Genomic DNA, 144,179 nt, shown 5'->3' on the forward strand with positions numbered 1-144,179 from the left:
CTTCACCTGTTGTGGAACTTACCTCATATACAGACTGATCCCAATAGGTGCCACACTTCACCTATTGTGGAACTTACCTCATATACAGACGGATCCCAATAGGTGCCACACTTCACCTGTTGTGGAACTTACCTCATATGCAGACTGATCCCAATAGGTGCCACACTTCACCTGTTGTGGAACTTACCTCATATACAGACTGATCCCAATAGGTGCCACACTTCACCTGTTGTGGAACATACCTCATATGCAGACTGATCCCAATAGGTGCCACACTACACCTGTTGTGGAACTTACCTCATATACAGACTGATCCCAATAGGTGCCACACTTCACTTATTGTGGAACTTACCTCATACACAGACATGTCCCAATAGGTGCCACACTCCACCTATTGTGGAACTTACATCATATACAGACTGATCCCAATAGTTTCCTCACTTCACCTATTGTGGAACTTACCTCATATACAGACTGATCCCAATAGGTGCCACACTTCACCTGTTGTGGAACTTACCTCATATACAGACTGATCCCAATAGGTGCCACACTTCACCTATTGTGGAACTTACCTCATATACAGACGGATCCCAATAGGTGCCACACTTCACCTGTTGTGGAACTTACCTCATATGCAGACTGATCCCAATAGGTGCCACACTTCACCTGTTGTGGAACTTACCTCATATACAGACGGATCCCAATAGGTGCCACACTTCACCTGTTGTGGAACTTACCTCATATGCAGACTGATCCCAATAGGTGCCACACTACACCTGTTGTGGAACTTACCTCATATACAGACTGATCCCAATAGGTGCCACACTTCACTTATTGTGGAACTTACCTCATACACAGACATGTCCCAATAGGTGCCACACTTCACCTATTGTGGAACTTACATCATATACAGACTGATCCCAATAGTTTCCTCACTTCACCTATTGTGGAACTTACCTCATATACAGACTGATCCCAATAGGTGCCACACTTCACCTGTTGTGGAACTTACCTCATATACAGACTGATCCCAATAGGTGCCACACTTCACCTGTTGTGGAACTTACCTCATATACAGACTGATCCCAATAGGTTCCACACTTCACCTATTGTGGAACTGACCTCGTATACAGACAGATTACACATACATGCTGTGCTTCATGTCTTCACCTGTTTTGAAAATTACCTGGCACTGCCAGCTCGCACTACCTGCTGTGTTTGCCAGGTCTGTTCCACAAGTCGAAGACTGGATGGAGAAATACTTTAACAAAACAAAACAAAACCCAGCTTAATGCTCACATGCCCCTCACATCACGATAAACAGCTTAGTGCTCACATGCCCCTCACATCCTGATAAACAGCTTCGTGCTCACATGCACCTCACATCCTGATAAACAGCTTAGTGCTCACATGCACCTCACATCCTGATAAACAGCTTAGTGCTCACATGCACCAAACATCCTGATAAACAGCTTAGTGCTCACAGGCACCTCACATCCTGATAAACAGCTTCGTGCTCACATGCACCTCACATCCTGATAAACAGCTTAGTGCTCACAGGCACCTCACATCCTGATAAACAGCTTCGTGCTCACATGCACCTCACATCCTGATAAACAGCTTAATGCTCACATGCACCTCACATCCTGATAAACAGCTTAGTGCTCACATGCCCCTCACATCCTGATAAACAGCTTCGTGCTCACATGCCCCTCACATCCTGATAAACAGCTTCGTGCTCACATGCACCTCACATCCTGATAAACAGCTTCGTGCTCACATGCACCTCACATCCTGATGACTCCATCTTTGTCTTTTTGCCTTCCTCCTGATACTCCAGTGCTGTATTTGGTCAGATGTCTAACTACGAGCCAATACACCTGCACAGATAGACAAACATTCTCATTTGTGATGATAAAGGTGAGCACAGTGCGGGTGAGGTCTTCACACTCGAACCCCGTGTGTTCCCCGGTGATGTGATGCCACCTGGCGGTCAATCTTCCCGGTCTGTACGATGTTCAGACACACCAGCTGTATGTGGAATGAACATTGCGTCCGTGAGAAAAGGAAAACATTTGATCAGCATTTTATATACCTCTGACCCTCAAAACAATGATTTATTCTCCAACTACTCAGGCACACTCCACCTACGTACAACTCCAGGAGGGCCATTTCTGAGAACCGCACCTACAATAATCTTCGGGGACATCTATGTATTAAGCATGAAATATTCCAGAATATTTAGTTTATTTTTGCGTCTCAGTGGACAAAACAAATTCTCAGTGGACAAAATTCAAACCTCTTTTCATAACATGAAATATTCCAGAATATTTAGTTTATTTTTGCGTCTCAGTGGACAAAACAAATTCTCAGTGTACAAAATTCAAACCACTTTTTATCTTACTATAATTCACCAAATGTCCGTCCGTCCGTTCGAAGGTACCGCAAAAACGGTTCAAGCGATCGCAACGATATTTTGGGTGAGTATTCCTGGGACCCCTGGGAGTAAAATAGGCTGTTTTTCCAATTTTTCCAATTTTCCAATTTTCCAGTTTTTCCAAACACGATGGAAAAATATTTACTGATATGAACAGTGATGTGGCTTTTGTTGAAATTTTACAAATACTGTTTATTCTACGTACCAGGAGAGAGTAGATCGACTCCTGACGAACTCTTCCGATATAAACGTGCGGCTCTGAAGTAACACGGCAGCGTGTGCAAAGCGACAGGGAAACAGGTGCAGCGGCCGCTTCCGTGTTACAGATTCGGCGCGCACTCTTCACACATAAACGTGCGACTGAGAAAGACATGTAGCGGCCACTTCCGTTTTACAGAATTCAATCTTTTTTCAAAATGGGCGCCATGTATTGTTTAGATTTTGATGATTTGTGTGTGATATGATTCAACGGATGTTTATATGAATCGTTTAAAATAAAAAAAGCCTTCAATTTCTGATATTTTGCCTTTTCATTTGGGCTTCCCAATTGAAGCCCCACACATAGGGCGGGTATCGTTGCTAGTAACATGAAATATGCCAGAATATTTAGTTTATTTTTGCGTCTCAGTGGACAAAAGAAATTCTCAGTGGACAAAATTCAAACCTCTTTTCATAACATGAAATATGCCAGAATATTAAGTTTATTTTTGCGTCTCAGTGGACAAAACAAATTCTCAGTGGACAAAATTCAAACCTCTTTTCAAAACATGAAATATGCCAGAATATTTAGTTTATTTTTGCGTCTCAGTGGACAAAAAAAATTCTCAGTGGACAAAATTCAAACCTCTTTTCATAACATGAAATATTCCAGAATATTTATTTTATTTTTGCATCTCAGTGGACAAAACAAATTCTCAGTGGACAAAATTCAAACCTCTTTTCATAACATGAAATATTCCAGAATATTTATTTTATTTTTGCGTCTCAGAGGACAAAACATATTCTCAGTGGATAAAATTCAAACCTCTTTTCAAAACATGAAATATGCCAGAATATTTAGTTTATTTTTGCGTCTCAGTGGACAAATTTTGCGTCTCAGTGGACAAAACAAATTCTCAGTGGACAAAATTCAAACCACTTTTCATCTTACTATAATTCACCAAATGTCCGTCCGTCCGTTCGAAGGTACCGCAAAAACGGTTCAAGCGATCGCAACGATATTTTGGGTGGGTATTCCTGGGACCCCTGGGAGTAAAATAGGCTGTTTTCCAATTTTTCCAATTTTCCAATTTTCCAGTTTTTCCAAACACGATGGAAAAATATATACTGATATGAACAGTGATGTGGCTTTTGTTGAAATTCTACAAATACTGTTTATTCTACGTACCAGGAGAGAGTAGATCGACTCCTGACGAACTTCCGATATAAATGTACGGCTCTGAAGTAACATGGCAGCGTGTGCACAGCGACTGAGAAACAGGTGTAGCGGCCGCTTCGGTGTTACAGATTCGGCGCGCACTCTTCACACATAAACGTGCGACTGAGAAAGACGTGTAGCGGCCGCTTCCATTTTGCAGAATTCAATCTTTTTTCAAAATTGGTGCCATGTACTGTTTAAATTTTGATGATTTGCGTGTGATATGATTCAACGGATGTTTAAATGAATCGTTTAAAATAAAAAAGCCTTCAATTTCTGATATTTTGCCTTTTAATTTGGGCTTCCCAATTGTAGCCCCGCCCATAGAGCGTGTACCGTTGCTAGTAACATGAAATATGCCAGAATATTTAGTTTATTTTTGTGTCTCAGTGGACAAAATTCAAACCTCTTTTCATAACATGAAATATGCCAGAATATTTAGTCCTTCCCACTCCATCCTCGGGAACCTTTTCAGCGTATGCTGAAGGATGATGTGCTGTCTCAAACTCTTTATAGAGCAATGTGGTCCTACTGAAGCAGTTTCTTGGCGAGATATTCTGGGTGGTTTGTAATTGCCTTGCCAACAGTAAATCATAGTAGGAAATTTGGAATTTGTTCACAATGGTGACGAGGATGGCTGGGTGGTCGGTGTGTGGCGGCATCACAGGGCAGCAGGGAGTGCAGTGAATGGGGTGCGATGTTATGGGGGAGTGGAGGCGGAGGCGCCGATGACACGGCGCAAAAAGCTTTTAGGGGGCATGCAGGTAGTTGAGGGGGGGCTTTGGGGGGGGCATGCATTCCCCAGGGGCATGCAGGTCGTTGAGTTAGGAGGGAATTGAGGAGTTGGGGCCAATAGTCTGTAGAGGATGGAGCTGCTTGGTTGGCTTGGAGCGATCGAACCAGTATGAGTGAGTACAAGTGGCAGTGCAAGCCGCAGTATGAGTACCAGTACGAGTCACAAGACAGGCTCCCCTCCAACTTTTTCAAAAAACAATTTCAAATTTTCATTTTGCAAAATTTCCAAGTTTCAAAAAATTTCATTTTTCCAAATTTCGAGAAAAAAAAAGTTTCGATTTTTTGTGGGATTTTCGAAAATCTATCTATAGCCCCTAAGCCTTTGTAGGTGAAATTTGATATTAAATTATCCCCAATTAGTCTGTGTTGTTACAATATTAAATATATATTTTCCTTAGTTGGTGGAGGGAAGTGTTTTTGGCTCCCACCAAAAAAAGGAAAAAAAAATTGATACCGAGCAACACCTAACAATTTTACTCCTGCTAGTACATAGTACTACATACATAGTACTCCTGCTAGTACTACATACATAGATTAAGAACAGATATCTTGTGCCGTGGTCGTGCATGAAACACAAAGCTGGTGGATGACGTTTGTAAGAGAAGGTTTGCTTATTTTCACTTTCTAAATTACTAGATGGTATTCGTAGAATACTTACCCGGTGCAGTCAACTTGGTGCGAGTCAACTCTTCTGTTTTTGAAAGTTTTTTTTTTATTTGTTCCACAATGGCTGCCAGACCACGTGAGCGAGGACATCATAAATTTATACTCTCTAAATAATTGTTGCGTAGATCACGCTCAATAAATTTCAAACTGATCAGTTTAAGCATTGTACCTGTCAAATTATGACATCATAATTAAGGCACCAATGACTTCATCATCAACAACACTTATTCTTCATCCAGAGTTCTTCACAATGAGTCACGTTTCAATTTTTTCCATGGAGCTGTTTTGGAGCTATCGAGGTACAACCTTTTTTCGGTTTTTCCAAGATCGCACCTGTACCACGTGGCCTATGACACCATAATTATCATAAAAAAATTATACAGGAGGCACTTCTATGGTCAAAATTTCGTGTCCATCGGACTAACAGTTGCAGAGAATTTTTTTCATGCTGATTAGATCAAGTGTTGTACTCGTCGAATAGGGTCCTCAACCCATGACATCATCATTAACAGATACAGATATTATTCCCCATGGCGAGTACTTGACAACGAGTCGTGTTTAAAAATGTTTCCATTGAGCGGTTTCAGAGATATGGAGGTGTAACGTTTTTCCAAGATGGCGCTGGTACCACGTAACCTATGACGTCATAATTATGAATTTTTTTTTTTACTGGCGGAGGCGCTCCTACGTTCAAATTTTGTGTCAATTGGACCAACGGTTCCCGAGAAAATGAATTCTTTAAATGCAGACACGCACGTACGACTATCCGCACGTACGTAACCGATCGCCTAACCCTGCTTTTCGCTTCGTGAGCGCAGTGTGACGAGTAAGATTTGCCATGGTATGTACATAATATAATGCTCTAACTTTGTTGGGTTTTATTGCGGGGGACACGTGACTTGAATCGTGTTGGATTATATTTTGCTGTTCTGTTATGTGAAGACACCTTGTGCGGGCTCCTGTTTCTGAAAGGTAAACAAACGCTCCTGCGTTTCCCAACAGCGTATAGCGACGTACAACACTCGAGGGTTGTCGCAGAACATTCATGTGGTCCAGTTATGGGAATTTCAATGTAAATACTGGTTGTAACAGTGAGCACATGTAATTGAGTTATAGCCACTAACGTAATTTGATGGGTGTTTGATCTAATTCCGTCCAATTTGTGCATTGCTACAGTCGTTAACACTCGAAGGTAAATCCTGAATTTCTCTTTTATTATCTATGTCTGTAATTTCAGGTTGGCAAGTTTTCTTGGTATTCATTTTGACCACATCTGTGATGATTCGCTATGGGATTTTTTTTTTTTTTTAAATACAGGATCGAGGCTCGTGTAAGAGCTAACATTTATCACACAAAAAATCAAACAGACACACAAAGTATATAATAAGGGGAGCGGTAGACAAGATGGGGAGAGAAGGGGAAGCACACAAACACAAAATTTGAGAGCAGGGGGAGGGAGAGATCTGTGGGAGGGAGAGGGCTTGGGTTGAGGTATAAACACAAGGACACTGCAAGGACTTCCAGGAAAGAAGTTGGTATTTCTAAAAAGTGGATCTGGGGTGAAATTAGCGGGGGTAGAAAAGATCAAGGTTTTGGATGGGGGAAGATAAGAGATGGTGGTGAACAGCTGTTTTAAAGACCTGGAGGGAGGAGTGGGATTGAAGAGAGTGAGGGAGTTTGTTCCAGAGGCGGGAGAAAAGAGGAATGAAGGAGTGAAGGTGAGCAGAGAGTCTTGATTTTGGCAGTTTAACCATGAGAGGGTTGCAGGCAGATCTTGTGCGACCTGTAGGAATATTTGGGGGACAGACCACAGAGAGAGCTGGGGGGGGGGGGGGGGGGGGCAAGGCCGGAGAGGAGTCGGTAGAAGACAGAAAGACCACCTACCTGCCCGTGGTGAGTGAGTGAAAAGCCCTCAGAGTTAGCTTCATCGCGGGAGATTCCAATGATTCTGAACGCTTTGGTTTCAACAGCGTGAAGTCGAACTGGGTGTGAGGCAGGAGCACCGGCCCAGAGGGGAGAGCAGTATTCCATAGAGCTGCGGATGAAAGCCTTGTATGTGGTGAGGAGCTCAGGTGTGCCGAGGAAGGACTTCGCACGACGGAGGATGCCCAGTCGGCGACTGGCTTTGGAGGCCAGCTTGGAAATGTGGTTTTCCCAGGAAAGATCATTGCAGATAGTGAGACCCAAAAGCTTGAGTAACAGAACTTCTTGGAGAGGATTGTTCAGAAAGTGGATGGGAGGGTTGTCCAGTCGGTCTTTTCGGAGAGACATCGTAAGAGTGTGAGATTTGTCAGGATTGAAACACATGTTCCACTTGTTTGACCAGTCTGTGATTTTGTCCAGGTCTTCAGAGAGTGAGGAGGCTGCAGACTGCCGATCTGAGGGAAGAGGAATGGAGCGGCAGATAGTGGAGTCATCAGCAAAGTGATAGGATTTTCCAGATAATCAGAGAGGTCATTGATGAAGACCAGAAAAAGCACAGGGCCCAGAACACTGCCTTGGGGAACTCCAGCCTGAACAGGAAGAGGAGATGAGAGAAACCCTTTTAGAAACCCTTGGTCCTCTTTTGGCCTGTTTTTGGAACTGTCGCCTTGAGATTGTTCCATCCTGATCTTCCAACCAGAGCTTTGACTTGGCTCTAACACCACCATCTCAGGCTATCCCCAACCCCACCCTTTTCTTCCAGGTACTGTATCCCCAACTATTCCCTCTATTATTACTGGCAAAATCGAAGATTTTTCAAGTATATTATTGGTCAGTCGCGTTTGTTATTCTGTCTGTTTGTTTTTCACCGGCCTACAGGTCACAATTCCAAACCGATCGTCACAAAACTTCACCAAGTTGTAGAGGTCGTCCCAATTGAGAAGCCTATTGATTTTGAGGTCAAATGTCAAAGGTCAAATAAGCCAAATTTCTAAAATCCTCTATTTTTATCTGAAACCCATAAATTTTCATCCGATTGACTTGAAAATAGAACAACATTTGCACATTGCTTCAATGAATTTGGAAACATACTATTTTTGAGGTCAAACGATCAATGGTCAACTCAAGGTCAAATTTTTAAAATCATCAATTTTCATCTGAAACCCATAAATTTTCATCCGATTGACTTGAAAACTGAACAGCATTTGTATAACGACTCACTGAATTGGGAAACCAACTATTTTTTTTAGGTCAAAAGGTCAAAGGTCAACTCAAGGTCAAACTTCCAAAATCATCAATTTTTATCTGAAAAAGCCCGTCTATTTTCATCTGAAACCCATAAATTTTCATCCGATTGACTTGGAAATTGAACAGCATTTGTATAGTGCCTAACTGAATTGGGAAACCAACTATTTTTAAAGTCAAAAGGTCAAAGGTCAACTCAAGGTCAAACTTCTAAAATCATCATTTTTCAGCTGAAAAATCGTCACTTTTCATCCTATTGACCCGAGCTTTGATCAAGATCGTCAATTTTAATTTTGACGAAATGGAGAATTTGCTGTATCAATGGAAACCTGTCTTCAGGACCTGTCTTCTACTTTGACTTTGTCCTGTCTTCGACCGACTCCTCTCTGGCCTAGCTCCCCCAGCTCCATCTGTGCTCTGTCCCCCAAATATTCCTACAGGCCGCACAAGATCTGCCAGCAACCCTCTGATGGTGAAACTACCAAAATCAAGACACTCTGCTCACCTTCACTCTTTCTTTCCTCTTTTCTCCCGCCTCTGGAACAAACTCCCTCACTCTCTTCAATCCCACTCCTCCCTCCGGGTCTTTAAAACAGCTGTTCACCACCATCTCTTATCTTCACCCATCCAAAACCTTGATCTTTTCTACCCCCGTTAATTCAAATCCTGGAAGTTCTAGCAGTGTCCATGTGTTTTATACCTCTCCCACCACCCCCGCCTTCCCAGAGGGGAGAACAGTATCCAGTGCCTCCTCTCCCCAAGCCCTCTCCCTCCCACAGATCTCCCGATGTCCCTGTTCTCTGCTGTTGTACATGTGTGCTTCCCTCTCTCTCCCCATCTTGTCTTCCGCTCCCTTTATTGGATGTTTTGTGTGTCCGTTTTTTTTTTTGTGATTGATGTTAGCTCCTACACGAGCCTCGATTTTGAATATAAAAAAATAAAACAAAACCTTTTGGGGGGGGGGGGGGGAGGAGGAGGGGAGATTTTGCAAGTATCGTGCTCTGCATGACGTCTTCTTGTTTTCCTATTTGTTTGTTCCCTTAATTTTTGAGTCCACCAGTTTCCCCCCTCGTAGTCCTTTCTGGTTTTTTTCACCTAGTTCTTTCTAGATGAACATACATTTTCTATATGGACAAACTGGGACAAATTGGCCTTGCTTTAAATGTTCAGCACTCCTTTGCCAAGATATACACCGGTCTTGATCACACAGGTAAATGCAGGTTGTCGTCACAGGAGAAACACAGAACTTTCGTAATTTGCGATGAAGAGTAAGGAGTGTACGTACACTCGCGTGTGCGTGTTGCGTGTCCTTCCATTATTGTGTTTGAGGACACTTACTTTCCACGAATGGACATTCGGAGAGGTTGTCGACGTTGAAACCCAGTGCTGCCCCAGTATGTGCAGATGACACATTTTGACATAACATTTATAGAATGCTGGCTAAACCTGCACCCGGTGGTGAGGGCGTGGTGTTCGTATAATAAGGATAATGTGATTTGTAATGCTGGGTGGAGCACCAAGCTATGACGATGGTTATTACATCCAACAAGAAGCTCCACCAAGTCAGGAAAGGCATGAAGGCTCATGGGAATTCTGGAGTTTTGGACATGGAAGGGGAACGTTGGTTGCAGGTAGAGTCGTGAGATTGCTGGTATTCGATGTATACTTGAGATGAGGGCGTTTTGCGGTGGCTCAGCGAAAAGAGAGAGGTGTGACCGGTCGAGGTGTGCGTTTGCTGTTTGGCGTGGAGGTGGCCTTGGGTCATGTCACGGCTTGTGTACCAGGATGTCAGGTATGAATGGGAATAGGAACACAAGGAAGACGAGAAAAACAAGAAAGGGCAAAAAAGGCAAGGGAGTATTTCGACTTGACGAGCAGAAAAACATGACAAAAGGAGAATGGATGGATGTGAGACAGGTAAAGGAAAGAGATGTCCTGATTTCATCTCTATTTCAGCCATTTCTGTTGGAAATAATGAATGTGGAGTAGATGTCGCTGTGGTTATTATCGACATAATTGATCTTTGTGATTTTATTTGAAATAACAAATGCGGTGTATGTCCATGTTACGCAATTCAGAAAGGTTTGAGGGATGTTTTCAAATGGAGATTCCTTTTGCCGAGCGAGTTAAACTTTCCATCGCTGGACTATATCAGGTGTTAAAACGTCTGCCCAAGAGTTCACTGGTGTAACGGAGGTTCCACGTGAAGATGACGTCTGCATCGTGTGGGGATCAGAAGTACGATGTGGTGGAACACGTGAGATTCGAAGCAAGGCAACTGTCGTGAGAAATGACGCAATCCTCAAACTTTCAAATGCAGACACGTGATGAAGGGATTTACAGACTCCAGTCACTCGGTGTTTAACTCCATGGTGTGTGAGACCTGTGGGGGAGCTCCTGTTTGAATAACACGAAGGGTAAAGATTATGCAACACACCGGAGAGGGTTAAGTGAAGCAGGATTCAAACCTCTGCCCAATGGATGGATAACACCTGTACCAGGTACACTAAGAATTCCATGCTTTCAAGATGAAAATAAGTGCTTTTACTTTGTGATCTAACCTTATATGATGTTGACTATTTTTGTTGTTATTGAAACATCACAGTTGTTGTTGTTGTTGTTGTTGTTGTTTAGTCATTTTTTACTCCCGATTACATTTTTTACACCAAACACTTTCCTCTTTACTCCCACCTCTGGAACAAACTCCCTCACTCTCTTCAATCCCACTCCTCCTTCCAGGGCTTTTAAACAGCTGTTCACCACCATCTCTTATCTTCCCCCATCCAAAACCTTGATCTTTTCTATCCCCGTTAATTCACCCCTGATACACTTTTTTGTCTGGAAATCCCGATTTTTATTTTTATTTATTTATATTTTTTGTATACTGAATCGAGGCTCGTGAAAGAGCTAAAAAAAACTTTTCTTCTTTTTTCTTTCCTGGAAGTTCTAGCAGTGTCCATGTGTCTTTGTACCTCTCCCACCCTCCCCTTCCCATGCCTTCTCCCCCAAGCCCTCCCCCTCCCACAGATCTCCCGATGTCCCTGTTCTCTGCTGTTGTACCTGGGTGCTTCCCGCTCTCTCCCCATCTTGTACTCCCGCTCACTTTATTGTACGTTTTGTGTGTCCGTTTTTTTTTTTTTAACTGGTACTCAATTTGAGGACCTCGGAAGGATGATGGCAGGCAGAGTCAACCCCCCTGGTGTCGATTCAGTGATTGACCGGGATTACGAACCCAGGATCCTGGGATCCCAAGCCGGCACCCTAACCGCTAGGCTATGCCACCATCAGGCTTAGTGTGTGACAAGGATGATTAGATTACATTTTGGTGAAGACCCGGATCCAAAAACGAGATTTAAAAAAAATTCTCCAAGCGATTCTTCAACATTGAGAGATGGGACCAAAAACGTTAAATAACGTGGTATTTCAAAAGGTTGTGGATTAGTTATGACAAAAGTAGGTGGATGGGTTGGATTGGCGATGACAACAAGCTGATTCGATTTTGGTTCAGGTCCGCATCCAGATCCGGCCTTTCAGTGGATACAAAACATAAACTGTTAAATGAAGATGAAGCAAGGCAACTCGCGAGATCACGGCGAGGTCACGTCTTTTCGAAGCTGTTCCATGCGCTCACGCTTTCGAAGCTAAGTGATATTTCACATTTGTGTTTTTGTCGTATCTTTATCTTTCTTTCGGTGCATGTACCTATTGGGGTGACTTTAATAGGTTTCTCGGTTGGTTTTTCATACCTGTGTACAGAATCGTCGGTTTTTTCGTATCGTATATTCTGAGGCCTAGTGTAGTGCTAGTAGTAGTAGGCTACCGTGTCCTCAGACCTTGGCTTGAGGCTTTTGTCTTTTGTCTCAGCGGTTCTTCGATCACGCTGCAACTACTTTCGGTCTCTGTTTTTCACGGTCTTTTCACCCATACTCCCTTGTTTTAAAATCTCAAAAATTTTTTTTTTGTTTTTCCTTCCCTGTTCTTATCCGCTTGTGCGTTCTTATTTGTTCTTTCGCCCTTTCGTTCTTCGTTATTTGTTCTTTCGTTCTTCGACCACGTTGTTCGAGATCACGTGATCAAGTTGTTAATACATGTTTCATCTGTCCCCTGAAGAACTTTATTATTATGTCATATTCTATAACACTTTTTTCTACTTCTTCTATAAAAGGATGCTTTCGACTTGCTCACCAATTCTATTCATTCAAAAAAAAAAATTCCATCTCTTACAGTGCATCTTTCATTCATTCCCTAAACTCTCCAGAACTCCACCCATCCTTCAGCGTCCTCAAATGTATTTTTGACTCGAATGTCTCAAGAAACTCATTTTGCAAAAAATGTTCGTTTCCCATAAATCGTACACTTTTCAAAATCCAATCACACCCCTCCCCTCCAAATCTTCCCCATCACCCATCTCTGTCAAATCTTCCCCCTTGCCCCTCCCCCCCAAATCTTCCCAAACACCCATCCCTTTCAAATCTCCCCCCCTGCCCCTTCCCTCCTAAACTCCCCCCAAACCCCTCCCCTCCGAGACTCTCCCTCACTCCTCCCCTCCTAGACTCCCCTCTCACCCCTCCTCCTCAAAGCGTCCTCCCCACTTCTTCCCCCTTCCAACTTTCACCTTCATCTTCCTCAACCTTCTGCCTCACTCTTCCCCCTCCTCAAATAACACCTCACTGCGCCTCACCCAAACACCATTAAACCTTTTGTCTGCCCCATTCTTCCCTTTCTCCAAGCTATTCTGTAATCTCTGATACACCTGCAACAGCTCTCCCTACCTCTTCCTCCTCTTCCACATCCTGCCCTACCGCTCCCCCCCCCCCCCCCTGTTCTGTATCCGATGCTCCCCCTTCCTCTTCCTTAACAGTATGGACCTCAAACATCCGGGGCCTTCGCTCAAACTTAACTGATCTCTCCATACAGGTTGCTTCTGACAAACCAGACGTGATCTGCTTAACAGAAACCTTCCTCCTTCATGATGTCTCTGATTCCTTGGTATCTCTCCCAGGTTACTCCCTCCTCCGGTATGATAGACCTGAGCCTCGTCCTGGAGGTGGGGTTGCTATCTTTATAAAAAACTCTCTTCCTCACTCGCCCTGCACTGCCCTCTCTCCACCTCACCCCCAGGAATACCTTTGGCTACGGCTTCCCCTTCGCTCCCACCTTTTGTTCATATTCGTGTTGTACCGTCCACCAAACAGTGATGACACCATCTACATCTCGCTGTCTGATAATATGGACCAACTTCTATCGACCCATCCCAACTCTCTCTTCCTCATATGTGGTGATTTCAACTGTCACCATGCCAGTTGGCTGGGGGTGGGTACCTCTCTCACCAGCCATGGCTCTTCAGCAAAGGACTTCTGTGACTCACTGGGACTGACACAATCTGTCAATTTCCCAACCCGGATCTCAGTCAACGGAGAATCTTCTCTTCTGGACTTGGTTATGACTAACTTCCCTGAAAATGTCTGCTGCTCCTCTTCTGCTCCAATCGGCTCTTCTGATCATGTGCTTGTTAAAGTGGACATCTCTCTGACCATTTTCAGAGAGCCTCCTCAGCGTCGACGAGTCTGGCATTTCACTCAGGCCAACTGGCACGGTCTTCAAGCAGCCATCAATCATCTGGACTGGTCTCCCATCTCTACTGCCTCTGACATCAACTCATCCTGGGAATTCTTCCAAAGTAAATTGCTTTCTCTCATGCACAGATTTATCCCTTCTCGTCTTCAGTTGTCATACCTTTCCTCCAATCCATGGTACACGGAATCTTGTGGTGAGGCTATTGCCCAGAAACAACTTGCTTTCGTCTCCTGGAAAGCAAATCCAACGGAAGGAAATCTCATTTCCTTTCACAAAGCCCGAAACAAGTGTGTGTCCACCCTCAGGAGAGCCAGGAAACAATATCTCTCCGTCCTCAGGACCGAACTCTCTTATCTGTCTCCCTCTTCCAAATCCTGGTGGCGTCTGGTAAAATCTGTTTCTGGTGTTTGTTCCCCCTCCATCCCCTCCCTCACCTTAAACGGCCACACGGCTGACTCCGCATGTGAAAAAGCTGAATGCCTCAACTCTGTGTTTGCCTCTAAATCTTGTGTCCCAAACCCATCCCTCTCTGTACCCACCGTACCCAGTCGTACCCAGCTGCTCCTGGACTCTGTGTCCTTTCCTCCTGACAAGGTGGAAAAGTTTCTGTCAACCCTCGACTCTGATTCTGCAACTGGACCTGACGGCATCAGCCCACGGGTCCTAAAATCATGTTCTTCCGCTCTTTCACTCCCTCTCTCTGTTCTCTTCACCCTCTCTTTTGCTCAAGGTCATCTTCCATCTGCTTGGAAATCTGCCAACATCACCGCTTTGCACAAAAAAGGTGCAAAAACAGATCCCAGCAACTACAGACCAATCAGCCTTCTCCCAATTATCAGCAAAGTCATGGAATCCATCATTGCTTCAGATATGAAATCTTTCCTCTTCTCCAATGGCTTGATCTCTGATCATCAATTTGGTTTCAGACCTGGACACTCCACTCTGGACATGCTGCTTCTGCTTTCTCAACAATGGATGGAGGTCCTCAATGCCAAACAGGAAATTAGAGCAGTCTCCCTTGACATATCACGTGCCTTCGATAAGGTCTGGCACCCCGCTCTGCTCACCAAACTCTCCTCTTTTGGTATCCATGGAAATCTCCACGCATGGCTGGCGGACTTCCTCTCTAGTCGTGGTCAACGTGTGGCCCTGAATGGGTTTCTCTCATCTCCTCTTCCTGTTCAGGCTGGAGTTCCCAAAGGCAGTGTTCTGGGCCCTGTGCTTTTTCTGGTCTTCATTAATGATCTCTCTGACTCTCTTGAAAATCCTCTCTATCTCTTTGCTGATGACTCTACTCTCTGTCGCTCCATTCTTCATCCCTCAGATCGGCAGTCTGCAGCCTCCTCACTCTCTGCAGACCTTGACAAAATCACAGACTGGGCAAACAAGTGGAACATGTCTTTCAATCCTGACAAATCTCACACTCTTACGATGTCTCTCCGAAAAGACCGACTGGACAACCCTCCCATCCACTTTCTGAATAATTCCTCTCCAAGAAGTTCTGTCACTCAAGCTTTTGGGTCTCACTATCTGCCATGATCTTTCCTGGAAAAACCACATTTCAAATCTGGCCTCCAAAGCCAGTCGCCGACTGGGCATCCTCCGTCGTGCGAAGTCCTTCCTTGGCACACCTGAGCTCCTCACCACATACAAGGCTTTCATCCGCAGCTCAATGGAATACTGCTCTCCCCTCTGGGCTGGTGCTCCTGCCTCACACCTAGCTCGCCTTCGCGCTGTTGAAACCAAAGCGTTCAGAATCATTGGAATCTCCCGCGATGAAGCTAACTCCAAGGGCCTCTCACTCACTCACCGCAGGCAGGTTGGTGGTCTTTCCGTCTTCTACCGACTCCTCTCTGGCCTTGCCCCCCCAGCTCTCTCTGGGCTCTGTCCCGCAAATATTCCGACAGGTCGCACAAGATCTGCCTGCAACCCTCTTTTGGTTAAACTGCCAAAATCAAGACTCTCTGCTCACCTTCACTCCTTCATTCCTCTTTTCTCCCACCTCTGGAACAAACTCCCTCACTCTCTTCAATCCCACTCCACCCTCCAAGTCTTTAAAACAGCTGTTCACCACCATCTCTTATCTTCCCCCATCCAAAACTTTGATCCTTTCTACCCCCGCTAATTTCACCCCAATTCCACTTTTTGAAATACCAACTTCTGTCCTGGAAGTCCTTGGTGTCCTTGTGCTTTATACTTCTCCCTCCCCCCCCCCCTTCCCATGCCTTCTCCCCCCCCTTCCCATGCCTCCTCCCCCCGGGCCCTCTCCCTTCCACACATCTCCCTGCTCTCGGATGTTGTGTTTGTGTGCTTCCCCTTTTCTCCCTATCTTGTCTTCCGCTCCCTCTTTTTGTGTATTTTGTTTGTCTGGTCGATTTGTTTGTGAAGTAAATGTTAGCTCTTTCACGAGTCTCGATTCAGTATACAAAAAAAAAAAAAAACAAAAAAAAAAAACTGTTCGACCTGGCGGAGGTATACGCTCTACGAGTGCCGTTGTCGTTCTCATTGTGACGTATAAACGTCATGGACATGGAAGTATACAGATATGAAGTTACTCGTGTTGCATATATGCTGATGTTCATGTACGAAAGTAACCAATCAGAATTTGTCTCGGCTTGGATAAACAACTTGCCTTGGGAAAAATGAGATTAAAATTAGTGAAAGAGTGCATTTCCAAATTATAATCTGATTGGAAAAAGAGGAAATTGGGGATTCGTTAATTAGAGGGAGGAACACCCTTAAAGATACTTTACACTTTTATTGTGAGTCTTTTGGTGGGTCCAGAGAGTTTGTAGAACACATACCAGGCGCAGTGTTCAGGTATATAATTCAATTGAAATAAAATAATGAATGTAAAGATCGTTTAGAAAAATTCCGGAAGTTTACCGCCGTTGATGCAGCGTCTTCTACACCGCCTTATTTAGCATGTCCAAGTACTGCAACACAAGAGGTTTTTGAAATCGGTAACAAGGAGATTTGTGTTCTACAGTGTTCAAGTATATAATTCAATTTAAATTAAATAAAGATTTTAAAGCTTGTAGAAAACAGAAATTTTAGAAGTATACCGCCATTGATGCAGCGTCTTTTACACCACGTTATTTTACACAGTTCTTCATACCTGTTGTTTGTATCCTTTATGGCGTCCTTAAAAACAGTAGCTTTCCTGTATGGAATGATTTTCAATTTTGTTTGACTGCCAGACAAGCAGACAGAGTAAAAAAAAGTACGTTCCTCAATTCTGTGCATGTGCGTTTGGGCCGAATCCAGAGCCAAAGTAATAAACTGCACGTTCGTTTTCCAATTCATGTTCTGATTCGTGTTCAAAATATAACATTCAATCGAAATGAAGTTTTTCCTATTTTGAGGCAGAAAAATCGAAAATGACTCTTTTAGAAAGTGTTTGCAGAGCAACACCCAATGACAAGTACAATCCTTTGACCGGCAGCCTTTGTGACTTGCAGCCTGTAAGCCTTTGTGACTTGCACATGCCACTTGACTTGCAGCAACCATCTCTGCATACAATCATGGGCCTTTGACATGACCTGACACCCCACAAAGTTGCCAAGCTTTCGGCCTTTGGCATACAAGGCTTCCTTAATTGCTGGCATCCAATCAGTGCTTCAGTATCAATGGTATCCTTCCAATTGTACTCCCATTGGTGACTGGAGCGTTCTGAGATGAGGCATCTTGGGCCCATTTTCTTTCCTACACTTACGTGACCTCTCTGATGCCCTATAAAACCTTGTCTTTGTCTTCTTCTGCATTATTTCTGGTCTTTCAGCCTCTGCTCTCTCCTTGCTTTGTCCCCCTCAGGTATTTGCAGGATGCATGTGGTCCACCAGTAACCCCCACCGTGTGAAACTACCTAATTCCAGAATCACTGCTCACCTCCACTCATTTATTCCTCTGTTTTCTTACCTGTGGAAACACCTTCCATACTCTGCAATCTCATTCTTTCCTCCAGATCTTCAAGACCAGGTACACCTGTTCACCACCATCTCAATTAATCCCCCACCCAAAAACACAATCTTTTCTGCACCCATTAAACTATCCTCCACCCCTTCCAAAACTTTGCTTATGTATCCATCTTTACCTGATAACACTCATCGTTACCTGCATCCTTTGTTTGTGTGTCTGTCTGCTTTCCCCATTGGCCCTGCTATTGGCGTTTCCCCTTTCTCCTGCTGTTCCCGTTGCTATGTTGTGTCCTGATCTGTTCTGTGTCCTAGCTCTTCCACGAGCCCAGACCATGTATAAGGAAAATACCTGGGGTAGATCATATGGTGATCCAAACCATGCAACTTGGCATTCAATCCATCCAAGTCTCATGTTCTTGCAAAGCCTCACCTCATCTCCCTGGAATATTAACCGAGTGAACCCACCTATTTACTTTCTTGGTCAGCAACTGGATGAAGTTCAGTCCCTCAAACATCGGAGTCTCCCCATCAGCCATGGCATCTGGTAGTCAGACCATATCAAATCTGGCCTCCAAAGCTAGCTACAGAATGGGTATCCCCCACCATATTATATCTTTCCTCCAAACATTTGATCTTTCATTGCCAACAAGACCTTTCTCTGTCGTTCAATGAAATACTACTACCCCCTACAGGCTGGTGTCCCTGTTCGTACCTCGTCGACATGCTTGGAACCCAAAGCTCTCAATATCATTGGCGCGTCTCCCAAAGAGGCAGTAGCGCAGGCCCTATTGCTCTCCGATAGCAGAAATTGGTGGCCTGTCTTTTTTTCCACCTCCTCTCTTCTAGGCTTGGTCCTCCTGCTCTTTCATCTGTCAGCCTCTTTCCAACTCCTACAGAATGCATTTGTTCTTCTAGGAAATTCCTCCATGTTAATTTTCCATCATTCAGGATTACTGTTCACCTCCACTGTTTTGTTCCAGAATCAGAATTTTCCCCCTTGAGTCTGTGCCATCCCACTCGTCCCTCCATGACTGCAAGAAGGTACAGCCTAGTGCTACCTAAAAATAGTCTTCCATCCATATCCATGATATTTCCTGTCTCTTTAACTCTCCCCATACACACCTCTCTTACTTGCAGCTCACACCAGTTGTTTCCTCAGCACTCCACTGTCAATATGTTACCCTTTTATTCTGTCACCTTATTCTTCCATGAGAATAGATCTTGTGTACATAACAACAACACATTTGACCAGGAATGAGATGACTTGTTGGGACAATGTAAAATAGACCAGTAAGCTTGTGTGGTATCTTTACGACACACTACAGACACGTCGAGAGCACTAGTGTCGGCTCAGAAGAGAGTTCCACTCACACCTGTTTAGTACAATCAGCACTGTTCAACGTGTACACGAGATGGTGCTGTTGCACTCCATTACACTCCTCCACTCTTCATGAAGAGTAACTTGACAAGTGCAAATTGTACATGACATGTGCACACCATGTGAATATCTACAAGTAAACACATCATATTAGCTTCAGACAGTCTTAGGCTTCATTCCAAATTACTTTTGATTGTTCTTACAAGTTTATCTAACATATAAAGCTCTTTTAACCAATGACTCACTGGCTGACTCACCGACTGATATTAATGGTTGGTTGGTATCCAGGTATCGTAGAAAGCTGAAATTTGGCATGCCAACGGACATCGAAGCTGATACACAGAACAGTCAGAAGAAAATCACAGAACCATCAGAAAGCGTCCGTAAATGAAAATTTACATTAAAAAACGTAAATGCATATGTAAAAAAACCCCCTTCAATCGATATGTAGCATTTGAAAATTTTAATTTGTATAACTGTAAATTGTGAAATAAACATGACAATAGTGTCCGTAAATGAAAAAAAGAAAAAGCGTCAGTAAATGAAAATGTACACAAAAAACCCATAAACGTGTCCGTAAAAAAGAAAAATCTCAATCGATATCTCGCATTTGAAAATTGTAAATTCTATAACTGTAAATTGTGAAATAAACATGACAATAATGTCCGTAAATGAAAAAAAGAAAAAGCGTCAGTAAATGAAAATGTACACAAAAAAACCCATAAACGTGTCTGTAAAAAAGAATAATCTCAATCGATATCTAGCATTTGAAAATTGTAATTTCTATAACTTATAACTGTGAAATAAAAACCTCTGAAAATTAATGTAAAAACTGTAAATGTGTCCGTAAAAAAAAAAAAAAAAAAAAATCAAAATTGATATGTAGCAGCAGGTCGGTGATGCTTGCCTATAATCATAAAGCTTCTATTTATTATGTACGTACGTACGAAGCACGGTTTGTTATTCGTTACAATGTGTCAGCATACCCCACTAGTATATATTAAGCTTAACCTTGAGCACCTGATGGAGGTGTAGTCAACCTTTTCTGAGCATGCGAATAATCTCATTTCTTCCCAAGGTGACCTTGACCTGCACACGCATTTGCAACACCTTCAGTCTGTACATTTGTCTCACTCAGGGTGTTGATTGAATTTTGACTTCCTTTTGGACTCACGTCTGGTACAACCATCTCTGTATGGATTCAGGTACACTACTTGTAGCCATACTTTGTGATTCTTCAGAATGAACTGATTCTCCCCAACTGTCATCACCTTGGAAATTGGTAGGCAAGATATGGTCAATGTGAACAAAGCTAATCTTGTCACTACTGTTACGGGGTCCCCCCCTCCCCCTTACCCCTGGTCTCGGTGGACCTCCGAACCCCGAGAGGGTCCCCGGCAGAAAGATGTGCTATCCCTGGTTGAAATCCAGCAGATAACGTCCCTCAGTGGAACCAGCAACAATACTCATAACACCAACCATTAAGGCCGAGTCCGTAACACTTCCCCCCTTCAGGAAAGAACGTTTGACCACAGCGAAAACTTTCTTTGCAGGCCAACTTGTCAACAAACCACCCATTGCCTCCTGATAGCACTTTTTCCCGGGAGGCCGAGCTGAGTATTCCCTCCATGGACGCCTTTAGGAACGTGAAGTTCACGGTTAGTCCGTGCAGGAACGTTTACTACATGGACGCCTTTAGGAACGTGGCGTTCACGGTTAATCCGTGTAGGAAAGAGTTCACTACCTGGATGCCTTTAGGAACGTGGCGTTCATGGTTAATCCATGTAGGAATTTTGGCTCGGCTGCTCCGCAGCATTCAGTGCTTCAGCTCTTTCTAACCTCCTTAAGATTCACGGTTGGACCACCTGTCACTGTAGTGACGTGAATAACGGTCTCCTTCTCGGCCGCTACCCTGATAGTCGTCCTTTCGGGAGCTCCCGTAACTCTGGGAGCCTCCATAGCAATATCGGCTGCAGCCACCACCAACACTACCGCCAAGTTGTCCTCTTCTGTAGCCCCCTCGACGCCGACGAAATGCCTTCCCTACTGTTATGGTCCGACCCTCCAACTCCTGGTTATTCAGATCCTTGTCTGCATTTCTGGCGTCCCTTGAGTTTTCAAATGTGACAAAGCCAAACCCTCTTGACTTTTGGCTCTCCCTGTCGTTTATCAGCAGCACTTCCAAAAGCGGTCCATATTTGTTTAAGGTAGACTCCAGAACCTCTTCCTTTGTTTTGAAGTTCAGTCCACCTACAAAAAGCTTGCCAACTTTGCCTCCATCCCTGACTGGTGTGGTGTTATTTCCCATATCGGACTTTTTCACAACCATCAGGTTACTAGAAACTTGACCCCCGGCCAAATCATTCCCAACCACAACCGATACTCCCTCTACAGGAAGAGTGGCTTGCAACCCCATGGTGACCAGTCCTGACACCAAATCAGACTCTAGATTGATGACATGAAGGGGAGCGCTAACACAGCCACCGATCCCCTGTAACCGAACACTATCCCCAGTTGCTGTACTCTCCGACAATGGCAAAACGCCTTCAAGCATTAAGGATTGATGTACTCCTGTGTCCCTCAATACCCTAACAGGTCTTGGGTTAGTCGAGTCTCCCTCCAGTGAGACCAACCCCTCATAAATAAATGGTTGGTAACTCTTCTGCGGGCGATTCCTCACGTTTGCCATCGCATTCGGAGTTGTACTAGTCGGACTCCGCTCCTGATTTTCCTTTCCCAAAGCATGACAGTGGGACATCAAGTGTCCTGGTTTATGGCAAAAAGCGCAAGTAGGCCCGGAGGAGAACCTCGTGGTCTGCCTCGAGGTCCACGGAGGATACGTCTGCCTTGAAACCGTTGACTTCTGACCTCTAGAAGTCGTGATATCAGAGTGGTCCTCCTCTCGAGGCCGCCCCCATGAATTTTCGTTCTCCGCCCCTGCCGTACCATAGCTCCCCTGGCTAAGTCTAGGCGAGAAGTTAGGGTGGTGGAACCCCATCCTGTGGGTTAAGGCATAGTCATCTGCCATGGTCGCTGCCTCATACAACTTTGGTACTTTCCTTTCCTCCAGGTGTATTTTAACGTCCTCGTGGACACACTGTTGGAACTCCTCCACCAGGATCAATTGTCGCAATAGTTCGAAGTCTTTCCCAACTTCTTTTGAATCGCACCACCTATCAAACATGGTTTCTTTCAATCTGGCAAACTCCACGTGGGTCTCACTCTCCCTCCTCCTGGCATTCCGGAATTTCTGCCGGTAAGCTTCCGGGTCCAATTCATAGGCTTTGAGAATGTGTTTCTTCAATACCTCATAATCTGCACACTGGTCAATCTGTAAAGCCGAATAAATCTCTTGAGCTTTACCCACCAGAACACTTTGCACTAGTATGGACCAGTACTCCTCAGGCCACTTTAACTGTCGAGCCACTTTCTCAAAGTGTGGAAAAAACTTGGCTACCTCCTTCTCATTGAAGGGTGGGACCAGCCTCACATGTCTGCCAACATCCCAGGTGTTCTGACTAGGTGTCGAACCAGCAGGGATGGTACTTCTCCCCGTTCTCTTATTAACTCCAGCTCCTTGACTTTAATTTCCTGCTGACGCGCCAATTCACGGTCCTTTAACTCCGTCGAGGTCTCTTTCTACTCTCCTTTCCTCTCTTTCCACTCTCCTTTCCTCTGTTTTTTTTGTCTTCTAACCTTTCCTGGAGTTCTCGTTCCTGTGCTTTTTCCCTTTCCTGGCTCCGTAATTGCATCTCCAGTTTCCTGAGCTCCACATTTTCTTGTTCTTCTGGTAACCAATCCCAGGCTACCTCTTCCCATGCTTTTAATCCCACCATAGATTGTATCACCACTGTCTGCAACTCTGCCTTCTTCATATTAGTTCAGACCTCCAAGCTAAAATGTTTGGCCAATTTCCAGAGGTCCGATTTTACTAACACTCTGAACTGTGCTTCACTCGGGGTCACCGTAAACTTCTCTGCGTCAAACGCCATAGTGACTACTGGTAACACCTGTTAACCTTCACACAAGAAATTTCTAACAAACAAAAACAAAAGTATTTTTTTTGTTGTTGTTGTTGTTGTTGTTGTTGTTGTTGTTGTTGTTGTTTGTTTTTGGAAAAAACATGGGAATGTTGGAAAAAGTTCCAAACTTGGGAATGCTTTCCCGGACTAAATTTAGGATTTTTTTTTAGCTCCCGGACGCAGACCCAATTGCGAGTCCACGAATATCAATTGGACGAGCCCCCAATTTCTGTTACAGGGTCCCCCCCCCCCCCCTTACCCCTGGTCTCGGTGGACCTCCGAACCCCGAGAGGGTCCCCGGCAGAAAGATGTGCTATCCCTGGTTGAAACCCAGCAGATAACGTCCCTCAGTGGAACCAGCAACAATACTCATAACACCAACCATTAAGGCCGAGTCCGTAACACTAACCAAGATCTTGACTCGTGGGGTTTTGCATTGGAAATACCTAAAAATATTTGGAGTGACGATCCATCGACCAGCTGTCTCCCTGCCGCAGGCTTGTTCGAGAGAACTGTCTGAAATTTTATGTAAATTTTTTTGTAAACTTTAAATTTATGTAATTTTTAAAAATTTTCTGTAAACGGGGCTATACAACAACAACCCTTGTCTATTGACGACCCATGATTTCTAATGGAATAACGAGATCAACTCTTCCTCTGCCACGTGTCTTGGCCCATCATTGACTACATAGTCTTCAAAAACTTATGGATGGATTCAAACGAAGCTTGGTGGACAGGTTGGGTGTGTGACAAGGAAAAATGGATTCGATTTTGGTGAAGATCTGGATCTGGATCCGGATACGATAATTATTTAATTACTTAATGCAGCATTGGAGTATCGGGAGGAACGAAGAAAGACAAAGATGGAGTCATCAGGAGGAAGCCGGATAAGATTCGGGTTTCAACCGCAACTGTTCTACCTTCAAACCCTTCTACCAAACTTCTACCAAAGTGATGACAAAACTTGGTGAATGAGTTGGTTCGGTGACAAGAACAAGGCGATTCGATTTTGGTTCAGGTCCGAATCCAGATCCGGCCTATCAGTGGGATGCTGTTGTTGTTGTTGTTGTTTTACTTTTAATCGTTCAGGTGTTCACCTTCACGCTCCACTCACCTTACGTTGTCATTTTAGTCTATCATTTGTGCCAAATCCAATTCACATGTTTAATGCTATTGCGAAAGGTGTGATGCACCCTTTTTGAATTGCCAGCGGATGAAGAATTCCACGTTTCACGTTGACATTTAAAAATAATGAATGAATGAATGAATGAATGAATGAATGATACATAATTTTATGGACCTCGTTCTCAATATATCTCATTGTCGTGGTACCTTTTCAGGAAGATGGTGCAGCAGGTGAGGTGAGCACTCTTCGGACCATCGGTGAGTCTGGCATGACCCACATGAAGGGTGACAAGATGGACACCATGGTCGCTCATGGTATGGAAGGGTTGAATGAGATTATTAATCCGGGTTCAGTAAACGTTTTAAAATTGACAGTTAGAATAAATGGTTTATTTACAAAATAACATCACGTGATGGTGTTACAATTGGCTTGAAATGTGTTTATTTGCTTCTTTTTTTTTTTTTAGCTCTCTCTGTATGAATGTTATAAAATACATTGTCGTGATTCGAAACTGATGCGATCTGATATTATTTATATAAATTTTCCAAAATTGCAGCAGGTATAAACAGAATGAAAAACAGTGTGTGTACGTGTACACGTTTTGCAAATTTGAAAGACAATATTCTAAACTAGTATAAAACCCGTCAAAAATGACGGGTTGGAACGGTTTTTGACGGTATACAGCCTCGTGAGACGTGCCAAAAGTGCCAAAGTCTGAAGTCTGGGCCTAGTGGCAGGTGTGTTTATATCATTTTTATTTGTTAGAAATCCTGCAGACGTAAATGAACACTCGTTTTACTCTGCACGCATTGCACATCACGTGCAGCAAATTTCACCTCCCTGTGCCTTGTATTTATTGTGATAAAAAAATACCGCTTCTGTACACCGACCTAGAGGCTCGGTTTGCAAGCCACCGTCTACAATTCCAATGTAAGAGGTATAATTACTCTTCTTTTGGGTCTTCGGAGTCCTTTGGGTCTTATGTTCTTGGGGTCTTTTGTGTCCTCTGGGTCATTTGGGAGCTTGGGGTCTTCAGTGTCTTCAGCGTCTTTTGTGGCTTTTGAGTCTTTTGGGTCTTCTGTTCATCAGTGTCTTTTGGGTCATTTGAGTCTTTTGGGTCCTCTCGGTCTTTTGAGTCATTCAAGTATTTTGGGTCCTTGATCTGGATCTTTGGGGGTATTTAAGGGTCTTCTGGGTATTTTGTGTCTTAGGGGTAATTTGGGATCCACTGGGTCCTCAGGGTCTTTAAGGGGCTCTGTGGTCTTTTCGGTATTTTGGATTGTTTGAGGTCTTTGGGGTCTTTCGCGTCTTTAAGGGTCGACGGGGTATTTTGGGTCTTCGATGTCTTTTCGGGCTTCTGGGACTTTTCAGTCTTCAGGTTTTTTTGAGGTCTTCATGGTCTTTAAGGGTCTTTTGGATATTTTGGGTCTTGGGGTCTTTTGGGGTTTCAATCCTTTCAGTAATGATCCTTCCGATCCTTTTCGATCCTTTCAGTAACATGGATCTTTTGGGTGTTCGGACTCTTTGGTCTTCAGGATCTTTTCGATCTTTTCGGTCTTCGGGGTATTTAAAAGTGCTTGGGGTATTTTGGGTCTTTGGAGTATTTTGGGTCTTCGTGGTCGTTTGGGTCTTTAACAGTCTTCAGAGTCTTTTGGGTATTCAGGGTCTTTGTGGTCTTTTGGGTCTTTAAGGGTCTTGGGGTCTTTTCGGTATTTGGGGTCTTTATGGGTCTTTGGGGAATTTTGGGTCTTCAGGGTATTTTGGGTTTTTGTGGTCTTTTGGATCTATAAGGGTCTTGGTGTCTTTGGGGTATTTTGGGTTTTCAGGGACTTGTCGGTCTTTTAAGTCCTCTGGGTCATTTGGGAGCTTGGGGTCTTCAGTGTCTTCAGCGTCTTTTGTGGCTTTTGAGTCTTTTGGGTCTTCTGTTCATCAGTGTCTTTTGGGTCATTTGAGTCTTTTGGGTCCTCTCGGTCTTTTGAGTCATTCAAGTATTTTGGGTCCTTGATCTGGATCTTTGGGGGTATTTAAGGGTCTTCTGGGTATTTTGTGTCTTAGGGGTAATTTGGGATCCACTGGGTCCTCAGGGTCTTTAAGGGCTCTGTGGTCTTTTCGGTATTTTGGATTGTTTGAGGTCTTTGGGGTCTTTCGCGTCTTTAAGGGTCGACGGGGTATTTTGCGTCTTCGATGTCTTTTCGGGATTCTGGGACTTTTCAGTCTTCAGGTTTTTTTGAGGTCTTCATGGTCTTTAAGGGTCTTTTGGATATTTTGGGTCTTGGGGTCTTTTGGGGTTTCGATCCTTTCAGTAATGATCCTTCCGATCCTTTTCGATCCTTTCAGTAACATGGATCTTTTGGGTGTTCGGACTCTTTGGTCTTCAGGATCTTTTCGATCTTTTTGGTCTTCGGGGTATTTAAAGGTGCTTGGGGTATTTTGGGTCTTCGTGGTCGTTTGGGTCTTTAACAGTCTTCAGGGTATTTTTGGGTCTTTGGGGTATTTAAGGGTCTTTCGTGTATTTTCGGCCTTCGGAGTGTTTATGGGTTTTCGGGGTCTTTAAGGGTCTTTAGAGTCTTCGTGGTCTTCACGGATCTTGGGGCCTTTTGGGTCTTTGGAGTATTTTGGGTCTTTAACAGTCTTCAGTGTCTTCTGGGTCTTCAGGGTATTGTGGGTGTTTGGGGCCCATTTGGGTCTTCTGGGTCCTTGGGGTATTTTGGGTTCTCTGGGTCATTTGGGTCCTTGGGATTGTTTGGGTCTTTTGGATCCTCGGGGTATTTTGGGTCTTTGGGTTCCATTGGGTCTTCAGGGTTTTTTCAGTCTTTTGGGTCTTTGGGGTATTTTGGGTCTTCATAGTCCTGGGTTCTTGGGGTCTTCATGGTCTTTTGTGTCTTTAACAGTCTACAGGGTATTTTGGGTATTTGTGGTCCATTGGGTCTTCTGGGTCCTTGGGCTCTTTTGGGTCCTCAGAGTCTTTTAGGTATTTTAAGCGGTTGACACAGTCGTGTTCAATGATTTCCCCTTAAACCCCCCCGCTCAAATCCCTCCTAAAACACTACTCAAAGCTTTTAAAACCTTGCCTTATGAAGGAGGGACAGACACACACACACACACACACACACACACACACACACACACACACACACACACACACACACACACACACACACACACACACACACACACACATTGTGTTTTATATGGTAGACAAGACTTGCAATTTTAAAATATAGAGATTTAGCACAAACCAGGTTGTTTCACATTTCTGAACCGACAATCTTATTACTTCTCCTGCAGTTCTTCGTTCGGCACAAGGCTGCGGAGCAGCATCATTGGCTGAGGGCACCACTCAGATCGAGTGCCCTCTGCTGACCAGGGCAGGAATTAGTAATTTGGCCAAGATGCCGGCGATAGCTCGCCTACTCTTCGTGAAGGACACCGTGGGATATTTAACATGCAGAAACTAATACCGGCAGATGGGACACCCGTTTAACGTCCATCCGAGGGACCCACACATTGATGGATCACCTTGGCCTGTGATACACCGGGTTGACAGTTTATAGCTGGGTTCGGGTTTCGAACCCAGAAAAACCCAGGCTAGACCACTGAGTGTGCGTACCCCGAGGCCATCTTGTCAGCCCTCTCCTGCAGTGAGGTTGGTGTTATAACAATCCTCAGGGAGAGAGCAACAACTCCCTTGTATCGGGGACATCCAAGTGGTCATAATCTGTGGGTCTTTTAGCCAAATTTCAAATTTCCTTTCAAGACCGAGTGCTTAAAGACACAAATGGATCAACATGATCCTCCTCTACTTCTTACAGATGCATTCATTGTTTAATATACAGTATGTCCATTGTAATAATTCTCATTGTTTTGTTATAATGCAGACGCACAAGACACGCAAGTGCAGATGTATGGAAGAGCTGCAGAAGGCAACGAGTGTCGGCACGACGAGAAGGATGCAGCGGAGCTGCAAGTGCTGCGCTTGGCCGAGGAGTTGCGGGCGGCGCTGGAGTTCCTCGGCAACAAGGATCAGCTGGAGGAGTTGAGAGGTCAAGTCCCGGAGTCCACGGCCATGGTGTTGCTGCACTGGTTGCAACAGCGAATGGTACGTTTTGCGGAGGGGCGAGGCAGGAGTTTCTTTTTTTAAGACCAAAGTTGTTTTCCATATTATACGGTATAACATATCCGGGCAAACATGTACAGACAAATACCAAAACATATAGCAAGTGGTTCATCAAATAAGTTCTTGAAGAAGCTTTTGATGTTTCTTACTGGAATAAATCTTCCAAAAGCAAAGCACCGCTCTGCCAGTCTGCAAACTGCACGATGACATGTGCTGCACCTGAACATGGGTGCGGGTGCTTTCCAAAACCCTCTTTTTTTACATCTTTGGAGCATCCTCCAACTAGTAATAAAACAAGTTTGAAAAGGTTCCTTACATTAGGCAGTTGCTGCTCCCCCAGGTACAGGTACAGCCAACCTAATGAAATTACTTGTAGTATTCAAAACCGAGGCTCATGGAAGGGTGAGGTGGTAGAGGGCAACAAGGTACTCAGGGGGCACTGCAGCTCGAGGTGGATGCAACACACAACGGAACGAGGAGGGGGGGGGGGGGTGGGTGGGTGTAATAGTAACCTACAAGTAAGAGGGTGACTTAGGTAGCGTTAATACTGTTAGTGGGTAGAGATGGACCATGATGTTGGATGGTGGTGCACTACCTGCTGGAAGCCTTGGGGAGAAAATTGAACAGCCTTTGGAAGGGAGTTCCACTGATGGGGGGGGGGGGGGGGGGTGGGGGGGGGGAAGGAACAAAGGAACAAAGGAGAGGTGGAAAGTCAGTCTGTATTTTAGTAACTTAACCAGGTTACTGGAAGAATGTACATCCTAGAGGAGCTGTGAATGGTTGGGGTGGAAGATGGGGAGGGGGGGGGGGGGGAGGAGGGGAAGAGCAGAATGAGCTAGACTGGGGGGGACGGGGGGGAGGAGGGGAAGAGCAGAATGAGCTAGACTGGGGGGGTGGGGGTGGGGAGACAGTGACTCATAGTTATGGTTACGAAAGGTACCCCACTGTCATGTGACGAGATCGATAGCTCTGATTGGTGTACGAGCAGATGAACAAGGAGTTTTGTTAGAATGTAAGGGAGAAGGGAAGACAGATTAATAAGGAGTTTTGTTAGAATGTAAGGGAGAAGGGAAGACAGATTAATAAGGAGTTTTGTTAGAATGTAAGGGAGAAGAGAAGACAGATTAATAAGGAGTTTTGTTAGAATGTAAGGGAGAAGAGAAGACAGATTAATAACGAGTTTTGTTAGAATGTAAGGGAGAAGGGAAGACAGATTAATAAGGAGTTTTGTTAGAATGTAAGGGAGAAGGGAAGACAGATTAATAAGGAGTTTTGTTAGAATGTAAGGGAGAAGGGAAGACAGATTAATAAGGAGTTTTGTTAGAATGTAAGGGAGAAGGGAAGACAGATTAATAAGGAGTTTTGTTAGAATGTAAGGGAGAAGGGAAGACAGATTAATAAGGAGTTTTGTTAGAATGTAAGGGAGAAGGGAAGACAGATTAACAAGGAGTTTTGTTAGAATGTAAGGGCGAAGGGACGACAGATTAATAAGGAGTTTTGTTGGAATGTAAGGGAGAAGGGAAGACAGATTAATAAGGAGTTTTGTTGGAATGTAAGGGAGAAGGGAAGACCGATTAATAAGGAGTTTTGTTGGAATGTAAAGGAGAAGGGAAGACAGATGAATAAGGAGTTTTGTTGGAATGTAAGGGAGAAGGGACGACAGATTAACAAGGAGTTTTGTTAGAATGTAAGGGAGAAGGGACGACAGATTAATAAGGAGTTTTGTTAGAATGTAAGGGAGAAGGGACGACAGATTAATAAGGAGTTTTGTTAGAATGTAAGGGAGAAGGGACGACAGATTAACAAGGAGTTTTGTTAGAATGTAAGGGAGAAGGGACGACAGATTAATAAGGAGTTTTGTTAGAATGTAAGGGAGAAGGGACGACAGATTAATAAGGAGTTTTGTTTGAATGTAAGGGTGAAGGGACGACAGATGAATAAGGAGTTTTGTTGGAATGTAAGGGAGAAGGGACGACAGATTAACAAGGAGTTTTGTTAGAATGTAAGGGTGAAGGGACGACAGATGAATAAGGAGTTTTGTTGGAATGTAAGGGAGAAGGGAAGACAGATTAATAAGGAGTTTTGTTAGAATGTAAGGGAGAAGGGACGACAGATTAATAAGGAGTTTTGTTAGAATGTAAGGGAGAAGGGACGACAGATTAATAAGGAGTTTTGTTAGAATGTAAGGGAGAAGGGACGACAGATTAATAAGGAGTTTTGTTTGAATGTAAGGGAGAAGGGACGACAGATTAATAAGGAGTTTTGTTAGAATGTAAGGGAGAAGGGACGACAGATTAATAAGGAGTTTTGTTAGAATGTAAGGGAGAAGGGACGACAGATTAATAAGGAGTTTTGTTAGAATGTAAGGGAGAAGGGAAGACAGATTAACAAGGAGTTTTGTTAGAATGTAAGGGAGAAGGGAAGACAGATTAATAAGGAGTTTTGTTAGAATGTAAGGGAGAAGGGAAGACAGATTAACAAGGAGTTTTGTTAGAGTGTAAGGGAGAAGGGAAGACCGATTAATAAGGAGTTGTGTTAGAATGTAAGGGCGAAGGAAAGACAGATTAATAAGGAGTTTTGTTGGAATGTAAGGGAGAAGGGAAGACAGATTAATAAGGAGGTTTGTTAGAATGTAAGGGAGAAGGGAAGACAGATTAACAAGGAGTTTTGTTAGAATGTAAGGGAGAAGGGAAGACAGATTAATAAGGAGTTTTGTTAGAATGTAAGGGAGAAGGGAAGACAGATTAACAAGGAGTTTTGTTAGAGTGTAAGGGAGAAGGGAAGACCGATTAATAAGGAGTTGTGTTAGAATGTAAGGGCGAAGGGAAGACAGATTAATAAGGAGTTTTGTTGGAATGTAAGGGAGAAGGGAAGACAGATTAATAAGGAGGTTTGTTAGAATGTAAGGGAGAAGGGAAGACAGATTAACAAGGAGTTTTGTTAGAGTGTAAGGGAGAAGGGAAGACCGATTAATAAGGAGTTTTGTTAGAATGTAAGGGCGAAGGAAAGACAGATTAATAAGGAGTTTTGTTAGAATGTAAGGGAGAAGGGAAGACAGATTAATAAGGAGTTTTGTTAGAGTGTAAGGGAGAAGGGAAGACCGATTAATAAGGAGTTTTGTTAGAATGTAAGGGCGAAGGAAAGACAGATTAATAAGGAGTTTTGTAAGAGTGTAAGGGAGAAGGGAAGACCGATTAATAAGGAGTTTTGTTAGAATGTAAGGGCGAAGGGACGACAGATTAATAAGGAGTTTTGTTGGAATGTAAGGGAGAAGGGAAGACAGACGAATAAGGAGTTTTGTTGGAATGTAAGGGAGAAGGGAAGACAGATTAATAAGGAGTTTTGTTAGAATGTAAGGGAGAAGGGAAGACAGATTAATAAGGAGTTTTGTTAGAATGTAAGGGAGAAGGGAAGACAGATTAATAAGGAGTTTTGTTGGAATGTAAGGGAGAAGGGAAGACAGATTAATAAGGAGTTTTGTTAGAATGTAAGGGAGAAGGGAAGACAGATTAATAAGGAGTTTTGTTAGAATGTAAGGGAGAAGGGAAGACAGATTAATAAGGAGTTTTGTTAGAATGTAAGGGAGAAGGGAAGACAGATTAATAAGGAGTTTTGTTGGAATGTAAGGGAGAAGGGAAGACAGATTAATAAGGAGGTTTGTTAGAATGTAAGGGAGAAGGGAAGACAGATTAACAAGGAGTTTTGTTAGAGTGTAAGGGAGAAGGGAAGACCGATTAATAAGGAGTTTTGTTAGAATGTAAGGGCGAAGGAAAGACAGATTAATAAGGAGTTTTGTTAGAATGTAAGGGAGAAGGGAAGACAGATTAATAAGGAGTTTTGTTAGAGTGTAAGGGAGAATGGAAGACCGATTAATAAGGAGTTTTGTTAGAATGTAAGGGCGAAGGAAAGACCGATTAATAAGGAGTTTTGTTAGAGTGTAAGGGAGAAGGGAAGACCGATTAATAAGGAGTTTTGTTAGAATGTAAGGGCGAAGGAAAGACAGATTAATAATGAGTTTTGTTAGAATGTAAGGGAGAAGGGAAGACAGATTAACAAGGAGTTTTGTTAGAATGTAAGGGCGAAGGGACGACAGATTAATAAGGAGTTTTGTTGGAATGTAAGGGAGAAGGGAAGACAGATGAATAAGGAGTTTTTTTGGAATGTAAGGGAGAAGGGAAGACCGATTAATAAGGAGTTTTGTTAGAATGTAAGGGGGAAGGGACGACAGATTAATAAGGAGTTTTGTTGGAATGTAAGGGAGAAGGGAAGACAGACGAATAAGGAGTTTTGTTGGAATGTAAGGGAGAAGGGAAGACAGATTAATAAGGAGTTTTGTTAGAATGTAAGGGAGAAGGGAAGACAGATTAATAAGGAGTTTTGTTAGAATGTAAGGGAGAAGGGAAGACAGATTAATAAGGAGTTTTGTTAGAATGTAAGGGAGAAGGGAAGACAGATTAATAAGGAGTTTTGTTAGAATGTAAGGGAGAAGGGAAGACAGATTAATAAGGAGTTTTGTTGGAATGTAAGGGAGAAGGGAAGACAGATTAATAAGGAGGTTTGTTAGAATGTAAGGGAGAAGGGAAGACAGATTAACAAGGAGTTTTGTTAGAGTGTAAGGGAGAAGGGAAGACCGATTAATAAGGAGTTTTGTTAGAATGTAAGGGCGAAGGAAAGACAGATTAATAAGGAGTTTTGTTAGAATGTAAGGGAGAAGGGAAGACAGATTAATAAGGAGTTTTGTTAGAGTGTAAGGGAGAATGGAAGACCGATTAATAAGGAGTTTTGTTAGAATGTAAGGGCGAAGGAAAGACCGATTAATAAGGAGTTTTGTTAGAGTGTAAGGGAGAAGGGAAGACCGATTAATAAGGAGTTTTGTTAGAATGTAAGGGCGAAGGAAAGACAGATTAATAATGAGTTTTGTTAGAATGTAAGGGAGAAGGGAAGACAGATTAACAAGGAGTTTTGTTAGAATGTAAGGGCGAAGGGACGACAGATTAATAAGGAGTTTTGTTGGAATGTAAGGGAGAAGGGAAGACAGACGAATAAGGAGTTTTGTTGGAATGTAAGGGAGAAGGGAAGACAGATGAATAAGGAGTTTTTTTGGAATGTAAGGGAGAAGGGAAGACCGATTAATAAGGAGTTTTGTTAGAATGTAAGGGGGAAGGGACGACAGATTAATAAGGAGTTTTGTTGGAATGTAAGGGAGAAGGGAAGACAGATTAATAAGGAGTTTTGTTAGAATGTAAGGGAGAAGGGACGACAGATTAATAAGGAGTTTTGTTGGAATGTAAGGGAGAAGGGACGACAGATTAATAAGGAGTTTTGTTGGAATGTAAGGGAGAAGGGAAGACAGACGAATAAGGAGTTTTGTTGGAATGTAAGGGAGAAGGGAAGACAGATTAATAAGGAGTTTTGTTAGAATGTAAGGGAGAAGGGAAGACAGATTAATAAGGAGTTTTGTTAGAATGTAAGGGAGAAGGGAAGACAGATTAATAAGGAGTTTTGTTAGAGTGTAAGGGAGAAGGGAAGACAGATTAATAAGGAGTTTTGTTAGAATGTAAGGGAGAAGGGAAGACAGATTAATAAGGAGTTTTGTTGGAATGTAAGGGAGAAGGGAAGACAGATTAATAAGGAGTTTTGTTAGAATGTAAGGGAGAAGGGAAGACAGATTAATAAGGAGTTTTGTTAGAATGTAAGGGAGAAGGGAAGACAGAGAGAGAAGCCACATAAACAAGAAGATTTGAACAGACTCGGTGGTGTAACTTAGTTTGAGCGCTCCCCCTGTCTGGGAGGTCCGCAGTTCAGTTTGAACCCTGGCGGCTGAGTCACACCAAAGAATTAAAAACACTCAGAATTTTGCGTTTTGCTGAGCATTTTAAAGTCAACAGCTGCAGATTATACACAATGATCCTTGCTAAACGCTCAGCATTTAAATACGATAAAGAATGGCGGACAAACAACCATAGGTTGGTAATAATAGCCCAGGCTTTAATGTCCCTCATGTCTTCCTCATGGTCAAAGTTCCTTGTGAAGCAACTCATGTTATTTTTACTTCTGTCACCAAAGGTGTTATGTTTTCACCCCTGTCTGTCTGTCTGTCTGTCTGTTTGTTTGTCTGTTTATTTGTGAACAGGATATCTCAAAAAGTTGTTGACAGATTCGAACGAAACTTGGTTGACAGGTCGGATGTCCGACAAGAGCGAATCGATTCAATTTTGCTGAAGATCCGAATCTGGATCCAGATACGAGAATTAAAAAAAAAAAATCAAGTGATTCTTCGATCACCATTGAGTGATCGGCCCAAAAACGATATGTCGCATGATATTTCAAAACGTTGTGGACAATTTATGACAAAACGTGGTGGACGAGTTGGGTAAGTGACAAGAACAAGCCGATTCGATTTTGGTTCAGGTGTGGATCCAGGTCTGACCTATGGTGAGACACAAACCGTAAGCTGTTTGGCCTGGTGGAGGTGTACTGGTATTATTATATTATATTATATTATTATTGTTGAACTGATGTATAAAATACATTGGATGAGTGAAAGGTGAGACATGTTTGGGCAAATGTTCTTATCCTGCGCTGATTATTTATTAGTATTTGTGCCACAGGTGGAAGCTGCCAATGGCGGCCTTTTCTAAGGACAGAAGATTTGAATGTTTGAATTATAAATTAAAAGGGGTGGAGCAAAAGAGAGAAGGAAAGCATGGGAAGGAGGGGAAAGGGTATTTAAAAACCAGGAAGGCATGGATAGGGGGGAGTGAGGAGGGAAGAGGGAGTGTATTTAAAAGAGAGGAAGGTGTGGGTAGTGGGGGGGGGGGGGGAGGAAGGAAGGGAGAGTGTATTTAAAAGAGAGGAAGGTGTGGGTAGTGGGGGGGGGGGGGGGAGGAAGGAAGGGAGAGTGTATTTAAAAGAGAGGAAGGTGTGGGTAGTGGGGGGGGGGGGGGAGGAAGGAAGGGAGAGTGTATTTAAAAGAGAGGAAGGTGTGGGTAGTGGGGGGGGGGGGGAGGAAGGAAGGGAGAGTGTATTTAAAAGAGAGGAAGGTGTTAGTAGTGGGGGGGGGGGGGGGAGGAAGGAAGGGAGAGTTTATCTAAAAGAGAGGAAGGTGTTATTAGTGGGGGGGGGGGGGGGGGAGGAAGGAAGGGAGAGTGTATTTAAAAGAGAGGAAGGTGTTAGTAGTGGGGGGGGGGGGAGGAAGGAAGGGAGAGTGTATTTAAAAGAGAGGAAGGTGTGGGTAGTGGGGGGGGGGGGGAGGAAGGAAGGGAGAGTGTATTTAAAAGAGAGGAAGGTGTGGGTAGTGGGGGGGGGGGGGGGAGGAAGGAAGGGAGAGTGTATTTAAAAGAGAGGAAGGTGTTAGTAGTGGGGGGGGGGGGGGGAGGAAGGAAGGGAGAGTGTATTTAAAAGAGAGGAAGGTGTGGGTAGTGGGGGGGGGGGTGGGGGAGGAAGGAAGGGAGAGTGTATTTAAAAGAGAGGAAGGTGTTAGTAGTGGGGGGGGGGGGGGGGAGGAAGGAAGGGAGAGTGTATTTAAAAGAGAGGAAGGTGTTAGTAGTGGGGGGGAGGAAGGGAGAGTGTATTTAAAAGAGAGGAAGGTGTTAGTAGTGGGGGGGGGGTGGGGGAAGGGGGAGTGTATTTAAAAGAGAGGGGATGGAAGGAGGAGGTTAATAGAAGAGAGGAGGGTTGTTGTGAGGATAGAGTATTAAAAGATGATGGCGGTTCTTGGAAGGGAGGAGTTGTGTGTCATCTGCAGCTGCTGACCTGTTTAACATACGATTCAGCATTGTCTCTCAGAGCAGACTCATCTTCACTGAAGTTCATTTCTAAACCCTCCTCTCCTAGCAATTACATCATGCAACGATTAAATAAAACCTTTCTCAAAGTACACGTCGTAACAACAACAATGGTTTGAAGTGTTACGGGCAGAGTTATGGGCAGTGTTATGGGCAGAGTTATGGGCAGAGTTATGGGCAGAGTTATGGGCAGAGTTATGGGCAGTGTTATGTACATGTTGTGTGCAGAGTCAGCCTTGGAATTCTACGTCACTCCGCACCTGGTGACGTAGGGCAGTGTCAGCCTGTTGTGTTCGAGCTTTAGGGAAGGGGGGAGCGAGTGTAGGTGGGGAGAGCAGGGAAAGACGAGGAGCTGGAGGGGAGGGAGTGGGAGGCGGAGTTCACGTCTGATTGCAAGGTGTTCTGGTGCAGGAACACACACTCCTGTGCAGCCCCGACCCGATGCTAAAGCTGAAACAACTGGAGAACGACTACGAATCATTGACACTTCAGGTTGAGTTGATTTCTCAGTTGAGCCTCATTTCTTTCCTCATTTCCTCCACTCACGATCAACACCTCCAACTCCTCTCCCCCCTTCAACATTCACTTTGGTTAGTTTGTTCACTGAAGTCTTTTTACGTAACGATCTTTGTTCCTATATTCTTGGATCCCTTTTCTGCATCTGTACTTTATTTCTCTTTTCTTGTGCCTCCTTATATTAACATATGTTGTTGTCTTTATCCATCCTCAGGTGAGTGTGCTCACAGACCAGGTGGAGGTACAGTGTGAGAGACTGCAGGACCTGGCATCCAGTAGCGAGGAGCAGGAAGAAAGATTGTCCAACATACAGGCTATGATCAGACAGGTGATGGGCAGGGATGTTCTGGTGGTTATAAAATACTGTATTTTGATCCCTTAAGGGAGGAGAGGCTGAAGGGATACCCTAGAGGTACACACACTATCCTTTTAACCGTCTCACCTGGGTTCGAACCCCAACCCAGCTGTAAACTGTCATCCTGGTGTTTCCCGGGCATGGCGATCCATCGATGTGTGTCCCTCAGATGGACATCCCATGTGCCAGTTGGGTTATAGTTGGTGGGCATTGAGATTGTTCCAGGATGGCACCAATATACAGCCGAAGCATTTTATTCATTTTTCCAAAGGTACATCCATGAGGATTAGTAAAAGAGGTTTCCTGATGCACCTCCAGGATATAAAGCAACAAGTTAGGAGTTCATCGCCCTGTGCATCAAACGGTGCTTTCCTCCAGTCGAACGTTCCATATCATGAAATTATTTCAACGGACCTCAAGAGCTGGATTCGGCGCATCAGCGGTAACCTAGTGGTTGTGGTTTGGAGCCGAGGAATAACCACATTCTTTGCTCGTTTACATGACGAATGAAGAACCTGTTCTTTCAGATGGGGTACTTTCCCCACTTCCATGATGTCCATATGGTTTTCATTGAAACAATAATATAATCGGTGAATTTGCTGTGCCAGGAGGATTGGGGTTATTCATGTCAGGAATATGTAGGTTATTGGTGGAGTAATGGAGAACCGTGCTTCGTACATAATAAATAGAAGGCAAGCGTCACCGACCTCCTGCTAGATATCGATTGAGGTTCTTTTTTTTCCTTTTTTTTTTTTTTTCTTTTTTTTTATACAGACACTTTTACGGGTTTTTACATAAAAAAAATTTTAATGTTGAAAGCTCCAGACATAGTCCTCATCACGGCCAAGCCTTAAATAAAAGAGCTGCATTGATAGTAAACTGAAGAAAGAGAGAATAGTCCAAGAGGTTTTGAGGAAATAAAAAATCTGCTTTTTGAAAAGGAAAAGGTCGTTTATGGATGCTTTTTCTTTTCTTAGTTTACAGACATTATTGTCATGTTTACTTCACAGTTTACAGTTATGTACATTGCAATTTTCAAATGCTACATATCGATTGAGGCTTTTTTTGTTGTTGCTTTTTTTACCGACCATTTATGTTTTTAATGTAAATTTTCATTTACGGACGCTTTCCGACGGTTGTGTGATTTTTCTCGGTGTATCGGCTTCGATGTCCATTGGCACACCAAATTTCAGCTTTCTACGTCACCCGGAAGGTACCGAACATTAATATCAGTGAGTGAGCCAGTCAGTAAGTGAGTGAGTGAGTGGTTAGAATGAGGTATGTATGTATGTATTGTTGCGAATATGGAATTTGGCCTCCATATCCGCTTGTAAATATTCCCCTATTTTCCCCAATACTCCCCAACTTTCCCCAGTCCCCCATTCCCTAGTCCCATTGCATGTAAATAACAATCAGTAGAGCCGACCTTCCCCTTATTCCCCCATTAAATGTCGTGCCCAGGTCCACCGCACCACACGTAGACAACTTTCGGACATCTTCCTAGTTATTCTTAATCTATGTCAGTTAAGGACTCGTTCCCATTAATTATGACTCTTCGTTGCACCAGAATGTGATTATATGGCATCAGTAGTGAGTTTAGGACCTTCCCATACCTCCTCCCATCTTCTTCCCCAAACAACAACAACAACAACAACTACAGCTACAACAACAACAACAACAACAACTACAGCAACAACAACAACAACTACAGCTACAACAACAACAACAACAACAACTACAGCTACAACAACAACTACAACAACGGCGCGCGCGGGTAGTGTGCGTCCTCCCTCCGGCTCGGTTAGCCGCCATTATCCATGCGCCCCACGGGGTTACCACGAAGGGGCTGGCTGTCAGCTCCTCGTCAAGGGCGGAGCCTGGTAAACCCCCCCCGCACCCAATAAGAAGGGCGGACCGATTCCATCTGGGCGGAGCTAACGAGCCGAGGGCGTGTGACTCCCCGCCGGATATACGCAGCCGCTTGCCGGACGTGACGTCAGATGCGCCCCCAGCTTGAGACGACAAGACGCCACCTCGAGCGCTGAGAGACCTCCTGCATCTTTTGGGCCGCGCCATCCTGTCCCTGAGCACAAGGTGCACCTTGTGCTGGCCATCGAATACCCGCTTTCCTAGCCATCAATCCCCGTGTGAGTCAGTTTTTGTCCTGTTTCTCTGTGGTCTGTCGGGAATAATATAAGGTTGTGTCTAAGTGCCTGTCTTCCTATGATGTACCTCTTGTAGTTGTAATCTAACCTTCCGCCTTAATATAACCTCCTCCGGAGGTCTTGAGAACTGAACCCCTGGTGTCGTATTGTGTCATTATAACCCAGCCGGGTGTCTTCTCTTTCCTATTGAGCCAGCGTAGCGCGGCTTCGTCGACGTTCGAGTACAATCGGGTAATTTGTGCGGACACGACGGCCATTCCGCTCGGCCCACCTTAACATCAAAGTCGTGTCTGTAACAATTGGTGTCGAGGAGTGGAATTCGAACCCGGGACTAAATTAGTTAGGCCCAAATTTTGGGAGGGAAAATCGATTCGGAGCGCGTTTCCCGCGCGAAATTATAACGGCGAAATTTCAATTTGTTTTACGAAAATAAAAAAATAAAAACCGAATTTTGAAAGTCGCGCTATGGCGGATCAAGACAGCTGGGGTCCGGTAAAGGAGAGTGAGGTAGGGTCGATCCAGGACCAAAATGAGGGACAGGAGGAGAGCGAAGCAGTGAGGGCGGCAGGTTCGCAAAATAGCGCCGTCACGCACGAAGAAGCGGGCGCGCAAAATGGCGCCTCGCTGATCACCGCGCCAGCGACCGTGGCAGCGCCCCCGATGGATTGGGGCCTTTTTTTTATACAAATGAAGGCCCTTATGGCCCAGAATAATGAAGAAATGGCAAACAGAATGGGGAACCGGATGGATGCTCAGGGTGAGCGATTGGAGGGCCAAATGGGGGTAATGGGAAACCAAATGGGGGTAATGAGGGACGAAGCGAGGGGTACCAGTGAGAAGTTAGACAATAATTTTGAGGAGTTAGACAATAAAATTGAGAAGTTAGACAATAATTTTGAGGAGTGTTACGTGGTCCTCCCGGTAACTACCTGGTCTTGGTGACCCCCGGACCGTGGGAGGGACCCCGCCAGAAAGATATATGGTTTATACGCTTTTGTAACGCAATCAATATGAATTCCGGTCAAGAAGAAACCCCACACCAAGGATCCGGAATAATCAATAATATATTCACTGAGCAATCAACAACCATCAACACTGCACAATCAATATTACAACCATGTGAACTCATCTACACAAATTCTAAGATGGCCATCTTAATCTTATACATTCCTCACGTGAGCCCCACTCCTGACTCCCTCCGTGGTCAATGTCTCTCCTCTCCGCACACGGGCGGTTGAACGAGCCCCGGGCGGACGTGCTCTAAACGTGCCGTCTCGGACTGGGGCCGCGGCTGCAGCGCACCTCCTTGCCAAGCCACGGGGCAAACCCAGCGCGGCGTCCAACGTGCGCGAGGCCCCAAGTGCGACTCTTACGCGTCCTTGTAGATGGGCAAAAACCCAGCGCGGCTTCCGACGCGAGCGAGGCCCAACGTGCGGACCCGTACGCGTCTTTGTAGACGGGGCAAAACCCAGCGCGGCTTCCGACGCGAGCGAGGCCCAACGTGCGGACCCGTACGCGTCTTTGTAGACGGGGCAAACTGTCCCGGACGCTTGGTTTCGTGCACGAACTCACAGTGACTGGACGTGTCCAAAGGTATTTACCGCCCAGGTAACTCCTCTCGCCAGACGTTTCGCAACGGCGCGTTTTCCGCGCAGCGTAAGGTCGATTCCACCTTCTCGTCCTCGCGGGGCGAGGAAAAAGAAAACCCCGTCCTTTTCTCTCCTCGTGTCTTTTCTTCTTCCGTTTCCGGCCACTTCCGTTTCCGGCCACTGGTTCCGAAGGGCTCCTGACCCTCCAACCACAACAACTACACAACAACTTAATATACTACACACGGAAGCAAAGACCTGCATGGTACTTCACATACATTCACATAAATATGTAACACTCCCCCCCTTCAAGAAAGGAAGTTTGAACCCAGCGAAAACTTTCTTTGCCGGCCAATTTGGAGAAACAAACCAGATAACTCAACCCCCCCACATTATCAGTTATCACTTAAAAATAAAGCCAGTTAAGCCACTCGATAGCACTTTTCCGGGAGGCCAAGCCGAGTATTCACTACATGGATGCCTTTAGGAACGCGGAGTTCACGGTTAGTCCGTGCAGGAAAGTTCTCTACATGGGCGCCTTGAGGAACGTGGAGTTCACGGTTAGTCCGTGCAGGAAAGTTCTCTACATGGGCGCCTTGAGGAACGTGGAGTTCACGGTTAGTCCGTGCAGGAAAGTTCACTACATGGACGCCTTTAGGAACGGCGTTCACGGTTAATTCGTGTAGGAATCTTGGCTCGGCGGCTCCGCCGCCTTCAGTGCTTCAACTTCTCAGAACGTCCCTAATAATTAGGGTGGGACCACTGGTCCCTGTAGTCCCCTGAATACCGGTCTTCTTCTCGGCCACTACTTTGCCCATTCTTCCTTCGGGAGCGGCCGTAACTCAGGGAGCCTCCATAATAATATTGACTGCGGCCACCACCAAAACTACCGCCCAGTTGTCCTCTCCTGTAGACCTCTCGACGCCTACGAAATGCCTTCCCTACTGTTATGGTCCGACCCTCCAAATCCTTGCCATTCCAATTCTTCTCTGCCTCTCTGGCGTCTTTTGTGCTGGCAAACGTGACAAAGCCGAACCCTCTTGACTGTTGCGTTTCCCAGTCTCTTACCAACCGCACTTCCACCAGCGGCCCATATCTGTTGAAGACAGAGGTCAGAACTTCTTCCTCTGTTTTGAAGTTCAGTCCCCCTACAAATAACTTGGCACTTTTGTCACCATCCCGAGCTGGTGTGGTGTTATTTTCCCTGCTGGGCTCTTTCTCAACCCTCAGGTTACCATAAACTTGACCCCCGGCCAAATCATTCCCGAGAACCACAGATACACCCTCTACAGGAAACGTGGCTTGTAAACCAACGGTGACCGGTCCTGACACCAAATCGGACTCCAACTGGATGACCTGAAGGGGAGCACTAACACCGCCCCCGATCCCCTGTAAACGAACACTATCCCCCGTTGCCGTCTCCTCGGACCATGGCAAAATGCCTTCAAGCATTAAAGATTGATGGGCCCCTGTGTCTCTCAATATCCTAACCGGTCTCCGGTTAGTCGAGGCTCCATCCAGTGACACAAACCCCTCGGAAACAAATGGTTGGTAACCCTCTTGATGGCGATTTCTTACGCTAGCCATCGCATTCGGAGTTGTAATAGTCGGACTCCGCTCTGGGTTGTCCCTTTTCATGAGGTAACAACTGGACATCAAGTGTCCAGGTTTTTTGCAAAACGCGCAAGTAGGCCCGGAGGAAAAACTCGGGGTCTGCCTCGGGCCCCCCGAACTATAAGTTTGTCTTGGGCCCGCATCCCTCTGATTTCGAACCGGTGGGGTATCATAGTTGTCCCCATAATCATCTCGAGGCCGCCGCCATGTATGGTCGTTCTCCGCACCTGCTGTTCCCCACCTCCCCTGCGGAGATCTAGGCGAGGAGTTAGGTTCGTGGACCCCTATTCGGTGGGTTAAGGCATAATCATCTGCCATGGTGGCTGCGTCCCACAACTTTGGTACCTTCTTTTCCTGCAGGTACACTTTGATGTCCTCGTGGACACACTGCTGGAATTCCTCCACCAGGATCAAGTCCCGCAATGTCTCGAAGTCTTTCCCGACTCCTTTTGACTCACACCACCGATCAAACATGTTTTCTTTCACTCTGGCAAACTCCACATGGGTCTCACTCTCCCTCTTCCTGGCATTCCTGAATTTTTGCCTGTAAGCTTCCGGAACCAACTCATAGGCCTTGAGGATGTGCTTCTTCAGTACCTCATAATCTGCACATTGGTCCATTGGTAGCGCCGAATAAATTTCCTGAGCTTTCCCCACCAGCACACTTTGTACGAGTATGGTCCAGGCCTCCTCCGGCCAGTTTAATTGTCGAGCCACTTTCTCAAAGTGTGGGAAGAATTTCGCGACTTCCTTTTCACTGAACGGTGGAACCAGCCTCACATGTCTGCCCACATCCCAGGTTTTCTGGTTAGGTGTCGACCCCGTCAGCAAGGGTGGTGCCTCTCCCCGTTCTCTCATTAACTCCAGCTCCTTGAATTTGATTTCTTGCTGAAGCTGCATGTCACGTTCCTTTAATTCCCTTTCCGCTTTTCTCTCCTCTGCTTCGAGGTCCCTTGCAGCTCTCCTTTCCTCTGCTTGTTCCTTTTCTCTTCTTTCCTGGAGTTCTCTTTCCACTCTCCTTTCCTCTGCTTGTTTCTCTTCTCTCCTCTCCTCTGCTTTCCTTTCTTCTTCTGCTCTTTCCTTTTCTGCTTTCCTTTCTTCTTCTGCTCTTTCCTTTTCTGCTTTCCTTTCTTCTTCTGCTCTTTCCTTTTCTGCTTTCCTTTCTTCTTCTGCTCTTTCCTTTTCTGCTTTCCTTTCTTCTTCTGCTAACCTTTCCTGGAGTTCTCGTTCCCCTCTCCTTTCCTCTGCTTGTTTCTCTTCTCTCCTCTCTTCTGCTTTCCTTTCTTCTTCTTTTAACCTTTCCTGGAGTTCTCGTTCCCCTCTCCTTTCCTCTGCTTGCTTCTCTTCTCTTCTCTCTTCTGCTTTCCTCAAATTAGTTCGGACCTCCAAGTTAAAATGTTTGGCCAATTTCAAGAGATCCGACTTTAGCAACGCTCGGAACTGTGCCTCACTCGTGGTTACCCCAAAGTTCTGTGCCACAAACGCCATGGTGCCTATCGTTAACACCTGTTAACCTTCACCCCAAGACTTTCCCCAATTTCTCAAAAAAATATTATTAATTAATAATTAATTAATAAATTTTAATTACCAAAAATATTATTATTTTATTATTTTATACACTTTTAGATCCCGGACGTAGACCCAATTGCGAAACCGCAAATCGTAATCCCGGACGAGCCCCCAATTCTGTTACGTGGTCCTCCCGGTAACTACCTGGTCTTGGTGACCCCCGGACCGTGGGAGGGACCCCGCCAGAAAGATATATGGTTTATACGCTTTTGTAACGCAATCAATATGAATTCCGGTCAAGAAGAAACCCCACACCAAGGATCCGGAATAATCAATAATATATTCACTGAGCAATCAACAACCATCAACACTGCACAATCAATATTACAACCATGTGAACTCATCTACACAAATTCTAAGATGGCCATCTTAATCTTATACATTCCTCACGTGAGCCCCACTCCTGACTCCCTCCGTGGTCAATGTCTCTCCTCTCCGCACACGGGCGGTTGAACGAGCCCCGGGCGGACGTGCTCTAAACGTGCCGTCTCGGACTGGGGCCGCGGCTGCAGCGCACCTCCTTGCCAAGCCACGGGGCAAACCCAGCGCGGCGTCCAACGTGCGCGAGGCCCCAAGTGCGACTCTTACGCGTCCTTGTAGATGGGCAAAAACCCAGCGCGGCTTCCGACGCGAGCGAGGCCCAACGTGCGGACCCGTACGCGTCTTTGTAGACGGGGCAAAACCCAGCGCGGCTTCCGACGCGAGCGAGGCCCAACGTGCGGACCCGTACGCGTCTTTGTAGACGGGGCAAACTGTCCCGGACGCTTGGTTTCGTGCACGAACTCACAGTGACTGGACGTGTCCAAAGGTATTTACCGCCCAGGTAACTCCTCTCGCCAGACGTTTCGCAACGGCGCGTTTTCCGCGCAGCGTAAGGTCGATTCCACCTTCTCGTCCTCGCGGGGCGAGGAAAAAGAAAACCCCGTCCTTTTCTCTCCTCGTGTCTTTTCTTCTTCCGTTTCCGGCCACTTCCGTTTCCGGCCACTGGTTCCGAAGGGCTCCTGACCCTCCAACCACAACAACTACACAACAACTTAATATACTACACACGGAAGCAAAGACCTGCATGGTACTTCACATACATTCACATAAATATGTAACAGGAGTTAGACAACGGGATAAAAGAAGTAAAGAATGGGTTAACGGGGGTAGAAAACAGAATGGCCGCTCAAGAGAATCAGATAGAGGGAGTGAAACATGGGTTAACGGGGGTAGAAAACAGAATGGCCGCTCAAGAGAATCAAATGGAAGGGATGCAAAAAGGGTTAGAGGGGTTAGAAAACAGTATGGAAGGCAAATTGAGGGACATGAGGGACCAAGCGGAAAGGGAAGTTAAACAAATGGAGCAGCAGATAGAGGGGGTCAGAATGGGGGTAGAAACCAAACTGGATGCTCACAGGGAGGAAATGGAGCAGATGAGGGTGGCATCTGGGCAGGAGATGCAAGTGATGGGAGAGGAGATCAGAAGAGGAGTGAGTGAGGAGGTCGGAGGAGTGCGCGAGGAGGTGAGGCACTGTGAGGAGCACATGGAAAAGGAGGTGAGAAAGGGGACTGTAAAGTTACAAGGGGGCATAGAGGACCTGACGCAGGAGGTGGAACAGCTGACGGAGGGACAAAAAGGACTAACGGAGCAGGTTCAAAGGAACACTGCAGTATTAGGAGGTTTAAAAGCGACACAAAACGACATAAAAAACGACTTAATAGCGACAAAGAGGGAATGTCAGATAGTACGTGAGGGACTGACAACGAGGTTGGACGAGGTGATAGAGGTAATGGAGACGAAGGACCGGCAGGTGAGGACGCACCTGGAAACGGTCAAGGTAGCCTTGGAGGACGAGCTTGAGGAGACGTACCGGGGAATAAAAGAGGTGAGGCACAAATTAGAAGAAGTGGAAGAAGGGGTGAGCGAAATTAAGAAGCGACGGAGAGGGGATAACAAAGAGATAAAAGAGGAGATAAAAGAATTGGTCCAAAGTCTGTGTTTGGATCGTGATGACGTGCTCATTAACCGGATGAGGGATTCGCAGGTGATGGAGGAGAAGCGAAGAGGAAGAGGACCCGGTGTAAGTGGTGACCAATATGGTCGTGCGTATGATGCGCCAGGGGATTTAATAAGCTTGGGGGTCGGGATAGACCCGGGTGTTCGTGAGAGGCCGTTGGTGAAGTGTGCGACTGGTCTGGTGTGCGAAAGAGGAGGTGTGCAAGAAAGTCCGACTCTGGGGTGTCTGAGGAAAGAGTGCGCTGTCAAAGGCAAGGAAGAATGCACACCTGTGGGGAGTGTTACAGAGGGTGTCACGCAAGAGTGTGCGCGAGAAAGGTGTGTGACGGACAGGTGCATGAGGAAAGAGTGCGCTGTCAAGAGTAAGGGTGAGTGCGCTGTCAGGAATGGAGGTGAAAGTAGTGAGAGTGACATGGAGCGTGAGTTAGTTGTGACAGGTGAGCGAGGATGTACACCTGGGATGGAAGGATGCACACCTGGAATGGTAGAGCGTGAGTGGGAATGCACGCTGGAGTTGGTGGTGAGGCACGTGGTTGGGTGTGCGAATGAGAGCACACCTGTGATTGTCACAGAGGAGGTGACTGAGGAGGGGGCGCGAAGAGGTGTTTTGGTGAGGTGTGCGACCAACGAATGTGTGCCAAAGTGTTCGGTGGTCAGGTGTGTGACCAAGTCTGTGAGTGGAATGAGAGTACCTTGGTGTGTAAGGAAAGGTACGACGAGGAGCATGGAGACGGCTGGATGTGTGAGCAAGGAACGGGCTGCGGGGTGTAAGCGTCCAGGTGAAGCATCGACGTTAGACGGGATAGAGTTTAGAACGACTTATAGTCGAATCGGGCCCTCGGTGCGTGCTGGGCCTCGCTTTGAACGGCCGCGTCCAGGCTCCACTAGGCGGAGCTGGCAGCCCGATAGGAAGGGTCGTTATGGCGACCACGTTTTGTTGAGACGTGCCGGCAGGTCGAGATCGGGACATTGGATGGCTCCACGCCGAGGTGATGCGTGGGATCTCGGCCCGGGTACGCCCCCGTCCCTGCCCTGAATGCCGGACGCATCCAGCCGCAGGCACAAAACAACCAGCATCCATTGCTTGGCTTTACGAAGCCGGGCTTTGGACAGGGATTGGCGCACCGAGAGGTATTAGTGAGTAGACTGGGTGATGAGGTTAGTGTTTTGGACCCAAAATTAGAGAAAAACAAAATTTGATGATTGGCAAAGGATTGGCAGTAGTGATTGGCAGATGATGGGCAGTGATTGGCAAATTTTTGATTTGTTGAAATTTGATGTGCAAAATTGGTAGTGAGAGACCCCCGATGTGGTGGGATGGCATCCCTGCCACCCTTCCCATGAGGGGGGCAAAGGAGCAATAGCTTATGGGGTGTATGGCAGTGAAAACTAGCCCGGGTGGGTTAGGATATTGTGTGTAGGGATCTAGAAGATGACGTTAGGTAACGTTAAGATTAGTTAGTGACTGATACCTGTAGTGGGGACGCAGGTAGATTAGTATGGATGATAATGACGAGGGAGCGCAATAGTTTAAAGGGACGACTGGGAAGCGCAAGTTTCAGAAGGGAGTAGTTAGCTGAGATGATGCCGTGTTTGTGAGAATTGAACAGGTGTGATTGCACAGGTGTGCAACTGGACAGGTGTGTGGAGCAGGGTATGAGTAGTGAGTGTGTGGATCAGCGCGAATGCGCTTGGGGAGAGAAGGGTGCAGGTGGCACCAGGTGTGAGAGCACAGGTGTGCAGGTACAGGTGTGTGGAGAGAGTTGGAGTGAGTGGTACGGAGTGGTGTGCATGGTGCGAAGGTGTGGATGGGGGAAGAGTGGACCCCTTTCACGAGCACCCGGGGCGGGTAGTGTAAGTGTTAGGTAGAGGGTGCAGGTAAATTGTGGTTGGATATTGGCATTTGTGGTGCGGTTGCAGAATGGTGTTGTGAATGGGTGCATTAGTGTTGTGGAAATGGCTGGGCGTGTAGCCTGTTAGTGTGTGTAGTTGGTTGGGCACTCCACCACTGTGAGGATGTCGGCCAGGTGAGGCCGCAGGTGGGCTCTGGGAGCCGGTAGTTGTGAGTGGGTGCCTGAGGATCCCGGGTGTGGATCGGGCAGCCCAGTGCCAGAGAGGGCACGGAGTGGGGAGAGAGCCAGAGGGCCTTCCCCTGGTAGTTAGGTTAGGGTAAGGAGCAGGTAAGCTCGGAGGCAACTGCAGTGGTGGAGGTGTGCAGGTGGGTAGACCCACTGGGAGAGGTACACGTCGCAGCCCAGAAATTGTACGAGGGCACCGGGAGATGAATCGGGGGAGTGAGACCCCAAATTGAAGAGCACCACAGTTTGGCCAATGGGAATTGGTTTTTAGAACCCATAGCGTAAGAGGGCCAATGGTTTGGCCGGAGAAAGACCCCGGGTAGTGTAAAGTTGTTAAAGTCATTTAGGAGATAGTTAGGATTGATGAACCTGTCGCACCATACGCAGCCACTTGCCTGTGGTGATGATGATGACTCCACACCTGTGTTTTCTTTGTTTTGTGCAGGAAATGAAATTGCTGTGGATTTGTGAGACGCATCACGACGTGGATGAGACATTGGGGTGATTCCATCTCTCCCTCCCTAGGAGGGACTGATGATGAATTGGTAATGGCAAATTTTGATGTTGAGTTGAAAATGGCAAATTTTGATGAGAGTTGAAAATGGCAAATTTGATTGGTTAGGAGGGAGAGAAGACGAATTTGGTTTATGGGAGGAACGGGGAAGACAGTAGGGATGTTTGTTGATTTGTAAAGTAGATGTTTATGGGTAGTGTTGTGTTGTGTGGATACAGTAAGGGGTAAGGGAGGGACCATGTAGGTTACCTGGTGGGGGGGGGGGCGTACGATAGGAACGTACCTGTCTCACCTGGTTCCCATGTGCCCCCAGTGTGCATTACCTTATATTGCGTGCACTTTTGCGCCCTTACCACCTTACTCACTTGTTTCTTCTTTTGTCTCCCACCTCCGAGGATCTGGCTTTGGGGTAGAGAGAGAGGAGAGAGAGGTGCTGGCTACGCAGTTGTGGGCCTGCACTTTCGCTGTTGGCTGCCTGGATCGATACACCATATGGACCGCAATGTTTGTGGCCACCCACAATGGACCGCAGTTCGTTTGCGGCCAAGCACCACCCGGGGATGGACCTATGGGTCAACGTGGCACCTATGCCATACAGGTGAACCACTTTTAGTTGACACCAAGTGCACCACAAGAAGAGCAAGAGACACCTGCAGGGTTAGGGGTTGTCGAATTTATTTTTATACCAATGAACAATGGTGACTGCACCGGATGGTGCTGACTGTGTGGTGGGGTGGTGCTTTTGATGCTCGGGAAGGGTGCTCTGCACGTTATTAAAGGCCGTCGGCCACAGAGCACTCGTGGGTTGGTGTATCGATGCTGGCAAGCGCGCTCTCTCTATGCATAACATCTGCATGTGTTCCTCCAAAAACAGGTCCTGGATCGTAGTGTAAATAGCAGCATAGTCTTGTAAATAATGCTCCCTACCGGCTGTATGTTTAGTTTGAGAATTCTTTCCGGATTCGGTTATCCTGTGGGTGTGTTTCTGTGAGGAGAAGGGTGCAACGTCGCAGGGGGACATATTTACTCATTTGTGAATATCTGTAAAACTGTCGCACTCAGGGTAGAGTTAATAGTAGAGGGAACTACATTGCGTGCCACACTAAAGTAGGTAAAAATTTATCGGGTCGGGACGCCCCGAGGGTAGAGAAGGGTGCAATGTTGCGAATATGGAATTTGGCCTCCATATCCGCTTGTAAATATTCCCCTATTTTCCCCAATACTCCCCAACTTTCCCCAGTCCCCCATTCCCTAGTCCCATTGCATGTAAATAACAATCAGTAGAGCCGACCTTCCCCTTATTCCCCCATTAAATGTCGTGCCCAGGTCCACCGCACCACACGTAGACAACTTTCGGACATCTTCCTAGTTATTCTTAATCTATGTCAGTTAAGGACTCGTTCCCATTAATTATGACTCTTCGTTGCACCAGAATGTGATTATATGGCATCAGTAGTGAGTTTAGGACCTTCCCATACCTCCTCCCATCTTCTTCCCCAAACAACAACAACAACAACAACTACAGCTACAACAACAACAACAACAACAACTACAGCAACAACAACAACAACTACAGCTACAACAACAACAACAACAACAACTACAGCTACAACAACAACTACAACAACGGCGCGCGCGGGGAGTGTGCATCCTCCCTCCGGCTCGGTTAGCCGCCATTATCCATGCGCCCCACGGGGTTACCACGAAGGGGCTGGCTGTCAGCTCCTCGTCAAGGGCGGAGCCTGGTAAACCCCCCCCGCACCCAATAAGAAGGGCGGACCGATTCCATCTGGGCGGAGCTAACGAGCCGAGGGCGTGTGACTCCCCGCCGGATATACGCAGCCGCTTGCCGGACGTGACGTCAGATGCGCCCCCAGCTTGAGACGACAAGACGCCACCTCGAGCGCTGAGAGACCTCCTGCATCTTTTGGGCCGCGCCATCCTGTCCCTGAGCACAAGGTGCACCTTGTGCTGGCCATCGAATACCCGCTTTCCTAGCCATCAATCCCCGTGTGAGTCAGTTTTTGTCCTGTTTCTCTGTGGTCTGTCGGGAATAATATAAGGTTGTGTCTAAGTGCCTGTCTTCCTATGATGTACCTCTTGTAGTTGTAATCTAACCTTCCGCCTTAATATAACCTCCTCCGGAGGTCTTGAGAACTGAACCCCTGGTGTCGTATTGTGTCATTATAACCCAGCCGGGTGTCTTCTCTTTCCTATTGAGCCAGCGTAGCGCGGCTTCGTCGACGTTCGAGTACAATCGGGTAATTTGTGCGGACACGACGGCCATTCCGCTCGGCCCACCTTAACATCAAAGTCGTGTCTGTAACAGTATGTATGTATGTATGTATGTATGTATGCATGCAGTGGCGTAGTTAGGGTTTGTAGCGCCTGGGGCCAAAGGTCAATTTTAGCGCCCCACAGACACTGGTTTAGATAGGAATTTATATTGGGGCATATGAAAGACCTCAAAGCTTCCCCAGTGGGCTCAGAAGCAGAGCTTAGCTCCCCTACTCTTTCCAAAGAACACCGTGGGATCTTTAATGTCTTTTTTTTTGTTTGTTTGTTTTTGTATACAACATCGAGGCTCGTGTAAGAGCTAACATTGATCACAAAAAGACAAACTGACACATAAAACATGATAAAGGAAGTGGGAGACAAGCTGGGGAGAGAGAGGGAAGCACACAAGTACAACATTTGAGAACAGGGACATCGGGAGATCTGTGGGAGGGAGAGGGCTTGGGGGGAGGAGGCATGGGAAGGGGGAGGGGGAAGGGGGGGGGGGGAGAGGTATAAAACACATGGACACTGCTCGAACTTCCAGGAACGAAGTCGGTATTTCAAAATCGTGGATCTGGGATAAATTAGCGTGGGTAGAAAAGATCAAGGTTTTAGATGGGGGAAGATAAGAGATGGTGGTGAACATCTGTTTTAAATACCTGGAGGGAGGAATGGGATTGGAGAGAGCGTGGGAGTTTGTTCCAGAGGTGGGAGAAAGAAGAAGTGAAAGAGTGAAGTCTTGATTTTGGCAGAGAGTAAAGCAGAGAGTCTTGATTTTGGCAGTTTCACCAAAAGAGGGCTGCTGGCAGATCTTTTGTGTCCTGCATTAATATTTGGGGGACAGAGCACAGACGTGAATAGAGCAGGGGGAGCTAAGCCGGAGAGGAGTCGGTAGAAGACAGGAAGACCACCTACCTGTCTGCGGTGAGTGAGTGAAAGGCCCTCGGAGTTATCTTCATCACGGGAGATTCCAATGATTCTGAAAGCTTTGGTTTCAACAGCGTGAAGCCGAGCCATGTGTGAGGCAGGAGCACCAGCCCAGAGGGGAGAGCAGTATTCCATTGAGCTGCAGATGGAAGCTTTGTATGTGATGAGGACCTCAGGAGTGCCCAGAAAGGACTCTGCACGACGGAGGATGCCCAGTCAGCGACTGGTTTTGGAGGCCAGCTTTGAAATGTGATTTTTCCCAGGAAAGATCATGGCAGATAGTGAGACCCAAAAGCTTGAGTGACAGAACTTCTTCAAGAGGATTGTTGAGAAAGTAGATGGGAGGGTTTTCCAGACGGTCATTTCGGAGAGACGAAGTGAGAGTGTGAGATTTATCAGGATTGGAAGACATGTTCCACCTGTTTGACCAGTTTATGACTTTGTCCAGGTCTGCAGAAAAAGTTTGTCAACATCATGACGTTAAGATGGAGTACGGATTTTAAAATGTAAAACGTGGTTCTGAAAGTTACGCCTCGTGCTTTCACGAGGAGTCCTTTGTATTATATTCGTCCATTATTATTATTATTAGAAGTCCGTGTATATTATATAATATAATTTATGTCCAACCAAATGGAGCATGAAACGTCTTTTGAGGGTGTCATTTGGCGCCTCATCCACTTTGCACTCGGGGCGACCGCCCCGCCCACCCCCCATCACGAAACCTGTGTGTGTATATGTATACCGGTATGTATATGTGTGTGTATATATGTATGCATGTGTGTATATGTATCTAAGGAGGATGGAGTGGATGTGAGGAAGATATCATAATGGACGTAATGAAGTGGAGTTATGGATGTGAGAAAGATGGATGTTTGTCCTGCTTGTGGATTGTGTTTCATACCATGGTGTTCGCTTGTGAGCTGCACAATGCTGAGAATGTTGATGCCCACATGAGCAACAGTGAATGTACAATGTCGTAGCTAACTTTGCTTCTCTGTGGGGAGGGTGTCCGATCTTATCCTCTCCTTCTATATAATAATACGCTTAGGCTTCTCTGCTTCTTATTCTATTCTTATTTGTGATATTCTTACCACAGGCTTCTGCTTGTAAACTTATACCTCTGTATTATAATTGTTTGCACCTCTTTTATTTTCCGCTCCCATTCTATTTAAATACATGCACTTTGAATTGCCCGAGTCTCTGTGCTTTTATTTGGACCGCCATTTATCGGTGATTTAAGAATTTCCGATTTGGTTAAAAGCCTTTTGAGGATCTTTGGGTTGAGCGTTAAATGTGTTCTCCCACAGTGTGATGTGGACCGCCACCTCCATTTTGAATTACAACCTTGGCGTGGAGAGGAGTCAGGTGGTGCAGCCCTATCGACCGTGGGAGTTCAAAATTGATCTAGGTATAGAGGCAAATAGGCCCTTTAATCGGCTTGTAGCGTCTCGGCCGTTTGGCCGGTGCGACTCCACAAAAATATTATGATATTTTCTGCAAAACGAAACCTCAATGAATTCATAATAAATGACTTTAGTACTGAACAGGATCAATATAATTACCTTGATGTCGATCACTCATAGAATGAATGATTTTTAAAAAAAGATAACACTGACATCAATTATTGTGGAGAAGGCAATTTCCTACTCGGTAGGAGTTTTTCCCTTAAAGTTTTGGAGCCCAAAACAGGAGTTTTTTCCGAAGGCATTTGTGGGAAACTCTGGGTGGGAGGTATGGAGGAAAGGTCGAACACCTGCGTCGAGTTTCACTGGCGTAAGCCCGCCCCACCAACTTTGGGGGAAAACCATTTTTGACTTCCTTCCCAAATTTCGTTTAGTTTCATTAAACGTCATTCTGGCTGAATGTGGTTTCCTGAACAACTAATCGTATTGATCAGAATCAACCACGTGATCTTTAACGCACATGGAATGATCGTTGTTAGCAGCGGTTACCTTATCAACTGAGAGCAGAAACATGGCCTTAGCATGAAATTAACACTATAGTGTAAAACAAATATGATCCACATTGCTCTCACCTTTCAACGGCTGTGGGTGTCACATGAGACATTGAGAAAGCGACAGATGGACAAGCAGACAAACCAATAGACACGTGGACACAATTAACAGGTGGTTCAACCCTCTGCAAGGTAACCGAGGATTAGTCCAAAAATGCATCACGTGGTCTCTGCCAGCGTACAGTGAGTACCAAGTGGACATCGACGTTTGTCTTTGACTCTGTTTGTTGTTGTTTTGTTGTTTCTGCAGAAACTTCTCCAGCACATGGTGGATTTATCACGAAAAGTTGATGAACTTCGAGATTCCAAGGTCAAGTTTGAAAATTTGCTCGAAGGTACAAAGGTGAGTGAGCCTGCAACATTAACAGCACCATCAACAATAACAAAACAGCAACAACACGAAACGTCTTTTGTTGTTTAAATCATTAGTTGTTTAAAATCGTTCCTGGTTAACGGTAAATCTCGTTCTGCAAGCTTCACGTCACGTTAGTTCGGAATCACGTGATCAAATGAATGTTTCTCATTGTGTTGCATTCGTTTTAATTAAATATTAATATTCGCGTTATCTGAGACCATGTGATTGTGTTTGGGAGTGTGTGGGAGTGTGACTGCTGTGGGATGACGAGAGTGAGGGAGTGTGAGTACAGTGGGATGAGGAGAGTGACGGAGTGTGAGTGCAGTGGGACGAGGAGAGTGACGGAGTGTGAGTACAGTGGGATGAGGAGGGTGACGGAGTGTGAGTACAGTGGGATGAGGAGAGTGACGGAGTGTGAGTGCAGTGGGATGAGGAGAGTGACGGAGTGTGAGTACAGTGGGATGAGGAGAGTGAGGGGTGTGACTGCTGTGGGCTGAGGAGAGTGAGGCAGTATGAGTGTAGTGGGATGAGGAGAGTGACGGAGTGTGAGTACAGTGGGATGAGGAGGGTGAGGGAGTGAGTGCAGTGGGATGAGGAGAGTGACGGAGTGTGAGTATAGTGGGATGAGGAGGGTGAGGGAGTGTGAGTGCAGTGAGATGAGGAGAGTGAGGGAGTGTGAGTGCAGTGGGATGAGGAGGGCGAGGGAGTGTGAGTACAGTGCGATGAGGAGAGTGACGGAGTGTGAGTACAGTGGGATGAGGAGGGTGAGGGAGTGTGAGTGCAGTGGGATGAGGAGGGCGAGGGAGTGTGAGTGCAGTGGGATGAGGAGAGTGACGGAGTGTGAGTACAGTGGGATGAGGAGGGCGAGGGAGTGTGAGTGCAGTGGGATGAGGAGAGTGACGGAGTGTGAGTACAGTGGGATGAGGAGGGTGAGGGAGTGTGAGTGTTGTGGGATGAGGAGAGTGACGGAGTGTGAGTACAGTGGGATGAGGAGGGTGAGGGAGTGTGAGTGGAGTGGGATGAGGAGGGCGAGGGAGTGTGAGTGCAGTGGGATGAGGAGAGTGACGGAGTGTGAGTACAGTGGGATGAGGAGGGTGAGGGAGTGTGGGTGCAGTGGGATGAGGAGAGTGACGGAGTGTGAGTACAGTGGGATGAGGAGGGTGAGGGAGTGTGGGTGCAGTGGGATGAGGAGAGTGATTGAGGGAGTGTGAGTACAGTGGGATGAGGAGAGTGATCGAGGGAGTGTGAGTACAGTGGGATGAGGAGAGTGATCGAGGGAGTGTGAGTACAGTGGGATGAGGAGAGTGATCGAGGGAGTGTGAGTTCTGTGGGATGATGAGAGTGATCGAGGGAGTGTGAGTGCTGTGGGATGAGGAGAGTGATCGAGGGAGTGAGTACAGTTGGGATGAGGAGATTGATCGAGGGAGTGTGAGTACTGTGGGATGAGGAGAGTGATCGAGGGAGTGTGAGTACAGTGGGATGAGGAGAGTGATCGAGGGAGTGTGAGTGCTGTGGGATGAGGAGATTGATCGAGGGAGTGTGAGTACAGTGGGATGAGGAGATTGATCGAGGCAGTGTGAGTACAGTGGGATGAGGAGAGTGAGGTAGTGTGAGTGCAGTGGTGTATTAAGACATTGTGAGATGGTATGTTCAGTGTGCTGGGTGATTGTTTCACTCCTGTCCTGAATCGCAGTCAGAGCTCGCTGAGCTAAGGGAGAGTTTAAGCCACAAAGACCGTGAGCTGGACGAGCTCCGTGCAGTCCTGGGAATCACACGGATGAAAACGTATGGATTACCTCCCACTGCAGGTATGCCCTGACCACTTTTCGGTTTTTCTATGTTATCTTTTCGCCTGTCTTGTCTTCTGTCTTTCTCTCGTTTATTTCAACGTTTACCTATCCATGTGACCGCTGCACGTTTGAGTCGTGGTCCGCGACATTTCCGTGTGGAGATCTTTCTTTGTCGTTATATAGTGAACTAAGGCTCACTCCAATGGAAGCAGCGATCTAAGCCTCAAATGTGCCAACATCCCATGAAGACAAGGGCATTGGGATTTATCAGTAGCCCACAAGTTGGGACAACCGATCACGATCAGATCATTTGGTCATCTAGTCATCCAGTTCGGTCAAGTCGTGTCTTCCGGTGACTTCGATGATCAGATTTCTCCAAACATCCCTATCTTGCACTGCTTCCTGAAACTCTGGTAGAGACAACTTGGTTGAGGCCTTTATCTCATCCCTAGCGCGTATACAAGTTCTGCCTCTTCCTCTTCTCCCATCAACCATACTCAGCATGGTTCTTCTTTCATATGCAGCGCAAGGCTGTGTGGTAGCATCATTGGCTGAGGGCATGACCCTCTGTAGTCATGCAATGCCCTCTGTAGGTCATGGCGGGAGTTTGGAATTTATTCTTGGTGACGGCGTTAGCTGGTCTACTCTTCATGAAGGACAACATGGGATCTTTAACGTCCACCAACTATTGTCAGCAAACAGGATGCCAATGTAATGCACATCTGAGGGACGGCACACACATTGACATTAAAATCGAGAACTCCACGCCAGTTGCCGGCCACCAAAGTCGCCATCAAAGAGGTTAGGTTTGATGTTGAATTGTTTCTGGATGACACTAACATCGCTGCCCGCTAAAATATTGCCATCAGCAACAAATCCTATGCACCCGGATCGCTTCAAGATGACCCAGAGTCCACCTGGTACTCCATACGATCAGCTATTCTCTCTGCCACCATAGACACAGTCTGTGTAGACATCAGAGACATCCTTGGCTCACCACTGGCACCGTGAATGTCTTGGACATGAAGCGTGATGCCGGTCTTCATAATGATTGGCGAGAGCTGCGGACACTCAAAGGTGTCTTTAAAGCTAAGAGCAAGGAAGATCTTGAATACTTTTATTGTAAATTGGCAGATAAAACTGAATAAGGGCTTCTAAATAACATCTTGTGTTCAACATATTGGGCAATTAAGCAGATGCATGGCACTCCAAGGTGGACACCCTAGTCACAAGGAGCGACAGCACTCCATGTAAGATGACGGAAGAAATGCTGGTCTGCTGGCGTGATCACTACGACACCGTGCTCAATCATCTGCCTGAAACTCCATTTTCTGATTTTTCCACACAGGTAACAGCTGCCACTCCAACACTGGACATCTCCTCGGATGCCCCCACTCTGGTCGAGGTACGTCATGCTATCAGGAAGCTTTGGGATTGCCGTGCCATGGGGTTAGACAGCATTCCCACGGAGCTAATCAAGTGTGCAGAGGTGCCGATCAGCTTGGCCCTCCATGAACTCTTTCATATGGAAGAGATTCCACAATCAATGTCGCAGTTATCGACCTCGTACACTGTTGTCGGTCCCTGGTTAGGTGTTTAGTCATGATTTACTAACTTGCCTGGAACCAATACTCACTCATTGATGCTGCCCACAGCAGTCTGGCTTCACGAAGGGAAGGTCTACCATGGGTGCGGTGCTCGCTCTCAGGCTTTTGTCTGAGCTCCACCATGAGTTTGCAAGACCGCTTAACGTTGCCTACATTGACATCAAGGCTGCCTTTGACTCAGTGGATTGGATCCCTCTGTGAAAGGCCCTGGAAGCAGCCGGTGACACCTACATTTTTTCTCCATCTCATCCGGGACCTGCATGAAGGCACCATGTTAACGGTATGCATTGGAAGTGACGTCTTTGGATATTTCCACACCACTGCAGCCAAGGCTGCATCTTCGCTCCAGCTCTATTCTGTTGTGCCATCGACTGGGATCCTGGGACGGTGTCAGGGATCCCTTGGACTAACTGTTGGTGTTGCACTCTTTACGGATCTGGACTACACTGATGATGCGAACTTGTTCCTACGAAAGTCCGACCAATGGCCAACGTTGCTGCAAAGGTTTGAGAAAGAGGCCAGAAAAATAGGAATGCACATTCCTGGACAAAAACCTAGGTTCAGAACATAGGCCCTCCGACACCAGTCATCGTTGCCAGCCAGACCATTGCAGAAACGGAGAGGTTCAGGCACCTTGGATGTAATATCGACTAAACAGGTTACTCTTCACCAGACATTCGCCGACTTGTGGGCCGCACCTCATCAACTTCTGGTCAGCTGAACCGTGTGTGGCAGAATAAACGACTTAGTCTATCAATAAAACTCAGAGTATAAACCACCTGTATATTGCCAGTGCTCCTATATGGGTCCGAAACCTGGATGTTGCTTGTAGAGGATGTGCGAAATCTCCAGGCCTTTCACATGAAGGGGTCAGCATCGCATCCTTGGATTGACTTTCCAATGGTTTGACTTTGTCACCAACAAGACAATACCACAAAGCACTCAATGACATCCGCAACACCATTTTGCATAGGCGCCACTCCCTTTATGGGCACGCTCAGAGACTTCCAGGCAACACACACGCACAATTTGCCCTCAAATTAAGCATCGAGATTCGTGGAGGAATCAACCCTGGCCTGGATTGGAAACAGCTCCGAGGCCACCCCCGCAGCAACTCGGTACATCGGCTTGAGATAGACTGCAAGACACAGGCACAACAGTTGTGGCAGTCTGCATTTGACAAGAAGGAATGGGTGGCTGGACATCCCTGTGTGGGATTTGGCGAAATATGATGATGATGAAAGAGAGAGCCCAAATAAAAACTTGCAAGTTTCTTTGAGAGTTCAGAGAACGCTCCAAACACACCTGAGTATCACAATCATGATTTTTTTTTTCCCCTTCCATTTGTGGATACAGCTCTGAATGACAAGCATGTGTCTCGGCTGTAGTCTTCCTGATTAGCACAATGGATATGCTTTTATTGCATTTCTAACATAACCTAGACCTCTGCTTCCATGTCTTATCACGTGTTGACCTGATCCCCTCACACAGTCTCCTAATGCGCTGCAACATTATTTTGTGATTGTCTACCAGATTCAAAGCAATTGATACCATCCATCAAGGTCAATTAACAGAATGGCAACTCTTTAATCCATGTGACAAAGTGCTGTTTAAAATGTCATGTAAGAATCTAATCCAGAGGTGTGCATGGCTTCCACATATGACGGAGAGCAATCCGCACCAGTGCTTAAATAAATAAATAAACGAGAGAGGTCATAGAACACCTTACCCTGTGCAGTCTTGCAAAAAAGAACATGGGAAAGGTCTTTTAAATTCTTACTTATTGCATTTCCAAGCACGATCAATATTTCCTACGAGCCGCCATTTTATCTAAATCTCGATATTCCCCAATGCTCATAGAGCAAGTGGCAAATTTGTTTGGTCAAGTTGACGTAAAATGATGTAATATTTTGTCCAAGTACTGCTAAATTGAAGATTTTTGAAACTACCAAGAAGGTGATTTGTGTTCTGCAGTGTTCAAGTATGTAATTCAATTGAAATAAAATAAAGATTTTAAAAGTCATAGAAAAAAAAAATTCGGAAGTTTACCGCCATTGATGCAGCTTCTTTTACACCACCTCATCTAACACGTTATATTCGTTCTTCGTGCCTGTATGTGTCCTTTGTGCCATCCCTAAAAAATAGTAAGTTTCTTGTTTGGAATGATTTTCAGTTTTATTTGACTGTCAGACATGCAGACAGAGTACAACACATAAAATGTCACTCCCCTTTGCGCGTGTGCGATCGGGGCGAGATTCCGTACAATTTGACAAATTCAGAGACAAAGTACTGCTAAACTGCAGGTTTGTGTTCCGATTAGTGTTCTACGGTGATCAAAATATACAAGTCAGTTGAAATTAAGTTGTTCCTCGATCATAAACGGGCGTCTGCAGACAGGCAGACAAAGTGAACCAATTGTTTAACCCTCCTTTTCACTTAGTGCATGTGAGGTAATGAAGCTCGAATCAAGTGTTGTATTTCTGTTCTTTTTCTGTAATATGGTCTTTCTCATATTACAATCCAACATTTTCAAACTTCGCAATAATCCCATAAATTGTTTAATCACACTTACCTATGTCTACTCTTGCCCAATCCACAACTCTTTACTCCCACCTCATCATCTCAGTCCCTCTTTGAGCATCCAGTTTGTACAGAGGCCTTATTTCCCCAAGTTGTTTGTAACCCCTTTATCTAACGCAATGGTTTTCCTTTTGCTTCCCATTCCTTTCTCACACACAGAGGACCTGCAGAAGCTGAATTGCTTGGTGGAGCAGCTCTTTCAAGCAAAGGAGAAGCAGGTGTGTCCTTTATGATAGTAAGTCTGCCATTAACCATGAAACTTCAAACCCAGATTCCAATCTGTAGCTCATTAATTAAGGTACAAATATAAATTGCAGTTGTTCGAACGGTACGGTTCACCAGAGGCCTGGGTTCGATCCCCAATATGGGCACGCGTAATTTTCCCACATATGCATATTAAATATAATTAATTAGTTTGAGATTCATGCACAACATGGTTATGGATATTTTGTCGATTCTCATCATACCTTCCTCCACTCTAATATTAATTCCTCAATTTGTTTCTTATGCAGGATGAGAAGATCCGACAGCTTGAATTGATCGTAAAAGCGTACCAGGAGAGGCATGGTACGAAAGCCCTGGGATATGGAGCTGAGGCTGATGGACAGTCCCTTGAATGTGCTGAAGATCTAAGATTCAGAGAATGCAACTTGCAGAAAGGTGGAGAGAAGAAAGAAATTAAGGATGACATGGTGGTTGGGATAAAGTGTGAGGCACAGAGCTTGACATTAGATGAAAGTACCACCTGTAATAATGACAGTGACCATAATTGCACTGTCTCCACTTTGCTGCACCAGGAGAATGATGAAAATATTTTATACACGAGGGTTGTGGAGAAGGAAGATGAGGGTAAAAGTAAGACAATTGATAATGAACAAATAGATGCTTTGGAAAGGGACAATAGGAAGGAGACGAGTATAATTCAGCGAAAAGAAGATCCAAACAGTGAGGATGAGGAAATAATAAATATGGTGGAGAAGCAAGATGTCTCAAGGGTGGAGGAAGTGTTAGAGGATGAACAAAAGAAGGAGCAAACTGTAGTAGGGGATGAGAGAGAAATAAATGGAGATGGCAAATGGAGAATGCTGCGGATAGAAAAACACCAAGAAATGGAGGGAGGAACTGAACAATCAAATGCTCTTAGCAATGATGACTCTCAAAAAGAGGATGAATGTAGAGAAGAATGTGAGGAGAGTACCGAGGCAACCTGTATGCGATTGGAGGAACATGAGTCTGAGATTATTGACCTGAGTGAGATAGAGAAGGAGGACATGCATGAGCAGGATACCTGGGTTGATGTCAAACCTTGTGAGGATTGTGATGCAGGAGACATTTCAACGTCGTCACAAAAACCTTCGTCAACGAACAGAGGTTTGTCTTGTGTGAACACAGAGCATGCTTTTCCTCGTCATTGAATATTCCGTTACAAAACACTATGGAAGTTTTGCACACTATTGTTCACCTTGCTTTCTTACTTATTCCACAATTTAGAGTACTTATATGATAGTTTAAGGTGTTTCGGTGTATATATTGGTTGAGGGGATGAAGTGTTGATTGAGCTTAAGAAACAACGACATTAAGAGATTCTCAAGCGTTGATTAATCTCCGCCAACGAAGGTGGATGGAAGTTGTGTTTTCACCCCTGCCTGTTTGTTTGTCTGTTTGTGAATAGGATATCTCAAAACGTTGTGGACAGATTTTGACAAAATTTGTTGGAGAGGTTGAATGTTTGACACCGACGAAATGATTACATTTTGGTGAAGGTCGAGATCCGAGAATTTTTTAAGTGATTCTTCACCAGGAGCATCGAGAGCCAGCACGGGCCCCGAGGAAAACAACCTCGGGGCCACCACCCCCACCCTTTCTCTCTTTTATTACTTTTTAAGTAACTTTCTTTAATGAAAAACAAAAAACTTTAACAAAAACAAATGGTCACTTCTATTTAGCCGTATGATCGAAAATAAATGAGATAGCGGGACTTTTGGACGACAAACAAACAACATGCATTTTAAAGGCCATTTTCCCTGATAGAGCGGGGGTTAGCCTTGCGGTCCCCATGACAATCTTCTCCATTTTGCCCTATTTTCTGCATCTCTCCTTGTTAACCCCCTTGCCCGCATTTCTTCTTCCACCATCTTTAGCCAAGTCTTTCTCGGTCTTCCCCGTCCTCTACTTCCTTCTACATTCATTTCCATCACTCTTCTCAACCAGTCACTTTCATCCTTCCTCAACACATGACCAAACCATCTCAACCTGTTCCTCTTCACAGCATCAATCACAGGCTCTATTCCCATCATCTTTCACAATTCATCATTTGTCTTCCTCTCTCTCAACGATACTCCGCACATCCATCGAACCATTCGCATTTCCACCCTTTCCAACCTTCGTTGCTGCTCTACGTTCATTACCCATGTCTCGCTCCCATAAATCATAACACTTCTCACACATGCAGCATACACCTTTCCCTTCAGCTTCAACGACACTCCCCTCCTCATCAGCACGCCACTCAGTTCCCGAAACTTCTTCCATGCACATCTCACTCTAGCAACCGTTGCCGAGTCTGATCCACCTTCTCCATTCAGCATGTCTCCGAGGTAGCAAAATGTTTTCACACCTTCCAGCTTCATGCCGTCTCCAAGATCCAACTCAACATTTCCTCCATCTGCAGCTCCCTCTGTGCACACCTTACATTTGAATGTAGCTGCCACACTGGTTAATGACCCTCTCAGACCACTACATTTTTGATGAACCCACTCAGTGCACATTGTACATTGAATGGAGTTCACTCCGACACCCTTCCTGCACACAGCACACGGCCACTTCCCAGTTCTTTCCACCTCACCACATGCTTTACCACTTGCCATCACCTTCGTCTTTCCGATATTCACCTTCAGACCTTTTGTCTCCATGCATTCCTTCCACTTGTTCATCTTTTCCTTCAGTCCATCCATACTTTCCGCAATCGACACCAGATCATCTGCATACAACAACTCCCACGGTAAACCCTCCTTTACGTTCTGAGCCAGCACCTCCATCACAGCTACAAATAGTAGTGGACTTAGTACCGACCCCTGATGCACTCCCACCTTCACCTCAAACTCACCACTGTTCCCGTCCTCCTTCGTCCTTACAGCTGTGCGCACGCTTTTGTACATTGCCATCACTACTCTGATCAACCATTCCTCCACTCCTAACTTCCTCAATGCCCATGTCAATACTTTGCGTGGAACCCTATCGAATGCTTGGGTTTTTCGACTGATCGAGTGAATTCGCACCCTCGACAGTTGAACACAATTTCTCCATAAGATTGGAAAAAAAAATATGTGAGAAGATGGTGAATAATTTTTTTGGACAAAGGGGATACAAACCCATTTCTCTGTAACACACATTTCTGGTTAATAACCATTTTCTGTAAAGTTTGAAACTGTACCATTAACAGCGGTAAATGTTGTTTTGTTTCCGGCAAGAAAAGCAAAATCGGCTTCTAGGTTTAAATGTAATGATGAGGAAATGAGGATGAGCCGCTGAGGGGTTTCACTATACTGTTTAAAACAAGACTGAAAGTCTAACTTTGGCGTAGACGGGCTTTTTGATACTTTAGTTGAAGAGGATAGTGTCCTGTGGACGACTCTATGAAGACAGAGCGTCCACGGATAGCTAATCGAGCTTAATGACGCGTTTCCAATTCAATGGCGGATCATACACGAGCAGGGTGGTTTGGGTGAGAATGCCGCGGCTCACCTGACGGTTCGACAATGTCTTCACCCTGAAAATCAATTCAATCCGACGCAGAGATAAAATGTACAAAAATAAACGATTTATTTTACGGAACCCGAGAACAATGCACCCGACGATAAATGAATAATGCTCCTAAATCGGGATCCCGCACACCTCACTTCGAATACAAGCACAGGGGAAGAATGAATCGAAGAAACCGTTGTGTGCACGTTTGTGCTTATCTGTCTGGATGTGGTCGTCAGGAATTGTCCGGGATGGTCGGCTCCAAGCGCAGTCGTCCGACCACGCTCCGGTTGGCGCGAACCGCTCCGGCGTTGGTGCGAACACCCCTTGCTGCACGGTCCGTCCCGCGCCACACAGCACAGCACGCAGGCACCAGGAGCACGAACAACAGGGGAGGATGATCGTCGTGCTCAATAACCAAGGGCCAAACGGGAACGAGAAGTGAGGGCAGAAGAGGTCCGCACAGGAAGGAAGCCAATACGAGAAGGGCTAAAATGCCGGCGAGCCAGTTGTTTTGCTGCTCGTCATCTGACGTCAGCTCTCTTCCTCTGCCAATCAGTGCCTCCTTTCCTTGTGACCTTTCGCGCCTTTACACGTCCCCGGCGCTTCTCCTCCAATCAGCGACCTACTTCTAGGTAGTGGTTTTGCGCCTTCCGCACTGATTGGACGTGGTGTCATCGGTCGGTGACCAATCAGTGTGTCACTCCTTCACCTTCCTTACCCCCAATCACGGGGAAGCTTTCTGTCCCTTCCCTGACCAATCACACGTCCTTCCCTACTCTGCCAATCGGTGACCTGCTCTTTGCTCGCCCTTCCCCCTTGCCAATCACGAGTCCTTCTGGGCGTGGCTATTGCCTGCCTGGTCGATGTCTGCTTGCCATGGCACCGTAGTGTGCCATCGCTTCCTGTTTGTTACTCCTGTCAGTCATTGTGAGGGGGGGCGGTGGGGGGGGGGGGGGGAATTTAATTAATGGGGTGCACTATTGGGCCTAGCTAATGTATAAGAGTGCATTGCCATACGGGACACTGGATAGATCACAGGTTTGTCATACTGGGGAGTTAGCCTAATCCCTAGAACTATTTATCATGCCCCATTCCTCGTAATGGGGGCGAAGATACACCTTAATCCGAACAAACCGCCTAAACAGAACTTATTACAGGTGAGGTTTCCTATCACGACAGCCGAAGCATGATACCTATGCAGATCTACCTGGATCTATATATGCCCTACCCAACCGACATAACAATACAGTAGTATGACCTGGGTGGAGATACCAGGTAGCAAATAATGTAAGTATTAAATTATTTTTGCATTGAGACACTAGTTTATTCTATATTTCGAGTCAACAATGAACCAACCATACACCACTTTAATAATCGAGGAACTTTGCAATAATGACAAAGGGATTGCAGTGTTATGATTATATTTACTATACTATTAGTATTAACGCTATTATAATTATTACATAAACGATACTATTATATTAAGAAACCTGGGCTAATTTGTCCGAAGAGGCCTGAAGGTGAGCCATGAAGGCATGAAGCCTAAGGCCTATAAGTACTGTATCGTTTGAAGACCCGTAACGCTTATGCTTTCAATATTTGATGGTCATTTAAACAATTGGTTTATTTGTGTTTCACACTGAATGAAAAACGTAAAGGTAGAGCATGGCGATTGTGATATATGACAGGTTCGATGATATGTTTGGCCTGAACGAAATTGGAATCAAAATGGCGGTGTGCGGAGTCAGCCACCGTATCGCCGTAACGACATCAGACGTAATCACATCACCCTGTAAAGTGACCAGATCCTCAGCTCTGATTAGTATACGTTTGAGGAGACATACATACATACATACGGATGGACAAACACTGTTCGAGAAGGCTTTGCCCTAGGGGCTTTGCTGTAAAAAAAATTACAGGAGAAGCTCGGGCCCCTCAACGGACCCAGGGCAAGAAGGAAGCATCCTCTCCTGCCCCCCCCCCCCACCCCCCCCCCCCCCCTCCTCTCGATGCCCTGTTCTTCACCATTGAGAGATAGGTCAAAAAACGATATAGACTTCCTCAGACAATTATCTGGCTTTCTTTTCTCCATGCTCATTGTGGTGCATACAGTTACACAAAACAGCAGAATGGCTCCTTTTTATGCCTCCGCCGACGAAGTCGTCGGAGACATTATGTTTTCAGGTTGTCTGTCCGGCTGTCCGTCCGTCCGTCTGTCCATGATAGGTTTTCATTACCGCAATAACTTGAGAACAGCTAAAGGGATCCGAGTCAAACTTGGCACAGGTATGTATAATGAGGTAACGATGAACTGATTTATAGTTTGGGGTCAATAGGTCAAAAGGACAAAGGTCAGACAGAGGTCATGTTAGGTAAAAATACTGTTACCATAATAACTTGTGAACCAGTAATGGGATTCTGACCAAATTTGGTACACTGATGTAGAATGATTTAAAGATGAACTGATTCGATTTTGGTGTCAAGAGGTAAAAGTTCAAAGTCTGCAATAGGTCTGTAACTTGAGAACGGCTGAAGTGATCCAATTCAAACTTAGTACAGGTTTATATGTATAATGACGTATAGATTAATTTATGAGATTTTGGGGCAAAGGTAAAAAGTCAAATCTGTAATAGCTCTATAACTTGAAAATGGCTGAAGTGATTTCATTCAAACTTGGTACAGGTATGTATAATATTGTAAAGATTAAGTGATAAGATTTTGGGGTCAAAGGTCAAATCTGTAATATGTCTATAACTTGACAACAGCTGAAGTGATATAATTCAAATTTGGTACGGGTATGTATAATGATGTAAAGATTAAATGATTAGAATTTGGGGGTCCCGTGGTCAAAGGCCAAAGGTCAGAGGTCATCTCTGGTAAAAATTTGAGAACTTGTGAACAACTGAAGAGATTTAAAAATAAACTTGGTACAGGTATGTATAATGATGTAAATATGAACTGATTACATTTTGGGGTCAAAGGTCAGTGGTCATGTCAGGCAAAAATGTGCTAACTACGGCACAGCTGAATGGATTTATATCAAACTTGATACAAGTATTATAAAGATGTAATAATGTGGGCGGAGGCATATCAGTCGACGTCGTGATGTCGAAGAGTGCTGTTCTAGTTTTGTTTTGTTCTACTGCACACCAAAGAAATGAAAAATATGAAAAATGAAAAATATGTGGATACCAAAATATATTTTTAATTTCAACAATTTTCTGGAAGAAATGGTGCATTGTTTGAAAAACGTGCAAGGATGCCAATATTTTTGGCTACGACTGTATCTCAAAAAGTTGTGGACGGATTTGGACGAAACTTGGTGGACAGGTTGGGTATGTGACAAGGAAAAGTTGATTCAAGTTTGGTGAAAATTCGAATCCGGATCTCGATCAGAGAATTTGTATGTGATTCCTCACTATAGCAATAGGACCAAAACGACATATGGCAAGATATTTCAAAAAGTGGTGGACGACTAATGACAAAACTTGGTAGATGAGTTGGGTATGTGACAGGTAAGATTTTGGTGAACATCGGAATCCGGATCTGGATACGATAATTTTTAAAATTTGCAAGTGATTCTTCACTGTTTAGTGATAGGGCCAAAAACGATATATAGCAAGATATTTCAAAAAGTTGTGGGATACAAAACGTAAACTGTTCAACCTGGCTCTCCACCGAGTGTCATTCTAGTTGTGGATGTACCAATTTGTGCTTGTCAGTTCATTTCGTTTGAAACATTCCTCTGGCTTCCTGTTTGCTGCTCAATAATTTTGGATTGGAGGGATTTATTGAAGGGACGATGTGACATGGACCGTGTGGACACAGTACAGTAGGTTGGCAGGTGAATGCCTGCTGGAAAGTATCGTAAGGATTTCAACGATGTGATAGATAGACAATTGTCAGGTTTGACCTGAGACACTCACAGTGAGAAATATTGCTGCATTGGAGAAATAAATTGTTCATATAGGAGTTGAGTTAGCTCCATTATTGGCCAGTTCTTCCAAAAAGAGTGATTATCTTGTCCTGCTTGCTTAAACTATCAGAACATTCAAGTTTTATCAATACTAGCAAATAATCCGTAATTATGGACAGATTAATTATCACTTTTGTGATGTCAATGGCGATATTTTTTTATGACTTGTAATAACGGTTTCCACCAGGTGGCGCTATACGATACACATTTGCATAATGAGACTTGGGATCCTTCCCAGATCCCAGATCCCAGCCCTTCCCAGATATATTGTATTTTTATGATGGAGCATATACAGATGCAATGACTGGTTAATTATTGTTAAGTACTGCACAATAAAATTTGTATATTTCAGGCCAACCGTACATAGTTGAGTTACATCTGTATTCAGAGTCCATTTCACCTTAATTCCACATTTTCACACTCGCTTAGCCTGCGATGCTTTAATATTGTTATTAATTATATTATTTTGTAATGATATTATTTTGTGACCAAGACCCCAATGACCACTGACAGAACTACAGAGTTCCTTGGCTGACATGGGAGAACCTGCCGGAAGGGCAACAGTCTCTGCACAAAATTGACAGTCTCTTGAGAAATCAGGAATCCACTCTTGAGAAAAAGGCACATGACAGCAGGCCTGGAGTTTGCAAAAAGGCACGTGAAAGACTCAGAGCATGAGACAAAATATTCTGTGGTCTGATGAGACGAAAATGTAACTCTTTGGCCTGAATGCAAAGCGCTGGCAGAAACTGAGCACAGCTCATCACTCATCTAACACCATCCCTACCATAAAGCATGGTGGTAGCAGCATCATGCTATGGGGATGCTTTTCAGCAGCAGGGACTGGGGGACTTGTAAGTTAGAGGGAACAATAAATGGAGCCAAATACAGGCAAATCCTTGAAGAGAACCTGCTTCCGAGTGCAAAAGACTGTGGTGAAGATTTACCTTCCAACAGGACAATCACCCCAAGCATACAGCCAAATAAACACTGGAATGGCTTCAGAAGAAGAATGAGAAAGTCCTTGAGTGGTCCAGCCAAAGCCGAAACTTGAATCCCTTTGAGAATCCGTGGAAAGACTTGAATTTGCTGTTTACCGACGCTCCCCATCCAACTTGACAAAGTTTGAGCAAATCAGCTCATTTGACATCAATTTGACAATCAATTTGACAAAGTCAGCTCTTTCACGAGCCTCGATTCAGTATACAAAAAAAAAAAAAAAAAAAATCTGCAAGGAAGAATGGGAGAAACTCCCCAAATCCAGATGTGCAAAGCTGATACAGACATACCCAAGAAGACGCGAAGCTGTAATTGCTGCCAAATGCGCTTCTACTAAGTATTGACTCATGGATTTCAATACTTACGTAAATGAGATATTTCTGTATTTCATTTTAAATTATTTTTGTAAAACTTTCTAAAAAAAAAAAATGCCACGTTGACATTATGGTGTAGATCAGTGACAAAAAAAACGTCTATTTAATCCATTTTTAATTCAGGCTGTAACACAACAAAATGTGAAAAAAGTCAAGGGGGTGAATACTTTCTGAAGGCACTGTATGTACTCTCACCTTTGAGCTGTCTATCCTGGGTTTGAATCATGACCCAGCTATAAGTTGTCATCATGATGTTTCGCAGCTAGGGTGAGGCATCAATATGTGTGCCATTCCTCATATGGACATTAAGCCGGATGTCCCATCTGCTGGCATTTGCTAGTGAATGGGAAAGGTTCCAAGGTGTCTTTCGCAAAGAGTAGACGAGTTATTACTGGCATGTGAGATGAATTACACATTCCTGCCACAGTCTAACACTAGGCCTTGCCAGCGGATTCCAACAAAGCTTCGGCTTAGAATTGTTACCCATGGCCGACCCCACAAGTTGGGAATGATTGTGGCTGTTAAAGAAGAATAACAAATACATCAGTTAAACATTTCTCATAATATTAATTACCAGCAAAAAGCTGTCAAATATGACCGGTTGGAACAGTTTATTCGACGGTGCAGCCTCGTGAGCGTGTCAAAGTCTGAAGCCTCGGCTTAGTGTCAGGTGTGCTTATAACTTCATTATTTATGAGATATCATACAGATGTAAATGAACACTCGTTTTACTCTGCACGCATTGCACATCATGTGCAGCAAATTTCACCTCCCTCTGCCTTGTATTATCGTTTGTTTGTTTTTTAACGCTTCTGTACACCGCCCTTGAGGCTCGGTTTGTAAGCCACCATCTATAACTCCAATGGAAGACATAATCACTCTTTTATGGAAAATGTTTTTCGAGTTTGTTTTATCCTCAAGAACAGACTGTAATGAACACACGTTCGAGCTAAAAGATTGGCCTTCAATCCTTCCCTTATGAAGGGGGGGACAGACATCTGTACACACACACACACACGTTAACTTACATTGCGTTTTATTTGGTAGAGAAATCAACAATAACAACCGTTCGTCTCACATTGATCAATACGTTTCGCGAACATCAAGAGAAGGGTTTTCTTTTGGACTCTGTTTCTAATTTGACCGTTCTGTGAGCTTGTGTGGCCTACCACTTCACGGCTGAGCTGTTGTTGCTCCTAGACGTTTCCACTTCACAATAACAGCACTTACAGTTGACCGGGGCAGCTCTAGCAGGGCAGAAATTTGACAAACTGACTTGTTGGAAAGGTGGCATCCTATGACGGTGCCACGTTGAAAGTCACTGAACTCTTCAGTATGGTCCATTCTACTGCCCATTCTACATTTGCATTGATATTCTGGAGATGTTGACCCACATGTGGCAAGTTATTTATTTCAGGTGTATCACTGAGAAGAAGTAGCTCAACAAGGAACAGTAAGAAAACGAGTTTTGAACGATAGCACCAATCACAACTCAAAGGCTCTGATTTTGAGTCTGATAAACAACAGCATCAAGAAAGAAGGCCGTGTGATGCGACATGCCGATTGTATTTGATCTATGGGACACGTATTCTTACAGATCCTGAAGGTGGACATGGACAAGTGCAGGAGATCAATGGAGAGACTGGCAATCCTCACGGAACATCATCGTTCACTTCACCGTGCTCCTCCTCACATCCTCCAGAGCTTTGCTTCCTCGAGCCTTGTCCGGTACAGCACTTACCACACTTGTACCCCGAGGTTGTGCAGTCGGAAACATATAAGGTGTGAAAGTAATGTGACAGTTATTAATTTGGTGCTGGCGGTGTTCACCTGGCTTGTAACACAACATACAGTGTTTATTTCTTTCACAGGTGATGCCACACAGGACAAATATCTTTCATACCATTATAATAAGTCTTATAAGAGGAGTATAATTGTACAACACATGTGTAGTTATATAATACAAGCACACACAGAGAAGGCCATTTGACCCATCACACGAGTGCGACCTCTGCATACCAGCAATTTCATTGACCTGAAACACTCACAGGTAGATGGAGGTTGTGTTTATTATGTTTCCACCCCTGTAGTTTGTTTTCTTGTTTGTTTGTGAGCTGATATCTCAAAAAGTTGTGGACGGATTCGGACGGCATTAGGTGGTTGGGTGTGTGACAAGGACGATTTGATTCGATATTTTGATGAAGATCCTGATCTGGATCTGAGAATTTTTAAAAAGTGATTATTAAACATTGAGAGAGAGAGAGGGCCAAAACGGTATGTAGCAGGATATCTCAAAAAGTTATGGACGACTTATGACAAAACTTGGTGGACGAGTTGGTTACGTGACAAGAACAAGCTGATTAGATTATTATTATTATTATTTGTATACAAGATTCCGTTTCCGGTCCGGTCGTGAGAGGACGCTGGCGTCACTTGCTCGCCGCTTCTCTGACTGGACCATTGCCCGTATCTTGCTTTCCTGGTGGTCGTGGCGGATTTTTGGCCATTGAGTCTGCCCTCTGCACGGTCCCGGCTCTGCTCTGCTGCTCCTGGCTTCACCTGCTCGGCTCCTTCGCTGTTTCCTCGGGCTCGCTCTCGTGGGTTGTGCCCATTGTTTGCAGCGGCGGTGGTGGCGGTTTGCCGCCGTGATCTTGATTAGCGGCGGCGGTCGTTTGCGGTCGTTTGCTGCTGCATTTGCCGCTTTGCCTCCTCAACCTTGGCCTCGTGCTCGTCTCTTCGCTCCTGTCTGCCCTCTGCATGGTCCCGGCTCTGCTCCTGGCTTCACCTGCTCGGCTCCTTCGCTGTTTCCTCGGGCCCACTCCCGTGGGTTGTGTCGATTGTTTCGCCTCCTCACCCTTGGCCTCGTGCTCGTCCCTTCGCTCCTGCTGGCATGGCTCTGCGGTACTCCGCCGCAAGGCTTCTCCTGCTTAAAACCCGCTCCACCCCATCATGCATCTCTGAAATCAAATCGAATGGACTCCTGCGTCGACCCAGGTACATTCACCGTGGCTCCGGTCGTAAGTTTGTTTATTTACAATCAGGTCACTCCATCCCCATCCTCTGGTCGGCTCAGCGCACTCCCACTCATCGTCCCAACACACCTGGTCACAACAACGCACAAAATCGCACCTCCTGTCTGCGAACCCTGGCCAAATCACCTGGATTCATACCCGCCGTACAAAACAACATCAAGCTCACCCTGTTCAATACCCGGTCCCTCAACAACAAATGCCTCATCCTGAACGACTACATCCTGGAAAATAAACTGGACTTTCTCTGTCTCACTGAGACCTGGCAACAACCACTGGACTACTACACGCTCAACCTCACCACACCCAATGGATATTCTTACATCAATAAACCACGCTTGGAGGGCCGAGATGGTGGAATTGCCGTTATTCACCGACAAGACATCAAGACAAACCTCATCTCCATCTCATCTGCTCCATCATTTGAACACCTGGCTTTTAAACTCTCTGGTCACACACAGTCAGTCATGGCTGTTGTCTACCGCCCTCCCAAACCACACCCATCATTCCTGTCTGACTTCTCCTACTTTCTGACCCAGCTATGTTCCCTCTCCCCCTCAATCCTCCTCCTTGGTGATTTCAATATCCACATGGACTCCACTGACTCCACGCTAACCACTGACTTCACTGATTTACTCACCTGCTTTAACCTCACTCAACATGTCAACTTTCCTACCCATAACCGTGGTCACATTTTGGACCTTGTCTGCTCTACTGGACTAATTTTGCACCATCTCTCTGGCTCCGACCTCACTCTCTCTGACCACCTAGCCATCACTCTGACCATCAACATCCCCACCCCAGCACCAAGGCATTATCGCACTATCAACTTCCGTAAGCTAAACGCTCTTTCACCTACCTCATTCTCATCGACCCTCTCTGAAAAAATGTCCACTTCTCCCTTCGTTGACCTCCACACCCCTTCTGACCTCACTGACTACTACAACCACACTCTCTCCTCCTGCCTTGACCAACTTGCGCCTATAAAAACCAAAACAGTTTCTTTCACCCATTCTGCTCCCTGGTTTACCCCTGAACTCCGCCTGATGAAAACTCGTGCTCGCCAACTTGAAAGACTCCGCAATAAAACAGGTCTCACAGTTCACTCCCAGGCCTACAAGGACCACATACAACACTATAAAGATGCCCTCTCCCGCGCCCGCTCCGCCTACTACTCTCAAATTATCCACTCTGGCTCCGGAAACCCAAAAGCACTCTTCTCTGCAATAAACAAACTCCTCAGCCCCCTGAACACCACCACCCAGTCATTCACAATAGACAACTGCATCTCCTTCCTTTCATTCTTCCAACGCAAAATTGAAAACATCTACAACAGCTTGACCACCGCCGCACCCGCTCCCCCTCAAACCACCTGCCCCCCCTTATCCTGCCATCCCCTGTCTCAATTCTCCCCAGTCTCCCCTACTGACCTCTCTGAACTCCTCATCGGAATGAAAACTGCCACCTGCACTCTTGACCCCATCCCCTCCAGCTTTGTCAAGGCCTCCCTTCCTGCTCTCTCTCCACTTATCATTGCAACAATAAACTCCTCCCTGTCTACAGGCATCGTCCCACCATCCCTCAAAATTGCTGCTGTTACCCCCATTCTGAAAAAACCTGGACTAAACCCTGACACCTTAAATAACTTCAGACCCATCTCCAACCTACCCTTTCTGTCAAAGGTTTTGGAACGCGCTGTAGCCACTCAACTCAAACATCACCTCTCTGCCAATAACCTGTATGAAACATTCCAATCCGGATTCCGCTCCAACCACAGTACTGAAACTGCTCTCCTCAAAATCACCAACGACCTTCTCCTCTCCTCTGACGCTGGCAACCTCAACATTCTCATCCTCCTCGACCTCAGCGCCGCCTTTGACACCATCGATCACACCATCCTCCTCACCCGACTTGAAACCACCTTTAACATTACCGGCACTGCCCTCTCTTGGATTAGATCATACCTCTCTGACAGACGTCAGTTCATCTCCATCAATAACTGCAAATCCCCCACTGCTCCCCTCCCCCAAGGTGTCCCCCAAGGTTCAGTTCTTGGCCCCCTCCTCTTCATCCTTTACCTGTCCCCCCTCGGTCACTTAATCTGCCGTCATGGTCTCCAATTCCACTGCTTCGCCGATGACATCCAGCTTTTCATCTCCACCAAGTCCATCTCCACCGCCACCCACTCTATCCTGACAAACTGCATCACTGAAATAAAATCCTGGCTTCAAATCAACTTCCTCAAACTTAACTGTGATAAATCTGAAATAATCATCATTGGCCCAAAAACGCTCACCAAGTCCACCCATAACTTTGCCCTCAACATCGACGGTTTCCCAGTATCCACCTCCCCTCACATCCGGAATCTTGGCATCATCTTTGACCAAACCCTCTCCTTCGACAAATACACTAAACAGATCACAAAGACAGCCTTCTTTCACCTGAAAAACATCGCCCGTCTCCGTCCATCCCTCTCCTCCGTGGCTGCAGAAACCCTCATCCACGCCTTCATCACTTCCCGTCTGGACTACTGCAATAGCCTCCTTTATGGTTCACCCTCAACAATCACCAATAAACTCCAATACATTCAGAACTCCGCTGCCCGTCTACTCACCCATTCCCGGACCCATGACCACATCACCCCCGTCCTTTACAAGCTTCACTGGCTCCCCATCTCCCAGAGAATCCAGTACAAAATCCTCCTCTTGACCTACAAAGCCCTCCATAACCTGGCCCCATCCTACCTGGCTGACCTCCTCTCCAGACACACTCCCACCCGTAACCTCCGCTCTGCTGGTACCAACCTCCTGACCCCCCCCCCCCCCCCCCATCCGGACCAAATTTAGATCCTGGGGGGACAGGGCCTTCTCCATCGCTGCTCCCACCCTCTGGAACTCGCTACCTCACACCATCAGAGACTCCTCCTCACTCACCACATTCAAAACCTCACTCAAGACCCACCTGTTCAACACTGCATTCAACATTTAACCCACAGCATCTAACCCCTGACTATCTCCTCTCCTTCTCCCTCCTTTGTGCTTTGAATATTTCCCTATTGATTCTTCTTTTTTTGCAATTGTTTTTATGTTTTGCTATGCATTATGTTTTGCACTCTGTCAAAGCATCTTTGGGCTTCCTGAAAAGCGCTATATAAAATAAATGCATTATTATTATTATTATTATTAAGATCGAGGCTCGTGTAACAGCTAGCACATTAAACACACATTAGCACATAAACACAAAAAACAGAAACAGACACATGAAACAATAAAGGGAGGGGGAGACAAGATGGGGAGAGAGAGGGAAGCACAACAGTAGAGAACAGGGAGATCAGGAGATCTGTGGGAGGGAGAGGGCTGGGGGAGGGGGGAAGGGGGAGGGAAGGGGTACACGGTATAAAACAAATTGATACCACTGGGAATTTCAGCAATAAATGGTTCAGGTCCGAATCCATATCTGGTCTATTAGTGGGATACAAAATGTAAACTGTTCAGTGGTGCAAATACATGGCTAAATACACAATAAATTTTGATGGTACAGGCACACAATGGTATACTCTTTGAAAGATGCACAGGTATCTTTAGAACTCACATTGTAAATGCAGTCGGCACAACTGGCTTTGCATCCTCATCCAAAGGGCTTGCGTCTTCCAAGATGCAGCGGCCCTGCCGGAATTTCATCACGACGGATGTTTTTAGTTGTTTGAGTCGGGAAAACTATCGGGCCAATCCACTTAAGTTAAAAACACCTGATGATTTACTCTTTAAAAAAAATTTACTCTTAAAAAAGATGCATACCCTTCAAGGTGAGGGTTGAAGGTGTTATTCTGTGCCAAAATTTCTGTTCATTAATTCCATTATACTTTCAAATGCACACCATGGATGTACTGTACAGTTTTGTCTCAAACGCATATTCACACCAAACAAACCAACACTCTCACCACAACTATCGGGGATGCCTCTTTGCGGTGGTTGTACCCCAAATACAAGTTGGGGGCCAAATGTTCCCCATTTCTTCCCTGCTGCCCGGATTCGTCAGGGCAGCACAGTAACAGCTAGAGAGTTGATCAGTCCACCTGGACCGGCCCTTTCCCTCTTGTTTCTCTCTTTCTCCTTCTCCTTCTCCTTCTCCTTCTCTCTCTCTCTCTCTCTCTCTCTCTCTCTCTCTCTCTGTCTCCTCCCTCTCTCTAACTCTGTCGTGGCCCTGACTTTGTGAAGGTGGAGGTACACCATCCTGGGTATGGGGGATCTCTGGATCACTCTTGGGAGATCGATCGGCTGTCTCCATACCGCGGGCTTGTTCGAGAGAACTCTCCGGAGCTAAACTACATGACCAAAAGTATGCGGACACCCCTTCTAATTAGTGGATTCGGCTGTTTCAGCCACACCTATTGCTGACAGGTATATATAATCAAGCATGCAGCCATGCAATCTCCATAGACAAACATTGGCAGTAGAATGGGCCGTACTGAAGAGCTCAGTGACTTTCAACATGGCACCGTCATAGGATGCCACCTTTCCAACAAATCAGTTCGTCAAATTTCTGCCCTGCTAGAGCTGCTCTGGTCAACTGTAAGTGCTGTTATTGTGAAGTGGAAACGTCTAGGAGCAACAACAGCTCAGCCGCAAAGTGCTAGGCCATTCAAGCTCACAGAACGGGACCGCCGAGTACTGAAGCATGTAGCGCATAAAAATCGTCCTTTCTCAGATGCAACACTCACTACTGAGTTCCAAACTGATTCTGGAAACAACGTCAGCACAACTGTTTGTCGGGAGCTTCATGAAATGGGTTTCCATGGCCGAGCAACCGTACACAAGCCTAGGATCACCATGCGCAATTCCAAGCGTGAGCTAAAGTGGTGTAAAGCTCGCCGCCATTGGACTCTGGAGCAGTGGAAACGCGTTCTCTGGAGTGATGAATCACGCTTCACCATCTGGCAGTCTGACGGACGAATCTGGGTTTGGCGGATGCCAGGAGAACGCGACCTGCCCGAATGCATAGTGCCAACTGTAAAGTTTGGTGGAGGAGGAATAATGGTCTGGGGCTCTTTTTCATTGTTCAGGCTCGGCCACTTAGTTCCAGTGAAGGGAAATCTTAACGCTTCAGCATACAATGACATTCTAGACGATTGTGTGCTTCCAACTTTGTGGCAACAGTTTGGGGAAGTCCTTTTCCTGTTTCAGCATGACATGCTCCCGTGCACAAAGCAAGGTCCATACAGAAATGGTTTGTCGAGATCGGTGTGGAAGAACTTGACTGGCCTGCACAGAGCCCTGACCTCAATCCTATAGAACACCTTTGGGATGGTGTTCCCAAAGTGGAACGCCGACTGCGAGCCAGGCCTAATCGCCCAACATCAGTGCCCAACCTCACTAATGCTCTTGTGGCTGAATGGAAGCAAATCCCCGCAGCAATGTTCCAACATCTAGTGGAAAGCCTTCCCAGAAGAGTGGAGGCTGTTATAGCAGCAAAGGGGGGACCTACTCCATATTAATGCCCATGATTTTGGAATGAGATGTTCGATGTTTGGGTGTCCACATACCTTTGGTCATGTAGTGTATATAACAACAACAACAACACTCTCACCACCATTGCTCCACCATGTTGTTTTCCACCTGCTTGAGCATTGCAATTGTGCTGCAATTGTGTTTCAAAATTGTGTTGCAAAAACTCAACTTGCAATTGCGTTTCAACTTGTGTCTTCCACATGTGCCAAGAAATAGTCAAAACAAATGCTGCCTCCATCATGATGACTCCATCCCTATCGTGAAAAGTCGAATGTTCCGACAGGAAGCTCCGGGGGAACTAAAGAGGCAGAACATCCGAAAACCGCAGAAGAGACTGTCGTTCAGGAGCAGTTTCTTTCGGAAGAAAAAGGAAACGAAAAAACCTTTCCCAGTGGGTTCAGATTCCAAGCACCAAGGTGAGGCGCCTGGGAAATCGTTTGGCAATTGCGATGGCGAAACATTTAATAAGGCTTGCCAGGAAACTAAGTAATGATGTCAAACAAAGAGATAATTTGTTGTGAAATGAGGCCCCAGGGTGTGCCTCCCTCGCTGGACAGAGAACCTATCATTAAGACTTGCGAGCCAGGACTGGAGGGAGTAATGCCAACCTTGGGTTTTTACATCAAAACGCCATCGATTTGCAACGGCTTTCAAAAATAATCTTTGAAACTTCTATCGAGATGATAATTGATTCACTTTCTTGGAGACAAATGAATTGTATATTTTTTGGGTGTCACTGTAATTACTTCAAACACCGAAGGTGGATGGATGAAGGTTCTGTTTTCACCCCTGTCTGTCCGTTTGTGAACAAAATATTTCAAAAAGTTGTGGACAGATTCGGAAGAAATTTGGCAGAGATGTATCGCATGTCACAAGGATGAAATGATCGATTTTGGTGAAGATCCGGATTCGGATCCGGCTACTAGAATTTTAAAGTGATTCTTCACCATTGGGAGATAGGGCCAAAAACGATGCATAGCGGGATATCTGAAAAAGTTGTGGACGGATTTGGACAAAACTTGGTGGAGAGGTGGTTGGGTGTCTGACAAGGACGATTCAATTTTGGTGAAGATCCGGATCCGGCTAGTATAATTTTTACACTGATTCTTCACCATTGAGTGATATGGCCAACCAGGTAGAGGTATGCTCTCTACTGAGTGCCATGCTAGTTTGTGTCTGTTTGTTTGTCTGTCTGTTTGTGAACAGGATATCTCAAAAGGTTGTGGACGGATTCGGACAAAATTTGGTGGACAGTTTTGGTATGTGACAAGGACGAACTTGATTCGAATTTGGTGAAGATACAGATCTGGATCCCAAATTTTTTAAATCTTAAAGTGATTCTTCATCATTGAGAGATGGGGTCAAAAACTGTATATAGTACGATATTTAAAAAAATGATGGATGGATTTGAACGAAACTTGGTGGACAGATTGGGAAGGTAACAAGAACAAGCCGATTAGAGCTTGGTTCAGGTCCAGATCCATATCCGGTCCATCATTGGGATACAAAACGAAAAAGGTTCAACCTTGCCAAGGTACGCGCTCTACCAAATACCGTTCTAGTTTAATATGAAATGGACTTTACACAATTTATGTTGGAATCGGTTGATTTACAGGTGAAAATGTAAGCCGTGGCTTTAGGAAGGACGTGAACTCGGGAGCGCAAGCCTCCAATGATGCGGACAAGAAACTACGTGGAATTAAACGTCTTGTCGGGAGGTAAGTGATACCTGTGCTGATATTTAACTGTCATATCCATCATGAAGTTAGAGATATCATTTATCAGTACAGTTGATTAACTCAGATATCCTTTGGGATATCTGAGATTGTGACGTGACTCAGATATCCTTTGGGAAGATTGTGACGTCACAACTGATGGTTTCACTTCCATATGATTAGTGATAGGTCAGTCATACTGGTACTGATGTTGAATTCAAACCTCCTGATAATTTATCTTTGAATCATTGCCTCGTTTACTTGGAACTCTGAGTGATTCTGTTGGTCATTTTGTCGGCGATATTCTCAGAAGAGAATTAAACTCAAATTCAAAAATTATCTAGTTCTTAATTTTGCATCCTTTAAGAGAAGGTCACTTCCGTTTCATCAGCCAATCACGGACCCACAAGTCGAGAGAAATTCCTGGAAAAATTCATGAAATTGCTTTTGCTGCTAATTGTTGCATGTTAATTTTTTTCACAAAAACACATTTCATATTTGTACTTATTGTACTAATTGATCAAATCCAGTTCTTCCAGGTTTCTATTAGTTGATATTTGTTTCACTTTAAATTCAATCAATTTATTATACTCTTAAAGAATATTTGTCAATTATTTCATTGTTGCTAATAATTCGTATATGCACAAATCTCTTGGTAGTTCTACTAATTGTTGAGTCCCAAAGTCATTTATCTTTAACATTCATTACTTGCAAAATCGAAGATTTTTCATATATATTGATTGGTTTTGTGTGTTATTCTGTCTGTTTGTCTGTTTGTCTGTCTATCAATCGTCCACAGGTCACAATTTTAAACCGATATTCACGAAATTTCAAAAAATGGTAGAATTTGTCACGAAGAAGCAGTCTATTGTTTTTGAGGTCAAAGGTCAAAGGTCACCTTGAGGTCAAATTTTTAAAATTGTCATTTTTCATCCAATTGACTTGAATGTTGAACAGCATTTGCATATTGAGTCACGAAATTGGAAAACAGCTATTTTTGAGGTCAAAAGGTCAAAGGTCAACACAAGGTCAAACTTCTAAAATCAATTTTCCTCTGAAAAATCATCAATTTTGATCTGATGGAATCAAGCTTTGATTAATATTGTCGATTTAAATATTAATGAAATGGACAATTTGATGTATCCATGGCAACCTTTTTTTTTGAGGGGGGTGGATTTTGCAAGTATTGTGCTCTGTACGACATCTTTCTTGTTTTTACCCATTCATCATATTTTTATAACATTTGATAAATTAACAATGAATTCTTAAGTCTCCCATCCTCGTTATGCTGGGGAGTAGGCTACGAAAAGCTCCAGGACTGCAACCAAACAGCAAACATCTTCTGGTATCATCATGGCAACCAAACAGCTTGCAGCTTACTTCTGGTTCTCGCTGGAGTTGGGCGATGGAGCATCCGTTTACTACAGGGTTTGTCTTTGAGGAAACTATACCTCGTCTACATAATTATTGTGATGAAAAACATACATGTAATCCTGCAGCACATAACCTCCCCTCACCATCATCCTTTACACTGTACCTGGCACAATGTCCAACAATGCATCATGTTGTACTAATTCCAACTTTGCTGCCATCGCCCTGCAGGGCTGGCTATTTTCTGCATTCCACACTATTCCATTGGATCCATATATGAATGGTCTGCCCTGCTCAGGGAAGCTCTGGAAGGCTTTGCTGCCTGGACCACTGAACAGGTCTGTGCTTGGCTCCATGACCTGGGCCTAGGAATGTACGTTCGACTTGCACGGCAGTGGATCGACTCTGGGCAAATGATGCTTCAAGCCTCGCCACGGGAACTGGAGAGGGTGAGTGCTGGAAAAAAAACTGGGAAACACAGGTCAGCTTTTCAGAGAGTGCGACATCTGATAGATCTGCAGGTCTGAAGATAGACAAATACTGAATTGCTACTTGTAAAATCTAATATTTTTCAAGTATATTGGTTGGTCTTGTGCATTATTCTGTCTGTCTGTTTGTATGTCAATTGTCTACAGGTCACAATTTTAAACCAATCTTCACAAAACTTCATCACACGGGAGAGTTGGTCATAAGGAAGAAGCCTATTGATTTTGAGGTCAAAGGTCATCTTGAGGTCAAATTTCTATAATTTACATTTTTCATCTGATCGACTTGAAAGTTCAATAGCATTTGCATATTGAGCTGATAAATTGGGAAAACAACAAATTTTTTGGTCAAAAGGTCAAAGGTCAACTCAAGGTCAAACTTCTAAAATCATCAATTTTAATCTGAACAATTGTCACTTTTCATCTGATTAACCTGAAACTTAAAGAGCAATTGCATAGTGCATCACGGAATTGGAAAACCAACTATTTTGGGGGCAAAAGGTCAAAGGTCAACTCAAGGTCAAACTTCTAAAATCATTAATTTTCGTCTGAAAAATTGTCCATTTTCATCCCATTAACTTGACAATTAAACAGCAATTGCAAAGTGCCTCATTGAATTGGGAAAGCAACTATTTTGGGGGCAAAAGGTCAAAGGTCAACTCAAGGTCAAACTTCTAAAATCATTAGTTTTCGTCTGAAACATATTCACTTCTCATCTGATTGAACCTAGCTTTGATTACGATAGTCAATTTAAATCTTAATGAAATGGACAATTTGATGTATCCATGGCAACTTTATTGGGGGGAAGAGGGGTGGATTATGCAAATATCGTGCTCTGCACGATGTCTTTCTTGTTTACCTGATGGACAGGGGCTTGGCTTGAAGCGGCCATTACACAGGAAGAAGCTGACGTTGGCACTGCAAGCCATCGGATCTGGAGAGGAGGGTGGCTGGGGACAGCTGGACTACACATGGGTCATATGTATGGTCATACAGAAGTGCATCCTGTTACCTTCACGTGCACCATCACAGCCAATTAACTCACGAAAACACTATATGTTAAGACAATGGATTGTTGTTTAATTATATTATAACACGAGTTACCTTACATGGAACTTCGCCACCATAGGAGGCCATAGTAGGTTAGTGTGTGCCAGCACCCTGACCAAATTTTCAATTCCTTTCCTAATCGACAAGGGAATGGCATGAGCAGCATATACCTGCCCCTTAAAATGATGTAATCATCAGGTGCTGCATACGCATAAAAGCCTTGCAGAGGTAACAAATTTGGTTATCTGTGTAATATCAGGGTTGAAGTCTTTAAAATGTTCAGAACCTCCCACATCATCACAAAACACATCAGCAATCAACTAAAAGTTTCTCTGACTGTCATCAAATACAAATTGTTATACATTACAAGGTGATATTCTAATGAATGCTCATTACCGCACAGGTTGGCTGGACGATGTCGGGCTACCACAGTACAAGGAAACATTCCATGAGGCACGTGTCGACGGCCGCATGTTGCACTACATGACTGTGGTAAGGCACATTAATCCTCTCCGCTTCACACTATATGAACTCCCTGCACAATCTACACCATCTACAGTGCATATAGAAAGTGTACAACCTTTTTCAAAATTTTCACCTTTTGTTGCCTATAGCCTGGAATAAAATTACATTAAATCAGACTTTTTCCACCTTTATTTACATATCATAACTCAAAACTTCCAAGTCATTGTCATTCGTAACCAAGACAACAAAGTGAAAAATAAATTCTACAAATTTCAGGAAAAATTAAGTAAAAATACAAAACTAGAATATCTTCGTTGGATAATTGCCCACCCCCCTTATAATAGCAATTGTGAATTAGCTCAGGTGTAACCAATCGCATTCAAAATGACACACCAAGTTCATTGGCCTCCATCTGTGTTAAATTGTAGTGATTCTGATTATTTCAGAATAAAATCAGATGTTCCTGTAGATTTCCACTGTCAGGTAGTGCATTTCACAGCAAACACTCAACCATGAGCACCAAGGAGCTTTCAAAAAACCTCTGGGATAAAGTTGTGGAAAAGCACAGATCAGAGGATGGGCATAAAAAATATTTCAATGGTCTTGACTATCCCATGGAGCACAGTCAAGACAATCGTCAAGAAGTGGAAGGCGTGTGGTACCACCAAGACCCTGCCTAGATCAGGCCGTCCCTCCAAACTGGATGATCAAGCAAAGAGGAGACTGATCAGAGGCCACCAACAGGCAATGTCAACTTTAAAAGAGCTACAGGCTTTCATGGCAAAAACTGGTCACTGTGTGCATGTGACAACAGTATCCCAAGCACTCCACAAGTCTGGCATGTATGGCAGGGTGGCAAGAAGGAAGCCATTTCTAAAAAAAAAGTCCACCTTGAGTCCCATTTGAGGTATGCAAAAAACCACTCCGAAGATTCTGAAGCCATGTGGCAGAAAGTGTTGTGGTCTGACGAAACCAAGATGGGACTTTATTGCCAAAATGCAAAATGTTACATTTGACGTAAATCCAACAGCACATACCCAAACAACACCATCCCTACTGTGAAGCATGGTGGTGGCAGCATCATGTTATGGGGATGTTTCTTATCAGCAGGGACTGGGGAACTTGTCAGGATAGAAAGGAAAATGGATGGAGCAAAATACAGAAAAATTATAGAGGAAAACCTGCTGCCCTCTACAAGAAAGCTGAAATTGGGATGGAAGTTCACCTTTCATCATGACAACGCCCCGAAGCACAAAGCCAAAGCTACACTGGAGTGGCTAAGGGTCAAAAAGATAAATGTCCTCGAGTGGCCAAGTCAGAGCCCCGACCGAAATCAAATCGAAAATCTGTGGCATGACTTGAAGATTGCTGTCCATCAACACTCCCCATGCAACTCGACTGAGCTTGAACAATTTTGTACAGAAGAAAAGGCAAATATTGCCCAATAAAGGTGTGCAAAGTTGGTAGAGACCTATCCTAACAGACTCATGGCTGTAATTGCTGTCAAAGGTGCTTCCACCAAGTATTAACTCAGGGGGGTGAACACTTATCCAACCAAGATATTCTAGTTTTGTATTTTAAAATTAATTTTCTGAAATTTGTAGAATTTGTTTTTCACTTGGAAGTTGTGGGTTACGATGTGTAAATAAAGGTGGAAAAAGTCTGATTTCATGCAATTTGATTCCAACCTACTGTATAAGACAACAAAAGGTGAAAATTTTGAAAGGGGGTGTCGACTTTCTATGGTTTCTTTTCTGTATTTCTGTAGACTTTTCTGTATTCATGCTGTATTGAAGCAAATATTAAAACAAACATATTATTTCATTAACTTATGCACTGGTATTTTAATACAAACATTTTGCTTCCCAAAAGGCAATTTGTAAGTATGAGGGTTACTTTTAAACAAGTTTGCCATGATGATTACAATAATTATGTACGAGGTGTAATTGAAAGGTTCCAATGCTAATTGCTATGTAGATACTGTTTCAGAAATCCTCAGATTCCTCTATATTTCCTCCGTGCTACTCTGTCCAGCACTTTGACAAGACTGACTTCCGTCATGCTGGCACCATCTGTTTTTGTTAGTAACTTCACCCACCATTCTAACGCTCTTGTATGACTGGTTCTGTAAACCTTTCTGTAACCTTATACAGTTCTTCTGATGTACCATCTCTCCCTTGTGATAATGACATCATATGCATCTTGCTCTCTGTTAAAGAAGAATCATTACTAACAAACCATCCAACTCTCTTTTCTTCATCTGTGAAGGCTTCAACCTTCACCATGCCACATGGTCAACCAGTCAAGTTAAAAGGCAAACCGAATTGAAATTACTTTAATGAAGGAGTTTTCCAGTGAAGGAAGATGAGAAGGTAACTTTAGCTTCCTCTACAAGGCCCACAACAAACGTACATCTGTTACTTGGGACGCCAGGCAGCAGTACCATTCTAATCTGTAAGTTAAACTAAACTTCAATTGTCATCATGCCACCTGGCTGGGTGTGGGTACCTCTCGCACAAGCCATGGCACTTCAGCAAAGGACTTCTGCGACTCATTAGGACTGGCACAATCTGTCAAGTTTCCTGACTCGGATATCAGTTAACGGAACATCATCTCTTCGAGACTTCTTTATGACTAACTTCCCTGCAAATGTCTGCTGTTCTTCTTCTGCTCCAATCGGTTCATCTGAACATTTCCTTGTTAAAGTGAACATCTCTCTGACCATTCTCAGAGAGCCTCCTCAGCGTCGACGAGTCTGGCATTTCACTCAGGCTGACTGGCACGGTCTTCAAGCAGCCATCAATCACCTGGACTGGTCTCCCATCTCTACTGCCTCTGACATCAACCAATCCTGAAAATTATTCCAAAGAAAATTGCTCTCTCTCATGCACAGATTTATCCCACCTCGTCTTCAGTTGTCATTACCTTCCTCCCGTGCATGGTACACGGAATCTTGTGGTGAGGTACTTCCCCTGAAACAACTTGCCTTCACCTCCTGGAAGGCAAATCCAACTGAAGGCAGTTTCAGTTCCTTCCACATAGCTCGGAACAAGTGTGTGTCTACCCTCAGGAGAGCCAGGAAACGATGTCTCTCTAATCGCAAGAGTGAACTCTCACCTGTCTCCCCCCTTCAAATCCTGGTAGCGTCTGGTCAGATCTGTTTCTGGTGTTTGTTTCCCCCATCCCCTCCCTTACCTAAAACGGCTACACAGCTGACACGGCACGTGAAAATGCTGAATGCCTCAACTCTTTGTTTTCCTCAAAATCTTGTCCCGAACCCGTCTCTCTCTGTACCCACCTTACCCAGTCGAACCCAGCTGCTCCTGTACTTGTGTCCTCTCCTGACAAGGTTGAGAGGTTTCTGTCAAACTTTGACTCTGATTCTGCAACTGGACCAGACTGGAAAGGCCACGGATCCTAAAATCCTGCTCTGCCGCTCTATCTCACCCTCTCTCTGTTCTCTTCACCCTCTCTTTTGCTCAAGGTCATCTGCCATCTGCTTGGAAATCAGCCAACTTTACCGCTTTACACAAAAAGGTGCAAAAATATATCCTTGCAACTATCACTATCAACCAATCAGCCTGCTCCCAATACTCAGCAAGGTCATGGAATCCATCATTGCTTCTGATATTAAATCCTGCCTCTTCTCCAATGGCTTGATCTCTGATCATCAATTTGGTTTCAGACCAGGTCACTCTACTCTGAACATGCTGCTTCTGCTGTCTCAACAATGGATGGAGGTCCTCAATGCCAAAAAGGAAATCAGAGCAGTCTCCCTTGACATATCTCGTGCCTTCGATATGGTCTGGCACCCCACCCTGTTCTCCAAACTCTCCTCTTATGATGTCCATGGAAATCTCCATGCATTGTCGATTTTGTTATTTTATTTTTGGTCGAGTTTAATTGTTTCTGTCTTCTACACAGGATTAGTTAAAGTTTGATAAATAGGGTGAAAAAATACTTTAACAACCAATAAAGAGCGTTATCATTTGTAGTTGATCAAGTACTCAATCCAAGCACCACGCCTCTAAATGGCAGCTGCCAGACGGACCCTGTCAAAGTTGTCAATGATTCAACTGAGAACTGGAGCTGGTATGCGTCATGTTATTTTTCAACTCCTGCAGTGTGTGTACGTTGTTTTCGTAGATTTTGCCTTTGAAGGACCCCATGGGTAGAAGTCGAGAGGAGATAGATCTGGGGAGTAGGGAGGCCATGGGTTGTCTGTCCATCAAAAAATGAGTCAATCACCTGGGAAATGTGGAGTCAAATACACCAAAGCACCATTGGACTGAGAGGTGGTGCACTGTCTTGCTAGAAGATAACTGACTTCATTGTGAAGTCTTCCTTCTTCCGAAGTACAAGAAGGAATCTTCTCTGCAGCACGTCGATGTATCTATCTGAGTTGATGTTCACTGTTTGTCTGGCTTTGTTCTCAAAGAAGAAAGGTCATATTATACCGATATGTATGAAAGCAAACCAAACCGTTACTTTCGCTACAGAAACTGGTTGTTCCATATGTTCGTGCAGTTGGTGTTCTGTCCAGTTGGTGTTGAGAAATTGGAAGCACCCAAGCTCAATTTGAAGTGTCATAGCAGAGGAGTTGAATACATATCGACTCAAGACATGTCAGCTTTTTCTTTTTAATAATTTTGTAAACATTTCTAAAAAGAAACATTCCACTTTGACATGATGGGGTATTATGTGTCGAACAGTGACAAAAAAAAGTGGTTTCTACATCATGAAGCCGAGCTAGGTGTGAGGCAGGAGCACCAGCCCAGAGGGAGAGCAGTATTCCATTGAGCTACGGATGAAAGCTTTGGAAGTCGTAAGGCGCGCAGAGGTGCCAAGGAAGGACTTCACACGATGGAGGATGCCTAGTCAGTGACTGGCTTTGGAGGCCAGCTTGGAAATGTGGTTTTCCCAGGAAAGATCATGGAAGATAGTGAGACCCAAAAGCTGGAGTGACAGACCTTCTTAGAGAGGATTGTTGAGAAAGTAGATGGGAGGGTTTTCCAGAATATCTTTTCGGTGAGACAAAGTGAGAGTGTGAGATTTGTCAGGATTGAAAGACATGTTCCCCTTGTTTCACCAGTTTGTGATTTTATGCAGATCTGCAGAGAGAAGAGGCTGCTCCCTGTCAATCTGAGGGATGAGATATGGAGTGGCAGAGGGTGGAATCATCAGCAAAAAGATAGAGAGGATTTTCCAGAGAGTCAGAGAAATCATTAATAAAAAACCAGAAAAATCACAGGGCCTAGAACACTGACTTGAGGAACTCCAGCCTGGACAGGAAGAGGAGATGAGAGAATTTCATTTGGAGCCACAAGTTGACTGTGACAGGAGAGGAGGTCCATGAGCCAAGTGTGGAGAACTCCATGGATACAATAAGAGGAGAGTTTGGAGAGTAGGATGGGGTGCCAGACTGTATCGAAGGCATGAGTTATGTCAAGGGAGACGGCTTTGACTTCCTGTCTGGCGTTGAGTACCTCCATCCATTGTTGAGACAGCAGAAGCAGCACTTCCAGAGTAGAGTAGCCTGGTCTGAATCCAAATTGATGATCAGAGGTCAAGAACCCTCTTTTCATATTCCCGTCATGAAGTAACCCCGGGTGCCTTTGCTAGCAACAAATATAAGGATTGTTCTTTTTTTCATCAGTTATTGATCAATTGTTGATGATTCGCCAACAATTCATAGTGAAGCTCGCATGTACTGCCATTTCGGAGTATATTTTGCAGCCATACAAATTTTTCTTATTCCTTTAGTCAAGTAGAGGAATTCACAGTTGAATCGGATCTCATAATAACACTATAATTTGAGACCGTTTTAATTTTCATGCTGTTATCAGTTTATGAGGAAGAACTAAATTGGGATATTTCCTCCATCTAATCCATTTCCTCTATTCATCTCCGCTCTCCCTCTCACCCAATTATTGGACACTAGCAGAAGTACCCGGCATTGCCTGTGGGGGAGGGGAGGGGAACGGAGGGGGGAGGGGGAAGAGGAACGGGGGGGGGAGGGGAGGAGAGGGGGGAGGGGGGGGGGGGGGGGGAGGGGGGGAGGGGGAAAGGGGAGGGGGAGGGGGGAAAAGGGGGGGGAGGGGGGGAGGAGAGGGGGAGGGAAGAGGGGGAAGGGGTAGGGGGGAGGGGAGAGGGAAGGGGAGGGGAAAGGGGAGGGGGGGAAAAGGAGGGGGAAGGGGGGAGGGGAGGGGGGAAGTGGAGGGGGTAGGGGGGGGAGGAGGGGAGGGGAAGGAGGGAAGGGGAGGATGGAGGGGGGGGAGGGGAGGACGGAGGGGGGAGGGGGGACTGGGAGGGAAGGGGAGGGCCAGTCAACAATGACGTTGCAGTTCTCATGGTAGGAGAGCAGCACAACAATCGCGACATCGTCCTGCATCTTTGCAACAACAGCACGAAGTGGATTTTGGAGACTCACCGATCCTATGACGCCCTCCAGTACCAGGCGTTGCCGGGGCGGGGGGAAGGGAGACCCATGCATTCCCAACCCGTACATTCGCCCTCTCGACTCAAGCTCACTCGGACAAAAGCCTCGCACAAATTACACCGTGAAGGCCCAATGGCCATGTCTGTGCCACAAATCAAAGTACGTGAGCAAGTCTGGCCGCACTGAATTGAAAATATATAGAACGCTCGTACTCCGTGAAAAGTGAAGCCGCCGTGTCGCCATCTTGGTTAGCACGACTTGACCAACTCGCTTCGCGGATCTCGTTTCTTTTGAACGTGTCCCAGATTTTAAAAGCCAGACAACTGTTAAAATGTCATTTGTGCGGCAATAAACTGCTCCAATCGGTTACGGAAGGGTTGTGGAAAGACGTTTCACAGCTGTTTCAAAGACGTTTAATTCATATCGCACAAAATCGACACAAAACACGATCGCATAAAAGGTGAAAAAACGCAATCGCTTTTCACTCTGAATTACGTGCAAACGTGTGACGGAAATCGCCATCGCCCAGCAACCAAGAGTGCCAACCAAGATGGCGCCCGGTAGCTGCATCTCCACCTATGTGGTGTGAATTGCAATGGTCATTCTATATATTTTCAGTTCAATGGTCTGGCGGCGGGTATGGAACATCACGTGATCGCTCTGAGCGAATCAGCGAGCTGCTCTGGCACCGGCTGAGATTCCATGTATAATTTTCCTCGCTGAAATGCGCTGAGGTAAATATGAATAAAAAATATGGATCTCGTCAAATATTTTGAGGTAGGCTATGTCCTTCCCAGGCTCAATGGCCATGTCTATGCCAAATATCAAGCACGTGAGCCTCTCCGTTTAGGAGTCTATCGGTAACATTACACACACACACACAAACTGTGTTTTATATATATAGATTTCATTTGACACTTTTCCCATTGTAAAACTTTCCTCGGTCTGACTTGTAACCCGAGACCCGGGGGGTTCATCTTGTGTTGATGTTTATTTTGTGACTCCCAGGATGACCTGCTGTTGCTCAAAGTTACGAGTCAGCTGCATCATGTGAGCATCAAACGGGCGATACAGGTTCTGCGCTGGCACAGCTTCCGCCCAGACTGCCTTCACCCTCATTCATGCATGGTGAGGCAATGATCTGCTGAGCAGCCAGTCTCACCGATTAAATGATTCGCTACTCCATTCTCCCTAATCTACCATATAAAACAGTCAGTTTGTGTGTGTGTACAGGTGTCTGTCCCCCTTCATAAGGGTAGGTTTTAAAGGCCGATTTTTTAACACGAATGTTTGTTCACTACGGTCTATTTTTGAGGATAAAACAAAATCGAAAAACATTTTCAATAAAAGAGTAATTATGTCGCTTCTATTGGAATTGTAGATGGTGGCTTGCAAACCGAGCCTCAAGGGCGGTGTACAGAAGCGTTCAAAAAACAAAACAACTAGAAAAAGCAATTCGAGATTGCAGACCCTTGCCAGGACGATTTTTCAGTGGTTTTTAAGGCTTTTGTATTAAAACAAATATGGCGGCCGAACCACGTGACCGATGACGTCATTATTTATATTCTCCACCAATTTATCCCGAATGATGCTCAAGAAATTTCGTCTTGATCGGATGAAATTTTGTACTTGTCGAATTATGACGTCATAATGGAGGCACCTATGACATCATTATTAACATATTTTATTCCCCATGGAGAGTTATTTACAATGAGCTATGTCTCAATTTTTTCTATGCAGCGCTTTCGGAGATATAGAGGTTCAAAGTTTTTCGGTTTTTCCAAGATGGCGCCCATACCACGTGATCTATGACATCATAATTATCATTATAAAAAAACTCTACAGGTGGAGTTGCACCTATGGTGAAAATTTCCTGTCAATCGGACCAACGGTTGCAGAGAAAATCATATTTATTCTGTGCGGACAAACAAACAAACAAACAGACAAACAAACAAACAGACAAACAAACAAACAAACAGACAAACAAACGGGCTCAAATGCAATACCCTCTCCTCAGGTGAGGGTAATAATCCAAGGCAGAGGGAGGTGAAATTCGCTGCACGTGATGTGCAATCCGTGCATAGTAAAACTAGTGTTCATTTACATCCGTATGATGTCTTATAAATAAATAAGATATAAGCACACCTGACACTAGGCCGAGGCTTCAGACTTTGGCACACTCACGAGGCTGCACCGTCAAACTGTTCCAACTCATCATATTTGAAAGGCTTTATACTAGTATCCATATATTGCACATAATCTGCCGCTCTTATATTCTTGAACGAAAATAATTAGCTGTGCATACGGATCACTTCGCTTACAGCTTTAATGAAAAGACAGCATGTTACTGTTGATCTCCTTTAAGCTTAGAATCCAGCTTCTCTTTCTTCAATGCCAGAAACACTAGCTTTTAAAACAGGCATTTTAGGCTATCTCATCTCGATATTTTAGGCTCATCTCGATATTGAAGAGATGACCTTATAAAATGGCTCGTGATGTACGGATGTTTGTCCGTCCATAATTCCATCCGGTCATCTGTTAACATTTTGCCATTTTTGCTACTCCTCCCTTATCACCCAGCTGATTGATATGAAACTTGACACATAAAAACAACAGCAGCCCGCACAATATTTCAGCCCTCAATTTTTCCATTTTAGATCATGGGGGACCAATGGGGGGACTGATGGATTATCCCCTGAAACTTCGGATTCCTAATCATCCCTTATTTATCAACCGATTGCTCTTAAACCCAATACAGCCCTTCTACTCGATGGTCGGCAGGATTTATTGGTCTTGACATTTTGGATTTTGGATCAAGGGGGCTCCCAAGGGGGTTACCCCAAAAAACCTCAAGAGATGACCGTCAGCCCACTTTTATGGTTATATGAACACAAATTTTTGTTCCAAGTACATTGATTAGCTATCCAATGAAGTAAATCGATTATTCATTTTCATATTCAACTGTAGCATTTTTAGCTCACCTGGAACAAAAATTGTTCAGGTGAGGTATTAGCATCGTGCGGTGTCTGTCAGGCAGTCAGGCTGGATGTAAGCACTCGGAACCTATCCGAAACTACACACACAATTTCGATGAAACTCGACCACAACCTTCATCACCCATAATGTACTAAAGTTTGTTCACTGTATTAAAAAAGATCAGGCGTTTACTCCCCAAAATTTACTTTCTTCTCTGTTACATATTTTGTGCAACAAGATATTTCTGCTTTTAATTTTTAATTATTTTGTAAAACATTCTAAAAGAAACATTCCACTTTGACATTATGGGGTATTATGTGTAGATCAGTGACAAAAAATATCTCAATTTTATCAATTTTGAATTCCGGCTGTAACACAACTGTAACAGTCTCAATTTTGTCTGTCTTTGAAGTCGAAATTAACAATGTCGAAAGGTACATTCCAATAGTACATAATTCATAGACGCAGGTGCAGTGAGGATGCAAATTATGTTCAACTACGCTTCAAGGACGGCTTCACAGATGGCTTGACAGAGGGATTGGCGGAGGGCTTCACGGACGGCTTCACGGACGGCTTCACGGACGGCTTCACTGACGGCTTCACGAACGGCTTCACTGACGGCTTCACTGACGGCTTCACGGACGGCTTCACTGATGGCTTCACGGACGGCTTCACTGACGGCTTCACGGACGGCTTCACTGACGGCTTCACTGACGGCTTCACGGACGGCTTGACGGACGGCTTCACGGACGGCTTCACTGACGGCTTCACGGATGGCTTGACGGACGGCTTCACGGACGGCTTCACTGACGGCTTCACGGACGGCTTCACTGACGGCTTCACGGACGGCTTCACTGACGGCTTCACAGATGGCTTGACGGACGGCTTGACGGACGGCTTGACGGACGGCTTGACGGACGGCTTGACGGACAGCTTCACTGACGGCTTCACTGACGGCTTGACGGACGGCTTGACGGACGGCTTGACGGACGGCTTGACGGACGGCTTGACGGACGGCTTGACGGACGGCTTCATGGACGGCTTCATGGACGGCTTCACTGATGGCTTTGCTGACGGCTTCGCTGTTGGCTTCACGGACGGCTTCATGTATGGCTTCACGGAGGGCTTCACGGACGGCTTCATGGACGGCTTCACAGAGGGCTTCACGGAGGGCTTCACGGAGGGCTTCACGGAGGGCTTCACGGACGGCTTCACGGAGGGCTTCACGGACGACTTCACGGACGGCTTCACGGACGGCTTCACGGACGGCTTCACGGACGGCTTCACGGAGGGCTTCACTGACGGCTTCACTGATGGCTTCACTGATGGCTTCACGGAAGGCTTGATGGACGGCTTGACGGACGGCTTCACGGACGGCTTCACGGACGGCTTCCCGGACGGCTTTGCTGACGGCTTCACGGATGGCTTCACGGATGGCTTCACGGACGGCTTCATGTATGGCTTCATGGAGGGCTTCACAGATGGCTTCACGGACGGCTTCACGGACGGCTTGACGGACGGCTTGACGGACAGCTTGACGGACGGCTTCACGGATGGCTTCATGGACGGCTTCATGGACAGCTTCGCTGACGGCTTCACGGACGGCTTCACGGACGGCTTCACGGACGGCTTCACAGATGGCTTCACAGATGGCTTCACAGATGGCTTCACAGATAACTTCATGGACGGCTTCACGGACACCTTCTCAGATGGCTTCACGGACACCTTCTCAGATGGCTTCACGGACACCTTCACAGATGGCTTCATGGACGGCTTCACGGAAGGCTTCATGGACCGTGTTTCTTCTTTTTATACATATAAATTATATTGCAAATGTATAACTAAGGAATGCTACAAATGGTACATAATGTGGTATTTATTGATCATACTGTTTTGTATATGAAATTGGGTTTGGAGATCTGTCATGATGGCCACACAGACTGTGCCTTACCACCTCACTTCGGCTCCATACCAGCGTTCCTTACATCAATCTGTGTTAATGACCTTGCAGTCAAAAACTCGACTCCAATACCACAAACACTATGGAAGCTCAAGCAAAGTGTTTCAGCCATTTCTGGATTTCATACTGATTGTTTCCAAAGCCTCTTTGGTTCAAACACGGTGTCTCTCCAGGTTATCTGTGAAGTCGAAGAATTGTTTCTGCATGATGCACATATCATCCCAATTAAAGTTCTGAGGCATCGACACCAATGCCACACTTTTCATCTGAGATTTAAACAGGAACACTGTGTTACTGTTGTTCTGTTGGGAGACCACCTTTAGATTCCATGTCCAAAAGACATAAAACTGTATTGGCACAAGATTCTCTTGATATACGCTTACCTGCTTACCAATCTGCCGTGGGATCCTAGGATCCTGAGTTTGAATCCAGGTCGATCATTGAATTAACACCAGGTGGGTTGACTCAGCCTGTCATCCTTCCGAGGTCGGCAAATTGAGTACCAGTTCACTGGTAATTGGGGCACTGCATACAGACGAAGCAACAACAACATTGCACACAGCTCCTTTTTAGTTGTGGTCCATGGTAATGCCCTGTAAAAAATCTCACTCCCACACCACACGTCATTGGCAACACGTAGTGCTATTTTCTTTTCTTGTCACGTACTCTGCATAAAAACAAGAAAAGAAAACCATGTGTAAATATTACCAACAAAATGAATGACAACAACTGAATGAGAATAAGTTGCACTGTTGCGGGCAAATTTCACGGTAGGTTGAGGATCGAGGCTGTCGTGGTACATCACTTATCTGTGTGTGATACATCCAGGAGGCAGGTGATGTAACACGATGGAGCAATGGTCAGGTAATGGACTGGCTGCATTCCGTGGATCTCGGCGAGTTTGCTTCAAGCCTGCTGGGAAGTGGAATTCACGGCGGGCTGCTGGTGCGTACTGGCGTGTAAGACGATGGATGGGGAGCCTGGAACGGACAACAGAGTGGCATGGTAACAGACAACCTTGCTTTCTGTCCATGCAGGTTTTAGAGCCACAATTCACCATCGAGACCCTCGCCTCTCTGCTCAGCATTCCTCCTAGTAAAAGCCTCCTGCGCAGACACCTATCTACCTGTCTTAATATGCTGGTTGGGTCAAAAGCCCAGGCTCTCAAGCAGGACGTTGAAGATACACCTGGTGCCACATTACTGTCAATCTCTGCCAAGGTTAAGGTAAGATTTTTAAACCTATGTAAGGATAAGGAAAAGGGATACATTCCACAGGGCATCACAAGTTGGCTATTTAGATATATACCTCTAGCGAAGGGAAGGGGAGGATGTTTAGAGTAGGCCAGTATGACTTGAGATCCTCACTACGTTTGTTCATTCAGCCTTTAAGTTTTACATGCCAGGCTTCTAGGGTTAACCTCCTGTTGTTAGCCCGTCCCCTGCACAGCAGGAAACATGGTTTTGTAATCACTTGTGTGTGTGTGTGTCTGCCTGTGTGTCTGTCTTTGTGTCTGTCTTTGTGTCTGTCTTTGTGTCTGTCTGTGTGTCTGCCTGTGTGTCTGTCTGGGCCGTAACTTTTTTACCATTTGAATTTTGTCATCAATTTTCAACAAAGCATTATAATGAATGAATGAATGATCGTTTTAAGGCCATTTTCCCCGCTAGAGCGGGGGTTAGCCTTGCGGGCCCCATGACAATCATGGTTCCCTGTTTGAGGCAATGTTTTTTTTATGGCAATGTTTTCAACAAAGCATTATTATAATATAGAAAATACAAATGAATAATTTGGTCAAAAGGTCAAAGGTCAGCATCACATAAAATCATCCATTTTCATCCGATTGACCTAAAATTTCAATTTACCATTTGAGTTTTGTCATGAAATTTTCACCAAAGCTTTATTATGATAACTAGCATGACGCGGCGCACGTCGTTTCAGAAAGATAGGCATATTTGACCATTTCGGTGTCTTTTGGATCTTTTGGATCTTCATGGTGTTTTGGGTCTTCAGGGCCATTTGGGTCTTCATGGTCTTTTTGATCCTCTGGGCCTTTAAGGGTATTTTGGGTCTTCAGGGTGTTTTGGGTCTTTGGGGTGTTTGGGTCTTCGGGGTCTTTTGGGTCTTGGTGGCCATTTGGTTCTTCAGGGTCTTTTTGGGTCTTCAGGGATCTTTGTGGTCTTATGGGTCTTAGGGGAATTAAAGGGTCGTCAAAGGTCTTAGGGGTCTCAGCAGTCTAAACGTAATTTAGAGGGTTAATTAAGAGGATGTTCAATTTATTTGAGGAAGAAGAAGACCTTTTCGTCGCACATAAACATAACGACATAACCATTTTCGTTTGCTCTATTATAATAAGACTATCGTGACTCGGCGTGCTCTGCGTGCCTCACCACACGCCATTTTAGAGAGATAGGTATCTTTGACCATTTCGGTGTCTTTTGGGTCTTTATGGTGTTTTGGGACTTCAGGGCCATTTGTGTATTCAGAGTATTTTGGATCCTCTGGGCCTTCAAGGGTATTTTGGGTCTTTGGGGTGTTTTGGGTATTCTGTGTCTTTTGGATCTTTTGGGTCTTCATGGTGTTTTGGGTCTTCAGGGCCATTTGGGTCTTCAGGGTCTTTTTGATCCTCTGGGCCTTTAAGGGTATTTTGGGTCTTTGGGGTGGTTTGGGTCTTTGGGGTCTTTTGGGTCTTCAGTGTCTTCAGGGGCTTTTGGGTCTTAAGGGTCTTTTGTTTCCTCTAGGTCTTTAAGGGTCTTTTGGGTATTTTGGTTCTTCCGGGTATTTAAGGGTATTTTGGGTATAATGGATCTATAAGGGTCTTTGGGGTGTTTTGGGTGTTCGGGGTCTTTTTTTTTTTCTTCTTTTTTTTGTATACATAATCGAGGCTCGTGAAAGAGCTAACATTTATCACACAAACAAATCAAACAGACAAACAAACAAAGTATATAAAAAGGGGAGCGGTAGACAAGATGGGGAGAGAAGGGGAAGCACAACATAAACATTGACACAACATTTGTGAGGGACATCGGGAATGTGTGGGAGGGGGAGGGATTGGGGGGAGGCGGCATTGGAAGTGGGGGGGGGGGGGTGGGTGGGAGAAGTATAAACACAAGGACACCAAGGACTTCCAGGAAAGAAGTTGGTATTTTAAAAAAGAGGATTTGGGGTGAAATTAGCGGGGGTAGAAAAGATCAAGGTGTTTTGGATGGGGGAAGATAAGAGATGGTGGTGAACAGCTGTTTTAAAGACCTGGAGGGAGGAGTGGGATTGAAGAGAGTGAGGGAGCTTATTCCAGAGGTGGGAGAAAGGAGGAATGAAGGAGTGAAGGTGAGCAGAGAGTCTTGATTTTGGCAATTTAACCATAAGAGGGTTGCTGGCAGATCTTGTGCGACCTGTCAGAATATTTGGGGGACAGAGCACAGATAGAGCTGGGGGGGGGGGGGGGGCGGGCAAGGCCGGAGAGGAGTCGGTGGAAGACAGAAGGACCACCTACCTGCCTGCGTTGAGCAAGTGAAAAGCCCTCAGAATCAGCTTCATCACGGGAGATACCAATGATCCTGAAAGCTTTGGTTTCAACAGCGTGAAGCCGAGATAGGTATGAGGCAGGAGCACCGGCCCAGAGGGGAGAGCAGTATTCCATTGAGCTGCGGATGAAAGCCTTGTATGTGGTGAGGAGCTCAGGTGTGCCAAGGAAGGACTTCGCATGACGGAGGATGCCCAGTCGGCGACCGGCTTTGGAGGCCAGATTGGAAATGTGGTTTTCCCAGGAAAGATAATGGCAGATAGTGAGACCCAAAAGCTTGAGTGACAGAACTTCTTGGAGTGGATTGTTGAGAAAGTAAAATTGTTTTTGAAATTAAAATTTAAAATTTAAAATTTAAAATTTAAAATTAAAATTAAAATTGAAATTATAAAAATTTCGAAATTAAAATTTGAAAGTAAAATTGTTTTAAATTGTTTGAAAGGACCATGGAAGTATGGAAGTACTGCACATCAGCTCTTAGAGTTTCTTCTACCTTATCATCAGCTCTTAGAGTACATCCACACATCAGCTCTTAGAGTACATCCACACATCAGCTCTTAGAGTACATCTACACATCAGCTCTTAGAGTACATCTACACATCAGCTCTTAGAGTACATCCACACATCAGCTCTTAGAGTTTCTTAGAGCTCTTAGAGTACATCTACACATCAGCTCTTAGAGTACATCTACACATCAGCTCTTAGAGTACATCTACACATCAGCTCTTAGAGTACATCCACACATCAGCTCTTAGAGTTTCTTAGAGCTCTTAGAGTACATCTACACATCAGCTCTTAGAGTACATCTACACATCAGCTCTTAGAGTACATCTACACATGAGCTCTTAGAGTACATCCACACATCAGCTCTTAAGAGTACATCTACACATCAGCTCTTAGAGTACATCTACACATCAGCTCTTAGAGTACATCTACACATCAGCTCTTAGAGTACATCCACACATCAGCTCTTAGAGTACATCTACACATCAGCTCTTAGAGTACATCTACACATCAGCTCTTAGAGTACATCCACACATCAGCTCTTAGAGTACATCCACACATCAGCTCTTAGAGTACATCTACACATCAGCTCTTAGAGTACATCTACACTTCAGCTCTTAGAGTACATCTACACATCAGCTCTTAGAGTACATCTACACATCAGCTCTTAGAGTACATCCACACATCAGCTCTTAGTGTACATCTACACATCAGCTCTTAGAGTACATCTACACATCAGCTCTTAGAGTACATCCACACATCAGCTCTTAGAGTACATCTACACATCAGCTCTTAGAGTACATCCACACATCAGCTCTTAGAGTACATCCACACATCAGCTCTTAGAGTACATCTACACATCAGCTCTTAGAGTACATCCACACATCAGCTCTTAGTGTACATCTACACATCAGCTCTTAGAGTACATCTACACATCAGCTCTTAGAGTACATCTACACATCAGCTCTTAGAGTACATCTACACATCAGCTCTTAGAGTACATCCACACATCAGCTCTTAGAGTACATCTACACATCAGCTCTTAGTGTACATCCACACATCAGCTCTTAGAGTACATCTACACATCAGCTCTTAGAGTACATCTACACATCAGCTCTTAGAGTACATCCACACATCAGCTCTTAGAGTACATCCACACATCAGCTCTTAGAGTTTCTTCTTCCTCATCATCAACTAGTCCTCATGAAGATACTTTTGAGGTGATAGATGAAAGCTAATGAGGATAAGGATGTGGGTCTCACCAACCTGTCACAACCTCTAACCCTGCCCACCTTCTCCTCACCATTCTAAACTCCCCTCTAAGAACGTAACGTTGTTTCTTTACAATATGTTTGGAGAGTTGACCGGTAATGACGTCTCTGTACTAAAACGTCAAGACTGTGCGTTGTCCTTATCAGTAATTGTGATCGGTTGGTATCACTGATTTTCTTATTGTGCTGGAGTATATCCCAGCAATCATTCAGAGATTGATTCCAAAGGTCGAGTACTCGGACATGACCGATTGTGTCTACCTTACCTCACCCCATCCAGCCCAGACGAAGTGGTCTGGCCAAGAGCTGGCGGCGAGAGGACATGGATTGTTACGTGTGCCCCCTGGATCTCGGGTGGCCAGAGCGAAATGCCGAAGTCTGCTCTTCTGAAGGTGCTGAAATGCCATTGGAGAGAGCTGATGTGAAGGAAGAAGAAGAAGAGCTGCAAGAAGAGCAGAAGCTGGAAGACGTAAGTCCTAGAATCGTTACTAGGGAATTTCATGTTGGTTTGGAGAACGTCTTGTAACTTGAATCCTGAAGAATTCCAAATTTCTTCCACTTTTAGTGGAACGTCAGGCTGAATTACTTCGGCCAAACTTACCCGTGGCTGATTGCGCAAGAAGGTGGGAATATTTGGGGCCATGAAAGAAGTAGTATAGTAGTGGTAATTCAGTTTAAAGCATTGAGGCATCTTTGCTGTGTTCTGGCTCCAATTCGGATGTGAATGTAGACAACTCACTCCCATCTATATCTGCTGAACTGCCTCCTCTGGTTGCCTTTTGCTTGTATTTGACATATATGTCTCAATTACACAACAAACTAGATGGTATTCATAGAATACTTACCCTGCGCAGTCAACTTGGTGCGAGCCAACTCTTCTGTTTTTGAACGTTTTTTTTTTTAGATCTTTGATCCAATATGGCTGCCCGACCATGTGAACGATGACATCATAAATTTACATTTTCTAATATAATTGTTGCAGAGATCACGCTCAATAAATTTCAAACTTATCAGACTAGGCGTTGTCCCTGTGGAATTATGACGTCATAATTATGGCACCAATGACGTCATTGTTAACACCTGTTCCCCATATGGAGTATTTGGAAATGAGCCATGTTGGAATAACATGGGGAATAACATATGTTGATGATGATGTCATTGGTGCCTTCATTATGACGTCATAATTCGACAAGTACAATGCTTGATCTGATAAATATGAAAAAAAAAAATTCCTCTGCACCTGGTAGTCCTCGCTCGGTCCGATGGACACGAAATTTTCAGAATATGAGCGGCTCCTCCTGTATAAAATTTTAAATGATAATTATGATGTCATAAGTCACATGGTACAGGCGCCATCTTGGAAAAATTGAAAAAGGTTGCAGCTCTATATCTCCGAAACTGCTCCATGGAAAAAATTGAAACATGGCTCATTATCAAATACTCCCCATGGGGAATAAGATATGTTAATGACAATATCATCGGTGCCTGGCAGCCATATTGGATCAAAGAAAAAAAAAATCCTCAAAAAACAGATGAGTTGGCTCCTTCTCAAGACTGTGCAGGGTAAGTATTCTATAAATACCATCTAGTTCCTTCCTTGTCAATCCTTCCTACCTTGTTTGGTTGTTTTTGGGGGGATTTCATGCCTCCTTTTTTTTTCTTCTTTTTTTTCTGACTTGTTACTGAGCAGGGGAGTTTGGGGGAGAATGCCGCTTACCTTCACGGCCCCGCGCAGTCTTCAACCTGCAAATCAATACAACCTGACATGGAGGTAAAATGTACAAAAGGAATATTTAATAACGGAACCCGAGAACAATGGACGTGACAATAAATAACTAAAACCTAGGTTGAGATCCCACTCACAGACTTCAAATACAAGACAATGTATTGATGAATAAAATAAAACGTGTGGTGCGTTTGTGTTGGCTTAGCTCTGTCTGTAGTCAGGTCGGTCAGGCTCACAGACACGGCTCTGGTGTTGGCGCGAACCGCTCGGTCCGTCTGCTGGCATTCCGCCGGTCCTCCGTGTGACTCGAACGGGTCGCGTGCAGCTCGCTCCTCCGGCTGTGCCCGGACTCGTCCACCGGAGTCGCCCCTTCGCCCTCCGGAACGAAGATGAGAGGTCCGCCGGCACAGGAACGCGCAAAGGGCAACAGGAGAAGAAAGGAACGGTCTCCAACGCGGGAAGGCAGGAAGAGGCAGGCAAAGGTGAAAAGGCAGAGGCGAAGAGGGAAGAGAAAAAATGTCCATCTCTGCTTACTTTTATCAGACGTCCTCTGACGTCAGCTCTCTATATCTGCCAATCAGTTTGTCGTTTCCTTGCGGCTTTACGCGCCTTCCTCACGTCCTGGTCTTTTTTCTCCAATCAGTGCGTCGCTTGTTGGTAGCTCGTTCGCGCCCTCCACACTGATTGGCTGAGCGTCTCTCACCTCTGGTGTTACGTCATCGGTCGCACGTCATTGTCGGTGGCCAATCAGTGTGGCACGTCCTTCATCCTCTCTACTCTCCAATCGGTGCTCTGGTTGTTGCTCGGCCCTCCCCCACCTGTCAATCACGAGTTCTCCTGGGCATGGCTTTCGGCCTGCCTGTTCGATGTTTCATCGCCATGGTGTAACACTGCACGGCTGCTTGCTGTCTGCTCTTCCGGTCAGTCATTGTGGCGGCGGGGGAATTTAATTAGTGTTGTGCTAATGGGCCTAACTAATGTATGTAATGTATTGCCATAAGGGACACCGGAATGATCACAGAGGTTTCACACAAGTGGGGATTAGCATAATCCCTAGAACTATTTAATATGCCCCATTCCTTGTAATGGGGACGAAGATACACCTTAATCCGAACAAACCGCCTACACAGAACTTATTACAGGTGAGGCTCACTATCACGACAGACGAATCACTTACCTATGCAGATCTACGTGGATCTATATATGCCCCTACCCAAAATTCATAACAATATATATATATATATATATATATATATATATATATATATATATATATATATATATATATATATATATATATATATAAGATATATATTAAACAAACAAACAAAAATATAGATATATATGCAGAATATTTTGTTTTGTAATCCGACTGAAGATGGCCAACTGGTGGCCTTTAACTCCATCCATACAGCAAAATTACTCAAATCACTGGGGTTATGACATTTTGTCGTTTACACCTTGTCCTTTGTGAATTTCGAATTTTGTCATACATTACGAGGCCTTGCTATCCACAAGAGACTTTATGGCAGACAGTAAAATGTATGGGAAAGAGTGAGTTTTATGGCAGAGGTTTTCACTCTACCATGTGTAAATGACGTTTAACAGGTTGTGGGGTTTGAGCACCAAAGTGTGATGTCATGTTGGCATGACAACGCTCGACTGTTTCAAAGTAAAAGTACCCAGAAACATGATCGCTTTGATTGAACATGCTTTGCTTGTTGAAGCATCACTAAATGTGGCTGCCATGTCGATTACTTCACTCGGTACTTACTTTTGCGATGAACCCAAGTCCAACTTTTTGATTTTGCAACTTTTGCGATGAACCCAAGATGAACTTTTGCGATGAACCAAAGAGGAGAGGATCATTTTACATCTAATCATGTGGAAAACTTTTCATTTTTTCCAGGAGAACCTGGGAGAGTTTTTCCAAGCTGACATGAAAAAGAAATGTTATGGATTGTGGTTAAGGGTTCGTTATCATATCACATTTTGTACAAGCGGATCCGCACAACTTGATCTATTCACTCCTATGTCTGCTTTGGAAAGTCATGTTGGGAAAAGAGGAGAGTTCAGGATTCATTATACAGATTAATAATCTCACATTTGTTGATTGATGGTAAATTAGATTCAGTGCTTATTTATAACCTACAAATACCACACATTGCTTCACTGATGGGAATATCAAGAGAGGGGTGGGAAAGAAAGAGAGAGAGAGCGAGAGAGAGGAGAGAGAGAGGAGAGAGAGAAGAGAGAGAGAAGAGAGAGAAAGGAGAGAGAGAGAGGAGAGAGAGGAGAGAGAGAGAGGAGAGATGAGATGAGATGAGATGAGATGGGAGGGAGAGAGGTGGGGTTGGGTGGGGGTATAGAGGAAGGACATGGGTGAGGAAGGGGGAGCGAGCAGTGGTGGGGGATAGAGGAGGGGGCAAGGGAGGGAGAATTGGAAGAGAGAGGGAGAGGTGAGAGAGAGAGAGAGAGAGAGAAAGGGAGATGGGAGAGAGAGGAGGAAGGGGAGTGAGGAGGGGGACTAGGAGAGAGGGAGGGTTAGAGCTAGGAAGGGGGGAGTGAGGAAGAGGATGAGAGTGACACCTCACCACATGTTGTTATACAATCCAGGAGGGTGGGTGTGGGAGCAAGAGAAAGAGTGAGGCAGGAGAGTGAGGAAGGGGTGGAGAGCAAGGAAGCAAGGAGAGGAGAGAGTGAGGAAGGGGTGGAGAGTGAGGAATGGGGGTGAGAGAGATGCCTCATAAATTGAGTGCAAATTTTTCAAAGAATAAATGAATTAAAATATTATTATTATACATTTTCCAATTCTCTCTTGTACTTGTCGTTCACTTGTCCCGTTTCTTTACTCATTCTAATCCTCCCATTATGTTAATCGTTCTTTTAATTGGATCTTTGATTTAACTTATTTTGCCTTCCTAACTCAGGAGATTTCCCCATTTTCCCCATGGACAGATTCGGACGATACTTGGTGGAGAGGTTTGGTGTGTGACAAAGTTGAATTGATTCGATATTGGTAAATATCAGAATCCAGATCCGGACATGAGAAATTTTTAAATTTTTAAGTCATTCTTCACCATTGAGAGAAGGGGCCAAATACGATGTACAGTGCCCTCCATAAGTATTGCAACAGTGAAGTCAAATTTTTTTTTATTGTTTCTGCTGAAGATTTTTATTTTATGTTGAATGCTACTGTCACAGTTGGTATGTGTATCGACGTGTATCAAAAGTGTATGATATTTGTTTGCAATAAAGAGAGGTTGAAGCTAGCCCAGTTGTTATAGCTCAAGTGAGACAGAAAGTAAGACCAGCAATCCTGACACGGAGAGTGTAAGATGGTTCCGGCACCACTTTAACGCTCCTACGTCCGAACGGTAGTACTACCCTGAGCGGTTGCTGTCTACAACCTACTACATTAAAAACCGGTCCAACCGGATTGGTGTTTTTTAGGATACACCATCTCCTTACTGGGTGGTAATTGGCTCCCGAAGGGAGCTCATCCGTCTTTTAACAGGTATTGTTTTTAGTCCCCCATGGTGTCACAGTCACCCTCCCCAATGGCAGACCAGTGAGTGCAGTCGGTTTAGTCGCCGACTACCCAACCATGTGGCAGGTAGCACTGGGTTACATGTTACCAGTGGCAGTCAAGAAAGAGACTGAGCTGACTAAAGGCTCCAGTCACTGATTACAAGTCCTCATCGAGGCCAAACCTTGAATAAAATATTGCATAGATAGAAAGTGAAGAAAGAGAGAATAGTCTGGGTTTTTGAGAAAGTAAAAAAAATCTGCTTTTTGAAAAGGGGAAGGTCGTAAATGTTTGGAAATACATACGAATGTAAAGAGTTCCAGAGTTTGGCAGTGGAGGGGAGAAACAAACATCATGACGACCCAACCTTGAGTTGCCAATGGCCACACAATAATCATGTGATGTAGTGGCTTGTCGAGTATTTTGTAACTAAACAGTGAACTTTTTAATGGCAGAGGTGCACAAGCAGTGAGGTCACTGGATCAGAAACCAAAGTAATATCTATAGAAAAGAGAAAGAAAGACAACTTTGTGGTGTAATTTGAGCAGGTCGAGTTTTGAGGTCAGATTGGGAGAGTTGATAAGTCGGATTACTTTGGTTTCATGGAGAACCTAGGGGGGCCTCTAAATATGTAAACACAGGTTGAGTGGGCCCCACGAATAAGCATTCCCCAAAGAGGACAGTCGAATTGTTCACAAATTTCACATTTCAACACGGCACAGAAACGGCAATCACAAATATTTACCTTTAAATAGTCTTCTATAAAATTGAAAATAAAGCAGGAAATCAGCAAAATGTGCAAACCAGAATGAGTAAACAAAATGTCAGACTTTCACTTGCAAAGCTGCAGTTCAACATGGTGGAGCTCCAAACGATGTTTGATTCGACGTCGTTTTTTTAGTAAGTATATTTTTATAGGTATATTAATATAACTTATATTAATGTAATGAAAGTAGATCGCACAAAAATGTGAATCAATGTGATCTCGTATAATAACAAACTGTGTACATAAAAACAAAAAGGGAGTGCTATTTGCCTTATCACTATGACTTGCAAAAGAAGCCTGAAGAGTGCTCGCCAAGCATCTTAATCTGTAAAGCAACTGTTTAGATATATTGAGTGTCCCACCATGTCCAAATTAGACAAATGAACACTTTTTCAATAGTCGGAACTGCTCCTGAAGTCAATTCCGCAGTTAAAAATTAGAAATTTGCTTCGACGTTTGCGGAAATTAAATAAAGGCATTGTGGTCAATACAGGAATACAGCGATTCATTGGTATGAAGCTCAGCTATATTACCATTCGTAGATATGAAGCTTTATTGTACAGAAACCGATCTGTTCTGAGGCAAGTGTTACGTGGTCCTCCCGGTGACTACCTGGTCTCGGTGACCCCCGGACCGTGAGAGGAACTCCGCCAGAAAGATCTATTATTTCTGCGCTTTCGTAACGCAATCAATATGAATTCCAATCAATAAGAAACCCCACACCAAGGATCCGGAATAATCAATGATATATTCCCCGAGCAATCAACAACCATCCACAATCAGCAATCAATAGTACAAAGATGTAAACTCATCTATAATAACTCTAAGATGGCCATCTTATACATTCCTCACGTGAGCCCCACTCCCGACTCCCTCCATGGTCAATGTCTCTCTCAATGTCTCCGTACGCCTGTAGTTCGATCTCCGCACGTGGGCGGTTGAACGGACCCTTCCTGACGTGCTTTCACCGGGCACGTCCCGTACCGGGAACAACGGCTGCAGCGCGCACCTCCTGGCCAAGCAAAGCGGGTAATGTAAAGCAGGCAAAGCAACACGCGGCTTGCCCAGCGCGCGCGGCCCAAGGTGCGACCCGTACGCGGCCTTGTAGACGGCGAGGCGAACTGTGCCAGCTGCTTGGTTCCGTGCACGAACCCACCGTGACTTGACGTGTCAAAGGGTAGTTACACGTCCCGGTAACTCCTCTCGCCAGACGGGCTTTGAAACGCCGATTCTCTTACGTTGCTCAAGCGATACCGCTCGCGTCCGAGCTTGGTGAGGAAGACCAAGAATCCTCGCGTCTCCAGGACCTCGTGTCTTTTCCTCTTCCGTTTCCGGTCTCCTTTTTCTCAGAAGGGCTCCTGACCCTTTAATCACAACAACCTTTAATCGACTACACATTGATAAGCAAAGACCTGAATAGTAATTCACATACATTCACATAAATATGTAACACAAGGCATATTTGAGTTGAGCGGACAAAATGGTGGAATTAAGACCCCAGGCTGAGTGACCTGAATGCAGGCTGACCAAAGATAAGCCTGTTAGCATAAATGATCTTCAAAAACATACTCAAACACCCAGTTTTCATTCATGCAATCCCTTGGAGATCAATACATATGCATGCAAAGTTTGGGGTCTATAGGTGTCATGGTTTTGGAGTTATGGAGGAGACAAACACACACACACACACGCTGCTTGTTGTTATTATAGATTACAACTACTACATATATAATCTACTACTATTGCTACTTCTCTTTATCCTGCTCATGTTATAACATATAATTTGGCTTAATTGGATGCAATTGCTGAATATTTAAATTAGCACCACTGACTCACACATAGATGGGAACATACATGGAATTACTAATAATAATAATAATAATAATTCATTTATTTTGTATAGCGCTTTTCCAGAAGCCCAAAGGCGCTTTGACAGAGTGGCAAACATAATGCATAACAATACATGAAAACAACAATTGCAAAAAGACAAGAATCAATAGGGAAATATTTAAAGCAAAAGGAGGGAGAAGGAGAAGAGATAGTCAGGGGTTAAATGCTGTGGGTTGAATGTTGAATGCAGTGTTGAACAGGTGGGTCTTTAGTGATGTTTTGAATGTGGTGAGTGAGGAGGAGTCTCTGATGGTGTGAGGTAGTGAGTTCCAGAGGGTGGGAGCAGCGATGGAGAAGGCCCTGTCCCCCCAGGATCTGAATTTGGTCCGGATGGAGGGGGTCAGGAGGTTGGTACCAGCAGAGCGGAGGTTGCGGGTGGGAGTGTGTCTGGAGAGGAGGTCAGCCAGGTAGGATGAGGCCAGGTTATGGAGGGCTTTGTATGTCAAGAGGAGGATTTTGTACTGGATTCTCTGGGGGATGGGGAGCCAGTGAAGCTTGTAAAGGACGGGGGTGATGTGGTCACGGGTCCGGGAATGGGTGAGTAGACGGGCAGCGGAGTTCTGAATGTATTGGAGTTTATTGGTGATTATTGAGGGTGAACCAAAGAGGAAGCTATTGCAGTAGTCCAGACGGGAGGTGATGAAGGCGTGGATGAGGGTTTCAGCAGCCGTGGAGGAGAGGGATGAGCGGAGACGGGCAATGTTTTTCAGGTGAAAGAAGGCTGACTTTGTGATCTGTTTAGTGTATTTGGCGAAGGAAAGGGTTTGGTCAAAGATGACGCCAAGATTCCGGATGTGAGGGGAGGTGGATACTGGGATACCGTCGATGTTGAGGGCAAAGTTATGGGTGGATTTTGTGAGCGTTTTTGGGCCAATGATGATTATTTCAGATTTATCACAGTTAAGCTTGAGGAAGTTGATTTGAAGCCAGGATTTTATTTCAGAGATGCAGTTTGTCAGGATAGAGTGGGTGGCGGTGGAGACGGACTTGGTGGAGATGAAAAGCTGGATGTCATCGGTGAAGCAGTGGAATTGGAGACCATGACGGCGGATTAAGTGACCGAGCGGGGACAGGTAAAGGATGAAGAGGAGGGGGCCAAGAATTGAACCTTGGGGGACACCTTGGGCGAGGGGAGCAGTGGGGGATTTGCAGTTATTGATGGAGATGAACTGGCATCTGTCAGAGAGGTATGATTTAATCCAAGAGAGGGCAGTGCCGGTAACGTTAAAGGTGGATTCAAGTCGGGTGAGGAGGATAGTGTGATCGATGGTGTCGATAATATTACATGATAATAACTGTAGTATTCGGTATAACGGTGTAGTATTCCATGATAATAACTACCTGAAGTCAAACGTGAGGCCATCGTTTTGTCATAACTGATCATTTTACCTGATCACAAAAATTAGATTATTGAAACGAATATTTAAGTCGTACATTGTTCGTGCATATTTAAGCCTGATGCAGAGACTGGAGGATGTGATACACCGGTGTGTGTGGCTTTTTCTCCATAGGCTGAGTACTCAGACACGGCCAAGCGGCAGATCGGAGTACTTTCCGAAGAAATCGACCAAATGACGGTGAGAGAGCTGCACCCCAGTTGTCAAGATTGGGAGGATATATTGGGTTTTGTAATCAAACGAAAAAGCTTTTGTGTTGGGAATTTTTTATTTTTACTGCATGCATTACTCCCTTGCGACTACAATATATTTTGCATTTGAGATTTCCATTAAAACAAGGTCCATCCCTTAGAGGACGGGAAATTGCCACGGTGAGCAAGGAATCCCTTGTGTTCAGTGGCAATGACATCAGTTTTGAGTGATGTTAAAATGAAGGCCTTATATGTTTGATTTGTGATGTTATTATCACCATGATACTGCGCCACGATGTTTCATGTACAGCTTCATGTCTGCATCCCAAGGACAAGCTGGCTCGTGTTGCAATGTGTCTCCCAGCTCCTAACTGTATCTTTCCTCCCACTCTTCAGAACTTGTTGCAGGACTGAGGAGAAAACTGGAAACTTTTGGAACCGACAATATATTCAATCTTGTTTGCTGCAGCAACAGCCATTGACTGTACTCTCTCATTGTGGTGATGGACTAAGCCTCAGCTAGGCATCGGCAAGGCATCGGCTAGACATCGGCTAGGCATCGGCTAGTTCTCCATGTGATATTGCACTACGGCTTGACTAGGCCGCTTATATCAAGCCTATAATGAGTCCCATATGACCTTCGGCTCCATTGATTCCATAAGGAATTTCTGAGAACTGCTCTTGATCTCCTCAACAACAAACTCCTGAAACGATGTCCCTTGTTTCTTATTTTTCTTTTTGTATACAAGATCGAGGCTCGTTTAAGAGCTGTTTCAGGACATCATGTAAGTGAACCCTCAAATAGCTAGTCTACTGCCTCATCTTCACAATAGGCCTGAGAGACAGATAACCATCCCTTATTTTTGCACAATGTTGTTTGACATGAAGAAGGAAAGATTTTGGAAATGGTCTCTTTCTTATATTTGGAGACAAATTCAGTTACGGGATTACATTTCCGAGCTATAACCTTATTTAAACATCACGAACGTGGCAAAAACCTCATGATGCAGAAATTCCAGTCGTTTACCATTTTCTTCTTGTTGTTTTGCTATTTCTAGTTTAAAACACGTGGACTCAAGTTAGAAACTTTTGGAGGTTTATTACCTGTAATCCATAATTTATCCATCTATGCTGGCTAATTAAGAGCCATAGCCAAAGTGGTCTTGTCCACCTGGATATGCCTTAGGAACTTTTTGGTATGTGCACATAATATATGGACAAAGCTATGTCAGACAAATGTCACTGGTTGATAATTATCAGCCACTTCTGGAGGGTGTCAGGAACTGAGGAGGGTTTTATATCTGTTTAAAGAGGTTGCTCATGTCCATTTCCTCCTCCACAACCTCTACCTCCACTGGAAAAATGTAAACATTGCAAAAACTTATGACTTCTTTGTTGATCACCCCCAATCAAAAATATTGGTATAAATACTTAGTACAGATATGATGTTGCTTCAATCCATAGTATGTGATGAGTAGTGTCATGAAGAGGGACTTGCTTGGTGGTTTGCCATTGCCTTCCTCATGCAAGTCAGGACAACAATATGGTTAGGATATCTGGAACAAAATGGCCTACTCCTTTTTGAAAGGTATGGGCGACCTGTGATGTCAAAAAGTGAGTATGAGTAGGTAGGGCAGCCGGCTTCACGTTTTCTTATTGGATGTGTGTACCCCGTGATGGTTCGCAGGTGGTTGTTTCTTATTCTACTTTCAGAGGTGTTTGTGCGACTTCCATGCACTCTTGGACCAGGTTTTGTTGAGAAACGATGTTGAGAGTCGGGTAAGCGGTTTCGAAGTTTGATTGCCCGGTCATGTCCGTCCACTTATTCTTGATCCAAGTCTCATCCGAATCCGTCCATAACCTTTTGAGGTATCCTGCTCACAGACAAACCGATAGGTGGTAGAAATATAACCACCTTTGGTGATGGAAGTAAAAAAAGAAAAATACAAAATTGGAATTGGAAGTAGATAAAGCGGAGAAACGCACTCTTTATATTTTTTGTTCCAATAATTGAATAGGTGCCCTTTTCATGGTGAAAAGTGACCATTGTTATGGAAAGGGAGGCTTATCACATGGAAAAGGCATCCTTTTTGTCATGAAAATTTCTCTTTTCATGTTTTTTCCTCCCCCACCTCCAATCCTGAAATGCTTGCAGCACACACCTGCTTATACGTATCCTTCCGAGTAACTGCAAGCAATTCCGTCGACTTCCAAGCAGTCCGAATGTGCCACTCACATGGAGGACAATTCATACGTTTTCTGGGAAAATGGAACCCAAATCCACCGTTAACCGGGAAAAAATATTTTTGCAGGATTATTGAGTTTGGAGGTAAAGACGATACCTTTTGTGCGAATAAGCAAAGTAATAAAAACCATAAAAAAGCACAAACTTGTGAAGGTCTCGCTTTGCTAACTCTGCAATTTCACAAATATGATTCCACTTTGAATGCATTAGGACAAATTGAATTAGAATGCGGTGAGCCATGAACCGCATGCATGTGTTAATCGTGCGTAGACTCGCCTGCCATTGCTTAAAAATCAAAAGCATTACTTGGAGGTTCGAATTCAGACAAAGTATAGCAAGCTATTGTTTATTGGACAGGATTAGCCGGAGCAGCTAGAAATAATCGAGGAATGGCTCCGAAGAAATATGGATCCCACTGCTTGCTGTTAACCATTAGATACGAATTGTTTTGTATTTTTTTTACTTTGAAATGAAGAGGGGTGGATCAAAGACCCCCCTTGACCTTCCCCGTGATCTGCCTAACAAACAATAGCTCCAGAGACCCGGTCATGTACCGATATTGGGAGTCGGGTGAGCGTTGCGTAGCTTGATTCTCCAGTCATATCCATCCACTTTTGCTTTATTACTTGAATTTTTTTTTTTTAGACGAGTATGTTGATCACTCCGGTTTGTGTGTTTGTCTGTCCGCTCACTTATACTTGCCTGCAGGTCACAATTCTAAATCGATCTTCACGAAACTTCACCAAATGGTGGAGTTTGTGGTCCGACAGAATCCTATTTATTTTTGAGGTCAAAAGGTCAACATAGGCCAAAGGTCAACCACTCTTTTCAAATTTCTAAAATCCTCAATTTTCATCCGATTGACTTGAAATTTGAATGGGATTTATATATCACCTAACTGAATTCAACCACCAACTATTTTTGAGATCAGAATAGGCCAAAAGGTCAACATAGGCCAAAGGTCAACAACCTTTTCAAGTTTCTAAAATCCTCAATTTCCATCCGATTGACTTGAACTTTGAATAGGATTTTCATGTCAGCTCAGTGAATACAACCACCAACTATTTTTGAGATCAGCATAGGCCAAAAGGTCAACATAGGCCAAAGGTCAACAACCTTTTGAAATTTCTAAAATCCTCAATTTTTATCCGATTGACGTGAAATCTGAATATGATTTGCATATCAGTTTACTGAATTCAACCACTAATTATATTTTAGGTCAACATAGGCCAAAAGGTCAACATAGGCCAAATATCTAAAATTGTCAATTTTCATCTGATTAACTTAAGTTTGAAGATTATTTGCACATCAGGTTACTGAATTCAACCACTAATTATTTTTGAGGTCAAAAGGATGCTCTACTGAGTGCCATTCTGCTTTGTTCTCTTTTTCCAAGTGTCGCTCTATGAGTGATTTTCATTAATGAGTGTTCATCAGTCCGATGCCTTCGTAAATTCAGTAAACTTTCCACTGTTTTCTACTGCTCTGAAATGTAACTTGAAGTTTACATTGGTTAGTTAAAAGTCACTTTTCATGGCTTTTTGGATTCAAATGAACGTCATGTTCGGAGGTTTAATTTCTTTCCAGGGCTCACACAGTCTGCCAGTAACCCCCATCTGGTGAAACTTACCAAGTCCAGAATCACTTCTCACCTCCACTCATTCGTTCCTTTTTTCCCCCAGCTTTGGAACAAACTTCTTCCCTCTGGGCTGGTGCTCCTGCCTCACACCTAGCTCGGCTTCACGCGGTTGAAACCAAAGCTTTCAGAATCATCTCATCATCAGGATCATTTCATCTCAGGGGTCCCGCGATGAAGCTGATTCTGAGGGCCTTTCACTGTCTCACCACAAGCAGGTTGGTGGTCTTTCTGTCTTCTACCGACTCCTCTCCGGCCTTGCTCCCCCAGCTGTATCTGTGCTCTGTCCCCCAAATATTCCTACAGGATGCACAAGATCTGCCAGCAACCCTCTTATGGTTTAACTGCCAAAATCAAGACTCTCTGCTCACCTTCACTCTCATTCCTGGTTTTCCCCACCTCTGGAACAAAGTCCCACACTTTCTTCAATCCCTCTCCTCCCTCCAGGTCTTCAAAACAGCTGTTCACTACCATCTCTTATCTTCCCCCATCCAAAACCTTGATCTTATATATCCCCATTAATCCACCTTCTTCAAATTCTGTTTTTCTTTCCTGAAAGTCCTTGTAGTATCCTTCCTGTTTATCCCGTGTAACCCGCCCCAGCCACCTCCCTTACACAGATCTCCCGATGTCCCTGTTCTCTAATGTTCATGTGCTTCCCTCTATCTCCCCCTTTTGCCTCCTGCTCCCATTATTATATGCTCTCTGTGTTAGCTCTCACACCAGCCTTGAGTTTGTTTCCAAAAAAAAAGGTAATATATGTGTGTGTGTGTGCTACTGTGTATAACTGTATATTTTGTTGCCAAATTGATTCCCTTACTGGTGATCCCTCACTTTTCCCTCACATGTTATCCTCCACAGGGAAAGCCTCATTTCTTGGACTATTATATATTTTCAAATAACTTAATCAGATGTAATTCATAACTTTGTGTGTATGGTAATCCTCTGTGTTGTGTTCAGTTTTGACAGCCTTTTCCCCTCTTCTAATTAATTCGTCCTTGTCACAAACTCAACGTCTCCACCAAATTTATTCCAAATCCGTTCATAACCTTTTGAGATATCCTGCTCTGTATCGTTTTTGGCCCTATCGCCAATGGTGAAGAATCATTTAAAACTTCTAGTAGCCGGATCTGAATCTTCACCAAAATCGAATCATTTCGTCCTTGTCACATACGCTACATCTCTGCCAAATGTCGTCCGAATCCGTCTTCAGCTTTTTGAGATATCTTGTTAACAGACAGACAGGGATGAAAACATAACCTCCATACACCTTCGGTGGCGGAGGTAATAGACCCCTATGTCCCTCACACTCTAAGGGTCACATGGTTTCATTTCCTTGGAAGAATGAGGCCCCAATTTTTGCTATTTGAAGAAGAACACTCCTCGCCCCCTTCACTCTCCCTCGCCCCCTGGCTGATGGTGTTTGTTTTGAGTAGTTGACGCTTTCGACGTGTCCGAATTCATGCGCAGAGTGACACATTTTGATTCACGGACACTCACGACATCACTCGCATTCCAGAATATTTTTTTCCCACCATTTTAATTTCTCGCAATCTTAATGAGAAATACAAGCAGCAAAAACGAGCGGTTATTCTGCCCAAGGAGACGAGCGTTGCAAAGAACCTTCATAAGGTTCGAGTGCAATTTGGAGTAATTCATGGATTTCCAACCGTGATGTTGACCTTGAAGTTCCCCCCCTTCCCATGCTTTCCCCCCAAAGCCCTCTCCCTCCCACAGTTCTATCGATGTCTCCATGTCTCTCGGTCCCTGCTCTCAAATGTTGTGTTTGTGTCCTTCCCCCTCTCTCCCCATCTTGTCTACCGCTCCCGATGTTATTTGTTTTGTGTGTCTGTTTGTCTTTCTGTGTGATTAATGTTCGCTCTTTCACGAGCCTCGATCTTGTATACAAAAAAAAAAGAAAAAAAAAAAGTGCTGAACAGTGAAAACGAAGCACGTCGAGCAGACTTTGATCACCTGTATAGACCTTTATATTTTATTGTTTATTTGAGAGACTGGCAGAGGGTTGTGTGCGCGATTCGGGAAGGACATTATTACTTGCAAAATCGAAGATTTTTCAAGTATATTGGTCGGTTGCGTTTGTGGTTCCGTCTGTTTGTTTGTCACCGGCCTACACTCTACAGGTCACAATTCTAAACCTATCGTCACAAAACTTTACCAAGTTGTATAGGTCGTCCCAATTGAGAAGCCTATTGATTTTGAGGTCAAAGGTCATCTGGAGGTCAAATTTCTAAAATCGCCATTTTTAATCCGATTGACTTGAAAATTGAATAGCATTTGCATACCGAGTCAGTAAATTGGGAAACATACTATTTTTGAGGTCAAAGGTCAACTCAAGGTCAAATTTTTTTAATCGTCGATTTTCATCAAAAAAAGCCATCAATTCTCAACCGATTGACTTGAAAATTGAATAGCATTTGCATATCGAGTCACTAGATTTGGAAACATACTCTTTCTGAGGTCAAAAGGTCAAAGGTCAACTCAAGGTCAAACTTCCAAAATCATCACTTTTCATCTGAAAACCGTCAATTTTCATCCGATTGACTTGAAAATTGAACAGCATTTGCACATTGAGTCACTAAATAGGGAAACCAACTATTTTTGAGGTCAAAGGTCAACCTTCCAAAATCATCATTTTTCATCTGAAAAATCGTCACTTTTCTTCCTATTGACCCAAGCGTTGATCAAGATGGTCAATTTTAATCTTGATGAAATGGACAATTTGCTGTATCAATGGAATTTTTTTTTCTTGGGGAGGGAGGGGGCGGATTTTGCAAGTATCGTGCTCCACATGACGTCTTCTTGTTTTCTCATTTATATGATCAGTTCAGGAGCTCAGGAGCTCCTCGGTGGAATCTGATGTGGTTGTGTTTTCAAAAATAAAAACTTGAAAACGACACCCAAGATATAACTTCACAAAGTTCTGGCAACAATAAAGTGGCAATAATTCCAACTCTTATACTCATACGGTTGTGAGACCTGGGTTACCTACCGAAAACATATAAAGTCACCTGAGTGTGTCCATCAAGGCTTTCTCCGCTCTGTTCTGCGTATTCGATGGGAAGACCGTGTGACCAGTACAGCTGTTTTTTTCCTTGGATAATCGTGGCAGCTTAGAGTCTTTAAGTAATAAAAGCCCAGCTGTGATGGAGAGGTCACCTGTGTCGTCTTCCAGAATCAAGACTGCCAAAACGTGTCCTGCCGATCGACCTTTTGAATTACATCATCATCCATTTCATCATCATCATATGCAGCACCACTTTTACTGGATAAACATCATCCTCGGACATCGAGGGACAGCCACCGATATTACTCGCAAAAGTACTGGTCCTCAGTGATGGGAAAAGCTTAAGTTAATCTATTAATTTTAATGATTTCATGGACTTTAAAAAGGTTCATTGTGTTGCACCCTCGGTTTCACTCAGAGCCAAAGCTCTGAGCTACTTATAACACCCACCACAAAATGGTGGTGCAACATTGGGTGGCGGAGGTTGAAATTGTCAAAAGAGAGGGCAAAATATCCTGCTTGTGAAATAAAATTTGGCATCAACGATATTCATGCCTGTTCTCCCTTCATCTCAAACGCAGCGTGGGAAGCGGTCGCCGTAAACTGGAGACATTAACACGTGGGCAAACACTATGGTTTGCATTGTATAATAGATTTACCTGAAAACCACCTTCACCCACCTCCTGCCACTTCCTAAAAAAAGTTTGACGAATTATCTTATTTTTGACGCCCTTATCATATCCCTGAGCCTGCTTATAGTCCAGGAGCCAACTCTCAAAAGGGGCTAGAAATGGGGTTTCGTAGCACACCCAGTGCACAGAAGGTTTGACTTCATATTCTGTTAGGGTAGGAACATTTTCATGTAGGAAGAACAGTTAGGTTGTGGTAAAAAAAAAAAGAAGAATTTATTTTTATTTTTCCACCCATCTTCCCCCCCCCCCCCCTCGTACACCCCTTTAGACCCCCAAAAAAGTAATGCCGTGATCAAACCTTGGTACATCACGGGTGATGAAGGTTGTGGTGAAGTTTCACCAAAATCGTATGTGTAGTTTCAGAGGAAAAAGCTCATTCCTATTTTGGGGGGGGGGGGGGGGGGTCAAATGTGGATCCACTTTGACCCCCGCTAGACCCCCCTTCGACCACGATGTTTTTCATGCCGTGAACAAACTTTAGTCACAACATATCAAATATCATTTTTGCCAAGTTTTGTCACAATCCCATCAGCGGTTTCAGAGAAGAAGTTGCATGTGTTTATGGACTGACGACGCGCCATCCTATAAGCTCCCCGGAACTATGTTCCAGGTGAGTGAAAAATCATCTCGTAAGTTGATATCCATTTGTTGATATATACATATGTAGACTATGATACCTTGTTCATGTTGTTTGATGTTTCAATATTTTAGTGAACTAGAGGGCCTGTTGGTCCATTGGACCAAATTTTCATGAGACGTCACCGCCCTGTAGCCTGCTAGCCTGCCAGACTCAGGGGTCTTTTTGGTTCTCTCGGTATTTTGGGTCATGGAGTAATTTTGGATCTTCGGGATCTTTTGGGTCCTCAGGGACTTTTGGGTCTTCTGGGTCCTCGGGGACTTTTGGTTCATTGGGACTCTTTGGTCATCTGGGTATTTTGGGTCCTTGCAGACTTTTGGATCTTTGGGGACTTTTTGGTCTTGGGGGACTTTTGGGTGTTCTGGGACTTTTGGGTCATCTGGGTCTTTTTGGTTCTCGGGGACTTTTGGGTAATCTAGGGTCTTTTTGGTCCTCAGGGACTTTTGGGTCATCTGGGTATTTTTGGTCCTCAGGGATTTTTTGGTCATCTGGGTTTTTTGGGGGGTTATCTGGGTCTTTTGGGTCATCAAGTACTTTTGGGTCATCTGTGTTTTTGGGGTCTTTTTGGTCTTCGAGGAGTTTTGGGTCATCTGGGTAATCTGGGTATTTTAGGTCCTTGGGGACTTTTGGGTCATCAAGGACTTTTTGGGGCCTTGGGGACTTTTGGGTCCTCGGGGACTTTTCGGTCATCAATGACCTTTTGGGTCCTTGGGGACTTTTGGGTCATCTGGGTCTTTTTGGTCCTCGGGGACTTTTGGGTCATCTGGGTCTTTTGGGTCCTCGGGGATTTTTAGGTCATCAAGGACTTCTTGGCTCATTGGGGAGTTTTTGATCCCCGGGGACTTTTGGATGATTTGTGTCCTTGTGGACTTTTGGATCATCTGTTTATTTTGGGTCATCAAGGACTTTTGGGTCATCTGGGTCTTTTGGGTCCTTGGGATCTTTTGGGTCTCAAGTGTTAAAGGGTCTTCCAATGTCTAAGGGGTCGCAGCAGTCTAAAGGGTTAAAAGGTACATTTCAATAGTACGTAATTAATTAATAAACGTCAAAAGGTATGCGACACACACACACACACACACACACACACACACACACACACACACACACACACACACACACACACACACACACACACACACACACACACACACACAAACATATACACATATACACACACAGACAAACATATATTATACACACACAGACACACACATACAAATTATCCATTTATAGTACGGGGACAAATGGCCTCAAAGGTTGTTCAGTAGAAGATTGTTATATCTCTAATGTTCCCCATTCATTTTGTTGTTTTAATGGACACGCATCAGTTCAAGTGTTTTCATTTGTGAAATGTTCATGTTGTTGATTCGTGTATTTGGATAGCATCTGAAATAAAGCCTGTTTTCAGTTATTGTACACCGCTCCCTTCCTATGCCATCTCCAGGCATTGCAAAACGTCATTGCCGGGGGCCCGGCAATGACGCACGCTGAAAGGAAGTACTCAGTTTTCACTCTGGTTGTTTGTTTGTTTGTCCGGGAAATATCTCAGCCATCCTTTGAACGAGGAAGCTGAAATTATTTAATTATTCGATTAATGACTAAAATTTTTTTTTTAAGTTACAGATTCTGATGAAATGGTGGTGAATTATGTGTTCTATTAGCGAATTGATTAATTATTTAATTTTTTACGATTATTATTTATTTATTTTCGTTATTAATTGTTTGTTTATTTTATTTCTCCTCTGGGTAATATCACAGGCGCCTTTTCATCGAGGAAGCTGATATTTGGACATGACAATGACCAAGTGATTTGGCTGTAAAGGGTATTTTTTATTTATTGATTAATTAATTAATCGATGAATTATTTAATTATTCGATGAATGACTTAATTAATTTAAAAAAATTTAAGTTACAGATTCGGATGAAATGGTGGTGGTTTATGTATTCTATTAGCCAATTGATTAACTATTTAATTATTTTATGATTATTATTTATTTATTTCCATCATTAATCATTTATTAATTTTCTTTCTCATCTGGGCAATATCTCAGGCACCTTTTGAGCTAGGAAGCTAATATTTGGACATGACAGTGACCAAGTAATGTGACTATAAAGGATATTTTTGATTTATTGATTAATCATTTAATCGATTGATTATTTATTGATGAATCAATTATTTATTTATTTATTTTCATTAATGAATTATTTAATTAAATTTCTAAAAGATACATCTTCGGATGACGCACTAGCGGTTTAGTTATGCTATTAGCCAATTGATTAAGAAAATATTTTATGATAATCTTTTATTGATTTTAATGATGCAATTAATCGATCAATTAATTATTGTACACCTCTCCCTCCCAATGCAGTCTCTATGAGCTGCAGGATATTGAATTATTTGGCATGGGGGCGGTGTACTTTGAATGTATCTGTACTTGTGCCTAATTTAGTGATATCGATTGTATATTGTAATATGATTTGTACAGAGTATTTGTATGTTCAAATATATTGTTGGAAAAGCGCTTTGTAAGCTTTTCATTAATAGTATTGTGTTGAATGTGCACGTTTTGCAGGAGAGCCTCCACATGCTTGGCCTACATAGCATGGCAAAATAAAATAGTACCAATGCAGAATTGATTCTGTGAATGCTGCAGCTATAAAGGTCATCCACAAAATAATATGTTTCCACCTGGGTGAACCGAATTAGGAAGATAACATCCTTGTGTAATTCTTGTTATAGCTTTCTGGTTGGCGCCCCGACCCCGCTCCCCTCCCCCCCCCCCCCCCCCCCCAGTGCCCTTGGTTGCCTGTCCATAAATCCGGCCCTGCTTGTGGATGTTGTTTACTGTCAAACCACTGATCTTTCCACTTGCTCTGAAGATATCGGATGTATTTGGACTCAGATATTACAGTCAGTCCATTCTGAGAGTGTATGATTAATATAGGTAGCTTTGCCATATTTATCAAGATGCACCGCAGCGTCAAAAAAACTATAGATGTTGTAGTGAGGACGAGGTGATGGTCGGAAGTCGAATTTAGCTTATAACAGGCCTTATACATTCAGGTGTAAGTTCCGCAAACTTTTCCAAGGTTCGCTCTGATTAGGGCCGTTGGGGTTGGATGTAGAGATCGGAATAATAGTACAACTGAGAGGCTACTTGATTGAACAGTCATATTGTGCTCCAACTACGATTTTAATTTTAATATAATTGATTGGCATTGATTGCCTTTGCTTTTCTTAACATAAGAATTTAGTACGCAGCACCTCTTTAACCCATAAAGCGCGTTAGGACACTATCGTGGCCCTCCTAAATATGGTCAATATATGGGTGTGTTCTAGCCATTATTTGTATGCAAATGAGTTTAAACTGACGTCATCCCAAAGAACGAATCATTACCTTTTTTTATAACGTCCAATACCAAGGTAAGGTATTAAAGCTTACTTTTAATTGGTGGACAAAAGCCGATGCCAAAAAATCATTTCTGGGCTATTAACCAGTAAATACAACACCTTATTAGTTAACAGTTACCACTTGAATACACCTGATATTTATGTTGTGTTTTACCTGCGGTTAACTCCGAAACACCCTCTCTCCTCCGCGCCGATATTTCCACGTGACCACGGAAAAAGTGAATCTCCTTCCCCCTCAAACTCGTTCAGTTTTCATAAGTTTCTAAACTATTTCGATGAGGATACTACAGAACAAAAAGGACCGGTAGAAAATAACAAAATAATAGTTCTGAAGAAAACTAAGAAGTGCAATATCTCGTGGTGAAGAAGAAGAAACCCGTGTTCCTTTTGTTCTATTGTGTCAGGGATGCCACCGCCAACATCTGCAACCTCTGCCAGACCGGTGGCCAGGGTGACACGGATGACCAAACGAGCTTTTAACTCCGAGGTGTTCCATTCAATGTGACGGCATTAGTTACACGCGAGGGAAAGGGGGATGACGAACTTACCTGGACGGCCTCTACCCGACGTCTACACACCTGGATAAATTAACTCAAACAACACGGAATTAAAATGTACAAAAATACCGGATGTATTAAAGAAAATGCCTGTAACAAAGAAGACATGATAAAACTATATTCCTAATTGGAGCGCTCACATACAGACCTGAATACAGACAAAGGGAAATATAACGAAAAATAAATATGCGTTGTTTGTGGCACTTAGCTCAAAGCAGCTGGTGTATCTCGTAAGGAATCGTCAAGATCGTCTGAGGCCTTGGCGTCTTTGCGCGCGAAAACGCGCTCGTTGGTGTGAAGTAGGCCTCCCGCACGGCCCGCTAACTCCTGGCTCCACGTGCGAAGCGAACAAGCAGGCAGCGCCTGTCCACTCGTCGTTCTTGCTTGGGAAACCGCAGTTCTCGGTCAGCAGTTCCGCCGCCTCACGACCACGATCAAGATGTAGAACACGACCGCCCGCGATGCATCCTCCTTGCACAAGAGAGCAAAGTGCGACTGTTCGCTATGGGGCCCAGAACGAGAAGAACCAAGATGACGTTGATGCTGAGAGAGAGCATTTCGGCGACCGTTCAACAACAAAGACCGTTCACCAACAAAGACCGTTCACCAATTCTTAAATTTCCACGGACCCAAGAGACAAAATGTCCACCGTTCCAATTCTTTTGTCTTTGAGGCTCTGACATCATCCCACGACGTCTCCATGTCTGCTCCTATCAGTGAGTCTCATCTTTCCCGTCTCTGTGCCAAATCCCGGACCAATCGCTGTTCTTCGAAGCGTGGCCTCATGAACCTGTCTGTGCTTGTGTGCTCACCAATTCGGTGTTATCCACAGTAGTGTTCGATGCCTGGTTTCCGGTTGGTTTTTAATTTGTGTGGTTATTGGCCGATTTCTTATGAGGTGTCTGTAGTGCGGTGTCATAAGGAACACAGGAAAAGATTACAGAGGCAATTACATATAGGGGATTAATTGCCCATAATCCCTCGCTAATTAACAAACCGCACTCCTCTCATGGGGACAAAGATACAAGCTCTTCCACGATATACGGTCGACACAAAATTTCCTACTTATGATACATCAAGGTTTCTTCTTCTTCACGACAGTCAGAGCACACTAATCTATACACTCTACCTGGCTCGAAGGTAATCATTGTCTACCCCCTTACAAATTCAATAATATATTCTGCCTCAAAAAGAACAACAGAAACACAAAAAAAAAAACATTAGGGAAATAGAAACCGAGCGATGAAATTTCAGATTCCACACCTACATTAATTTTTTTTTTTTCAATCAGACAAGAACATTGAACCCCGGCAGTGTATAAGGCAACAAATCACTGTCAATCGATCGCTCCTGATATATATTTTGCTGATAAGAAATATGATTACTTTGGAACTTGGCACTACTCCATTACTCTGTCTATATAACAATACGCTGGTTCGTCCATCCATTTGTGTGTAACATTTTGGTCCATGCATTGACATCATTCAGCCGCCATGTTGGTCTGATGCGAAGCCAAAAACTTTTTCAGAGCTGTCATATTCACAATTTCCATGCCCTCCCTATAAGTTTTCCCTTCAGTGTAAAATGACCAAATGGACTTGAAAGGTTGGAGCATATCGGCGTCACAGGCCTTCGTAACGGTAAAGGCCTCATGTTCAGGCCTCTGTTTAGTCCAATTGGAATCTCTCCGTTCAAGCTATATAACCACGATATATGAGGACTCGAGTCGGACTCAAGTCGCAAATTTTGTGACTTGCGACTTGACTTGAGATTTGAGCTTGTAGACTTGTTGACAAAGACAATGAATGAATGAACACAATATCAAAAGAAATATATCTCAGCATTGGAACCTATTTCCACTTCAAATGTGGGTTTGTTTTATTTTTTTGGAGTGATGAAGGCAACTGTCTGTTCCAACTATTTTCTCTTTAAAAACTCGAACAGGGACCACTCCAGAAAACCCATGCTATTATAAGCGTCTTTGTCCAAGTAATTCCGGGAATCTCATGACATTGGGAAAACACCTCCGTCAGGTGCTACCGCTTTGTTGGAACGTCTGAGCAACAAAGCAACTTTGTTGGAACGTCTGAGCTGTCTATGTGACGTGCTTTATAACTTCCTCACACCCAACACCCAAATGGTGGTTCGAACCTGAGCCATCGGTGGTGTCGGTGCGGACACTAATCATCCCAAACCCAATCTGTCCTATCCATGCGGACTAAGCCGTTTGTGATCAGGGAAATTTGAATCATTCAGAGACCAAGTGACTTCATGTGCGTGTTTAATAAGTAAGCTGTGCTGTTGCTGTTTTGATCATTGTTTGTGTTCTGTGGGAGGAGAATGGGAGTGGGAGCGAGGGGGGGGGGGGTTTGAGGAGTTGTGGTGGGAGGAGTGGTGTTGGAGGAGTTGTGGTGGTGGGAGGATGGGTTGAGTAGGCTTGGTTGGGGGAGTGTGGGGAGGGGTTGAGTAGGCTTGGTTGGGGGAGTGTGGGGAGGGGTTGAGTAGGCTTGGTTGGGGGAGTGGGGGGAGGGGTTGAGTAGGCTTGGTTGGGGGAGTGGTGTTCGAGGGGTTGAGTAGGCTTGGTTGGGGGAGTGTGGGGAGGGGTTGAGTAGGCTTGGTTGGGGGAGTGTGGGGAGGGGTTGAGTAGGCTTAGTTGGGGGAGTGGGGGGAGGGGTTGAGTCGGCTTGGTTGGGGGAGTGTGGGGAGGGGTTGATTAGGCTTAGTTGGGGGAGTGGGGGGAGGGGTTGAGTAGGCTTGGGGGGGGGGGTCTGAGGAGCTGTGGTGGGAGGAGTGGTGTTGGAGGAGTTGTGGTGGTGGGAGGAGGGGTTGAGTAGGCATGGTTGGGGGAGTGTGGGGAGGGGTTGAGTAGGTTTGGTTGGGGGAGTGTGGGGAGGGGTTGGGTAGGCTTGGTTGGGGGGAGTATGGGGAGGGGTTGAGTACACTTGGTTGGGGGAGTGGGGGGAGGGGGGTCTGAGGAGTTGTGGTGGGAGGAGTGGTGTTGGAGGGGTTGTGGTGGTGGGAGGAGGGGTTGAGTAGGCTTGGTTGGGGGAGTGCGGGGAGGGGTTGAGTAGGCTTGGTTGGGGGAGTTGGGCGGGGGGTCTGAGGAGTTGTGGTGGGAGGAGTGGTGTTGGAGGGGTTGTGGTGGTGGGAGGAGGGGTTGAGTAGGCTTGGTTGGGGGAGTTGGGGGGGGGGGTCTGAGGAGTTGTGGTGGGAGGAGTGGTGTTGGATGGGTTGTGGTGGTGGGAGGAGGGGTTGAGTAAGCTTGGTTGGGGGAGTGTGGAGAGGGGTTGAGTAGGCTTGGGGGGGGGGGGGTGAGGAGTTGTGGTGGGAGGAGTAGTGTTGGAGGGCTGGTGGTGGTGGGAGGAGGGTGCTGAGTAGGCTTGGTTGGGGGAGTGGGGTTGGAGGAGTAAGTTGAGGACTGGGCGTTTGGGAGGATGACTTGTGTAGGGGTGTGTTTGGGGGGGGGGGGGGGTGCAATGCTATAATTATATATATATATATATATATATATATATACAGGGGACTGCAAAAGTAGGTATACAGTAAGGATTATACCAGTATTACCAGTATTATAATAGTGGTGCTAGGATTCATTTAATACTAGAATTCATTTAATTCATTAAAATCATTATTACCATTTTAATAATGGTAATAGCCGGCGAAGCCGGTGTTGTCAATAAACGAGTACGTATTATGTTGAAAACCTGATTATGCCTTGGCTCGAGAATCCGAAGTGCAGTGGACGCAGCCATCTTGCGGATGCGGAAGTATGCATAACAAATTTAAAACGTTCATTAGGAGTTTCTTTCACCCGTCATAGTTTGATTCACAATCTTATGCACCTCCAATGTATTAATAAAATAATTTAAGACCAACATCGGCCCGCACGGGCCTGGTTATCTTCAACAAAACGCGTCACCAAACACCGGACCCAATGAGAGTCGAGCATTTGCAAAAATATTTCTAAAATGAAAGCGCTCAATGGTGGGCGCCATCGACCGGATGCGGAAGTTTGCATAAAACAATTGCGAAAAAGTTCAATAGGAGTTTGTTTCACCCGTCGTTCTTTGATTCACAATCTAATGAAACCTCTAATTAGTAATTAAAATACGTTAAGACCAACCTTGTTATCTTCAACGAAAATCGTCATAAAACACCAGAATCAATGAGATTCGAGCATTTGAAAAAATATTTTTTAAAAGCTTATTACGCGTTTCGGACGGTGAAAACGGTGTCAAATATTCTAACATTGACGAAGAATTATTTTTTTGAAATCTCGCGGCCGTATGGGATAGTTTTTCACGGCCAGAAATATGGTATAAGCGGTTTACATATTTAGTTTAGAAATACGGATAGTTTTTCACGGCCGGAAATATCCGAAGTTGAAACGGATTTCACTGAATTAATCACTGCAAGCTAACTTCTTCTGGTGGAGGAAGCTGCCGTGCCCGGAGAGTCAGAGAACCAGTCCTGACAGCGACCGAAGTTAGAAGACTACACACATACTGTGAAAACGTATGTTAAGCCCAGTTACAATTTCTTAAAATAGGCCTTAAGCTAGCACATCGTATAGTTACTTCCTTAAGCTTCTTGTGACATTTATTGTATGCAGGTATTGCCATTGGGGAGGACTGTCTGCTCTTCTCTTTTACCAAGTCTTACCAGGTACGGTACCTACTACACCTACCTACTACCAACTACCTAACCTACTGATGCCATAGTGATGGGTAAAATAGTGGCAAGAGGTTTTGGCTTCGCCGGCTCATTGCGGCTTTGCAGTCGGTACTAGTAATGACATTATTAATAATGAATAATTCATTACCATTATTACCATGTGTCAAGTAGCACACTGTGTGTGCGCTACTTGACAAAGAATTTCCCAACAGGTGGATTGGACGTCGGGGAGCCGTTGACTGGCCACCACGTTCGCCGGATCTCACCCCTATGGACTTCTTTTTCTGGGGATGTGTAAAAGACAGGGTTTTCGCACGCAAGCCACGTTCTGTTGATGCCATGATTCAGTTCATACGGGAGGCTTGCCAGGAAATTGATGCTGATAAAGACCTTTGTGCCAGAGTGTGCATGGGTGTCCACACTCGACTAGTGGAGTGTGTGAATGCCAGGGGCAAACAGTTTGAACATTTGAGGGATTAATATGTTTATTATTGATATGTTTATTATTGATATGTTATTTTTGATATGCTTGTATAATCAATAAAATACGTTTTGTGCGCACATTTTGTTTTTCATTACTGTATACCTACTTTTGCAGCCCCTGTATATATATATATATATACAGGGTGAATCAAAAGTAGCGCCCCCACCCGATTTCTGTTTTTTCGGCTGTCAGATTCTTTCTGGGATGTCAAGTTGTTAATAATTGTGTTGCAGATTATTAATTTTCTTAATTTATTTATTTTTGTTTTTGTTTTGCAGGTTATTGCTGAGAGTTTGGAAAGTTACTGAATTTGCACCAAATTGAACCAAGAATCTAGCTTTCAAGCTAAACTTTCAATGAATCAACGCATTGCGGCCGTGAAACATTACTACAAATGTAATGAACAACCAACGATGGCGGCATGCCGTTTGGCACAGGAATTCGATATTAACCCACCCCAGGGAAGAAACATACGATTGATTGTCGAGAAATTTGAAGCAACAGGGTCGGTAGCCACTGCAAAGAAGTCCGGTCGTCCGAAAACGGCAATGAATGTAGCTAAGGCTGAAGAAGCCATCAGGAGACTGGAACAAAGTCCGCAAAAGTCAACTCGCCATTTATCTGCAGAGTTGGAAGTGAGCCAATCAAGTGTTATCCGTATCCTTCACCAGAAAAACTGGAAACCTTACATTCCACGCTTACTGCATGCCCTTCATGATGGAGATGACGACCGCCGTCTTCAATTTTGCGAAGAGTTCTTAGCTAAACTTGACGAAGAGGACACAATGCTAGACAACATCTGGTGGTCAGATGAGGCATGTTTTAAGCTTAACGGCACAATTAACAGACACAATTGTGTCTACTGGGCTGTGGAGAACCCAAGAGTGACAGTTGAGAAGGAGGTAAATTTACCTGGCGTGACAGTTTGGGCAGCCATATTTCCATTAGGGATAATTGGACCCTTTTTCTTTGAGGGATCTGTCACTGCAGAAATATACCTGGATATGCTGCAAACCTTCTTTTGGCCCAGGGTAGAAGATCAGGACTGTTATTTCCAGCAAGATGGAGCTCCACCTCATTATGGACGTCATGTTCGTCAGTGGCTTGATGAAAACTTTCCCGGAAAGTGGATCGGCCGCCACGGTCTGATCGAGTGGCCGGCAGGCTCCCCAGACCTTACACCTCCAGATTTCTTTCTTTGGGGGCTCATGAAAGACCTTGTTTATCGTGAAAAGCCTCGTACCATTCAGGAATTGAAGGCTCAAATCACTGCAAAGTTTGAGGAAATTGACATCGAACTCTGCAAGCGTGTGTGCCACTCTGTGCCTGCTCGGCTGCAATTGTGCATCGATCACAAGGGAGGGCACTTTGAAAATAGCAAGTAAAACAGCTTGGTACACTTCCGTAATAATTTCCCCCCGAATAAATGGTTAGATAAACATGTCATTCATTTATTTCTACCTTCTTGTACACTGTAATACAAATGACAAACAAACAATCAACTGACAGAAATATATATATATATATAAACAGAAATCGGGCGCTACTTTTGACTCACCCTGTATATATTGTTACGGATCTCAGAGACGGCACTCCCCTTAGCAAGGGGGGGGGGGGGTTAATCCCCTTGGCCTGTTAAGCTGGCCGTCTCTAGTCCTGGTACTTGTAACGCTCCTTCACGGGGTGAAACTGGTCAGGGTTATTGGTCAAGGTGTTCTCCCGAATAGCTTTACCAATCCCTCTGCAAAGCAGGGAGACAAGTAAAGCTCGAACCACGGACAAGATGGTAATTGCCAAGTGGTTAGCAACCCGCAGCTCGAGCCGTTAACAAAGGACTAAACCCGACTATTGCGGTTGGCCAAATCGTGCCACAGGTACTTAATTGGAGACAGGACGAAAGCGATCGGGGGAAAGAAGAAACCAAAGGTAAGAAATAACAGACATTTATTAATTATGTACACCAAAACCAAAGAAGAAGAAACGAAAGTAATATACAGAACGAAGAAGAAGGAGATACACAGGGCAGCCTTAAACAGTCTTATATTATACCCCAGGACAACAAACAGACTCACACAACAGGGAATGGCAGGCAGGAATGACTGGAAGAAGGAGAAGGGTCCATGCAGGTGACAGGGTAGGACGGTCCGGGCTGGTGCGCAGCGTCGAGGATGGCTCCAGTCCACGCTCCGGGCTTGAGGCGAAAACCTGGCGGCAGCTGCACGTATTCGTTCACGCGGTAGGGGCTTTCCGAAGCAGCTCGTCAGAGAGCTCCGCGCAGCTTCATCTCTCTCAGCCAGACCCCACCAAGCGCCGTCTCCAACCCAAGTCGACTCTCTCAAAAGGCTCGCGCTGGTGCTTATATTGCGCGCTTCCAGATCAATCCGCGCATCATAGAGCCATGCCCGTGATGGTATTTCGTCAGCCCTGGTTGGCTGGTAAGGGCTCGCTGGCTCCACCTCTGATGGTGCGTCGACGTGCCACACCTTGCTCTTGTGGTCCCGCCCCCTTCTTCCTCAGCTTTGAGACCGCGTGCGCAATGGCGGTTTGGGGCTAACAACCGAATCAAGGCAAGGAGCAGCGAACGCCACCCGACTGCTACTTTGAAGCGTGGGTGAGACGATTGGGGAAATTGAAAGGGGCCTATCTTATTTGATTAATGCAACGCAGATTCAACTATTGGGAACAGATCCTTAACTGAAACACATAATAATGAAATAACTACTGAGAGGTCCTATGGTTCGCTACGTGTTGTACATGGACTAACTAGGGTGCGATCTTTAACAAGCCAATTGATGGGGATATTTACAGGGGAACATTTACTAAAATTTACTAGTGAAGGTTCTAAAAACCATAACAAAATATATATATATATATATATATATATATATATATATATATATATATATATATCTGTGCAGCGTCTGTGTTGTGTTGTGTTGTGTTGTGTTGTGTTGTGTTGTGTTGTGTTGTCCTGTGTTGTCACTGAACTATTTTCTCAAACTTTTGTGAAATCGTACCCAACTTCTGGAATGCACATATCTCTCCCGTCGGTATGTCATAAGGGTATTTCTTTTTTTCCCAATTTTTTTTCTTTTCTTTGGGAAACATTTTTTTTTCCAACTTCAATTGTTTATAAAATGTGATATCACGTATATTACAAATACATTTGTGCAAAATAATTGTTTGAATTATGATTGGTTTAAACCATGACAAAACGGCAACTCGGGTACAGTCATTTATCTATACTAGGGCATGCCCGTACGTGGGTGCCCGTTCCTTGCCAAAAAAAAAAAAAAACGCTACCCGTACGCTCTACCCCGCCCGTACACCCGTACGCCCGTAAACAAAAAAAACAACGCTCTTCGCTTCCGCCCTTCGCTCTGACTGAATTGGGAGAAATAATGCGCATAAGAAATCGAGAAATTATTATTTTCTCCGGAAGAAATCGAATTACGAACCGTAATGGCGCACGCGCTCGGCTCGCTCTCACATCGGCCACGCCTACGCAACAACGCGTTCTGTGATTGGCTGCGGAAGTGAAGTCTTCACTGTCCGGAAGGTCGCAAATCGCAGTTACGATGAATCGCAAATTAGTTTTAATTAGTTTTAAAACATAGTTTAACGGCAACATAGTTTGCCAACGTGAAATAAATGAATACGCTCTCAAATGTGCCGTCCGAGGCAGAGTCTGTTCGCCACGTTCGGCACACGTGATAGCTCGCTGCTCTCTGATTGGTTGAATCGTTTTTTGGACATAGCTCGGTAACTACTTGTCCGATTAATTTCAAACCTTGAAAAGGCACATCCTCGGGTCCCCAGCAATATACCTGGCAAGTTTCAAGTATATCGGACCCGTGGTTGTCGAGAAACAGCGGTCACAGACAAACACACAGACATACACACATACACACACACACACACACAGAGATTACTGGAATTATAGATAGATATCTACACATCTGGGCAGTGTCTGTGTTCTCACTTAACGACTCCCTCAAACTTTTGTTTCCGTGGTTGTGAAGTGTTTTTAATAACGTTGTGGTGGTTTTGAATCACGTGGTGGTGAGGTATTTTGAATTATGTGGTGGTGAGGTGTTTTTAAATGACGTGGTGGTGAGGTGTTTTTAAATCACATGGTGGTGAGGTGTTTTTAAATCACATGGTGGTGAGGTGTTTTGAATTAATTGGTGGTGAGGTATTTACAATTACATGGTGGTGAGGTGTTTTTAATTATGTGGTGGTGAGGTGTTTAGAATTAGTTGGTGATGAGGTGTTTTGAATTATGTGGTGGTGAGGTGTTTTGAATTACTTGGTGGTGAGGTGTTTTTAAATGACGTGGTGGTGAGCTGTTTTTAATTTCCTGGCTGTGAGGTGTTTTTATTACGTGTTTTATGGCTGTGAGGTGTTTTTATTACGTGTTTTATGGCTGTGAGGTGTTTTTACTTTCGTGGTGGTGAGGTGTTTTTATTACGTGTTTTATGGCTATGAGGTGTTTTTATTACGTGTTTTATGGCTGTGAGGTGTTTTCAATTTCGTGGTGGTGAGGTGTTTTTAATTTCGTGGTGGTGAGGTGTTTTTATTACGTGTTTTATGGCTGTGAGGTGTTTTAAATTACTTGGTGGTGAGGTGTTTTGAATTACTTGGTGGTGAGGGATTTTGAATTACGTGGTGGTGAGGTGTTTTGAATTATGTGGTGGTGATGTGTTTTGAAAGACTTGGTGGTGAGGTGTTTTGAATTACGTGGTGGTGAGGTCTAATCGTCCCAAACTTCCAGTCTGCACCTACCCCTCCCCTATGTATGTGCAGAGGGGTTCTTTCTTGAAAAAAAAACATTCAACCTAAATCTTCAACCTAAATTGCCTATAAAAATGTAATATCACAAACACAACAAATACATTTGTGCAAAGTAATTGTTTGTATTATGATTGGTGAAAATCATGACAACACATCAACTCAGGTACAGTCATTAGCCTCAGTTAAAATAAGCCCGTGCCTCAGTATCGACGCGTGGTGAGGCGAGCGTAGCGAGCCGAGCCAAGCTAGTATATATATATATATATATATATATATATATATATATATATATATACATACAGTCACGTGAAAAAGTAAGTACACCCCGTGTAAAGTTTTGACTTTTTCAACATATTTCAACATACAGCTATTTGATCTTCATTTCAACAATATTGATAGATAAAGGCGATATAATATAACAAATATCATGAAACATTTACATTTTGTAGTCCATTGTATAATTTAAATAAACATAAATGCAAATTTCGCATGTGGAAAAAATAAGTACACCCCATGAAATGTTTTTTTAATCTTTTTAACATATGTGGACATATCAATATTTGATCTTCATTTAAACAGTATCTATAGATAAAGGTGATCTAATTGAACAAAAAACAATGACAAAGTGACTTTGCAATAATTTATTCAACAAAAAATTGTTGCACAGCATGCACAATTGCATGCACAGCTCGTTTCAAATCCCCCCACAACATCTCAATGGGATTTAGATCCGGGCTTTGACTTGGCCATTCCAGAACCCTCCATTTCTTTCTTTTCAGCCATTCCTTGGTGGATTTACTGGTATGTTTCGGGTCATTGTCATGTTGCAAGGTCCACCTTCGGTTGAGCTTCAACTTTCCGACAGATGGCCTTACATTATCCTGAAGCACCCTCTGGTACAATGAAGAATTCATAGTGGATTCTATGATGGTGAGCTGCCCAGATCCTGATGCAGCAAAGCTGCCCCAAACCATAATATTTCCACCCCCGTGCTTTAGAGTTGGTATCAGCTTCTTGTGGTCAAATGCTGTCTTTGGTTTTCGCCAAACATGTCTTCTGGTACTGTGGCCAAATAGCTCCACCTTTGACTCATCTGTCCAGAGCACATTGTTCCAGAAGTGCTGGTCTTTGCCTAGGTGTTCATTGGCAAACTTTATTCTTGCCCTGATGTTCTTTCTGGACAGCAAAGGTTTCTTCCTTGCACACCTCCCATGTAGATCAAATTTGTGCAGCCTCTTTCTAATGGTAGACTCGTGCACTTTGACATCAACAGTGGCAAGAGCTACCTGTAGGTCCCGTGATGACATTCTGGGGTTCTTAGAGACTTCTTTCAGCATCTTGCGGTCTGCTCTCGGGCTGAACTTGCTGGGGCGGCCTGGCCTGAACAAGTTGGCAGTTGTTTGGAATCTTCTCCACTTGTAGATGATCTTCCGGACAGTCGAATGATTGATTTCAAATTGTTTGGAGATCTTTTTAAATCCCTTCCCAGACTCGTAGGCATCTATAACTTCTTTCTGAAGGCCTCAGAGAGCTCTTTTGATCTCGGCATGGTGACGCCGCACACTTCAACAACAAAGAGCAAACCAAACTAAATGTCTGAGGTTTAAATAAGACAGGTTCCTCCAAGATCCTCTCCAACGATGTTCTAATCATTTGCACCTGAGCTGGTGCACCTGATTCTAATTTTTGGTATTTGAAGTAGTGATAAATGTAGGGGTGTCCTCACTTTTTCCACATGCGAAATTTGCATTTATTTTTATTTAAATTATACAATGGACTACAAAATGTAAATGTTTCATGATTTTTGTTATATTATATCACCTTAATCTATCAATATTGTTGAAATGAAGATCAAATAGCTGTATGTTGAAATATGTTGAAAAAGTCAAAACTTTTCATGGGGTGTACTTACTTTTTCACATCACTGTATACCAATGCCCTAATATCTGTCTGTATCGCCCTGAAGCATGGAAATGCTCCTCGGAGAGATACAATTATTAAGTAAAGGTTGCTTCAAATTAATCCAAACCTACGGGAGAATAATGTTCAAAACAAAGTTGTACACAAGAGATTGCATATTTACGCACATAAAATGCAGATAGTGCAACATTTGTAACCGAGATTTGCCCAATCAAATGTTTCAAATAAATCAAGAAGTTAAAAAAAAAAAAAGATTTTACTCATTTATTTTCTTAAAGCATCAAATGCCTACAAATTACAGCTCAAGACATGCCTTATATAACCTCCCAATTCTGAGCTCTTTCAACCAGTACAAGTACAAAAAGCTTCTTTTTTTCTATCATGGTACTTTCACCACAGAGTTCCGCTCGTAATAAGGATAATAATATGGCTGAGTCTAAAGCAGCACAGACTAAACAATTGTGAAAATGTATATTATGGCGTAAAGGACTTTGAATACAAATGGAACCCAACGATGTACGTAGAGTGGTGTCACATGCACATACACATGACAACCTGTCCGCTCCCATGGAGAGCCGCTGTTTTTAGTTATTGAAAAGATCTTCAGCAGTGAATCCTGTCATGTTGTCCTTGAAATGCAAATTGTATACGCAGATGTAGAGACGTCATTTCGAAGGTTCGAGATGATGGAAACGTCAGGAAAGAATTCAAATGACCTCAGTTGTTGCTTCTGGTCCACCTGCTTCTTTGCTGTTTTACCCTCAATAGAACAAATTGACTTAGAAACGAATATTGATAAGGTCATTCCAAAAACAAAAGAAAAATTTTGATTCCTATTTGTTTTTTCACTTCGTTTTGCTGTTATTTTATCAGTATTCATTTTAACGAGTCCACAGGTTCCTATTTTCAAAAACCAAAATGGCTTTGCTTATCATTGTACTCCTTTGTTCCTTCAAAACAAAAATAAAAAGGGTAATTTAAATCTGTATGGAATTATAAAAATAAATATATATTGTTTGGTTGGTTTATATTAGATTTTTATTTGTTTGAGATATTAGACTAGATTTTTGCATCTATTGCTAAAAGGAGAAGCGTCCATGTGTGTGTGTGTGTGTGTGTGTGTGTGTGTGTGTGTGTGTGTGTGTGCGTGTGTGCGTGTGTGTGTGTGTGTGTGTGTGTTAGGGTTAGGGGGTGTGTGTGTGTATTAGGGTTAGGTTAAAAGTCTACTTCTCTTACAGATTTTGTGCGAGCAACGGTAGGTAAAAGTGCCCGGACGAGCAGAAACGGGTCACTGAAACCACACAGTGCAAGCGCAAAAGGATTCATATGTCATTTTGAAAGTCACGTTTTGTTCAGGGCCAGTACCATGACTCCATTGTTCAGCACCAGTTATACGAGTACTTTTTTCAGGGCTAGTAACATGTGCCCATTGTTCAGGGCTAGTAGCATGTGCCCATTGTTCAGGGCTAGTAGCATGTGGCCATTGTTCAGGGCTAGTAACATGTGCCCATTGTTCAGGACTAGTAACATGTGCCCATTGTTCAGGGCTAGTAACATGTGCCCATTGTTCAGGGCTCGTAACATGTGCCCATTGTTCAGGGCTAGTAGCATGTGCCCATTGTTCAGGACTAGTAACATGTGCCCATTGTTCAGGGCTAGTAACATGTGCCCATTGTTCAGGGCTAGTAACATGTGCCCATTGTTCAGGGCTAGTAACATGTGGCCGTTGTTCAGGGCTGTAACATGTGCCCATTGTTCAGGGCTTGTAACATGTGCACATTGTTTAGGGCTAGTAACATGTGCCCATTGTTCAGCACTAGTAACATGTGCCCATTGTTCAGGGCTAGTAACATGTGCCCATTGTTCAGGGCTAGTAACATTTGCCCATTGTTCAGGGCTAGTAACATGTGCCCATTGTTCAGGGCTAGTAACATGTGCCCATTGTTCAGGGCTCGTAGCATGTGCCCATTGTTCAGGACTAGTAACATGTGCCCATTGTTCAGGGCTAGTAACATGTGCCCATTGTTCAGGTCCAGTAACATGTGCCCATTGTTCAGGGCCAGTAACATGTGCGCATTGTTCAGAGCTAGTAGCCCTGTACTATGAGTCCATTATTCAGGGCCTGGTACAGGAATAGCCAGTATCAGCTATTGTTAAGTAGCAGTAAATATGTGCAATTTAAAGACTTCGATAGGAATGTAAACTAATGATAAAAACGATGATAATGATGTAAACCGAGTACAAACTTTCATTTCATCTAATATATATGAGGAAGAAAGTTTGTGTGTTTGTTCATTTATGCATTCAGACCCTGCAGGAACCAGTTCGACCAAAGTTTGCATGGCCTCTTCTTTCATGTCGAGGGCTATGTTTGGATATTAAAAATTGACTCCAGATAAAATCAGATAATTGCCCTTCAGGCCTCGATCGCGCCTTGTACTTATACACTATCTGCGTTTTTTCCCGGCAGCAATCGAGTAATATGTGTTGTGAAGATCGTATGTGGAGGTTGTAGGCCTATATAGTGATTTGTTGTCAACAACACAAATTTAATTGTTAGAGTATTTCATTGAATTTCCCCCAGGCAACGCCGAGTACTTAACCTATAGTACTCGATATGTCCACACAAGTCCTAATTTTGCATTTAAAGCCCACAAATGTTAAACTCATTTCGCGCTATCTTATACATGACATTGTTAAGCACCTATCTGATGAGAGGGAAGCGATTTGTAATAAACGATATATCATGTCAGGTGCTCCTGGTGAGAACTGGTTGTTTTCTCATGTTATTACATTTGTACCATGTATGTACATTAATCTTTTCTACCCACGTTAATTCACCGCAGATCCACTTTTTTGAAAGACCAACTTCTTTCCTGGAAGTTCTTGCAGTGTCCATGTGATTTATACCTCCCCCCCCCCCCCCCTCCTTCCCATGCCTCCTCCTCCCAAGCCCTCTCCCTCCCACAGATCTCCCGATGTCCCTGTTCTCTGCTGTTGTACTTGTGTGCTTCCCTCTCTCTCCCCATTTTGTCTCCCGCTCACTTTATTGTATGTTTTGTGTGTGTCCGTTTGTTTTTTTGTGTGATTAATATTAGCTCTTACATGAGCCTCGATCTTGTATACAAAAAAAATCAAAAAAAATCCAAATTGAACTCTGATCTGGAGCCTCAGGTTTGCCTCCATTTACATATCCACATGAAGCCTTTAATGAATGGCTGGAATCAGGTGCTCCTGGTTGTTTTATTCTCATTTTATTACATTTGTACCATGTATGTACATTAATTACATATAAGCACCTTGCACACACTGGCTATCTTCATTACAAAGCGTTGATCACAAGGTGACATTTTTCACAGAGTCTCACAGCTCATTCACATTGTGGGGTCAGTGTTCACACAATTCTATTCTAAAAGTGATCAAGTTTCTACTTCCTAAGCGACAGTCAAGTGCGGGTGTGAAAAACGTGCCATATGTCCTACAAAAGGTCTCCGCACTCACGAGGACGAAACCTGAAGACCCCACTCAGGTTGAGAACCACATTGAGAGACTTCATGAGCAGGATACGCCATCAAAAATGCATCTGCAGCCTGAGAGCCTCTTACATTCACAGAGTTAGGCTCGTGGAGCTTCCTCACTGGAGAGGCAACAAAAGGCAAATGAGACAATCAGCAGTAGATTTTGTTCCCCTGAAGCTTGGATTGTGAGCTCTGTATAATGGCGGCGTTTTTAATTTACAGGTTACATCATCACATGGAGTATTACTCCCACACATCAGCACTTAGTAACCATGAGATGGGATTTGTAAAGGAGTTTGGCAGAGCACGAAAGGGATTTTTTTTAGGCAAGCACGTGATCCAACGCACACAGCCAGAGAATGGCGTCTGCTTGATGTTGAGCCATGGAGTTTTGTTCACGTCCTGAGTCTGTTGGGGGTTCAAAAATCAATCCGGTTATCTGTACCAAAATGACACATTTGAGAGGGTAGAAACAAGTGTATGTGTACCAGAAAATGGGACGTTTGTCTATGATTCAAAAAATGTTTGTTATACGTTTAGGAGGTCTATCCAGGAAGCATCAGGCCATGAAATGCACAAACTCCATCAAAAAAGGTGCCATGAAGCTTGTGTGTTTGGGGCCTCAAATTATTCAGGATGTACTGGTTGATTGGTTTGGGGTGACAACTCTACTGATTGAGTTGGGGTCAAAATATTTGGGGAAAGAAAACATGTTGTGAAGAAGATGAGCAAGGAGGGCAGAAGGTGTCTGAAAAGATAAGAGTATGGAGTTGTGTGATGACAAGAGAGGGTAATCCAGTTGAGGTTGTGTAATGAGAGGATTGGGAATGTGAAGTTGTGTAAACATAGAGATGATGAGTTTGGGGGGAGAGGGGTGGAAGTGAGGGAGTTATAAAATGTCTTTCAGAGAAAGGCCCCACCATATCCTCAACTTATTGTTGCGTTCGAACCTTCCAAGAAAGCCACATACCCTCGACGAGCTGGAACAGCAGCTGAGTGTTAGTTATGCCCAGACATACCCAGATAACGAGTCTTTCTTGGAAGGTTCGAATCCCTATACCCAGATAACGAGTCTTCATATGGTCAGGAAGAGGCTCCATGAAGGCTAATTCGAGGCAGACACCCAACGTACAGGGTGGAACTTTTGGGAGAAGTTTGCTCTTGGTTTTGTTTTTCTCTTCCTCTGGGGTCCGCAACACCGCTGGGCCTATTTTGTCATTACTCAGGGAGAACAGTGCTCAAAAAAGGGGACACTCTTCTTGAGCTACACCATTGTCCTGCACTCCACACGTCGCCAAAGGAAAGTCCTCACCTGTAATTTTAATGTTTGTACAAGTGTGATCTGTGGTACCTGGTGTGGGATAGGAGTTGCTCTTTATTTATTTCCTTGTATATAAGTTTGCATATTCCTTTCTCCCTCATTGTATCTCTTTTTCTCGCTTGAAATTTTCCGAACTGCTCGTCCCATCCATCTTTCTCCATATTCTTCATAAATACACCTTTAGAAAGGTAAGAAACATGTTCAATCTACCTGCGTCCTGTGTGTGCCGTCAATTTTGGTTCATTTGGGTGACCTTGATGAGCGGTAAACAGTATATTAATTAAAATGAACGCAGTAATTTCAAACCGTTCGGCCATTCATGAGACGAAAGATCCCGGTGCTGAGGCATGTCATGTTAGTGAGCTTCAGACGTGTCAATATATATATTGAGCCAAAGAAGCGCATTGACCCTACGTCATGTGCATAAATTATACCATCAGTGTTATGCCATAGGGTTAGTCTGCTTCTTTGGTTAAATTTAATATTTCTGACTGCAAACCTCCTAACTATACCATTGTTGAGCAGGGCAGAAACAAAGTGTCAGCATTTAGGCCACACTTGTTGTTAACAGGTTGTGCAGCAATTGCTGGGGTGAGACTCAATCTGTGGCTTGCTTCCTCGTCAAGTTAGGGGTTCAATCTGTATATATATATATATATATATATATATATATATATATATATATATATATATATATATATATATATATATATATATACACAGACTTGGCATTTAATATGGAATTTTTTTTTGTGGGGGTGAACTTACTTTTCAAGATGTCTTAGAACCAAAAGTTCATTGGAATTATGTTGAAATTATTCTAGATTTTGTTGTGACCTTTAAAAGAAACAAAAACCACATTTGACATTTCAAAACAAATAAATTGATCCTTGAAAGTCATGTAAACTGATATCGAACTCAATTCATGGACAATACTGTATTAAACTTCTGTACGTTTTCCAGAAGTATCTCTTTATTTTGCACATTAGCCAAAAAAAATTTAAACAAAAACAAAAGTTAAATTACGACTGGGATTACGGACAGTAAAATTACAGTTCAGTACTTCGTGTAACCCTCACGAGCATTCAGGAGAGCACGTACACGTTGAGGCATGGTGTTCACGCGATTTAGCAAGGTTTGGACAGGAATCGCTTGCCATGCAGTGACAATAGCCTGCTGCAATTCACGCACAGAGGTCGGCTGCTGGTCCAAGTGGTCAATTTGACGCGTTAATTCTGCCCACAAGTTCTCTATCGGATTCATATCCGGGGACATGGCAGGCCACTCCATATGCTCTACACCACGGTCAGCAAGAAAGTGTTGGATCATGCGAGCACGATGAGGCCGTGCATTGTCATCTTGGAAGACAAAGTTTCCTCAAAAGGCTGCACGAGCAAATGGAAGCAATGTTTCTTCCAGAATGGCCCTGTACTTGAACTGGTTCAGGTTTCCATTCAGAACAACCAGGTCAGTTTTGCCCCCTGCATGAAAAGCAGCCCAAACAGTCACCCCACCACCTCCAGCTTGGACTCTTGGCATTATAAAATCTTTGTTGTAGGCTTCATGCACTTGTCTGCGCACTCGGACGCGGCCATCTTGACAATAGACCAGAAATCTAGACTCGTCACTGAAGATCACGTGATTCCAGTGTCCTGGCTCCCATTGACGGTGCTCTCTGGCCTACTGCAATCGGCGCTGGCGGTGTTGTCTGGTCAGGCGTGGCTTTCTCAGGGGACACCTGGCACGATAGCCTGCTTGAACCAGTCGTTGGTTGACTAGCCTTCTGGATACAGGCACATTTGTCAGTTGCTGACACTCAGCCCTAAGCTGATTAGCTGACTTGGTACGGCCATTGCGGACGAACCGGTGCAGCTGGCGATCATCCCTCCTTGTGGTTCTGCGGGGACGTCCTGTCCTCGGTATTGGAGTAGGGACACCCCTCTGAGCATTTCGTTTCAGGATCTTTGACACCTGACCTTGAGTGATGCCATACTGCCGAGCAATAGCATGCTGTTTCATGCCGTAATTTCGTAAAGCCACCACTCCATGACAAACAGCATTGTCGAGTTGACGGACCATCTCCACAGGAAGCGGCAATAACTTTTGGAGACGTGCAGCAGTTGTTTTTGACTAATACAGAACGCAACAACCCTTGTATACCCGACTGTGAAGCCAATCATCAAATGCACCTGTCCGTACATTTTGCCACGCTACCTGAGATACAATCCTGTTGTTGACTTCTTGCTGCGACAGACAATCAGTGACATGGTTCTTTCAACAAATAAATCACCAAAGTGTAAAATAAACTCACCAGATTGATATACTGAGTTAAGAAAGTAAGCCCAAGTCAAGGAAAAAAAAATATTCCATATTAAATGCCAAGTCTGCATATATTAGGGTAGCCAACAGATATATGTAATATTTAATCCTATTAAACATCCATGCTCCACAAGGCTGCCCTTGTTCCTATGTTTATAAAGATCATAGGAACCAAATATGAGGTCAATTGGAACTTATTTAGAGGTTGCTCAAAAATTAACATTATTAATTTATCCTGTTTTTTTCAGATGGCAAAAACTCGCAGCTCTTCGACAGTTTGGTCGCTGGGCAAGTCTGAAAAGGAAATAATATGTGGGGGACTACCAACCAAAGGACACACATTGCAGAAAATGGTGTACCATCACATACAAGAACACCATACAGTTCGTGAAAGTGCCAAACTTAGTGTACAAGCTGTGTGTGCATACTGGGAGAAAGCACGAATTCCAGTGCAGAGAGTAGATTCCTGTGAGCGCCAACTTTTGAAGTTGTATGATTCCTACAAACTGGTAAAGAAAAATAGAACCAAGAAATTCGAAAACTCGAGTGAAGGAGCAGATGTTCAAAGATGATCTTCAATCCCTCTTCGATATCTCACCAAATGATGCGCTTGAGAAAATGACGAATGAAGAAGACAAAGCATTCCTTATCATGCAGCGTGAGGATCCCTCAAGTTCACGTATGGGATCTGTGCACAACACTCTGGCAGTGAAGGAGAACAGAAAGCGTATCAGGCTTGAGAATGAAGATAAAAGAAAGAAGAAACATGCGGCTGAGACTCTAACAGCAATGCAATTTGTTCCATCAACATCGGCTGTGGTTGATGATGATGATGATGATGAGTCTGAGATTGAAAGCTCCGATTCAGGGGACAATGAATTCAAACTCCAAAGTCCATCTTCTGCCAAACAGGCGAAAAAGCTCCCATCAAAGTGATGACTCCAGCAATAGTGGCAACTCTGGACAGAGTAAATCTCTCAGATCGGCGTGCTATGTTTGTGGCCAGTGCTTTTGCACAATCTCTTGGTCATACCATTGAAGACATTTCTCTGTCACACAGTGGAATTCGTCGTGCTCGAATTCGTGGAAGGGAAATAATGGCAACTATAGAAAAGGCAAAATTCTCATGTAATAGCCCACTCCTACTACATTGGGATGGGAAACTGCTCCCTGATTATACTGGCAATCACAAATAATCTGTTGATCGGGTAGCGATACTTGTAACTGGTATGAATACCGAGAAGTTGTTTGGAGTCCCAAAAATTCCCCAAGGCACTGGTGTAGCACAAGCAAATGCATGCATACTTCTTAAGGAGTGGAATGTCAAACAGTTGGTGAAAGGCATAGTGTTTGACACCACTGCATCCAACACAGGGCTGAGAAACGGAGCATGTACCCTCATTGAAGCAGCTTTGGATGCTGAGCTTGTCTGGATTGCATGTCATCATCGTGTGTTTGAAGTAATGCTCTCTGATGTTACAACTAGTCATAGGACCCACTAGCGGACCTGAGATCAGACTGTTCAAGAGGTTTCAGAAACAGTGGCCTTTAATTGACAAGAAGAGGTTCTAAGTCGGAGAAGATAAAATATTTTCCGATAACCTTGTTGAACGTGAGAATATGATACATTTTTATGCAGCTGCACTCGAAGACCAACACCCACGTGATGACAATGAAGAACTTCTGAGACTATGCCAGACATTTCTGGGTGGATGTGAGGCCAGAGAGGTGAAATCCATGCCCCAGGAGCTATGCACAATGCCCGCTGGATGATGAAAGCCATATATGCTCTCAAGATTCTCAACCCTTCAGGCTTCAGGTTCTCTTCAATGACCAAATAAAGCTAACATCACGTGAATTGAAGGGAATCACACAGATTGCTCTTTTTGTTGCACTTGTGTATGCGAGATTCTGGCATGAGGCGCCGCTACCCACAAAGGCACCTCTCAATGATTTGCTTCTTCTTTCAACCCTTGATTCTTACCCAGATATGGTTGTCCGTGAAACTGCTGTCAAAGCATTCACGAGACACCTCTGGTATTTGTCAGAACACCTTGCTGCATTAGCTCTTTTTGATAGCCGGGTGGATGATGAGACAAAGGCAAAGATGGTGAAGAACTTCAAGCGGGCTCCAAAGCCAAACAATCTTCATCGGATAGATGCTAAAGCCTTCAGGCTTTCTGACTCAGTGGACACCTACATCACAAGTCGATATCTTGAATTATTTGGTGTTGTCATCTCAGAGTCTGACAAAGAAGTATCACTGAGTTTTCTGGAAAAGGAGCCACACCTCTGGAACAGACAACTCATACCAAGAACTTGAGAAGAAGATACGCAGCATAAAGGTTATCGATGAATGTGCTGAGCGAGGTGTTGCTCTCATCCAAGCTTTCCATGACACTCTGACCAGGAATGAAGAGCAGAAGCAATTTGTGTTGAGAGTTGTGAAACTCCATTGTGAAAACTTTCCAGTGTCAACCAAAGCCATCTTGTCAAAGAAGTCGGCAATGTTTTGAAACACAAGAATCTGAAAACAATGTTACGTAAAATCATTCAAATTATGTGTATTCTGATGTTTAGTTTGTTTTAATTGTTCTGATAGATTTGTTTTATCGTCTCTGAAAGATATTTTATATTTTCTGATGGATGATTTATTTTTTCCGATAAATGATTTATTGTCAAATTAATACATGAATGTTTAATCTACTGTTTTGTTTTTAATCTTCATTTGACTATATGAATGAACATTGAACAATGAACAATTGAACATACATGCACATTGTACATAATTATTTATTAGTTTACAAACAAACAACAACAATAACAATAATAAATAATTTGAGTAATTGAAAACAGATAATAATCTATGAATTGATGTATGATGCTAAAAATTCTGTATCTTATTATTCATTAAAATTTGTCAACATTTTGAGCAACCTCTAAATATTGTCCAATCAAGCTCACATTTTCACCACAACCTACTTTCTTCAATAGGAATAGGGGCAGGCTTGTGGAGAAATGAAGATCCAATCTTCAAATATTTGGATATAAATATATAAATATATAAATATATAAATATATAAATATATATAAATATGTAAATAAATATATAAATATAAATAAACATAAATTGTGTACTTAGACGGTTTTAATCAATAAAAGTTTGTCGAAGAAAACAAACTGAAAATCGGGTAAACTAACTGAATACGAGAACAGAATTCTCAGTAAACTAACTTTTGAAATACCCTGTACTGCGGGACCTCGGGATGGCATGGAAAAAATAAAAAATATTTTACTAAAGAGATTCGGCTTCCATGTTGAAGGGGGATCAAGTGAGAGGACAAGGTTGTTACATATTTATGTAATAACAACACCAGCAAAGTTTGTAACAACAAAATAGTACATCAATAAGATGAATTCCAAGTGCACGAGGTACAAGGAGCGATCAGAAAGTCTAAGGCCTGATTTAAAAATTCAATAAAATTGGTGAAACATGTTTCTACAAAATCCTTTTCCTGCCATTCCAATGGTGCAATGATTCTTATCCCAACAATTCAATGTCAATCCAAGGACATGCTTCTTATCCCTCATACCTTATGTGTAAAAATACGTTTTCCGAATACGAAGGAACAACTAGCGATTGATTGAATGTCACAAGAAATGATAAAGCGGTGGTACATTTAGTAGGTGGTAATGTAAACGGGT

The 144,179-nt window shown here is 44.3% G+C and overlaps 1 protein-coding gene across 14 annotated transcripts; it reads left to right on the forward strand.

The window, feature by feature from the left end:
* The first annotated feature begins 10,024 nt into the window (after nucleotides 1-10,024).
* Nucleotides 10,025-111,629, forward strand: LOC137418692 (liprin-beta-1). Of its 14 annotated transcripts, XR_013624261.1 has the most exons (25): nucleotides 10,164-10,400; nucleotides 24,718-24,817; nucleotides 28,382-28,602; nucleotides 36,819-36,899; nucleotides 37,138-37,251; nucleotides 54,275-54,367; nucleotides 56,073-56,187; nucleotides 57,518-57,574; nucleotides 60,516-60,574; nucleotides 60,869-61,727; nucleotides 71,047-71,231; nucleotides 78,269-78,401; nucleotides 79,601-79,703; nucleotides 81,000-81,128; nucleotides 81,370-81,520; nucleotides 82,427-82,538; nucleotides 83,010-83,098; nucleotides 90,519-90,638; nucleotides 95,275-95,391; nucleotides 95,484-95,672; nucleotides 100,022-100,210; nucleotides 101,432-101,512; nucleotides 109,164-109,229; nucleotides 109,637-111,019; nucleotides 111,396-111,629. XR_013624261.1 is itself a non-coding variant. In XM_068104785.2 (24 exons), the coding sequence occupies exons 1-24, from the start codon at nucleotides 10,058-10,060 to the stop codon at nucleotides 109,652-109,654; spliced, it is 3,438 nt and encodes a 1,145-aa protein (XP_067960886.2). In that variant the 5' UTR covers nucleotides 10,025-10,057; the 3' UTR covers nucleotides 109,655-111,629. The 14 variants fall into 14 exon arrangements, 13 of the variants coding, with proteins under 13 accessions (XP_067960886.2, XP_078639174.1, XP_067960887.2 ...); XM_068104785.2 differs by lacking the exon at nucleotides 10,164-10,400 and adding an exon at nucleotides 10,025-10,114 and having other exon boundaries at nucleotides 109,637-111,629; XM_078783048.1 differs by lacking the exon at nucleotides 10,164-10,400 and adding an exon at nucleotides 10,043-10,114 and having other exon boundaries at nucleotides 24,718-24,760; nucleotides 109,637-111,629.
* Nucleotides 111,630-144,179: the final 32,550 nt, after the last annotated feature.

The sequence above is a fragment of the Myxine glutinosa genome, chromosome 8 (genome assembly GCF_964187855.1).
Source record: "Myxine glutinosa chromosome 8, kmMyxGlut1.1, whole genome shotgun sequence".
Lineage (NCBI taxonomy): Eukaryota > Metazoa > Chordata > Myxini > Myxiniformes > Myxinidae > Myxine > Myxine glutinosa.

Excerpts from the sequence above, each read along its gene's own strand:
- LOC137418692 (XM_068104786.2), top strand. The coding sequence starts at position 10,269 with ATGTCAGGTATGAATGGGAATAGGAACACAAGGAAGACGAGAAAAACA. Across the intron at positions 24,818-28,381 it reads GGACACCATGGTCGCTCATG|ACGCACAAGACACGCAAGTG; the intron begins GTATGGAAGGGT and ends GTTATAATGCAG. Across the intron at positions 78,402-79,600 it reads TTCAGATTCCAAGCACCAAG|GTGAAAATGTAAGCCGTGGC; the intron begins GTGAGGCGCCTG and ends GTTGATTTACAG.